General features: G+C 37.0%; 6 protein-coding genes across 9 annotated transcripts; 3 read left to right on the forward strand and 3 right to left on the reverse strand.

The window, feature by feature from the left end:
- Window positions 1-5,949: 5,949 nt before the first annotated feature.
- On the forward strand, window positions 5,950-49,934 carry LOC124632384 (teneurin-a). The gene is made up of 23 exons (XM_047167205.1): window positions 5,950-6,411; window positions 15,794-15,853; window positions 24,526-24,779; window positions 32,843-32,962; window positions 33,053-33,733; window positions 33,819-34,013; window positions 34,100-34,309; window positions 34,389-34,574; window positions 34,762-34,908; window positions 35,016-35,223; window positions 39,868-39,987; window positions 42,659-42,823; window positions 42,996-43,170; window positions 43,293-43,535; window positions 43,654-43,881; window positions 43,965-44,155; window positions 44,268-44,503; window positions 44,608-45,333; window positions 45,410-45,813; window positions 45,899-47,784; window positions 47,874-48,027; window positions 48,112-48,466; window positions 48,558-49,934. Exons 1-23 carry the CDS (start codon window positions 6,284-6,286, stop codon window positions 49,547-49,549), a joined length of 8,064 nt encoding a protein of 2,687 aa, XP_047023161.1. The 5' UTR covers window positions 5,950-6,283; the 3' UTR covers window positions 49,550-49,934.
- A 138-nt stretch (window positions 49,935-50,072) lies between these two features.
- LOC124632544 (transcription factor SPT20 homolog) lies at window positions 50,073-63,238 on the reverse strand. 3 transcript variants are annotated; one of them, XM_047167417.1, is made up of 18 exons: window positions 62,947-63,237; window positions 62,603-62,851; window positions 62,044-62,199; window positions 61,188-61,427; window positions 59,883-60,104; window positions 59,515-59,667; window positions 59,118-59,427; window positions 58,638-58,777; window positions 58,062-58,144; window positions 57,826-57,886; window positions 57,226-57,549; window positions 56,741-56,866; window positions 56,174-56,306; window positions 55,420-55,640; window positions 54,647-54,796; window positions 54,084-54,282; window positions 53,508-53,666; window positions 50,073-52,968 (listed from the first exon to the last, which is right to left on the reverse strand). In XM_047167417.1, exons 1-18 carry the CDS (start codon window positions 62,980-62,982, stop codon window positions 52,883-52,885), a joined length of 3,048 nt encoding a protein of 1,015 aa, XP_047023373.1. In that variant the 5' UTR covers window positions 62,983-63,237; the 3' UTR covers window positions 50,073-52,882. The 3 variants fall into 3 exon arrangements, with proteins under 3 accessions (XP_047023373.1, XP_047023371.1, XP_047023374.1); XM_047167415.1 differs by having other exon boundaries at window positions 50,073-52,971; window positions 62,947-63,236; XM_047167418.1 differs by lacking the exon at window positions 54,647-54,796 and having other exon boundaries at window positions 50,073-52,971; window positions 62,947-63,238.
- Window positions 63,239-72,356: 9,118 nt separating this feature from the next.
- On the reverse strand, window positions 72,357-73,293 carry LOC124632212 (signal recognition particle 9 kDa protein). Its single transcript, XM_047166951.1, has 2 exons — window positions 72,994-73,293; window positions 72,357-72,492 (listed from the first exon to the last, which is right to left on the reverse strand). The coding sequence occupies exons 1-2, from the start codon at window positions 73,132-73,134 to the stop codon at window positions 72,397-72,399; spliced, it is 237 nt and encodes a 78-aa protein (XP_047022907.1). The 5' UTR covers window positions 73,135-73,293; the 3' UTR covers window positions 72,357-72,396.
- Window positions 73,294-75,125: 1,832 nt separating this feature from the next.
- LOC124632213 (brain tumor protein) lies at window positions 75,126-87,854 on the forward strand. Of its 2 annotated transcripts, none has more exons than XM_047166952.1 (9): window positions 75,126-75,394; window positions 78,144-78,316; window positions 78,397-78,541; window positions 78,632-80,003; window positions 80,076-80,347; window positions 80,428-80,616; window positions 80,705-80,873; window positions 81,028-81,260; window positions 81,421-87,854. In XM_047166952.1, exons 2-9 carry the CDS (start codon window positions 78,204-78,206, stop codon window positions 81,523-81,525), a joined length of 2,598 nt encoding a protein of 865 aa, XP_047022908.1. In that variant the 5' UTR covers window positions 75,126-75,394; window positions 78,144-78,203; the 3' UTR covers window positions 81,526-87,854. The 2 variants fall into 2 exon arrangements, with proteins under 2 accessions (XP_047022908.1, XP_047022909.1); XM_047166953.1 differs by lacking the exon at window positions 75,126-75,394 and adding an exon at window positions 75,401-75,539.
- A 480-nt stretch (window positions 87,855-88,334) lies between these two features.
- LOC124632700 (N-acetylglucosamine-6-phosphate deacetylase) lies at window positions 88,335-92,176 on the reverse strand. The gene is made up of 6 exons (XM_047167647.1): window positions 91,837-92,176; window positions 91,316-91,590; window positions 89,626-89,844; window positions 89,267-89,402; window positions 88,904-89,080; window positions 88,335-88,674 (listed from the first exon to the last, which is right to left on the reverse strand). Exons 1-6 carry the CDS (start codon window positions 92,039-92,041, stop codon window positions 88,487-88,489), a joined length of 1,200 nt encoding a protein of 399 aa, XP_047023603.1. The 5' UTR covers window positions 92,042-92,176; the 3' UTR covers window positions 88,335-88,486.
- Window positions 92,177-119,132: 26,956 nt separating this feature from the next.
- On the forward strand, window positions 119,133-130,119 carry LOC124632538 (chondroadherin). The gene is made up of 3 exons (XM_047167408.1): window positions 119,133-119,218; window positions 124,752-124,887; window positions 128,914-130,119. Exons 1-3 carry the CDS (start codon window positions 119,196-119,198, stop codon window positions 129,970-129,972), a joined length of 1,218 nt encoding a protein of 405 aa, XP_047023364.1. The 5' UTR covers window positions 119,133-119,195; the 3' UTR covers window positions 129,973-130,119.
- Window positions 130,120-144,179: the final 14,060 nt, after the last annotated feature.

Consider the following 144,179-nt stretch of genomic DNA (forward strand, 5'->3'; position numbering starts at 1 on the left):
ATTACGAAGATGAGTTGTAATATTCATGTAAATATTGTTACGCTATTAAAATAAATTTACCCATTTTATTAACTCTACTTTAGAAATAACTATAGCAATTAATTCCTGCAAGGAACAGTCAAAACGCATAGAATCACCTAAAATATGGCTCATTAAACAACAAAACTTAGATTTTTATGTAGCCGCATAAATTGTCAAGCAAAAACGAAGTCATAAAGCTGGCTAAAAGTTCTGTCGCAGACAGAAACTTGTTATTTTCACACTTTATGTAGCACTTAAAACGACCAAAGTAAAGGATTAACACTCCGTAAAGCGGGTTACTTAACTCTGCAATCAAATTTATTTTTGTTTGCTTTCCAGCACTTCTATCTTATAAATAAGATATAGATCTTAGATACTCGGTACAAAAACATGGGCTGTTTAAGTTAACCATACATAATTGCACCGTAACCATTATAACCTTACATAATCGTATCAAACACGACATAAGAGTACGTATAGAAAAGTTTGACCAAAGTCTCGGAGTAAAGTCTCACGGTTCCTATTAACGATGTGGAGCCATATGCAAGAACCCACCAGCGGTGTAGGTATTAACGGCAACTTGAACTCGAGCCCGGACATCAATTAGGTTCGACTTGTTCTCGCAATTATGTGCTCAAACTAAATTGCTGGAAGATTCGTCGGACGCTAATGGTTCTACTAAGTTTCATGACACATGACTGTGATAGCACGCTGTGCTCGCGTTCACACGCTAGCGATTTAAGGAATCTATCACAGTACTGTCAAATCATTGTTCTTTAACTCATATCTTGGCGTATGTCATGTGTCACAAGTCAAAGTGATACGTCACGCACGGCGCGGTGTGCTAGCCTAATGTCCTCGGCTAATGTGGCGGTGGCCGACAAGAGGACAATTTCCGGGCCCGCCCCTACCTTCCCGCCATTACGTACTAGAAACAATTCTATATCCATTATAATCATTAATGATGCCGCGCCACCATTAAGCTCGCTTACATTGATTTTCTCTTTTCATCATTATTTATTATCTGAAAGTCAATATTTCAGAACGCCACGGCTCGTCTCTGCTTCAACCTTTTTTGATTTATTGAAGAACTTGAAGCGTTGTTTGTTTTAATAGTTTCTGGTAAAATTAATTACGGCGGGAACGCAATTTACTGCTAGAATAGCGAGAGTAGTAAAAGCTTAACTTGATAATCAGTTAAAATAACTTCAGGTGACCAATTTTGTATTAAAAACTTTTAGGTTCAGCCGCTTTGTTTTTGTTCAACGCCTGCAGGCGACAAAACTCTGTGTGCTGACAGATGCAGGGCTAATGACAAATTAACCGTTAAAAACTCGTGGAAAGGCTGGGAAAAGACGAAAAAACGCCGAGTAAAAAGTAACGAGCCGTGGCTTTTATCTCGGAGCGTGTTTCGCGAAGACAGCGTTTATTTTGAATGACGGAGTCCACTCGGCGCAGAGGGACGCGGCGACGTCGTCGGCCGCCGGCCCCACGTGTCCGCGCCGCCGAGACCAACTTAAATCAACTGATGTCGGATGTAATCATCGTTTACTGAATCTAAATCCGTTTGATCTTTATTCCAAGCCTCGTAGCAACTCCTCATTATTTGCGTTAACATTCCATAGTGATATAATATGAACATATTTCATACTGAATAGACTACCGGGTTCTGGAGCATTCAGAGTCAATCTTTATCTAGAATTTGCGGTCATAATCAGCTCGATTACATCAATAACTAACATTTATTACGATTAATTAAGACCCTGCACAAATCTGCCATAGACAAACGTTCCTCAGAAGCTGAATGAATTGATCCCTACGATAGACAATACATACTTATAACAAACAATAGCTATCATCGACATCAAGTAAATGATTCGTTTCGCACGCGAGCTTGGATTGCTCCCACGATAATTACATCAAGTAATGTGTGCAGCAAATCATACACTACGAAATGAGGCATAAAATGTTAGAGCTGAGGCTTGGGAACGAGACGGGCGTGCGTAATTACCCGACGAGAATGTGGCGAGTCCTGCGGCCGGGACAGCCTCCCGACCGCGTCGCTAAACTAGGAATAAAGTGCTCAGTGCGGTACCCTTAACTCGTTAATTACACTCGGAAACTTAATATACTTACCCGTTTCAAATTTTAAACTTAGAATAACTGTTAGTGTGGTCAGCGTATCAAACGTACTAAGTTGCATTTACAACAATATTTTTAATGAGTATTCGTCTGAAGGTTGAGCGATGTACGCCGAAGTACTCGTATCCTCGGGGCATCTATTAAACGGACAGGAATCGTTTCCCACAGCCCGCTCTCGGCTCGTCACGGAATCAATATCGTCTTTTATCTTATGAAACGTGCTCCACATACACACACAGTCGCACCTCGCAGCACGCACACAGGGGTGCTGCCTAGGGTTGCTAACGTACAGAATAAAATGAACAAATACTCAGGCAGATAGCGATAATTAATCCAAATTTCTTCGCTCTCGCACGTGTTTGTTCGCACGGTCTCTAAAACTCGGGAGATTTAATTAAATCTCGCTCTCGAGTTGTGATATTAGTTTTCCGTTTAATTATAATTATGTTTGTGAACCGCGTTTTTGTCATAGAAAACCGTTGACACCAGCAACGTGATGAAAAAAAATCAAGAATGTGATAATATAAACTTAATAGTTTCGGAAAAAATAAGTCTAAAAAACACGAAACACGTATTTCTACTATCATTGACATTTGTTCCTACCGCGTCGTAACTCCAAACTTTTACGCCAATTAAAATAGCTGAGTAACTTTTTGTAGCGCACCCGACTGACGGATGCCGAAATTTATTTGGGCCAGCCAGTGAAGATTAATACGGTTCAAACGAACGAGCGCCTTGTTAATGTTAGTGTAAATACACTGACTAAAATGTGTTTATTAGTCTACAACTGGTCTGTTAGAGTGTGTTATAGAGCACTCCAAATACAAACAATGCTGTGTAATTGGTGCAGTTGTTATGCAACATTGTTTTTACGTTACGACTAAAGCTTCAGAGTTTGGAACCAATAACGAGTCCATTGTGAGGTTTATTTCTGTTCAAATTGAAGTGGCGTGTACTACTTATCTTTGGTTAGCGGGGAGTAATGCACGGTGCGCCGCTATATGTTAGAATGAAAGCGTGCGCGAGCGACGCAAGTTCAAGTGCAAGAACAAGCTCCATACATCAGGCGGTCAGAAATACATCAGTCAGTGTATGGCATGGGAAAACGTTCGGAGACGCGGCCCGCTTCCTACTTGCCTTATATGCAACAACCGCTATAACACAAGCATGCACACGGATCCATCGTCTGTGATTTGTTTTCGAAACAATGTCTATTGTTGTAAAGCTTTTCAATGCACCCTAAAAAAGATAACGTTAACAAAGGGAAACAAACGGTTTTAATATTTGTATCAACCCTATTTCTCTAGTCATAAATACGTTAACATATTCTCGTACACACTACACAGTAGCTAACATGTTTTTAAAGAATAGTTGAATTTGAACCTTTTTTAGTGTGCGAATATCACCCCTCATTACGTTTTTGATTGTGGATAATCTTTGTCTTTACAAGTCTAGTTTTGACTTTGAATAAATTAGACTAATCCCTAAATGTAAAAAATAAATGACATTATCCGTCGTGCTCTTGTCACCGCCGGAGTGCCAGCCATTTTAGAACCCAGAGGCTTGGCACGCGACGATGGCAAGAGACCAGACGGGATGTCTATAATGCCTTGGAAGATGGGAAGGTCTTTGGTGTGGGACGCAACCTGCGTCGACACCCTTGCACCTTCCCACCTTCCCAGTACGGCGAGCTGTGTCGGTGCAGCTGCTGCAGCCGCGGAAAACCTCAAGCGGCACAAATATGTAAACCTCACCGGCAATTGCATTTTTGAGCCGTTTGGGGTTGAAACCCTGGGACCATGGGGTCCAAGTGCCCACAGACTCTTTCGAGAAATTAGTAAGCGATTAGTGGAGTCCACTCGTGACCAAAGGGCTGGCCTATACTTCGGTCAAAGGATATGCATTGCCATCCAGCGTGGCAATGCAGCCAGCCTTTTGGCACGATCCCAGCTGACAGCGATGCGGATGAATATTTTGATACTTAATTTTAATATTTCCCTATAATAAGATCATTTTGTAAAACTATTGAATAAATAAAGATCCGACTAATCCCTACAAGAGTAAAATATGTTTCTTTCAGTGTGTCTATGTAGGTATTTGCAGTCTTTACTCGCATAGAAAAATATTAAATTCCCAAAAAAAAATACTTTTACATCGCTGAACTTGCTAGTAGAAAATATTCGCAGTTGGAAAACTCGACGGAAATCCACTCGATGGACCATCGATAGACTGTGCTCGCGTCAGACATACAAAACAAAGTTTAGGCGCTGAGGCTTCAAATTCCCTAATGTTTGTCAAAACATACTTAAATCTGTCAGGAGGCGCTTAAATCAATTTATTATACAGGTACTCGAAGACACTTCGGCAACGAGCATGTTTACCCGCATGTATGTATGTAAATCTTGCGTTCCTTGCTTCTCAAAAGCCGTATGGAAAACTCTTTTATATTCTTATTCCTTATCCTTGTGGGATAATTCGGGCCCATAGGACAGGTTTTTACATAATTTTACCGCATCCCTTTCTATTGGCAGTCCGCTTTTGCAAAATCACATTTTTCGGCAATTTTTTATTAGTCACACGGTAACGCGTCGCTAAATTAGAAAACATTCAATAAATCACACGAGCGTAATTCAATTTCGACGATCGTAAATAAAATTTGTGCGGAGGGTATGTAACGAGTTTTAAAAACAAACATTTTAGAGAACAAAAAGGGTAAACGGGTGTGCGCCCGTCGTATTTGTCGCGAACAATGTTTGTGAGGGTAATTGTTAGAGATGCAAAGTGCTGAGATCAACCAGCCGCCCGCCGGCTCGCAGCAGGGAACCGCGCAGGTCTTTGAACTAATATCACCGTGCATACACATGCACTATGCATCGCACGCCACTGCACTGTTCCTATTGAGCTCTGCTTGCTGCTCGTTAGTACGAAGCCGTTTACTATTATAGCTCTATAACATTATCGTAATAGCTCAAGTGATTCATGTAGATTATTTACTGCTTGCGTTGGCGTCAAATGTTCCTCATCACATTAGCTTTTTCCTAAAGCATCCCAAGTCCGTCATTAAAACTCAATTTTCTTGTAAAGGAAAAACGGTTTAGCTAATTTACAGATCAATATGTATAAACAAAAGATCAATCGGTACGACCCAACGCTTATCTTATCATTCACGATAGGTAATTTAGTCGGTCGAACCCCGTACTCCGTCCGAGCCGACCCTCATCCACTCGATAATCGCATCGATTAGATACTTTCTCCTTTCTCGACTCTAATTCTATAACCTTGCATTCTTTTTACGTGACCTAATGCGATCATTAGCCTTTTCTACTTTAAAAAGAACAAATCTTGTCTACTTAAATAGATACCTATATAACTTTGTAATGGAATGTGTTACAAGCTTCTACCCTCAGGTGTGTTGACTTAGTAAAAAATCGTAGCATGTGTTACGAACACAAAAAAAAAATCGATAAATCTGCTAAATATGAAATTTGCAAAAAATATGAATAGGGTTGCGGCACATCACAAAAGGCACCCTCGGCTCTACTACACAGATCGTATTCACACTTTACACAATATTCTTAAGATACAATGGGAAATTCAACCGCACGCCGACATGTTGAACACGGGTGTGCTATCGTCGTGTACGTCAGCTCTATTGCCGTCCCTCGTCTTGCGTATGTTTCGGATTTTTTGTGCGCAAGTCTAATAACTCGACGAGCTTGACGGCACCTCGGCGCGGGCGCAAAAAATGACAAAAGCTCAAGTAAGCTCGGCGCAGGCGAGGGTCGGGGCGGGTCGGCGCTCGGCACTCGGGAGATGCAACGGCCGTCAGTCGGCCGCGAACCCCCGCAGGGCTACCATCGCACCACACTATCGTGAAGTCGGGCACGCAACCAGCAACTTTATCGTAATTTTCTTCTTTCAGTAAAATATTTTTAAACGATAAATAATAATACAAGTGTATGCGGAAATGTGAAAGTAAACATTTGAACTTCAGTGGATTTCCAAAGCTTCCTTAAAAATGAACTTACTAGTGTACAAAGATGTAAGTGATAAGACGCTACAGTGAAATGTTGGGTTTTGAGATCAAACAGTAGTGAAGTGGACTTGATAAGGCAGCAGGATGACTATGAAATCGCTGAAGTACAGCGAGCGGGAGGAGATGATGGAGGGGTTCAGTCCAGTGCCTCCTCCCCTCCCCCGCAGACAGCCAGTGAGGAACATCTACGCGGAACCCTTCGTAGACCCTAGGTAAGTTGCAACTTCACCAAGCCATCCATCAACTAACACCTGATCAGGTAAGTATGCTACTAACAACAAAGCTTCGCATCAATCTGCTGTGATATTGTCACCGAGTACGAGTACCTATCCATTTTAATTTGAACAATACACAAAGAACCTCTAGATTTCATTAAATATTGAGATAACTTCTTTTTACAATAAACGTGATGAACATGGTTGTGGCACTAAAAGCTCATCTATACGATTTGTCAACAATTAACTCTTCATTCTGGATCTACAGACATAATAGCCCGAGATACAATTCTTATAAGCTTTCAAGATAAGTAACAAAACTATGAACACAACACTTAAATATTCAACAACAGCAAGATAAAACACATTAGTGAAGCCGATGACAACTCACATAAATTACAAGGCTTTGATAAAGCCGACGTTGAGACCACGGGACAAGTTCTTAATCATTCTGAAAACATGACCATTGTGATAAATTTTAAACAATTTCTAGTCCCTTTAAGACAAAACAATTCTTACTTGTCTGGACAACAACAACTTAATATTAGACGATAAGCTTTATCAAATAGAAAATATTAAAAGAAACTAAACAAAATAAGGAAAATGTACAATTCAATCGAGTATTTGAATCAGTTGACGGCAGTTGTTTACCTTCCCGACCCCAGTCGTACAAAGGAGGGGCCCCTGTATTCATGGCCCCAGTTCAAAGTAATAATAAAGAGCCTGAAGCCAGAAAACATCTATTTCATATAGCGCACGACTACATAAACACGGGCCTCCCTGAACCCCCAGAAACCTCCGAAGACCACAGAACATTATTAAAGTAAGGCTACACAAAACTAATTCTGCGGCTCTTATTCGGGGTGTCCTTTGGGCTTTCCGATCGGAGTTCTCACAATAAGAAATTCCCATTCCAAAATGTAGTTTAGTAGTTTTCCGCGGGTAAGGGATACTGAACAATATGCATATAGTATGCGCGCTAATGGTGGCGGACTAGGAAACCTCGAGCGGATGTGCGGTTCTATATGCTGCCATAAATCATATTTTTATACTTGGCGCGCGGTCGGGCGGGCGGACAGCGTAGATAGCGCAGTTACTGCCATCTGCGACACCCCAATTGCCGCAGCTTAATTTCAACAGATTCGAGGGCGAATCCCAACTATTAATACCCCAGTATCAATACGTAATGTTCCGACTGTAATGAAACCGAACACACGCTTCCACCGCTATCTAATTTCGTTACCGACTTTTGTATTAAATTACTCTCCATAATTGTCGATAAACGTAATCTAATATCGTAAAAATACTTCCACCTGTCATAACTCATTAAGTAATCGCACCGTCTACGCGTCTGTCCATTAGAGTAACCAGGTCAGAAATGAAATTTATTATTGACTTGTTTAATGATAACAATTTGACACGCTAGACCGATGATAGATAACGGAAGCATCATTTGACGCCGTACTAACGGTGAGTAAAGAATGTAATTTCCTTTACAATGTGTTAACAAGGGCCGAACATGGAGGCAAACTATATGACGGTTAAGTGCACGCAACAATGGTGGGTAGATAGCATCGAGGCGCCCTTCATGCTCAAGCGCGTCACCAGCGCCAGTTGCCACGCTTCCACAAGGAAATTCATATTCAAAGGTAACCCTCAGATTTCGTTTTTCCACGCAATCGCATTAATATATGTCCCCCAAACATAAGTTTGTCAAATGGATAGGAAACCATGTGACAAAAACTGTAGTCAGTAACATTGATCGCAAAGAGACCCCAAAATAGTTGTAGATGACTAGTTGAATATAATTATACTGACATGTAATCAAAACAAAATAAGTAAGTAGATGTATAGGTATACTTTAAGAAGAAATTCAAAAACAAACACCGTGCCTAAAAACTCAAACAACACCAACCGTATTAACAATATATCTAAACGTGACAAAATAACTTAAAAGCGCCAAAGTTTAGTAATTAACGTCGGTAAGTAAACATGAGCAAATGCGCCATACGTCTGCAAAGACACGATCGCCAAACTGAGAAGTTGGGAACTGGCGGCAAATATTTGGGCATATATGGAGCCGGGAAGTTCGGCCGAGCAAGAAATGATTTCCATACGGCCCGGACAACGCAAACACAGTTCACCCATCAAAGTCCAACACAAACTTGCAACTTAGTTAATAGCGTTTAGACGATCGCAAACGTTCCTACCGACCGAATTCACATTCGCTTTGTGCATTGGTTCAATCCTGTTCGGTTTGCTGACTGCTTCCGTATTATCTTATAATGCTGCAATTTGTGCATAAAGTGTCAGTTTTGCCCCAAATCCTGTATTAACCCAGCTGATAATATGAAACAGACTTTCCATTAAATGGGATTGTGTCACTCTAGGCGTGTCTATGTATGGCTCGTGACCTTAATTGCAAACACACGACCAGTCCCTTCATCTGTATTGCTGATTCTGCGACGTTTGCGGATTTGCTTACTAACCAGTTTTGTGCTTAGTGATTCTTGGAATCACAGACATCTCATGAAATTTTATTGACATAAGAATCTAATCCTTTTTTGTATCGTGTCTAATAGGTACTTTGTAGGCCATTGTAAAAGACCGTTATTAAAAGTTGCTATTTAAACTGTTCACGATTCTATAAAGCTAAAGAGCTCACCCGTTTGACTAAACATTTCTAAAACCACGCAACACGAAGCGTAACTACAGCTGAATGCACAACTCAATATAATCTATACATATAATAAATCTGTAGAAAAGTAATTTTTGTACATTGAAGAAATTGACAAAAAAAATAGCCGGCATGTTAAAGGATAACCAACAGAACCCATGTCCATCATTTTTGTCATTTTTGTCTGTTTGTCTGTTTATCTGTTTGTTTGTTCGCGATTCACGTAAAATCTACGAATTCAATGCAGACAATGCTTATATACAAAAATTCTACGTAACTTGGGGTATTACTTAGTTTTTGTTTCATCGAAATCGATTCACTCTATCAAAAGATATGATTAATTTTGTGAATTCAAGATGTAAAATATTACGACACGCAATCTGTTTGTTAAAACTGTACATTTGAATGTTGTACTTATATTAGTTGATCGGCCTATTATTATTCTTTACACAGAAAATCACACCTTTATAAGTAACTTCGGAAGAAAAAAAAATATGAAAATTTTGTTTAGCCAAGGTTAAAGTAGCTGCCCTGGTTCAGGCCATGGGCCCTGGTTCAGGCCATGGTCCGGGGCGAGAGGGAATGGGATGCCGTCGCCTCCTTCTGCGAAGCGGTCATGCTCGAGAAGGAGGAGGCGGAACGCCAGAGAGTTCGCTCCTCTCATCCCGGCCGCCGCGCTGGACCAGGTAGACACCATGGGCGCCGGGTGTCGCGAGATGACTCCCGGCCACCGTAGGCGTGGGTCTGTGGGCGGTGAGTTCGGGTGGCTCATCGTCCCTCTGTCTTTCTAGACGACAGACCCGTGTCGACGGCGCGCGTTGTTCCACGCGCTCCTCAAAGAGATGTCAGCAACCCCAGCGGGGCCCAGCAGGGCCAAGGCCTGCCGGGGCTGCGGGTTGTTCGAAAGAGATACCGCGGCCCTGGTACATAAAAGGCCTATGACGGAACACGACGATTTTAGTCAGTAAGAGTCTGACACTCCCTCACCGCTGCTAACCCACAGCGGGAGGGGTCATTTGATGATTTTACGTCGCTAAAAAATAAAAAAAAAGTTAAAGTAGCTCCATCTATGGTAAAAATACATCAAATTTGTCAAAGGAGCGAGGTGGTAAATGACAATTAATTACCATACATTCTTTATAGAGGATTATTATTTCAACAGATGGAGTTGTGTATTTTCCGTAATTCACCATATTTTAACACGTAGTGTAATTTTTCGATAGACATTTCAATAGTGTTTGTCAGTTTGCCGTACCACATCAAAATCCAACTATAATTATTACCTTGATGAAAGGAAAATTAATAGTTCTCAGCCAAATTTAAAACGGTGCCATCTAAATTATTTTTTGAACATTATGTCAAAAATGATGACTTTAGTGGAACAATTAATTATCATTTAAAGTTACAGATGGAGTTCATATCAGGATTTTTTCATAAACATACTTTAGCTTATCTTCCACTAATGTGGTGGCCTTAAAACAAATTACTTCGAGTGAGTAGTATTAAGTAGACCTTAATTATTTTTTCTGATGCAAAATATGTAAACTTAATCCTAGAAGAAAGGAAGATCTATCTTTCGCAAGCGCTGCTAAGCGTAAGGTAGGTAATGTAGGCTTCTGTAGCTTTAAAAACAAGCCCAGATACCAAGTGCAGATAAGAAATGGGAGCTTTCTCGATTTAATACCATACACACGTAAAATGTTTTATGCGTCTGGAAACGTACAAATTACGCGTCGCATACCAGAGACATGCTTACTTTCAACTTCTGATCGCAAATACACTGTTCACGATTACGAACAGTTTCAGTAAGACCCGAGCCAAGTCTAAAAAAACATCTTTTATATAAAACTACGTTTGATGTCATTCAATTACAAAGACAGAATTGTTCTCTGCTGCAAATCCTATCCACCTGTATCCTATCCTAATCCAGCATGCATTGCACAAAAACCAATGGTATCCTATTAGAGAAGTCAAAAGAGTCGGCCTGCCAACGTCAGCTTTTGCGCTAAGCAAGTGTTCTTAATAGTACCATCAGAATTACATTTATCGTTGAATGAGGTGAATACATTTTCAGAAACCACAATAACAGTAGGAGCCAAAGCGTATGATCGCTTCATAGAGCTCTGATTGGCCCCAGGTGACCAACTCAGGTCTGATTTGTTCGTTCATCAGATCTTTAAAAGTGTTTCGGTGGATACTTACTGTCGTCCTGTTTACGTGTGACACAAAATATGGTATATAAACGTCCTCCGCAAGAGCGAAATTTTCCCGGTGTGCGGTAGTGACGCACAGTATACAACACTTCTGTTTCTTTTGATTTGCTGGCTCCACCAAGAAATGACAAATTGCGAGCGTACATTTTGAAAATCTTGGCAAAACTGCAGGTTTCAAGTACGAACACATGAAGTGGACTCTCACAGATACGTACATTTTGCCTATTCGTGAACTAATGCAAACATTTCGGTGGAGTCCCTCCCGGTTTAGACCTCCCCCACATAAGGCGTGCGCGATCCTCGGGCGTGTGAGTAGCGCGTGCGTCGCGAGCACGCTGCGTGAGCGTCGCGTTTTGCTGCCCTGCGCCATTTGCAGCGCGCTCGACTTGACGTTTAACTGCTAAGGCGTTTAGCGGGCGGCGGGGATAGCGGGTGAAAGGGTAAGAACGAGCGCCGCGTGCTCGCCGCGAGCGCGTCGCTTGCACTCTTCACACATGCCGCAGGGCAGCAAAACGCGACTTTCACGCAGCGCGCTCGCGACGCCCGCGCTACTCACACGCCCGAGGATCGCGCACGCCTAATGTGGGGTCAGCCTTACCATAGTGAGTAAGTGCACAGAAAATCCCCAATTCATACAAGTCATACAAGTGTTTCTCCCCAGTAGTGAAACTATCCTACCCTATGCGCCTGCTGATGATGATGACTCATTTTATCATCCATCCAGCTATTCCCCAACTATGTTGGTGTTGGGCTTCCAGTCACCGAACCTGTTTGAGTACCAATATTTTGCTTGGAGCGACTACCTATCTACCTATCTTCAATCCAGTCAACTACACAAGACGATATCCATGGTAAGACTGACAGACTTTCTGGCTTCTGATTAGTCGCAGCAGCTGCAGAAAATGTACAAATGACAGCTTTGTCAGACTCAAAGCATCTTGACATAGATTATAGCTGTTTCCTGTGAAAATTACTTACGCACCATACGTAATAATTTTCCAAATTGGCTGACTAGATCCAGAGATTTCCACAACGTCACAAACTTTACTTCTTTTGTTTAGATAAATGGTCACATCCACAACACAACCTTGATCAATGAATCTATGCGACTGCTAAGTGGTAATCCTAATTATACTGTCACGTGAAAGAATGCACCTACGGGATAAGTAGTATTTTGACTATTCTATGTTGCCCACGCAGACGAAGTTGCGGGTAACAGCTAGTATGAACTAGCTGTAGTATGTCAACTAACAAACGGTAGCGACGACGGTAGACAAACAAAGCTTCAGTTGATTGCTAATAGTCTCTCGGTTATTACAAACACTGAGATCGTTTCATAGAAAACTGGTCTTTACAACCCAGACAAAGGATTATTATAAACACTTTCATCCAAAATGAAACCAACTGTTCTAAAGTCTCACTTGAAGTATTTTAAATGTAATTATCTCGTATCTAAAAAGGCTCCCGACCCAATCCTTGAACTTCACCCTGAAAGCATTCCTCTCTCGAGCCCATTAGGCAAGTTCGTGATCGATTGTTTATTATAACTGATGCAGCATCTTATTAATAGTTCTTATAATTAGAGGAAACGCCCCATCAAGCTTCACCGTATGTCCTCGGCGACTATGAAAGGGGCAGTGAATATGTGGTGCGGCGCGTTCAAACCAATCGCAGCCAACGCAGGAAGTTCAATTATCTTCCTTTAACTTTAACGCATAATGTCGACACAATCATTTCATTAAACTGAATCTTTGTGATTCAATCGCTCATAATTGGACTGATCAAACGGACCAATTACTGTTCGTCCCTAGATGAGTGCATGCAATATGCGTAATTATAGGAGCAATGATACGTAATGGAACTTGAACGCATAAATTATGGATGCAAGTACAACGAACTTCACAGACAAAACAACTCGTAGTACGAGTTATGACCCCGTCTTGATCCGAAATCGCTACTAAATTAACAATAAGCCAAATTGTATTTTGAGTAGTAAATAAAATATTTTAAGAATGATTCACTCCATGTCTATATTTAAAACTCACTGAAAATACGAATGGACATGAAACGCCTGCTCTGTATAAACAACGTGATGAAATAATGGAATCATAATATTGTCTTTCAATCCAACTGTTCCATATCGAGAATTTGTCAGTGGAGCACAACAAAGCTTATCACGGATGTATGACGTTGCATCTCCAACAAAGGATAATCCAGGATCGTCGCCGACGATACCACTGTCACAAAGTTGGACATAAATCTTTCATGTCGACGGCGATCGACATCTACCACGTTCCTTAGTTACCAACACACATATAATCTCCTGCTGTTGTCGACTGTCCCCTGTACTTATTATTTGTAGCGTTTGTAAACAAACCACTTTTCGTTTGAATAATACACTCGGCGAGGTGAGGCACCGAACACAATGGCGAGACTGTAATAGTTTCCGTTTTGAATAAGAGATGTCTATTGTCTCCTTTCATATTGATTGAGTTCATCTCTTATATTACGACAAATACCAGCTTCGGAAATTGTTTTCCGGTCAAATTATGGCTAAAGTTGATTTTTATGTCGAATAGAATTTACGGGTTGATATGTAGTGAATCATAATAAGGTACGGTATTGGTTTCTATACGAGCAGGTATGTTCCGAGAATTTGTATTGAAGAGGTTCATTGAACGCTTCGGATAATGAAGTTCTAATAATAGCGTGGCAATATTTCGTCATCTCGGAGACGGCGCATGCTGGCGTGTGACAGTGACATCGCGTATCAGTGGAATCAGTGCTGTCGGCAGATATTTCGGTTGCACCACCAGCTACCGGACGCTTATCGGAATAGGGTATTTCAGCCTAACCCGTTTTAAAAATAAATAAACTGCTGCCCCGTCCGAATAAATACAAACCTCGCTTTGACACTGCTTCCTATAAATAACTGTAATGAATAGGCGGCTGGCGGTCCCGCAGCAATATGTATGTAATGTCGACGTTTCCTCGCCTGGATTTATTTCTCTCCTTATTTGAATATTTTATAATTGAGAAGGACATGTGGCTTTATAGTGTCACAGTGAGGTGAAACGAACGTTATGGGACGACCAGCTGGTAAGATGAAATACTGCGGAAAGCTCACACGAGCACAAAGAACTTATCGTTGTGAACCAACTGCGCCACATACCTAACTGTATACTATATTATATCGTAAGCGCACAACAACTTCGAAACCTTATACAACCATGCCTAATTGCCGTAAATGCTTATTTATAACTTAATTAATAGCAATATTAACCGTTACATAGATAACTGCTAGATAAGAATGTCACGCGCGTTTGAAAACTTGATTTTCTATCATTATAATAGATTAATGCATATTGTGGCATAGTGAATACAATATATGTCGTTAGATTGAATCTTAAGAGAGAATTTTAAGAGATGAAGTATAATTCTGATGATATTAAATTACAGCGGAAATGTTAAACACCGACTAATAAGGAAAAAAAACGAACAAAACTTGTGATACACCTGTAATTTTACATATGCACCCTTAAAAAGAAAAACAGTAATTAAATCAGTTAACGGTACCTGTACATCTTGTTCTATACCCTTGCCTTACAATTGTTTCTTTGAACTGAAATAGCATCTGAACATATGTAGGTAGGTGGCATGAACCCTCAACTTTATTGCCTACTAACATAAACCATCTAACCTAATTACCCATTCTAGCTTATCAACAAACCTAATATATCATAATATAACCGCAACATTTATTCGCAATATTAAATTTCTCATAACTAAAAGAGGAACGTCCCTATTTCCCATTTTCAGAGCGGAGCAGAATATTGGCTCTTCAATAATAGCACTTGTACTGGCTCCTAGTGTTTTCGATTACCACAACTTTTCACAATGTAACGTTTCCTCGACGTTTCGTGATATCCGAGGCGAGTTTTTGATTCAAGAGCACATATTTGGTGAGAGCCAACCAAATAACGGACCACACAGGGTGGCTCCATTTGTCTGAGCTCCTATGCTCCCCGAGAGATAACAAACGTGCTCGCCGCTCTCAACTGCACTTATCTAAACACTTAACTCGAGCCATACACAAACAAAGCTGCACCCTAACTCACTTTTTACCACGAAACGTCTTTTTTTACCCTTTAGGGCTTCGCGGCATTGCATGCTTTGCGTGCCGAGTGCCTTTGTTTGTGTCCGGAAATTCATGCATTTTGCCGCAATGTGCAGTTAAAGGAAGATACTTTAGTGAAGAATGACCTTTCCGTTTTATATATGACGAGTCACCGTTCCCCGACGACAGGGGCCTCAATTACTTTTTACTTACCTCCGTCCTATTTTAGTGAAAGCATTATTTGTCCGCTATTAAATAAAACACATTACCGCCGCCCAATATAATTTCCAAGTATAAAAAACCTTTTAAGACAAGCACCTAAAAAAGGTGGACGACGAAATCTTTCTAATAACAGTTTTGGTCTTGTCCAAGGTACACGTCATCGGGCGTGACTAACGAATGGCTCGCCCTACAGACCCTAAATTCTGAGTCGTAAGTATCAGTGACACGACAGCGCCGAGGCCGGCCATCTTCGAAGGCTGCCGAACATTACCATAACTCTCACCGACCCATAAACGTAATTAGAGACACCAATAACACACCGAACACTTGAAACACATTAATCCCTTTTGATTGGGGGTCAACGATCTCCACTGTATATCAAACATTACGAGGCGAGGAATCCTGATACAGTTCAACTCGTTTAACAAAAAGTAAACAGAACAACCGTGACCACTGGATTATATTGTAAACAACATGTGCTTGGATATGTCGGAATTGAGATCTCAGATAAGCCGAGATAACAACTAAGTTAGTGATCTTATGAAACTCAAAAGATTAGCGTGACTTATTACATGAAATATGATAAAAAATGTTGCTTAACTTCTATCGTCGATGGTCTCGCATGACATGTAAAACTCATAATTATCTATCCAGCGATTATGTAAAAACCGTACGTACTTAATTCAAATCTTATAACCATTAATAATCCATACGGAGCCTTTTAACTTTGATAGAGATTGATAAATCTATTAGATATGACTGACGCTTCGTTATAAATATTTTTCTTCGAATTATCATAAAGAGCCTGATTTATTATACCTACTAGCATAAACACATTTAATGGTTGTTGACATGAAATAAATAAGCATGTATATAATAAATAATCACGTTAATTAACACATTTTCAATTATTTATGTAACTACCGTTTTAAATAAAAACATTATTTCACATTATCACTCACATTGTTTATTTTCAAGTGAAGCATTATAAACTGCCGTAATAAAACCGCCAGTCAAAGGTGAACCGTATTTCTCCCCTTTAGCATTTACGCTGTAATCGCATTATAACTTGAAAACAAAAACCGTTGGAGGATCTAACTTGTTTTTGCTGTACCTTTTTGCCACTTCTGTCGAGTTCATAGCTCTTCGTTTGGCCCACGACACTAACGTCTATATTCTCGTATATATTATTGCGGCGGCGAAACGTTTTTCTTCTAAATGCCGTAATCTTTTAGGTAATTTAACGACTAGCATTTTTATTAACCGACAGCGTTTGATTAACTTAACTGAATTCCATTTCCATGAGTAGTTATGTCATGGAACGATCCTGGTCTAGTTTTTTTTTTTTAACTTTTGGTTACTTGACCACATAGCCCAAAGTAGAAATCTGTTCTAAGTTCATCAGTAAATTTCAATATATTTTTTCCACTTATTATTATTAAATAACGTAATTTGATTCAATCATCTACCACTAACTGCGATGACAAGCTATTAATTAAGCTGAGCAGCCAGTGTCATACTCCTGACAACCTGTTTGACTTCTCACAGTTTCTAAATGCCAATCTTATGCATTCATCATTAGCGGACGTCACAGCCATTAAACGTGTAAATATTCACCGCGCAAGTAAACTGTTTTGCAATTCAATGGGTTGGTGCAAGCAAACGAATGACCCTTATCATTTGGCGTGGCCTGGTCAACCGTGCGACGGACGTACCGACCACTTTTATACGTAATAATTTATAAGCTACGACCATCTTGCTGAAATATGGACATTACAGTCCTGCGGAACAGCGACCTGCTTTAGTTTACTTTTATAACAAATGAATATTCACACAACCAAGTCTTCGCTTACTGAATTCAACCCAACAGTGATATAGCATTTTTACTATTTCAAATTATGAAAAATGCAAATTGCTAATTCAGCAAATTGCACGATTTAAAATGCAACTGTGACATTTTTTCTATGAAATTATAGCAAGTAATAAATTGCGGGTAGTTTCAAATGACACGCCATTATTTTGAAATTGAAACCGACCGTGGTTAATTGATAAAATATTACACATGGAATTGTCATTTAATACATTTCACGGACCGTGGGGCTGGTTATAGGCAAAAAATGTAGATGAGCCGAAATGTCAATCGTGTTTAATTCGAAAGTAGGGTTCTGCTGGCTTGCTGGGACATGGTTAATGTAGTGCAACAAATGAGTCGCGCCCTCACTCATCTCAGCGGTTTTTGTGTCCAAGTGTGTGACCACATGCCAACCCATTTTTGTTTCTACTCTATACGTTTTTGGGTTGAAAATTGAATTCAATACTTAATGCTTCTATTTGTAATGGTTAAACTTGTTCACCCCTTGCTCACTACATGCTATGCCCACTACCGCTGTGACGAGCGGTGTAGTTTATATATTGATTCCCAACTTCTACAGCGGTTACTAAAAACCAAAGACAACAAAGTGCACTGTTTAATCACGACTGTCTCTGTTTAATCTCAGAATTGTTAGAATGTATTTTCGTAAATTTGTATTTGTTCATAGCGTAGCGCTATCGCCCTCAGCAATCGCGTAGTTCAAATTAAACCAAATGCCCTTATCGATCGCTTTGAACTCCAAGTTATTTGTCTTTCATTAGGCTCAGATCGAGGAAATCCAGTAATGGATCCTCATTTGTATCTTCGTCTGTATAAATAATGGCGTCGAGCGACGATCCGCACGCCTCGCAGCCGCCCAAAACAAATATAATTAGAGACATTGTTCCGGACTGCGATGCTTCCAATATTTAAACCCTGCCTAAACTGCTTTCAGACTGTCACTGTGTCATATTTATATTTTACAGAAACCATATGCTTACGAACTACCGTTTTTATTTTAACAATTCATGTTCTGCTCATTGATTTGACCATCCTGGTACAGTAAATAACTTATTATTGTCCTTAGTAACACAGACCGTAGCTGGTAGAACCTATATCAATATTATCAATGTATGCCAAAAGGGAATACAATCTATTATCAGAGTGGAGGGAAGGGGGTTTGGAATGCGATAAAATTTTTCAATCAGGCAACCGCCGAAAAATATTTACAGTGTAACCCGAGGCAGCAAGCGGGAGGACAATATTGTAGAGCGATAGGCGAGAGGCGCCCGCGGCGACCGCGAGCGACGCCGGCGCGGGCCCACCGCCTCTTTGTGAAGCCGACTGTCGAAATAATATTGAACTCCGGGTGAAATACGAGCGCCCGCGGAGGGACGCCTCCTGCGAAACCGTTTTTCCGTTTCGCTGAACAATAGCAAGCGTTTAGTTTAGGACTCTCTTTCCTCACGGAATCGGGTCGCACAAGGTGATAGGTATTACATTTTTATGTCAATGGGCGAGATAAAACCTTTTTATTATTAAATACTTTACAAGCCACATTCTCGTTTTACTCGCTTTAAAGGAAGAAGTTTCATGACTTGTGAAACAATTACGTTTCTATTTTATTTGCATGGCGTTCGCTTCAAATCACGGACGTTAGGTAAAGTCTTGCCGTTTTTGCCCAACCCGGGCTATTTCTTTCGGTATTTATAGCAGTACTTAATTTGCATTTCTCGGGTATTACCGTAATAATATCTTCAAACGACAAACTCCGTAATAAAAGGCTATCGCATACGACTCTCCGTTAGCTATGGAAATTGTAGGTACGAGCCGTGAGCCCGCCCCCCGCTGTACAGCTTGGCTAATGGAAAATTGTTTATCACTATCGGGTTTCTGCGCGTGAGCACGATTATTTACGTGCGGGCCCTCGCAGTCTACCCGCCGACCAGTAATTGGCCGCTTATTCGATATCGCTTCCATTCATTTCCAGCGATAAACCTGCCTATTTCTGCCTAAGGCGGGTTTACACTGTCCAGTAAGCTCCTAAGATCATATCGCATAAGATTATCTGTGCTTATGATTGCTGATCAGAAGCCATGAATTTTAAATAGATACTTAAATGTAAATATTCTGAAAGCCTCATTTTAACGACAGCTTTGAATCAGTGCATTACAATGCAAGCTACGCGTATTGTCCGATTCGTAGCAAAGTTCGTAGACTCGTAGCAAAGCGTTTTGAAACTAAACCATATTTTTTAATCCGTTTCGGTTCCGTGATCCATGCTTCTAACGTTAGTTAAACTAAACGTAAAATGTAAATGTTGGCACTTCCGTCGTCTGATATATTTCTAGGAAAATGATATTCGCTAAATATACACGAGTGGGCGCGTACTTGCGCTAGCCGCGAGCCGCTCTCCCATTCATGAATCAACTTCAACATTACCTAACCGCCACGCGAGACGACTAAAACAAACATCACGCTATGAGAGTTATTAATAAGAGTTGCGAGTTCAATGAATCCGAGCGTATGTACTGTATTTAAATCGCTGTATCATTCCGATGTGCACCGAACTCACACACCCGGTACATCGCTACAGATTACTGCAGCTCCACATTTAATGAGCACAAAATCAAACCCAGCTTTTGCGGAAATCAATTACAATATCAATTTATATTTATGAACTCATCTAGCGATCTAAACGATTGTATAAACTTAATTGACTGTCATAGTTAGCCTGGTTTATTACCTCAACGTGTAATTAATATGGCCATAGATTAAACTCTCTGTAGAAAATTCCCATTCGAGAGGCCATTTTGACAAATGTTTTTAATTAATCCGTTGGGTGTGATCGGTGTCGAATAAGGCAGCTATTTAAGTGGACAGATTCCAGGCGTGGCTGACTGCGGCTTCGGTGAGATGTATGAGCGCCACTTCTTAGCTTTCTGTTTATTTTGAATTTCCTTTTTTTCCCTTTTATGATTCTCGTCTGTGTAAATTCCTCGTTTCGGAATGCTTCAATCTAACTTTCCGCTTTAAATAATAGTAAGCAGTATGTATGGATGATAATTTTATTCAGTTTCTTTGTAGTGAAAACGTTCGTCGAGGGAGGAAATTGGCATAGCGGGGCGATGCTATTGTTATACATTTCGTTTTAAATTGGGGAGCTTTCTTGAATTTACACCCGTGACTTGCAACAGGAGGGTGCGGCGAGGGCTCTCCTCAGAACTAAGGCTACGTGTTTGTATCGATTGATCCGCCAAGTGTTTTATTCGTGCACCTTTTAATCTTTTTCCTTTATCCGATACTTGAATAAGTCTTTCAAAGGCAACCCTCGTTGCGAATATTCGTGAATACCTTTTGCGTTTTAATTCGCGTTCAATATGAATTATGCGAAACAATCATCATTGAAAGCCTCGGCGAGTTCGAGGCGCTTATTTCGCGTTTATCTCATTGTTCTTCATTCAACCGCCGAGGCAATTAGTTCCGAGGTATCTTAAAATAAACTCGATAGCGATGTTACAAAACGTTGTTCGTTTTAAAATAAAGTCGATAACATCTCACGATCGTTTTCGACCCTCACAATGAATGTAGGGGGCGTTTTGAAGTCTACCACAAAAGGAAAACAGTTCGTTTATATTGAGTAACGTAGCCACACCTATAGGTCTCCAGCCATGTCGATGAAATAAGACTGTATAATTTAGAAGTCTTTTAAATAAGGAAAAGTTATTACATGACCATTGGCAATCTTCTAAATATTAAATTATTTTTCTTGTAGATTTCTTTTAGATGGCTAGTTTTCTGGTTAATAAAGGCTTTTCGTGGAGTTGAAAAAAAACACGAGTTTAAATTTAAATTCCGGAGGTTCAATTATATAGGACAAAAGTCGTCGCTCGTTGACAACATTTAGCAATATGGTGTCTATTGCATATGTCAAGTGCTGTACAAGTTTTTAGACGAAACTATAAGAGTCATCTGCAGAGCGTTTACGCAAATAGCTTTCGGCATGTTGTCGACAACCGGTCACACACCACCTGTTTCCCTGCAAATTATCTAAATATAATGTTGACATTTCAATTATATAACAAGTAGATAATATCACTTGAGTTGTATTTTGATAGTAATATTACACAATTTACAAACAAATTAAAAATTTACATTTGGCAGGCGTTCAATGCAAACATAATACTCTCTCGCCAAAACAAAGTGTTGTACTACTGCGCTAAAGCTTGTAAATAGATATAGAGAATTATAGATAATACTGGATAGAATAATTTTCATAATGTGCACAGAAATGTCTTTGAGAGAACCCAATGATAAAACACTTTTATTTACTTCGGTTATCCCATTAAACCAGTTGAGCGGCCAATCATTTTAGGACTAAAAGCGTTGTGGTTAGCCTCCGCAGGCCTATATTTAGGGGCGCGATGCAATAAAAGCACATTGCTGTCCGGCCCATTCCCGCACGACTGTGCAAGATAAATGGAAGGTCCGGCCCGACCGCGGCCAAGGAGACGCGTTCTCACGGCCCGTGCCTGCGTTTCTTTCTTTTTGTTTCATCTGGTTTCCGAGTTAGAGGTCGCCGTTGCTCGCTCCGAGACTAGAAGTGACCGCTGCACGCGCGATACCAGCGATAAAAACTGTGCGACAGCGGCGAGCCTCGGACGACTAACGAGCCTTCACTTACCTGCCGATGTTTTTGTAATGCGCCATTCTTATGCTACATTACGATCACCGTTACTTCCAATGGAGTTGCGTTTGCCGTCGGTAATAACAAACCTGATGCTGGTATCGTATGAGAACCGTGCGGTTCTCTGTGTTAATTAGACACGGGTCTCGCACGGCGCAACACCTCTGCTCATTATTTACCGCTTCATTAAGAGCTGACTCGCGACGAGCGCCTGTCAAAATCTCGCCGAACGCCGTCCCGCGTCCGTCCGCCGCTTGAAATATCGCAGCATTGTCCTACAATAACGCTGTCGTCGGCCTCGTTAATTGTCTTAGTCGACTCTCTCCTTCTCGGGATCTTCTTTATTTGAAAGCGCAACTTTTGTGCTCGTAAAATAGAATGCTCGTTTCCGTCCCGGAACAAACGCATTGCGGTATTGCTCAACATTTCATTACTAAACCACAAAATCTCTTTTAACAAAAACAAAATGAGAGCATTCGGCTAATTTCGGTTACGGGTAGCCATCGTGCCTACAGGCCAGTAAACGCACCAACGTTATATTATAAACAATAAATTCCATTACTGTAATGATGATGGAACTAAAAAATCAATTTCGTTTACTGTTAACTATGAAATGTCGGCGGCATTGGCAATCAGTACTCAGATCGCTTGTATATGTTATTTTGTTATGATTTATGACATATTGGCATATTTTAATTGCCAATATGTCATAATTGTGTATACCTATAAGTCAACTGATATCAGGTTTTGTTAACTATTCAATATCCATTGGCGAATAATAATCTATTGCCTAACCAACACGAGCTTTTATAGGAAGGCCTATATTACTCCATCATATCCATTACTCACTCTATATTTAATTATACACTCATTAATTATATTTCCCAGATAATTTTATTTAATTAATTCTAATAGTCTATGGTGACCGGATCTGCTCGCAGAAATTAGGAGAATAAACTGTGAGAAACGAATCGTTATGAAGCTCGTCTAGGCTGAACTAGTAATTTAAGTTAATTATATGTTATTGGAACCAAAGGCCTATTATTCAAAATGGTTTGAAATCGTTGCTTTATGTCAGCAGGTGTACAATTTCAGCATTAAGTTCACCAAGGAGGCAATTGTGCGTAGGTTCAAGATTTTTATGCGCACATTTCCTTTGATGATAAAAATAAAATCCGTTGTACCTACATTCGAGTACAGTAAAGCACCAAAATTAAACATTATTAACCCCAGTATTATATATAAAGTCCACATAATATACAAAGGACGGCGGACATTTTAAAAGCCATTTAAGGCCAAAGTCTGCGTGCCGGAGCATTGTGATTTCTGTACACGTTTTAATGAATTCGTCCTTCCGAACGTTCCTCGGGCTCCTCGGCCGCTATTCAAAAGAAAATTACAGTCAAGAGCCTCTTCGAAACAAACCCTTTAGGAGTCACGCTTCGTTCTCGCTAAACTTAGTCCAATTATTTCTATTCTCCTTTTGCTTATTCCTTTATGCGAGAGGTCATTATATCGGCGTCAGTTGGTGAGCGCCTCGGATGCCACACCATATGTTCTCAGCTCGGCCTTTAAATTTAGTCGTGACAGTGAAGTTCGGATAATTGATTAATGGCCCATGGGGCGGACGTGTTTAAACGCTACGGTCATCGTTTTTTGTAATCCCCGGTAATGATACGTTCTGATTGTCTCGAAGGGACTTTAATAAAAGAAGCGCCATATGGCGCGCGCCACAGATTCGCTCCGCCAACAGTTGGTCATAACATGTTACGACATCGATACGAGTTCTCATCTACCTGCTATCAACGGAAACCTGATTTTTTACCCATAACAAAGTTACGGAATAGAATTCCAACCTTTGAATTTACTTGACATCTGGGTCACCTACTTGTGAAATTTTTGACATATAATTTGTGTTTTTCCATCTGTTTTACTCGGTCCTGAATGTCGGGAGTAGCAAAGTTAAAATTGACCTACTTCAAAATAAACAATTAATAAACGTCTTCCCTGTTTACGGGGCCTGAAGGCCGCAAAGTTTTAAATAAACAAACATTATAAGAATACAGTAGGTAGCCAAGGTATTACAATATATTTAGGTAGGTACCTAAATGAAAATGTCATTATTAGATAATATAAATTATTGAAGTTCTATATAAATAGTTGTCAAGGTTTCCTTAATTAATAAAAATAGGGCTTAAGCTCATTGAAATCCTTAATGCTGACTACTTATTATTTTTTAAACTTCAGGGGAAAATTATGCGTCAAATAAATTTTTCACTTGTACCCATTTCCGAGGTCTTCGACAGTCGACTTTAGCTTTAAATCCAGTATGTTATGTCACAGATTGGGTGGCGCGCCGATGTCGAGCGGGATGGGTGGGGGCACGCTTGGCAGCGGGCACTGCCAGCTCGCCAACCAGCCGCTGGTGATGCCGGTGTTCCCGCTGCGAGCCAGCCAGCCCAGCCCCGTCCCCGTGTACTCGCCGTCGCGGTTCCACATAGACAAGCGGTGCCAGCACCGGTGCACGTGGAAGTGCCTCGCCATCGCCATGATATGCCTCTGTGTCATCTTAGCGGCGATGCTCGCCTACTTTATAGGTAAGTTTTGAATGTATCTAAAATCCAATTATGTATCCAATGTATCCAATTTCTCTTCTGAAGTTACTAAGAACTTGGTATGTAATTATAATTCCATTGATGATAATAATAATGGCTATTGGATTGAATAGTTTCTTAGACTCATTCAGATGATTTTCTCTTATTAGGCACACCAAAGCATCCATTAATAAGAATCCCTTTATTTTCTTAAACGCTTACTCCGATAGTATTCACATTAGCATTAGCATCTTACAACCTCCTTTCGAATTCTTAAGCACATATCTGCGAATGTAGTAATAACCACTTACCTACACCCAATGCTAATTTCTTCGAGATATCTGGATATAGATATCTACGCATCTTAAGTATCAATTCAAATCCAGATAGGTGCTTAAAACCATGTATGTAAAGGTTCAACGTAAATGTAATTCGGTACAGATAACAGCTTCATTCCAGTAAGGTATTGAAATCCTACAAAATCGAAATCACAATCTCAAGGAGTATCAATTTGCGATCGTTCAGAGATCACGTCTGCTTGTTTCCCACGTTAACATTTCGCGTGTAGGTAAACAGTCTTGAATGAGTCAACCATAAAAAAACAATGATCGTCTTATCATCTCAATCAAGTTGAATGTCCTGTTAATTTGATCATTATTGTTATCTCAAGAGTTCGTAAGTATCACGAACAAAACTATGCAATTCATGCATTCTACGTCCATTAAGTAAGACGCTTGTTGCAATTCCCAACTTCGGAAACTTATAACTACTGTACTTAAGTTTGATTGAAAAGTTGCGGCCTGATACTATGAGCAAGCAGGACTTATAGTTATTCGTTCTTTGAAATTTACTGTTCTTTCAAGTATCCGTTACATTATACATAACATTGTAGTGAAGCGGCGAGCCTGAATCTACATTTCTTCGTAACTTATCAAAGTCCACAGTTAACGAGCTCAAACTCGGAATGACAATTTTAACTGGACAGTTAAACTAAATCCAACTGTCGGTTAAATATTGAAATATCTAACTACGAGTTACACCGCCGATACATCTTTGTTTCTAACTTCACAGCGGGATGTACGAGGCTCTCGTTAGGACAGTATTTTTATTAACTCGCTCGGAATGCCGATTAGAATATTCATAACATTATTCTTTCACAATCCATTAGCGTTAGTGTACGACCTTCGTTCCGACGACACAAAGTTTGTTGTAGGTACCATTATTATATCACGTAGGGTTAAATCCATTTCAATATTACGAAAATAAAGTAAATCGTTTTTTTTAACCCATAGGTATCGGTTAACCTTTTAGTAAAACTGACTGCCACGTTTGTTACAAAGGTAATTTAATTTAGGTATGGATCCACCGACTGCGGTTAAACAATACCGCAAAATGTCGGTGGTTATGCCTTTGTTGTCCTATCAAAAATATTGCCTAGCATTCAAATGGCTGTTTCGAATTCAAATTCAGAATAAAACTATTAACGTTATTACATGTCTGAACCTAATCCTGCCAGCTTGCAACCTGATTGTTTTACCAGATTACAAAGCAATGTAAAATTGCACTCGTATGCTTTTATCCCCTTAATGCCGAATCGTGCCTGAAGCGGGATTCCATCCAATTAAGGGGCTAGTTCTCGTACTGTATGATTGGAAACCGACAAAGGAATAGCCCTCGAGGGCTGCACAAGATTATATAGTCCCTCGGACTTAACTCTACACTGAAACAGTAGCAAAAATTACTGCGGATTTATAAATTGCAACCTATTTGTGGACTAAACATTTCCAATGAACAAACGAAATTATTATTATTTATTAATTCTCCTGTTCTATTTTCATTGCACAGTTTACTTTCCTATAAAACATTTACATATACGTTATTTGTTTCTATTTACATTTGCTTATTGATTCATTTTCATATCCATACAAAGCAGTAATCATACGTCGTAAATGTTGTTTGAACACCGACTTCAATCAAAGTTGTTATTCGTGATGTCAAAATTCATGCTAACGGAAAACAACCATAAAAATACTTTTATTAATTTATCGTTATACGACCAAATCATAATAGAAAAATATTTCCATCATCACACCAGAACTCAATTACTGAAGGTGATAAATTCAAATATTCACTCGAAGCATGCAAATGAGTTGATTAAACATTGATGTTTCAACGAAAACAGACGTTGACCATTAGTCTTTTATCATTCTTTGTTTAGCCGGCATCCACAGAGAGGTTCGTAAAAAACAAAACAAACATCAGAAAAATATAAATGTTGCGCCTAACGTAAGGCAACGCGCTGCGTGCCTCGAGCCCGCGCGCCCATGTTAGAGCCGTTATAAATTATCTTACACTTCCACGTCCCATGTTATTTCTCTACGAATACATCAGCCACTCGCAATCCCTGCGTACCGGGTACCCGCCAAACGACCAATCATAATTTATACATATACGAAATGCTTCATAAATCGCAAAAATAAATCCCTGTTTGATTTAACGACGAACAACTAATCCCTTCCTCGCGGTATAATAAAACAATACATTACATTTTATATCTAATGGAATGGCACATTCTCTCAACTGCATGTAATGCTTATTGCCGCTCTGAATGTACCTACACATAGTAGCCAAAGCATTTTGCGCTAACGACGGAAAGACACGGAACTATATAAAGGACCTCACACAGTTGCAAAAACTGTTGTGGTTCTATATTAGCATCAAACCGATTACGATGCAAAACATTATGATTACGACAACATGTCGAGTGATCAAGCTAAGTTATACTAATGGTTACAGTTACAATCATGGAAAGTAGGCCATTATCTGTAAGTGATCACCAGCATTCCCAAACCGCAAGCACACGACGCATCACAAAATAACATGAACCCGTCACGGGTCGCGGCCGCCGACGACGACGCAATACTTTTGGCCTATATTCGAACACACATTTACCCCGCCGAGCCCTCGCAATTACTATAACAACTCGAACGATAATGACTGTGTATTCTTCGTAACTCGTTATTACTGAAACGATCATCCTAGAATTTTACACTCATAAACCATTAAAGATTTTGTGTTGTGTAAAATTGTCGAGTTAATTGGAAATACTATTCCGAAAGTGTTCGGTTTTCCGTTAATGACGTAAGCACTGTCGAAGAAGTTATTTCCGAAATTCGACCCTAACGAGGGTGAGGAAAAAATATGTTTTTACTGTCAATGTCGTGGAGCTATTCAGCAGAAAAACAAAAGGGAACAAGTGCGGCTAAAACGTCGTATAAATGTGGCTACTCGAGTTCCAGGAATTCCTAAGTTTCTTGAGTAAAAATACTTAGCCATAGAGGCAATAACGCTTTTCTTCGATATAAAGCTTTATCAGAAAGCTCGCATGAACATAAATGAGCTCCAAATACTTGTGCTGGGTTTTTAACAGCTAAAGTTGAAAGACATAAACACAGTCGAAGTTAGAACGTTGCAAGTGGTAGTAGCGTTAACTATACACGTAGAGTGGGCTACATAGGGCTGCACCTACTTGGGCCACGTCACGCGAATCCCGTATAACAGTGGAACATTCGTAGAAACAATATGTCGTTGGGTGCACAGCCGCATTGCCATTTACACTGAAAGTGCTCACTCGCTGTAATGTCGGGAAATTACTTTTGTTTATTTCCCTTCAAGCGAAGTCTTTTCAAAGTGGAGGGTGGCCGCGATAGCAAATTACGTACCTAATACGGACTCAATTAGGGACTTAAATGATCACTTATTCCAAAATAAATTGCTTCCCGTAGTCGAGTATATTAATTCATTGTAAACCTTCAATAATACTGTGAGCTACATAAATAAACCTTCCATAATTGCCTTTTGTGTCTCCTTAGAATAACTTGTAATCTTCAAACAAAAGATTAAAGAAACGTTTTCATGGAAGAGTCTAGTTTACAAATAAGGTATTTGTAAACTAGACTAAAAACTTCTAACTACTCTAGTGTAGCCTTATTAAATCCCATTATTTTTCATTGATTTGAATTGATTATTTTTGAAGAAACCATTGAATTTTCGGTGACTGAAGTAAAATATACAAAATTTAAATATTAAAGTGTAGCAAACGTTAAAATAGTAATTCTAAAACGTTCCTCGTTATAGTTTCAATTTAAGTTAAGCCAGCGTTCTACTAAACAGTTTGAGCAAACACTAAATAATACGGTCGGAGCACGCTACGTGAACCGCTAACAACTTCACTACAGTTTCGGCAACGCGTTCTACTTCAACTGAAACAAAAACTTGTTTACATCCATACATCAAACTCTTATGAGCACTGAAGGGTTCTACAATATTGCTATTATTATGTACAACCCGTTCACAAACTAGATTTAATATTAAATTGGTTAGGTTACTTTACATTAAGCTTTTGGTGGCCCTTCATGAATTGGTAAGCTATTTAGTTCTACAAGAAACTTAGGTTTTAAGTTAAATTAACTTGCCACTTTACGGACCCAAAGTGTGTGTTTATGTGCTCAACATCTTGGTCTCTAGAGACCTATTCCTTCCACGTGTCTGCTGAAGTTTCCAAGAAACAGGTGGAAAACTTTTTTGGAACCCTCATTACTGTTCATTTATTGATAATTTCCTTACAGTATATTTGCCTTTGTTGAGCATACCAGGAAATAAAACAAAAATTCTCTAAAGTATATCAAACACGTCTTCAAGCAGCCTACGTAGAGAAAATGTGTCTCTCATCATTATTTATATTATGGGCCTGTTAGCAGCACTAACTAGCGTACTTATACTAACTCAAAGTATATTATACATATTAAGACTCAATAAAATAAAGTCCATCGATGCTTCTTGAAAGTAATGTAATGAACCGAGTAGATGTTAGGTGTCTCAAGTCAATGAGGCTTATCGTATCGGATCTCACTTCATTTAGAGACCCGTTAAATTATACAGCTGAGATAAGGCAGCATGTAGCATATCGTCTATCGATGGCAGCGGCGACCTGTCCACTTCAAAACGATATACGCTTCTCCCAACACGACGACACACACGCCTCCAAATTACCACATTTAGATCTCCGTTTGATAATATCGGAACCAATGAATCTGTTAAACGCTACCTATTTAACTTTCCTACTTTCCATTCCCCTTTTATCGAACTTTCATTAAAATAATGATCACGATTCAAAATAACAATAAAATATTTTTGGGCACGCCTCCTGGCGTTTCGGATTTGTATCAAATAAAAACCGGGTCTGTAGTTTAATCCGACATAAATCTCTGGGTTTGCGCCGGTAGTTTTAGTGATGTAATGAAAAAATGTGAACCATCTGTTGCACCCTTCATTACGTGTATGGTGTATGAATGGGGCAAATACAGCACCGTCAACTTTTTAATGTAATTGAAAATGTGAGGACCCCAAATGTTTTATTAAAGCTCTCTCGCGAACGTTAACGCTTTTGAAGTGGTCGCGCGCACGTCTGACCCTATCGGTGTTTTTTTTTTCATAAAATAATACTGCAATAAATAATAACACATCGGTGTTTTGTTAATACTTACATTCATTGCAAAATAAATATCCTGATTCTTATTTAAACATAAATGAAAATGGAAAACAACTTTTTCACCAAAGCCTTTCATAATGAAATGATAACAGTTACGTAATGAATGCCATTTTGCATGTAGCTTCAAAATTTCAAAATACATGTATTTTAAATCGGTACCTCTAAATGACAGGTAGAGCTTCCATTCTTAATTTCTTATTACTCAGTGCGTACTTAAAATACCTAAAAAAACCAGTTACTTAGAACATAAAGAAAGATACTACTTGTAACAAACGTGTTCCATAAAGCATAACTTTATTTAATGACAGGATTTTATGATGATGTAATCAAAATTTGGATCTGTTTGTCTTCTCTGAGAAAATGGGGCAAACAAACCGCGACCTCGTGCGAGCACAGTTAACATGCGCAAGTAACAAGGACAAGGATATTACATCCCGCATGTAATGAAAGGAGACAGCACACACGAACACGGGAAAATTTATCACGTGACTAATACGAGAATGTGCGACGGCGCGTCCGTCCCTGGGGACACTATCAAACGAGTTTCGCTCCCCCAACGCACGATGCAATCTATGCTGAATCGTATTACAATAAATTGTATTAACTCGAAAAATAGTGGAGATAGCAAACATAGTCCATCTGCACACAATCGTCGCATGCATCGGCCGGGAGCCGCGCATTCGACCACCCTCCATTTCCTACCCCGCCGCTCAATACACAAAATTTATAGATTTTACGAGGGATCATCGGGAAAGACGCGACTTACCACATTGTCATATTTTATATTCTTGCGAGGAAATTACGTCATCTTTGCTCGTTTATCTGAAAATATTGTGCACGATGTGTTATTATTTTGTGACTCTAGCTCCATCAAATAGAATACCGAACATGGTGTGTTGTATGGAGTCGCTAAGATTGAAAATTGTACACTTGAGTTTAATTCCACATGACTATGCTGCACGTGCCTTTCGAAAATCAATGACCTATCAAGTTTTTATTCATATTTATGACTGACTGTTGAAGATGTCTATTTATTTCCATTCCATCAATATTTGATGCGGGGCAATGCACGAGACATGTTTTACTGCTTTGTGTCTTTGAACTCAATATCTCATTTTAGAGGTATGATTTTAAATATATCTCGACATACGCATGTAGCATTAACACTGAATATAAATTGCCTTCTTAACTATTGGTTGTTAAGCCGATAAAGGTTATTGTCATTGAACTATCTACCCTCAGCTCGGTATAGTAAAGTTAAATTGTCCAATCCTCAGCGCAAATGGCCAAATGGCGTCAACGTTGCGCGATCTTATCTGGGAGTAAATCTTGGGGATAGATAGGCAACTGTTGGGCCGGCCAGATAACTTAATTGCTCCGACACCGCCCGGGTTATCACGACGAATTATGGAACATCACTGCAAGCACTTGACAAAGCGACAGAGAAAGAAATTCACACATAAAATTTTATTAGTAAATTAAGTCTACAAAAACATAACCACATGTCCCTCGACAAATTACTGAACATGTTAATTAGCTGGAACAAAATCTGGGTTGCGTCAATTAAGTCTATAAGGATTGATATATTGCCCTTGACGCAACGCACGACATATTAGGCGCACATCCTGCGCACGCTCCGAAACAAATAAACGTTGCATCCCCATCCGAGCACAAATCCTGAGCGATCGTGAGCTTCTTACTGAACTAATAAATGAACGCAATAAATTCTCTTTACATTACTGACATTCAATTGCTCCCTTGCAGTTTCTATTGAATATTCCAGCATACTATTAAAAGGGAAAGTGCCTTTCTACAGATACGTAGTTACATTTTGATTTTATATGAGAAATATTGACTATAAATTACACGGATAAAATCTTATTTGATGCTTCAGTAGCTTCAATATAAAATAGCAATTTCGACAAGACTCGTGTCATTTGAGCCCGTGCTTCTCTTGGTTAGCACCGTGAAGAATTATCCAATTAGATTGCGTAGCGCGGCATTTTATGATCGATTCGATAGCCAGCAACTGTCACATAATGAGGAGACAACAGCATTCTCCCGAACAAGAAATGGTTGGGTGTCGCCGAACCACCTACGTGCTTGCTGGAGGCCCGCGGCAGCGGAACCAATCGCTCCGTCACACCGCCACGAAATGCAGCATAGCCGTGCTGCGCTTAATTAAAACTCGACGGGACGTCACGTCGCCTACCCCGTATTCATACACCTCTTAAACTTAAAAATGACATCTCTTATTGTGTGGTTTCGTAACACATTGGGCCCGAGCAACGCCCGTGTGAACTCTAATAGAATTACAGCTCGGCTACTGGGCATTATCGATGTGAGCCATCGATAAGAAACAAACTTAACGGAAACTTAATTGGATGACCGGGTTCGAGTGAATGATTTTGATCGTAGACTTAAGTACCTACCTGTTTGTGTATTGGTAAAAGTATGTCTAGCTACAGCTATTAGAAGAAATATACAATTTAACGGAATCGTTTCTTTGTTGCAGCGTTATCGTCAATTAAAACTAATATAGACAATTCAAATTGCATCCTGGTACAAGATGTAAAAGCAGTAACACATGCGCAAGGAAATAGAGATGCTTTATCAACGTCATCACCTTCAGACGGTAAGTGAAATTATACCCTATTATGTTAGGTATATGTAGAGGTGTACATTTGAAAAAAAAACTTATTTAAACGTTTGTGTATTGTTGCAGAATCAATATCAACTTCGTCATTAGGCGGGTGGTCAACTACAGCAGAAGCGGCATTAGAATCAGTAGTAATACCTCAGCAAGCTCAACAAGCCGCGCCGCCTCCTTGGTCACCCGCGTTAGAAGTTAGAGAATTTGACGAGTTACACAGTGCAACTATACCTGCTTACCAATTTTGGAGTTCTGAATTCCGCAACAAGCAGCCCGCCTACGTTAGCCTTAACTTCACGGTTCCCTGGGGAGCTAATTTCGCCGTATATGGTAGACGAAATGTGGCTCCCAGCGTAACACAATACGACTTTGTAGAATTCATACGAGGCGGCAGGGTCGACCACAGACTAAGGCGTAGAAGAAGTCCGTACAGGGATAATCCATTTCAAAGTAGTCTAAACGATTGGGATGCGTTACTAAGTACAATTAACCCTCTGCATAGATGGAACCACACGATAAGCAAAAGGTCAACGGATATGAGAGTGAACGTTAGCATATTGCAGTACCTCGACACAGGAAGATGGTTTATATCAGTATACAATGACGAACTGCAGCCACACAATGTTGAAATGATCGTTTCTGAGGCGGAAGGCGTCACTAACTCTTGTCCAGATGATTGTTCGGGTCACGGATCATGCTACCTCGGGAAATGCGAATGCATGGACGGTTACGAAGGACACGACTGTTCCAAAAGTAATTTAATAATAACAGTCCTCAAGATTATTTTTTTATCTTTTTATAGATGTGCGTAAATTATTACACACAATTGTTTTCGCAGGTGTATGCCCAGTTCTTTGTTCGGGGCACGGCGCGTATGCAGGTGGTGTATGTCACTGTTCGGAAGGGTGGAAGGGCTTGGAATGTGACGTCCCAGCACACGACTGTGAACCGGCTGACTGTTCCGGGAGAGGTCAATGTATCGCCGGCCATTGCCATTGTAAAGCTGGATGGAAAGGACAAAAATGCGATGAAGGTATATTTAGGAAATAGTTATCCGTGACCAATAAAATTATATTAAAAATGATAGAAATAATCACTTTATTAATTAATCTTGTTCAGAGGACTGCCTTGATCCCACCTGTGGCGGCCACGGTTCGTGCGTGCGTGGTAGATGCGTGTGTCGCGCGGGATGGCGAGGTGCCTCCTGCAGTGAACGCGACGCAAGGGTTCAACGATGCCTTCCCGCATGTTCCCAACGAGGCGTATACGACCTAGACGCTGGGAGGTGTGTTTGTGACCCACTCTATACCGGAGATGATTGCTCGCAAGGTAAAGGCTACAAACAAGTTTTATTTATTACGTTGCCTTTCAAGTAAGTCAGCTCTATAACAACATTTCTACCTTTTAGTGGTGTGTTCATTGGACTGTGGGCCACATGGCGTATGCGCTGAGGGGGTGTGCCGATGCGATGACGGTTGGACAGGATCCATGTGCGACCAGCGACCTTGTGACACGCGCTGTCACGACCACGGACAATGCAAAAACGGCACGTGCGTGTGCACTCAAGGATGGAACGGCCGACATTGTACTTTGCGTAAGTTGCTACAAATCAACTTAAAACGATTCTTTTTTTCATGCAGCATTCTTAAGACATTGAAGGAACTTCGATTTATTTATGTCAATACTTTGAATATACGCTATATTCGTAACCAAAAAAGTATATTATAACTGTGAGGAATAAAATCATTTGTAGTAGTGGACTAATTGTTCAATGTATACAGCTGGTTGTCCAAATGGCTGTACTCGTCACGGACAATGTCTGCTGGAAGATGGAGTGTACCGGTGTTCCTGCGCGGACGGCTGGGCTGGCACCGACTGTTCGATCGCACTTGAGCTCTCCTGCAACGACAACGAAGATAACGATGAAGGTAAGTGCTTTTTATTTTGCAGATTAAATAGGTTAACAAATCAAAAATTTAAACACACCCAAAAAAAACATATTGGCTGTCACTTGACAATGGCTACACTTTTGAAGATGGCATGACGGACTGCTCGGACTCGGAATGCTGCAGTCGACCCGAGTGCGCCGAGCACATCATGTGCCTAGCTTCCAACGATCCCGTAGAAGTGCTCCTCAGAAAACAGCCACCTTCTGTCACCGCATCCTTCTACCAGCGCGTCAAATTCCTCATCGAAGAGAACTCTGTCCAGAGCTACGCACACATGGACGAATATTCTGAAAGGTATGTCTAGTGTAAGAAAATGTCCGAAAAACAAACACCAAATCACTTCATGTACGTAAAAGATGTCGTTTGTACTAACTAATGATAACCATTTTAGGATCAGTAAACTAAAAGACAATACAACGATATCTTTTGCACCCAGTTGGTTTAGGACTGACCTGTCGGTTTTGCACAATTCATGAATAATTTATATTTGCACTTTACAATGATTTTAGATCCGTGATATCATCGCCGTACTGTAATGTATATCCGTAAGAAGAAGATACAAAATTCATTACGACATAAAATGATTTAGGAACTAGCACCTTCACCATATAATTCCCGCTCATCTTCCTAAACCTCTCCGAGGATTTGGTGTGGTTATTTTAATTTAATTGGTAACTTCAAATACTTTTATAACTTACAATTTATTTTCTCATCTGGTGGAAGTGTTTTGATTTTCCTCTGTTTTATCGCGTGTAAAAATTTATGATTTATTGTTTGCGATCCTAGCATGGTTATGTTTTACCATTGAATTTATATTTTTGATAATAATGTTTTATTTTATATTTTAATATTATTTTTTCACACCAGATCCGATGTGTTGTGTATTGTCTAATGTTCATCCCTTGTGTGTGTCTAACCCTACCTGTTTGTCTAAACAAAACAAAAGCGTATTATGAATAACAAAATGAAATTAGAAATAAACCAAGCGCTCAAAAGCTTTCGAACAGTTTTGTTTGTCTTCACAATAACAAAATAACTTTATATAAGTAAATAAGGTTAAAGAAATGAAACTTGAATCATGAAAGCATTATCTACATCGCTATTTACAATCGTGATACAAAAATAAACAAATAACTCAAAATTGACGGGATTTTCTATGGCTAATACTTTTATATCGCTTACTTCAATATTTTTGTAAGTATCTATTAAAAGACTTAAACGCGTCTTTCATGATCTAAGTTCGTAAACAAATTCTTAAAGTTTTTATTTGCCCTACTTTATACCGTGTGCGTTGATAAAACTTCGAACGATCTCTTAAATAAATAAGACAAAGCAAAACTGAATAATAAAAGTAGTCAACCCACCTCGCTTAATATGCAAAAGCGCCTCTAAAAGTTTGTTTGCATTAAAACACGAGCCGCTTCACTATTTTATTTAAGTTCAGAAGTCTAGAGTGGTTATATTGCGTTCTGGCATTTGTTCCATCAGCCCTTGTAAGCGTCACATGACGGGGTTCCTCGTGCATTCACCATCCAGCATGTTTACTGTCCACTTTCAGTCTTTGGTGCAACCTGCAGCTACTACGTTTTCTAAATTTAGCAATTGAATCCCAATGCATATTACCTATCGATCAATAGTGGTGGTTGTTCTAATGCAAACGGGCTTCGTCTGTGAATCGATTCGTAACTAACAGATTGATTTGATTAGTAAATAACTGTTAAAACGCAAGCTAACCAATATAGACGAGTGCAATCGGCCGGAGCGGTTGCAAAACCGGGGTGGGGTTGCACTGAGGGATGTAGGTATCTGTGTAGTAATCTGTCCTGTCTTTCTGTGTCCCTGTGCCGCCGTGTGTCCGCCACTCCTAGCGAGTTCTGGAATTCCTTTACACCATGGTAAGTGTCAGTCAGCCCGCCCTCGCCCCTCAGTGTTCAGTATCTGTTCACCACTTCCCTTTTGTTGCGAATCCTGCATATGAGTGTGATGCCGGCGACCTCCGCGTGTCCTGTACCAGACACGCGGACACAGCCACTAACGCTTTTTCACTTTTGGTTCAATCCTTTGTCTGTATTCGTTTCATTCTCTATGTGTATGTAACATCTGTATGTTTGTCTTGAATGTTTTCGTGTGACTGCGACAAAATCCTCGCAATCTCAGCGTAAATCAGCACCGCCGTCGGTCCGCAAACGTCGCGTCTCTTTTCAAATATGATTTGCCGCAGTCACAATTGTATTTTGTACTGTTTATTTGTCTCGTCTACTGTGCTTATATTATAGTTCACATATATACTATGGAATAATTTTGTTATACTATATGAAACCTAGGAAAATCATTTACGCTTTCACGCAAAACGTTATTAACACAATCGATAGGTTTAGGGCTTGCAAAATATACAAATCGACGCGAATTGTATATTATCAATTGAGCAAAATTTCAGCGAACACGCAAATTAAGCTTCAAATAAACTTACCCTTTTATGTGTTCCTTACCCTTTGTCTGCGTCTTTCATCTGTTAACCAACCCCCTACCCTTCGCCCGAGCTCTTTATGTGTTTAGATCCTCACCCTTTGTAACTAACCAAAACACAACTTATTTGAATGTATTCCTACTACTTCACAGCGATAACGTAGCAATATTGTCGACATTGTACATTACAACCATCGCTTCCATCAATCAGTCATTGACGACATTTAATTACACATTGAAATTGGTGCAACGAACGTATGATCTCATTCGATGTCATCGCTTTCAGAACTGCTGGCCTGTGCACCAGCATTTAAAACTGAATCTTCCGCATTTTGATGTCCGAAGGGTGCCACAGTTCTGAAAGTGATGAATTAGAAAAACCGAATATAGTATTTTTGTTGTAATTTAAATCTTCATTGTAAATGTGTTTTCATGAATTTTCTACGAACAATACATGTGAATTTATGTTGACTATGAAAATTTTTTCGATATTAATAATAATAATGAATTGTGCTTTTTTCAGATACATCTCTACTTTAGTTAGTAAACGTATTTGATAATCATTAATTTAAAAATGTCCTGTAACTTGTTACAGATAATATTTTGGGAGGTGCCTATCGACTTAAAATGTTTATTTTTAGGTATAATTTTCCACAAGCGTATCGTTTTCCATAAACTGTCGGCTTTCACGGAAAGACATGAAGAGGATATGAGTTTAACGCTATCGTATTATTTGAAGTAGCATTAAATAAGTAGTTCTTGGGAAATATTTAAAACTTAGCACAGATAAACTTTTATAATTTTATTTGATTTTATCTGTTAAATAGTATGAAGCACCAAACAGTTGCTATAGTATTTACAGACCATTCTTTTCAATGTTTATCAGTTGATAAATTTTCAGATTAAACTGTAATAAAATACAAAATATGTGAAGCTTAGCTAAGAGCTTTCGCTTATCAACGCGTTTATGTAGCCACGACGCTTGCATTAACATTAATCACAAACGCAATCGCGATACTACAGAATACTACGTTATTTATACTGTAGACAGTTACTTTATTTCAGAAGAATATGAATGTATTTAAGTTTCTTTGTGTTGTCTAGATACGATTTTGAAATAATAATGATGACATTTTTTGATTAAATTTTTCGAAGCATGTTTTCAACTGAACCCGAAAATGTATGAACTAAAGAAAAAACGTAATTTAAATAATGAACTTACATGACTGCTTCTTCATGAAAAAATAAATAAATATTTCATGAAGTGGTTTACGTGCCGCCATATAAGGTTACAAAACGAATATTATATGTATTTTAGTACTACCTATTACGCAATATTTAGTACTAAACGCTTAGGTAATCCCTTATTATTTCTCCGATCGTAACGTCGATGTTTTTCCTTGCGCACTTTCTACGGAGAGATTTTTGGCTCCGATATCGGTTTTCACGTCGTATTTTTCAAGCTTTTTGCGCCCCCTGCGGAGACTCACTCCGGGTATTCCGAGTCAAACGCTACATTAAATGTAAAACTAAGTTCACGTGGATAAAGCAGTAAAACCATCTTCCACCAAAGCATTATTTTAAACATTTTATGCATAATCAAGGCTTACAACAAAAACGAACACGAATTTCTTTCTTTTTTTTCTAAAGTGATGAATCCGCGAACATTTCTTGCACCAATTTCAACTCTCATGAATATGCGACCGAACATTCAAACATGAAGTAATATAACAAAATTGATTGACTATGGTTTGTGTGGCAGCTGTTACATGCATACATACCTTTCTAGGTAGATTTCCGTTTACGTTCCTTTCTATAATCATAGTAATATTTCAATTAATTTGATTGGCTGTCTAATAAAGGATCTCTATATAAAATGTAAACAGAAATGTGTCCTAGAGAATTAGCTGATCCTAATAAGAGAATGTGCAATGCTAAGACCTCTTATTTATTTTATTTTTCGATATTATTTTCATACTTTACTTCACTCTCACAGCGTTTACACTATGAAATATGAAGCATAGCACGAGACCTCGCTCAAAGTTTTATGATCGAAGGTGTGCGTTGAACGATACGGTTCACACATCATTTTTATATCTTCTGTCTTTACGATCAGGGGGCTGTTGCTAAATTCGAGCCATGCATAAAATGGATGGATATGTTCTCTTTATTCCGTAGTTAAATTCGAAAAACCTGTAAAAAAAATAGCTGTCGTGTTGTCGTCTCAATTCTTTTCATCTAAATCAGTCATCTAATTCAGTGATAGACTTAAATTTTATTTTTTAACGAATTCTTTGTTTCTTGCACCATGTCTTTTATTGATAAAACAAATCCACCAACTTCAAAATTTCAAAATACGTAGGATTTTATTAGCAACTGTAGTCTTTGCACCCTGTGTCGATGTGAACCGTATCGCTCAACGCCATGTGCTGTGGCTCCGTGGCTCGAACTGACGTGAGCTGGTCTGTGCAGCCGCGTGTCCGTGATGCGGGGGCAAGTGGTCTCACCTCAAGGCCTTGGCATCATCGGCATCAGGGTCTCGGTAGACCGCGAGGCTCGCTTCGGATTCACGCTCACCAGACAGGGTGGATGGTTAGTAAAACGAAAATGTTGCCTTTCTTAATATGGACTGTTCTTTCTAGGTTGAAGTAAATATTTGTGTATTGTGATTTCTATGTACTATGTTATTTGTAACCAATGGTAAGTTTTAACTGTTGTGTACACCAAAACATGGCCTTTAAACTTTAAAATGATCCTTAATTGATGTTGGTTGTTAATAAATCGTAATAGAATCATAATGGTCGTAATGGTAAGTTTTAATGACCTAGTAATCAGGGTTTCAGCGTCTTTACTTACTTTGAGAAAAATCTAAAACATTAACCCATCGCAAGCGGTATCAACTCAGATATTTGACCAGATTCATTATGCTTGATGAATGAAAATAAATTTTGCTAGGAACATCGAAAATAAAGTGTTCTCTTTAAATATTTTTTAGGGAAGTACAGAATACGCCTGTATCTTAAAATAACGCTTATCAATTTCCAAAGTTAATGATCGACTACCCTACATGCTGAATAAAATCCAGTATGAAAAAAATCACCTTGAACAGACTCAATAAAAATTAAGATGAAAGTTGTTCAAAACCTCATTTTTCAAACGACTAATAAAAGCTACAAATGACATTACGTTAGACCGTTGAGTAATTTTAACCGCTGTGTTTACTTCAATTAAGTCAACCGACATTATAGCACGAGCTAAGAATTTTAGTAATTATAGTCGTTTGAAAGCAACTTCCATTAAAAAACATTTAAACGTAATTGTTTCTGTGAGAGCAAAATACGAGGAAATACGTAAAACAGTAATTGTTGTATCACCGTAGCACCTCCATTGTAAATAAACAAATTTATATTTAAAATAATTGGCATCAAAAACGAAAACAATCACCAAGGGAAAACAATGTTTAAATATAAAGTTTATAACAACCAAAAACATAAATATCCTATTAGTCACGATGATCGTCGAGTCATGAAACTAAATTGTCTTATAGAAAGCCATTGAATATAGCGTGACAAACACAAATATTTGAACACATATCTATACAAACACGTTGTGTTCATGTTTATACGCATAGGATAGTCATTAATTTTCGGACACGGTGTTTCATATTTCTTGCACGTACGTAAAAGCATCATGTATGAAATCGAATTAGACGGCGAAACGAAAACTGTATCATTGGAAAATGTTATCGAATCACGCGTCATGTATAAGCTTTTACAAATCATTCACGGTAACTTAGAAACTGTTTATGCTTAGATTAGTTTTCGTATTGGTGCCTACAAGAAGAGTTGAAAACGAGTAGAAATATTCGGGTTAGTCAACATAATAAAGAAAATAATCCGAGTCGGGTTTAAGCTCTCGGAATTAAACAGAAATGTTCACCTCCTTTTTCCTTTTTTCTCAAGATCGTAAATAACGTCACGAAACGTTTAAAAAAATGAAACGGGAAGGACGGTCACAATTTTTTCCTTTTAATGGAAGTGCTGATCATCAAACTAAACCCCTGCTCAACACGTTCCGATAACAAACTCTCATTAAAGCCAAAAAAACGGCGAGCTAAAATAAAGAAAAAGGTGAAAAATATTGTACGAGCTTTGCTTAAATTAATGACAAGAAAAATATTATAAGGGATCATTAAAACGTAGGAACGGAATACGAGTACCTTCGCCACTTGTTACAGCATTACTGCGATTATTAACTGCAGTTTTCTTGTGTTACGACAAAAGAATATTCTTATTGATGCTTTTACCTGTGTAGGTGTACCTAGATGTTTAAAAAGGCTATCAGTATTTTTTTATTTTCGCTGCTCTTTCGGAGTAATTAACAAAACTTAAATGTTATCTGTTTATATATTACCTGGTCCGTCACGATCATGTCTCGGAGTATTGATCATAAGGCATTTTGAAACAATGATGAAGCCCTAGTATTTCATGTCACTGTCAGTTTGATCAGGTAAATCGAGAAGACCAATCTATCAAAATCAAAGAACACTTTCATGATAATTATTAATATTCAGCCTCAACTCTAGTTTGACCGGCAAAAATACCTTGGTATATCGATAAACTAATTGACTTTGACTTAAAGTAGTGAAAATTCACTTACCAAATAAAATTGCTTTTTTTTGTATAGGATCTACAATTGCGATATAGACCTAAATTCCTTCAGTTATAAATTCAGTACGTGACCTTGAAATCTACTTTCATAATTGGAAAGCAAATTCAATTAAATGGTAAGCTTAAGTAATGAGGTTATAAAGCTGGTGCAGGCGAAGCAAATTTTTAGGCAAGATACGTGAAGCTACCTTCCAGTTCTGGGAACATTAATTAGTAGATATTTCGGGAATAAGCATAATCAAATATAATTTCATATGTAATTACGCAGCTTTTATATAAACGTAGCTATGACCATTACCTTGTTCCTGGAATACATTTTAAACAACTCTAACATAAATAAACAAGGTTTGATTTATGATTTTACTACCAACATACTATGTATATCTAACAGATAGTTCAAACCAATATAATATTATAACCAATTTTCGTCAACTGTCTTTCATCAAGCACAATGAACTTCGGTACCTACATGATAATAAATTCCAACATCGAAGACCCCATTCGCACCATTCCAATTTTCACATGCGTACCGTAACAGATCTCTCAATCTATCAATCGTGCGTCAATCTAACATGATGTGTGCCGTCATTCAGGTTTGATGTGCTCGTGAATGGAGGAGGCGCCGTGACTCTGCAGTTCCAGCGATCGCCGTTCAAGCCTCTCAGGAAGACTGTCTTCGTGCCATGGAACCAGATTGTTGTATTACCGCCAGTGCAAATGGAACTTAGTGACGACAATGTTAAAGTACCGACGCCCAGGTGAGGATGGTTTAAGACGAAGACTTTCTTTATTACTAACATAACATTCTTGCAGGTTCACAAATAATTGCCAACTTTGTGTCATACATAAAATCTTCTAATTTTGTCGTACAAAAATCTTATCGTACCTTTTCTAGTCTCTTTCAATAGACTAACTGTACGTTATTTTTAGGGCTCCACCACGTATAGGCTGGTCACCAACACCGCAATGGTGGGAATCAGAAACACCGCCATGTGCGGCCCATGACCATGAGCGATTGAGACCCGAAGTCGTGGCAGTACCACCGCTGGCAGCACCCGCTGCTTCTTCTGCTACCACTACAACAGTTATATATCCTGAGGCTCAGGTAATTTCCATCCGTGAACAGCTTATAAATATGAAATCAAAGTCTTAATATTCAAGTTTGAATAAATAAAGATCATTAGCCCCACGAGCTTAATAACTAACAAATAATTTTAATGTTTCCAGATTGTCAGCGAATCTATCGGCATCCCCGGATCATTGGTAAAACTGACATACCGGTCCTCTCAATCAGCTGGTTACCTTTCTTGCGTTCACGTACAACTCACTCGTCGAGTGGTCCCAGCGTCACTCGTCCGAGTACATGTTCGCGTTGAGATTGAAGGCTCGTTGCACACCCATACTTATGAAGCTGATCCCGACTTGACTCACATCTTCGCGTGGAACAAACGGAACGTTTACAAACAAAAGGTGAGGCTTAGCATTTTGTATAAAAACGTGAGAAACATAAGAACATTTAAGTGCTTCATATCTAGAAATTTTAGATGTTATAAAGCTAAGCTGATCCCTATAAATAATATGATTTCAGGTATACGGACAAGCTCAAGCTAAAATCTCGATAGGATATGAATACACGTCCTGTGCTTCAATTGTATGGGAAACACAGACAGCAACCCTTGCCGGATTTGACGTTGACATCTCAGATATCGGAGGATGGGGACTGGACATACACCACCATTACAATTTCCATGAAGGCATATTACAGAAGGGCGATGGGGCACTACTTCATTTGAAACAATACCCCAGAACTGTCCAGGTAAACTAAGAGCAAAGTCAAAATTATATTCAAACTTACATTTTTATATAGAAGCAAATCTTAATATATTCTTGTTTTCATAGGTGGTTATGGGTACTGGTCTTCAGCGTTCTCTAGAATGTCCTGACCATTGCAATGGCAAAGCTGCTGATGCTCGTCTCTTAACTCCAACGGCACTAACATCAGGTCCAGACGGATCATTGTATGTTGGTGATTTCAATCTCGTCAGACGTATTACTCCTGAAGGTGTTGTTACCACTGTTCTCCAATTACAGTAAGTATTTGTTTTGTACTACGATGTAAAAGATGATGAATTACTTTTCATTGTGAACCGAGCAATGTGTAGAAATAGACAAGACGCTAAAAGTGACATGATTTAATTTCAGAACTACGCAAGTTGCATATCAATACTATATCTGCATATCACCAGCGGATGGATATCTTTACATATCAGATTCTGAGAGACACCAAGTCCGAAGAGTGATAGCTTTAGAAAAAGTCAGAGATCCTGCCACGAATTCTGAGGCTGTTGTTGGTAACGGTGATCGTTGTGTACCCGGAGACGATTCTAATTGCGGAGATGAGGGCCCAGCTATCAAAGCCAAACTGGCGCATCCTAAAGGTTCGTCATGTTCTTATACACTTAGATATTTTATTTAATGATAGATATTACTGGCTTTGAACTTTTTAAAAACATTGTTTGAAATATATTTTTTTCTGTTTCAGGTCTTGCAATAGCTGCGGATAGAACAATGTATATTGCGGACGGTACCAACATACGCGCAGTTGATCCAAACGGCATCATACATACCCTCGTAGGACATCACGGTCACCACAACCATTGGTCACCAGTTCCCTGCCGAGGAGCAATCCCACCTTACGAAGCTCAACTACAATGGCCAACAGGAGTAGCCTTATCTCCTCTCGACGGATCTCTTTATTTCATAGACGACAGGATTATCCTCAAACTTACCGTGGACATGAAAATCAAAGTGGTAGCAGGCCAACCATCACACTGTCGCATAGGAAACGATGGAAAACCTGTAGCGAAACCAACAAATCGCACTAACACAGATATCCGAGAAGATTCCAGCCTCGGCACAATTTTAGCTATAGCGTTTGCACCAAGCGGCATTTTATATGTCGCTGAAGCAGATTCTAAGAAAACGAATGCTATAAAGTCTATCGATCCGTCTGGTAAAATTATGCACTTCGCTGGCAAAGTGCAGGAGAATTTGAAAGAGTTAAGCTGTGAATGTAATTCATCTGCCTCTGCTACAGTTCTACCAACGAATTCTAGAGATGATGCTGGATGCCCATGTAGACTGAGTGTAGCTGCGGGTGACGAACCACCTACAAGCACTGAAACTTTGCTATCGTCTAACGCAAAATTCCAGACGATTTCTGCTCTTGCAGTTACCCCAGATGGAGTTCTTAATGTCGTTGATCAAGGTAAATATAAAATTTCAAAGGTACAAAAATAAAATGTTTCTATTCAAATTACTTAATCTTCATGTAATTGTTTCAGGCTCTCTCCACATATTGGCTCTTAAACACTATTTGCCAACACATGACGAAAATGGAGAATTCAGAATACCTTATCCACCCACATCAGAAATCTATGTATTCAACCGTTACGGTCAACACATCACCACTAAAGACTTGACATCAGGGAAAACACGTTATTCGTTCTTGTATTCAAAGAACACAAGTTTCGGAAAACTCTCCACAGTCACTGATGCTTCTGGGAATAAAATACAACTACTCAGAGATTACAGCAATATCGTAAGCTCCATCGAAAATACTCAGGACCATAAGCTCGAGCTAAAGATTTCTGGAATTGGTTATCTAACTAGAATAGCTGAAAAGGGTTCAACTGAAATGGAATTTGATTACGATGCCAGTACTGGACTACTCAACAGCAGATCAGGAGTAAGTTGTAACACTATTCGTATTCTTTAATTTCGATTATAATTGTTGCTTATTCAATACTAATAAAATGTATATTTTCTTTTAGGCTGGAGATACTGTGATTTACAATTACGATGAACTAGGAAGAGTTACGAAAATCATAATGCCCTCGGGTGAGCAAGTGCACATAACATCTGGATTAGCGAAGAATTACGGATTAGCTGTCACAGTATCAAATCCATCAAGTACGATACCCGTGGGAGTTGCCAAGAAATGTGAATATGTGCTACATGGACAGTCATTTAAACAAATTACTATAAATAATGGCAAACAAATAACAGAAGGTCGTATTTATACTAACAACACTTTACTTCTCGAAACACCATGGGCAGGAAAGTTCGAAAGCATCGCAGCAGCTAAGCACCCATTACTAGAAGCTGCTTTGCCCATAGAAGCTGAAATGCTCCACATGTGGTCACATCAAACAACCACTTTCGGAGATGCTCTAGTTAACAACATGTACTCCTTATACACTTTAGTCGGGGATGTCCGAAACCCTCAACAAACTCTGAATCGAGAAATATGGGTTAACGACTCCAGAGTGTTAATCATTGAATTCGATCAATTCAAGAGTCGTGAAACTTTCTTCAACGCAGACAGAAATCCACTATTTACCATTTCTTACGACATTGCTGGCCTACCTCTTTCAGTTAACCCACATGGTGCAGGAGCTCCTCTGAATATTTCATATGATAGATTCTATAGAATTAATGGCTGGAAATGGGGTGACAGTGAAGAGAGCTATAGCTATGACCCACATGGAATGCTATCAGAAATAACTAGTCCACAAGATGGTACAAAGTTCATTTATTATAATGAAGGCAACCTTGTTTCCAAGATATCCTTGGCCAGTCAAAGAAGTTTCAAATACAAGTACGATGATGATGGTGGTTTAACGCATGTTATATTGCCTTCTGGGTCAAATCATTCGTTTAGCGTGCAACCATCAATCGGATTTTTGAGAGTCACCTACACTCCACCGGGTTCTTCAAAGAAATACTTGCAACATTACGCACACACAGGAGAACTTCTACAGACTGTATTCCCGGGCGATGGTGCCAGAGTCGTTTATCGTTATTTTACCACGAATAAAGTTTCTGAAGTAATTCATGGTGATGGTCAAACACAGATACACTATGCGGAAACTAGTGGACTACCTTCAGAAATATTACACGTTGACCGAGATGTTGACTATCGATGGGAATCAACTTATGTTGGTGGACTACTGACTGAAGAAAGGCTTGATTATGGTGCCAAAACAGGACTGAGCAATGCTAAAATAATTTATGAATATGATAACAATTACAGAATAACTTCCGTCCAAGGTAGGATTGGTGGTCAAACTCTGATTCCGCATCATATTGTTTACAATAGCAAAACGGGTGCCCCTGAAATACTAGGTCAATTTACTGTATCAAAACAAAAATGGAACGAAACTTCTGTATATGATGGAATTGCAATGTTCTCTCGTTTACTGAACGATCAGTTCTTAGAGAAAGAAGTAACCGTGAACATCCACAGAATGGAAGTATTCCGAATGGAGTTCTCGTATGATCGACATGGCAGGATATCTCAGACACGCACACACACAAGGAATGTAGGTGTCAATACCTATACAAACGTGAAAAATTACACTTGGGACTGTGACGGTCAGCTCACAGGAGTAGAAGCACAAGAACCTTGGGGTTTCAGATACGACGATAATGGAAATATGCTATCACTGACCTACAGAGGCAACACAATTCCAATGGAGTACAATGATATGGATCGTATAGTGAAGTTTGGTGAAGGCCAGTACAGATACGATAGCAGAGGATTGGTGTCCCAAAATGCACGAGAAGAAAGGTTCCAATACAATTCCAAAGGACTGCTGATTAGAGCAACAAAACGAGGAAGATTTGATGTTCGATACTTCTATGATCATCTTGATAGGTACGTGGATATAAATAAATTCAATGTAAGTTTACGAATTTTAAAAACTGCCATCATCGATTCACTACTAACCGACTTTTCTGTTCCAGGCTTTCCACCAGAAAAGATAATTTTGGAAATGTAACCCAGTTCTTCTATACGAACAAAGACAGGCCTCATGAAGTTAGTCATATTTATTCGCCACGTGAGAATAGATTCATGACCCTAGTCTACGATGACAGAGGGCACCTGATCTATACACAGGTATGTACCAGTAAAAGAAAATAATTCTCATTTAAATAAAAAAAATCATAATTTTCAAAATAATATTTTTCCCTTTGCTTTTAGGTTGCCCGACATAAATATTACATCGCTACAGACCAATGTGGAACGCCAGTAATGATTTTCAATCAATATGGAGAAGGAATCAGAGAAATCATGAGATCTCCTTACGGCCACATAGTATACGACTCTAACCCATACTTATACCTTCCGGTGGACTTCTGCGGAGGACTGTTAGATCAAGTCACATCACTGGTCCACATGGCAAATGGCAAAGTGTACGATCCCCTGATTGGACAATGGATGTCACCGTTATGGGAGAATCTCATTGAAAGAATACACAACCCGACTCAGTTACACCTTTACAGATTTAATGGTAACGATCCAATCAACGTGAGGCCACAGAATAAAAAACCAACAGGTAAATATTTAAATTAATGAACAAAAATTTCAATATATATCTACTGGCAAAACTATATACGCTAAATTCTGTTTTATTTTTATCCCCTCAGATCACCTATCATGGTTGAAATTGCTAGGCTATGATACGAAGAGCCTGGCACCCCAGCTCTACCCCGACGAACTGCCTGGTGGTTCCGTGTTGCCGAGTGTTCCTCGTGGTCGCCCAGTGTGGGGTACAGCGCCAGCGGACACGAGCCCTGGCCTTCCTTCAGCCATGTCTCTGCTACCGACAGTCACTATTGAATCAGGATTCCTATCTCATATGTCAAACAAGAGGATAGCAGACTTCAGAAGCCTATCGATACCGGCTATGTCGGCACTAAAGACTGACGCCTTGAACCTGGCACCTAAACGTATCGGCTCCGACTCCGAGCCGCCATTCGGACGTGGAATTCTGGTGTCGCGTAATTCTCGAGGACGCGCCGTTGTCACCACAGTGCCATCAGCAAATGCTATCTACCGAGACGTTTATACCTCAGTCTTTAACCGATCTCACCTTCTGCCTTTCTCATTTGTTGTTCATGGCGATCAACAAGACGTTTTCTACTTCGTCAAAGAAGATACCTGGCGTGCCGCAGACGATAAACAACAACTTAAACGTATGCAAGGAAAATTGAATGTGACCTTCCATGAGGTTGCAGAAGGAGGACGCTCTTACGCGGATGTGAAAATACATGGTAAAACAAGCATAGTGAATCTTCGGTACGGCACGAGCGCGGAGCGGGAGCGGCAAAGACTCCTGCATCACGCGCGCACTGCTGCCGTACGTAAGGCGTGGCACCGCGAGCGCGAGGCGCTGCGCAGCGGACTCGGAGGCTCGCTCGACTGGTCCGCAGCCGAATTAGATGAAATCCAGAAGGCTGGATCAGCAGCAGGCTACGAAGGCGAGTACGTGCACGACGTGGCACGGTACCCAGAACTAGCCGAAGACCCGTACAACATTCGTTTCGTGAAGAAGCGGTCGGACCGCGCCGAGCGCCGGCGGCGGAAGCGCGAGGACTGCCGAGGGGCCTGGTGGCTCGCCTGGGACGAACTCTGCTAGTGACGTGCCGCCATCCATATGCCAAATGGTGTGAATGTGAAATAGGTGTGTGCAAACGGTGAAGAATGATCGTGTGAGTGATTGTGGAAATATATTTTGTAAATAGTCTCTATTAATTGTTAATTGTTGATGTATGTATGTACGGTAGATGCGAATCCCTATCGCTGTGTAAATAATAAAATTTAATTTGCAGGGAGAGAATGGACCTTTTGAGAGGACTGATATTAAAATAAATGTAATGTATGTATAAATAAGATTTATGTGAATATGAAATTATTTATACTTATTTATCGGTAAAAAAGCTTCATTGTGTCCAATGTTCTTATAAATTTAGATGAAGACTATTTGAAAGAATAAAAAGGCATACTTTTTTAACCAAACCAAACTGAAGTTTTCTTTCACTTAAATTAACCCAGAACCCACGCTACTACATTGACCTGAAATATTTACAACATGCATTTTACTCAGGAGATTGGTAAAGCAAAAGGCTGCAGGCAAGTCAATATAAATGAAAACAGGTAAATTTTGTGTAAAAGTTATTTATTTATGTTCGAACCGTCAATCTTTGAACAACGTATTCAAGTTAATTTTTACAATATCAATTTTATACACAAAATCCATGTCAACGCAATCATAAAAATTTTATTGTACACTATTTATGTTATAAACGTCTGAATGCATTATCACATGTCATCTAAAATAATATAATATTTACAATGCTGTTTAATCGACCTAGTTGACACTGAAAACTTCATACAACCTCGAACTGAGTAATATTGTTTTATTTATAAAAATCTCCTTTCGAAAATATATACAATAATTATTTATTATTTCTTAAAGTATAGGTACATTCGCATGTTCAAATAAACTTTATGTTACAATCGCCTACATATTGAGCTACATGTCCGTAAACAAATGAGATCAACAAAACGCACAGTTATTCATCTACACCTCGACTTATGCAATATTTGTGTTAATAGCAAAATATGTCCACGCAATCTATCATACACCTAGGCAATACAAATATCTACAAAACAAAATAGTTCTCTTATCTAGGCATGTCATAGAATGCCAATATGAACACATCTCGTTAACTAAAATAAATAGTAAATACAGCGACACCGCTACGTACGAGTACATAAAAACTGTACACAATAAAATATATGAAATGGTATGCCTATTGCAATCTTTCGGCAGGTAACATTATATTCAATATAGTATAGTATACATAAACATAATGATTGTGCGTGTGCAAATGTAACAATAACTAGTAATCGTAACGCAGTAGAACGACTAATGGGACGAGTTCACAAGGGAACATAGTTTTGTTCGTTCATTGCTTTATTTAAAGTAGTGGCGAAGACATGCACAAAACATTCTATAACTTTGATAGCTGCCCAGTGCACTGTAGAGTATCTAAAGCACAGCTAACTCCACATCAACTCCAAATATTGTAATTTAGTAATTGAAGCCACACATTTCAAATTTGTAAATTTCTACGTTACTATATTATGTACACACTGACCTAATATCATTAATGACGTATATTCAAGCGATCTAGTAAGTGTAGTGGGCAGATACCAAGACATCTTCAACAATTACCAACATCTTGTACTGTTAATCTCTGAAACAAGAAACTGGCCATTTCTTTAGTGAAGTCACTGTGGCAGGCCATATTAATAGACAATAAAGCCATTTGTTAGTTCCTTAAAAAACAACTTCTGTGTTAAGGAAAACACTTGGAAGGAGATTATGTACCGGTAATCTCTTATGTGCAAGATAGGTACCAAAACTATTAGCTAAATTATATATCTACACATTGCATTGTTAAATTTTATTTGTTAATTGCAACGTTAAAGGGTTTCATAGATTTCAGTAATATTCAAAAATAAATGGCCAAAGATCAGCAACAAAAGATTAAAAATATATTACGTATTTAGATCTTCATTCAGATTTCAAAGCTCATATAGGTCCAAAACACAACGTCAATGATTTGTAAATAGGTCAATGCAATTAAAAAATATAATTCCGTTCTTATCTAAGCCCAATAAAATAAAAGAAAGCTTAACATTCGTAAGTCCATTCATTCCTTAATTTTGAAATAAAATATTATTTCAGGATTACAAATAAATACGTCCAACGGATCCCTAATCTGAAATCTATGAAACCCGAAAACGATTACTATAAACATACGAAACAAATCCATTACTATTCACAAGTTATATTACACTAACATACTGAAAACATAAATTCAACATTCTTACACTCCAACTATGGATAGCTGTGATGCTTACACGAAACTAAGTATATAATACATATTTACAACTTATCTAACACAGATTCATGAATCACTGCTAAGTGTTGTACTTCATAATGTTCCGAAAACGTCAGTACTAGGTTGTCATGCGAACAGTGATTTTATTCTTATTAATACTGATTTACGCAAATTTACTACCAAGTGGCTGTTAGTCTAATCGTCACACCTAATCAATTTATTTTACTGTATATTGTATCATCCCATGTGCTGCTCTAAATTTGTTTCTCTAACAAATTATCTAACAACATTTATATACAGATGTTACCATAACACCAACGACAAATAAAAACTTTATTACGATAATAATATCCGGATTGATCAACATTCTTATTTTACTATGTAGTAGTAACACTTTAAACTTTACTCACAATTCATGTCATGATCCAATCACTTTCAATGTTGCAATAAAAATTAAATTTCATACATAATATTATAATTTGTGACTTTTAAATAATAAAAATACATGATTGAAAATAGTATGTGATAAATAATTCGAACAAAATAAATATGTCAAAGACATGATTCAAAATAAATAGTTGCAATAATTATTGTAGACCATTTACATGTAGTGTGATGAAAACTGATAAATTTAATAATAGCTATCTATAGGCATACATTGCATGAAGTAACATTGCTACGTTATAAAATTCAGTCGTTGTATCAGACATTATTGTATTGGATATAGCAACATTGAGGATACCACTTAAATACATTTTATATTGAAACTAGTTATGTATTAGAAAACATTAACGGTGTTGACGGACCGTAACTTAATATTATAGCTAACAGGAGTAATAACAACTGCACGACATATCATTAAAACAACCATAGTTCCATTGCATACACGCACATATCTAAGTCTATTTCTCGAATATCGGTGTTTAAAGATGGCCGCCGGGTACGTATGTGGATCACAGCGTGTATTCGCACGGCACTGGTCACTACGTCACTAACGTTACAATAATTTAGCTAGGGTTAATATTTACAGTACATTTCACTAGGGAGGTGTGACGTCACTACGAGCTGTCCGCGTTGGATTTCCGCCGCACTTGCTGCGCACTCAGCGCCTGCGCCTGCGCCTGGCTTATGAACTGAGTCGTACCTGCTGGATATATTATTCTTGTTACACGACATATTTTTGTGAACAAATGTATGGATGGACCTGCTGAGACACTGCATAGTGATAGATCTGGTGTAAAAAATACAATACATTGTAATCTCCTGTAGTGTAATGTAAGCCTACATTGAGATGAATATCCTAATATAAGAAAAATTGTGATAGATCACGAACAAAAGCATTTGTGTTCGTGATCACCTTATCTGTCTAAGATAAGCAATCTATTTAAAAACCTTAGTACTTTACTTATAAAATACTTTAAAAAATACCTTACACACATACATTATATCTAAATTCTTTAAATAAATCTGACAAATACAGTTCATACAGGTTCAGCCAAACGTAATAATCGAACACAAACACACAGGTCAAACTGAGAATCTCCTTTTTTGAAATCGGTTAGAAATAATTCTTTAAGCTTCTGTGAGAATTACCAGCATCTCTTTCTTAAGAGGAGCGATGGTAAGGCGTCATCGCCTTTAGAGTTTATGCTGTAGGTACGTATGTAAGTGTATGACACTAACCTGGAGTGGCAGCGAGTGCAGAGGGCGCAGGCATGGCGGGCGGCGCGGGCGCCGCGGGGCGGGGCGCGCGGGCGGCGGGGCGCGCGGCGCGGGCGCTGCGCACCACCTGCACCCCGGCGCCTCGTGCTGCGCCCTTCACGCCGCCGGACATCAGCTGCGCTGTACCACCCAATACACGTCAATACTCACTCTCGAAAGACTATTTATTTTGTAAATATGGGTACAATAATGTACAATAAAAACTTTTTTTCAAAGACTGACAAATACTATGCTGAAAACCACGTGAAAAACAGTACGTCCAAACTTGATGCAGGTCAAAATAGAGTTTTTTTTAAGCCGGTTCAGAATCAGCCATAATTTGCCATTCGGCATGCAATATGAATATTGTTTTTATTTATTATTGAATATTAAATTAACATTATAAAAAAAAGAAAATTATATTTTATTTGGCATTTTGAGGTTCTTCTCTATTATTTTTGGTCACTCTAATGGAAAAATCTGTTTCCATGATTTGTCAGCTGTACAACCAATCACAAAACGAATTAATAGACTTGCAAAATATGTATTTCAACTTACCTATAGGTAAAGAGAGCACCGAAGGTTGATTCGTGAGCACAACTGAGGTGGTTGGAGGTACCGACACCAACAGCCCGCTGGGTGCTCCCGACACGTTGAGCGACAACGATATCGGCGCAGACAAGCCCGGAATCTGCACTTGTACATTTTGTAGACCTTGAATGCCTTGGAGGCCTTGTAGTGATGCTAAACTTAAGCCCTGGGGAAAACGATATTTTTTGTTAGATATCTTTTAGGATTTTTGGCAATTTTTAAGCTGCATTATTGTTAAAAACTAAAAGTTTTGTAAGCGCAAAAAATTGGTTAGCAACATAAAACAAATATCGAAAAAAAGACAGGTTAACATTCCTCTACAATACCGCATGCCTAGAACTTTTCAAGTTTCTCTGTGTTAGTATAAAATAAACCCAAGCAATACTACACTATTTTTATTCTGGCAATTTTTGTAATACTGGCCATTGAGTTGGTGGTTAAGTATTTAACATACACTAAAGAGTTTTTATTTGGGTTAGAAGTAGCGTACCACGGAAAGGAATAGTTGTTCTATTTTCAAATTCCGTTACCTGCAAATGGCACACGGGTTGCGCTTGCGAGGCAGGCGCGGCTGAAGTATCGGGTCCCATCAACCGCTCTAATAAAGCGCTTTCACTACTCGACACGTTCGTCGCATCGTTCTCTCTGGAGTAACCGCTCATTACTTGAACACCAACTCCCTAACGATACAAAATAAATTATTAACAAACTGATACCCAGTTGATGCTTCGAACTATTGGATTGACAACAAAACGTAAAACTAAAACAGCTGAGCGGTGTTGTTCTCCATCGTTCGGATATATTTACACATGGCCCGCGCTAAATCTTCAGCCTAAAATTCTAGCCTACAATACAACATAAGACCTAGAACTAGCGACTCAATTTGATCGAAACGTTACACGATATGAATGCGTCAGGATGACTATTTTTTAAACATCGATAAAAGCACAACATTGACTGGAAAGGAATGAGGATACTGGAAAAGCATAGGCTGGACACAAAATAAAAATAAATTAAGTACTATCGAGCAATGACATTTATGACCCATTTTGTCGATAAATCGTTTGAGACTGTCAAAACAATTAAGACTACCTTTACAGTGAATGATGAGCCGAATTTCGACATTATTGGATCCTTGGATGCTTGTTGCTGAAGATCGAACAAAGTGACGAACCTTAGGGGAGGCCTTGGTTCAGCAGTGGACTTCTTTCGGCTGACAAGACGACGAAACTATGCATATGGTGGGTCATAAATGTCATTAGTCGATAGCACAATTTAATTTCAAATTCAGATTCCTACTCACCTGTTGCGTATAAGTAGGCAGTGTATGTGATGCGGTGGTAGCCGTGATGATCCTAGCGCCAGCTATTGACACTCTTCCCAACAATTTGTGAGCGTCAATAGTGTTGTCAGCGCTTGAGGTGGCATGTGTCATGGCGGCCGGGGCACTGTTCAGTAGGTTCAAGATGGTGGCGTTGCTACTGGCCGTACTCACTGCCGATTTCGCCGCGTTCTGGCTGGCCGCTGTTGGTTTTATTTTGGAGTTAATACTTTGTGGTAATAATCGAATATGTACACCTTCTCACCTATGTAGTCATGGAAGACAACGATTTTTTAATAATATAATGATTCATTCAGGAACGGGCCTTCCATACATTCTACCTATCTCTCATTTTGTTCACCAGAGACAGGAATTTGACATAACTTGTAAGGGGCTAATGTAAGTAACGTAACATAAGTATAATACTCTTATCTCAAACTCATTTAAATAAAAAGCTATTTCGAAACGTCAAGCTTAGTCGCACGGTTCCCAGGAGTAGATCTCATGTAGAATAACCGACAAGAAACTCCATGGACACACAAAAAAACAAGTGTTTACAATAGTCTTCCGAAGTTTTTTTTTTTTTGTATGGCATCCCACAGTTCAGCCTAGGAGGCTGTTTACTGCTTAACCTGTCAATTCCCTGGGAAGGATAAAATTTAAGTTTTACAGCCTGGGTCTTGTAGAAGATACAAGATATTCCTGATAAAGTTCAAGTGAAGCTACTAATACTTACCTTGTTGGAACTGTTGCGCGGAGTTCATGAGACTAGTGACAAGCGCGCTGATGGCGGGGTTCGTTGTTCTCGTCTTTGGGATGCTCGCTTTCTGCTGAGTCGTCGTTGTGTTCGTGTATTGGATATTTTGTACCTAGAGAAAAGAGAATATTAGTGACTGGGGCTTATAAAAATAAAAAAACATAAAAGATTCCGATGAATCAAGAACCTCCTCCTTTTTGGGACGCAAAAAAGCAGATTCCTAGACTTAAAATATTAAATTTTAATACAACTATCAAGATGTGGTTATATTAGCCATGTATGCTTTAGGGAAATAAGGTGTAGTTAATTTTAGGTACGTTTGTTATTAATTTTAGAATTTTGGATCTCCAGTGTTACACTGACTGAACCATCATCATGAACCATAAGATTCAGAAATGTTATTTATTTTACTTTACATTCACTCGTTCATAGTCGAAACTAATCAGCTATTGACGACAGGCTTGCGTGTTTAGTTAGGTAAAGATTAATAAAATAAAACAGTGTAGGTGCACTAGATAAGATCTGTCTACTAAATATTATTCATACCTGCGACGTTCCAGCAGTTGACATAAGCGGATGCTGTATATGTATGATAGCTGACTGCATCTTCTGAGGATTTAGCGGTTGCGGTGGGTTCGTCAGTTGCTGTGCTAACAACTGGTTTGTTGACGCCTGAAGACAAGTGTTAACGCTCATAAATTATAACAATCTGAATATCAGAGGTAATAAATTCAATTAGTATAAGGGATAAGCAGGGAAGGGAGCAAACATACTGGTCACGTTGTCTATGATATTCTATTTTTTTAAGATGTACATTCCTTCTTAATTTTTACTAGAAATAAGACTAAACTTAATATGCTATATCCAAAAAACACATGCTTAACTAATTCTTATTTTACTGGTAATCTCTTGCAGACACATCACATGCTAAAAGTGTCAAACAGTAATGTTTGAGATTAGTGCATCTAAGGAATTCTCACAAAGGGTCAGGCGATTTTTGGGGCCAAGCTATACAACATTGAAACACAAACCTGCGGCGATAGCAACGGCGCTGCTAAAGACGGCTGTTCCTTTATCGCGGTGTCAGTAGTAGAGATGACGTTGCCTACCACGTTGCCCACGACCGTGCCCACGTTGCCCACGATGTTGCCCACGCTTCCGACCACATTGCCCCCACATATACGCACCTGAGGCGAGAGCCGGGGTGTGGTGGGGGAGGGTTGCTGCTTTAGCGCAGTGTCGGCGGTGGCGGTCACATTGCCCACTACGTTGGACACATTCCCTACAACGTTGCCGACGTTGCCTACGACATTGCCTACCGCTGCCACGCTACCCACTTGTTGTAACTGCGCCTGCTATGGAAAAAGCATTTACATATTATAAAAAATGAACAGGTTATTTATACTAACATATAAACAAGAAAGATTTGATTGTTTACATCGAACAGTTTTCGGAACCATTTGAATAATTCTTTCACTGTTACGAAGCTACACTATCTGCGCTGAACATAAGCTGTGCATGTTTTATTCGGGTACGTAAAGCAGTTTCCCCGGGACGAGAGTGAAACCGCGTGGAACAGCTAGTCTAATCATATAATAAAGGTATTGAATAAAATTTTGTGTAATACTTACAAGTATGGGTAGCTGACGAGCATTCGTGTGAGTATTTGTTGTCGCTTGTATCGTTGAAGTTCTGTGGATGACATGAAATGCGTTAGATTTGCCCTACCTACATTTTTTGAAGATAAACATAAAAAAAAAATCTTAACATTGTTCACTGTTTAAATTATTTTCTAGTTAAGAAGTAAATTAATTAACAATAAAAAGTAGTAGGTTTTGTAAGGCCAGTAATATGGCATATGTCTTACACAACAGGCACTGTGGTGGCGTGAGTCTGGACGGTCGCGACGCTCGCAGCGGCTGAACGTTGCTGTAGTAACAGTTGTTGACCCTGGAACAAATCATGTATAATTTATTATTATTTAGAAGAATCTAGCCTTTTTAGTTTATTTTTCCTTTGTGTCAGACTCAGAAAAACCTACACAATAAACAGTAAAATCAAATCCAGTTCTAAATAGATTCATGCAAAGTTATATATATCTTTTTAATACTCAATACTTGATTGCATTCCACATGTATCCTTGATTGGTAATAATTAGGTCACATGGATCCCGACGCGCCGGGCCAAGCAACAAAAGTGAATTAGGAAAGAGGAAGCACTACCTATTTACTTTTGCGTTATCTTACTACAACTTTTTTATGAGAAAAGTCATCAAATGACCCCTCCCGCTGTGGGTTAGCAGCGAGAGGGAGTGTCAGACTCTTCCTGACTGACTTTACCTGACCTGACTGACCTGACCCATCATGTTATGGGCTCGGTTACTCTTTCGAACAATCCCTCAGCCCCGGCAGAGTTATATTACTACTAAGATAATACTCCTTACCAATTCTCTCATTCCTCCTGTGAAAGACACTCTCGGTAGCTGTCCAGGCACTATGTGTCTTATCCTAACAGACTTGCGACCCTCTTCAGTGAATATCTCCGTAAACTGTTGTATGTATTTATTGGCTTGAAGTCTTGACCCTGCAACACAATCAATTTGTTTACTTAGCCCATCATTTTATCGAACATCGTAAAATTAATTAATGCAAGTTTAATGAGTCAATCAAATAGAAGGATGGTCAAGTTGTATAATTATTTTTTATGCATTTAGGTCAATTGCAACCTGAATTGTCCTTAAAAATTAAGTTTAAAGTGAATGGAAGTATCAATTTGTAGAATTTTATGAAAACATATTAAATAGATAATGGTTATCAGTTAATTAACTGTTTTTAATGATTTTCCAAAAGATTGTACAATTATTACACACAAACATCATGCAACTTTTTCAATTTTCCATAAATAAAGATTACTTATGACTTACCTAAAGTAAACCGACACGCAGCACCATTCCTCTCTCCCTCAACATGATCGCGGTCCACATAGAGTTCTCCAAGAAATTCTTGGTCGGACGGCCTCTGCAGTATAGACAGCTTAATGTGGAAGAAACCAGCGCCAGCGTGGGGCGAAGTCTTCTCAGTTTCTAGAATGTACTCTTCAACCAATTGTGGTTGACAGTCGGGAGTTGGACGCGGTCTTTCGTATGCTCGTGCTAGACGCAATGGACCGCCCGGCTCTGAGGGTACGGCGAGAGATAACGGATCCATTTTTGGTGGCTCGATGGGTTTGAACACCTATTAAAAATATAAAATTTTAATTACAATATCTTAGTTAAGGAAATAAAATATTTTTAATCATTATGAAAAATATAGAGGACTTACCTCTGGTGGTTTTTTCGGATACTTAGATGTGAGTCGTGTGAGTGGCACAGATTGTCTACTATTTTTCGCTCTCTGGCGATGTATTAAGTCTAATATCTCTAAACCGTGATAATGTGTGAACTGATCCAATTTCCTTTTGCGATTCACAGCCACCTAAAATAAAATTGTTAATTTTTGTAACTGGCAATACAACTTGTAACCTTGCAACCTCTTTATTCAAACCTGAACGCAAGTGGATAACAAAGGTACTCATAACTCATACTTAAATAAAAGAACAATAGCTTCATTAGTTTTTCAAAGGTAAAGACATCTAAGTACATAACTCACTAATATTATATTACAATGTAAGGGCAAGTAAAAAGTCGTACCTGTGAGAATCTCTTGGCTTGCCGCCTAATTCGTGGCGTGTTAAACAGCCTGGGGGCAGCATGGAGCCTGGCAGCTAGCAAACCTACAGCAGGGCGCGGGTCGAGGCACAGGGGCGGCGCGGCCGCGTGAACTAGCGCCGCTTCCACTGCTTCTAGGGCCCCGCGTTCCTCGCCGGCCCAGCCACACCGGCCACCGATGCACATCGCGTCCGTTATTATGCTCTGTTCGACAATTTAACATTGGAATGTCTCCTCAATCAACATTATTGGTACCTAATACTGTATTATTTTTTAATAAAAAAAAACTGGCAACACAATATTTGTTATGTACGTAGTTTATAAATATACGTAAGTATATTTTTTGTGCATAGCACTGAATAATAAAACATATAAAGGTTTTCAACATTAAATTCATTATGTTACAATAAAATTGACAAGTCAGATGAACAGTCCACTCCACCCTAATCTTTATTTTAGTAATGGATGATAGTACCATACTAAAAATGTTGTGCTCTTTCTGTGTAACACCTCGCTGTTTACAAAATAGCTAAACCCCAACATAACATTCATTTACAGTGTTTCCCCAATCAATTCAAAGCAATTTAATTAATGGAAACTGGTCCAATTAGTAATGATGACATTTATGTAAACATCATTAATATCAGTAAAAAGTAGATGTTACAACTTAATGTTGCTTCAATGGTGAAGAAAAACATAGAACTAGGTCAAGCTTATCATTTAAAGTGACATAATAATAGTTGATCCTAATCTAGGTATTTGATGAGTAAAACAAAAATAAAAAAACTGTAGCCCCAATATTATCTGTTTTCACATCGGTAATATTAATAAATGGGCATTGAATGAATAAGCCTAGTACAGCATAATACTCATGCGAAAATATCTCACATTTCTTTTTATTGTGATTATTTTGACACAATCTCAGATTTTTCATTATATCTCTCATTTTAGTTCATTATAGTCTTAATGCTATAAAACCATCATTAATTCAATTATATATCATGAACATCTTTATTTTTTTTTTTTGCTTTTTTCTATTATTATTCTTTATTACACATAAATAAATTTTTGAGACAAGGAAAACACAAAGCTTATGTAAAGTGCAAGCTTAACCCAGTATTAGGTTCTATTTGACTATTCAATAGGGGGGGGAATAATTTATTTTACTAATAAAAAGAAAAAAAACCTGTTACACCTATTAGTCTATGAGCGCACCTGCTACAAACACTAAGCATATTCAATTACATATGTAGATACTGTTATCAATAAAGTATGTCCAATACTAACCTGATTGGTGGGCCTTAAGAGTACATGGTGAGTATCACAGAGGAAACTTGGATATGCCTGTCTGTAGTCTCGGATTTGTGCTATTATGCAACCGGAGTAGAACAAACATGAGTGCTCCGTCTCCAACAAGTCTAGCAACACTACGGGCAGTTCTTCATTGTCTATGTAACTCAGTAACTCCTCCTCCTCATATGGCCACCGAGGAGTCTCAATTAATGTCTCCTCTTGATTTGCAGATGACTAAAATGTGGTTTCAAGTTAATAACCAGCAATTTGTTATTTGGAGAGGAACAGGTAGGTCAGATAAAAATGATTGAAATGGAAAGTGCCCACATACTTTTAGCTAACTATACTAATAATGATCATCTTATTTTATATAAGAATAATAATTTATTAATACTCTATGAAAATATATGATTTCCATTAAAATTAAATGATCATCAATCAAAATGCATTTTAAACTAATATAATTTACAATATGAATTAATTTTCAACTTTATTTTGTGCAGTAATTCTTTTGCAATTAAATAAATTCAGATTTCTAAGGGTGTATGTAATAGAATAATATAACACACTTTTAAGCAAGCATGTTTACATTCAATTTATTCTTTAATAACACTAGCTCAACATTTTGATGATAACAAATAGAAAATAGAACTGCATGTTTATACTTTGAATTAAATCTTATTATTCACGATGATAAAATAGTGTTCCATTTTATTTTATTTCTGAAATGTGTTTAATAATGGCTAAAGTTTTTAAAATATATCTATTAGTATATTTTTTAACATAACAGTTCAAATTTTGAAAGTAGGTCAATTTTATTTTATTTATGTAATTCAAAAGTATAACTTACATGTCCATCCGGTGGATGTAAATATTGTGAGTTGCCATTAACTTTTAATGATAAAGAATATCCTTTATTTCCAGGATACAGATTTATAATTAAAGTGTTAAGATTATATATTGCTAATAACTTTTCCAATAGATATGATGTTGTTTTCAGGCCTTGCTGCAATGGAAAAAATATACAAAGTCACGTTTAAATTATATTTGAATATTTGTTCTGACTGAAATACATGTAATATAAAGTCTTTATATTATATGTCACCTCAAAATCTTAACAAGGAGGTGATTAATTAAAGCCACAACTGAACCACAATTATGACGATGAGTGTGAAATCTATGGTTAAGGCTTTTATGTTCCTTTTAAATAATTATTCAGTAGATCAACACAAGCCTTAAACACAAATTTTCATTAACATTAGAAGATTCATACGAGCTTCAGGGTTGAGGTATTGAACAAGAAGTCTAGGTAATATGTATATGTAAATAACTATTATAACAAGCAAATAACAATATTAAACGATTATAATTCCTTAAGCTGGACATAGATTGAATAAATATGTACTTACGTAGTTCACCTGTAACGTCTCATCTCTACTTAACTCGTTGTACAGTTCATGAAGTTGTTTAAACAAATTAAACTTCTCTGTCGTTTTGGAAGCGGAGCCGGACGAATTTCGTTGAAATTTCATTCTAGACTCATCAACAGATTCAGCAAGGTGCATCTTATCATGGGTCCAAGTCATTTTGTGGTCTGGGACACCACTGTTAAATTGTGATAAGTTTGAGTTCACATGTTTCGCCCGGTTAAGTATTACCTGAAATTTAAACAAATTATTATAAAAAAGTCTATAAATAACAACGTTTTGATATGCAAAGCTTGGATAATAAATAGAAGAAAGCAATGAAATACCTCAGCTTCCAATGCCGCGTGAATTAAACCATCCATAATGTCATTAATTAAAACAAATATGTAAGTGGCAGTTATTTTATTAAATTTATTATTTCATATTAACAGTTTAGGCCTGAGTATTAAGTCATGATTTTTACAAAAACTAATATGCTTTATTTATGTTTCACACTGCATGACAGTAAAATAACATGTCCAATGTCCATCAACAATTTTTGACAGTTTATGTTGTAGATTATCTAAAGATGTCCATGGTGATTTTAAAATCGATGGTTGTTTAACTTTATATAAAACCCATTTATGAAAGCAAACCATAAGTAAATCATAAGCTAGATTGTTTATAATTCACGTTAGTTGATAACAAAATAACTATCTCTGAGGCAAATAAGCGTTTGGAGAAATTTTATTTAAAAAAAACTCAAAAGGTCCATATCCATGACTTGAAACAAAGTAGGTAAGGAGAAATAATTTATTCTGCCTATGAGAACATTTTTCATTCTGTTGAAATGATTTTCATGATGAAATGAATTCCACTGAATTCCACAAATACCTAAATCATGAGAAGAAGATCCCACCCAAAACAAAAATGTGAAAGGCTGCTAAGTTCAATAATATGGGAATGCTTCGCCTATAAAAGAAGTGAGGTCTGAATAAGTACCAAGTTCCATAAACATACCTCAGTTAAAAATAGTTACTTTTTAATGATGTTACTATTAGTTAGTTTTATAAGGTTAAATAAATATTATATATTTATATTGTTTTTTTTTTTTTCGAGAAATTACCCTGAATGTTTGTGAACAATTTATTATAGTATGCAGTATCAGAATATTGAATCACTGAAGGCATAGGTATTTATTTGAAATATTTTTTTTGCACAGCTTATCCACTCATCCCTAAGACCCATTGACCGAAATATATTCAATTATGTGTAATGATTTTCAACCCATATTGCAGCAATAGAGCAAAGAGAGTTTGTCTGTCTATGCTATTGTACCTCTGAACATGAAAAGTGTGTTAAAAATATTTATACAACAAAAAACTACAAGGTTCAAATATCCGTACCCAAAGGGTAAAACGGGACCCTATTGTTTTCGCTCCTCTGTCCGTCCGTGCGTCCGTCCGTCTGCCACCAGGCTGTATCTCATGAACCGTGATAGTTAGAGAGTGAAATTTTCACAGATGATGTATTCAGTGCCGGTTTTAACTCTACCAGCGCCCTGGGCGAGATTTCTATGGCACCCTCCAACAGCAATTCAAACCCATACGAAAAATAGAGACATATGTAGTTACGGGATTGCGCGAGCGAAGCGAGCGCGATTTTTTTTAATAGTTAATAAGCCAAAGCAAAAATGACGTAAAATGTAGCCCAATCGTAGGTACATAAGTTATTGCTGGTTGGTGAATGCAAAAACCCGAAAACAGAGCCTCTGACTGCGCGAGCGAAGCGAGCGTGAAAATTTTTGTTACATTTTAGAACTCAAAATAAAACTTAATTAAAATGTAGCCCAAACGTACATAACTCTTTGTTGGTGTTGGCGCCTATGTATTACAATTTTGGGACTTAAATACGAAAGTTCCGTAAGGACCGTAAATAAGAAAGTTCATATGGAAACTAGAAGTTACTTTCTCTTTAATAAAAGGACTTAACAATGACGCTACCTTTTTGCTGGGGTAGAGTTAAAATTTTTGAAAAATAAAATCATCTGTAATGTGAAGCAAACCCGAAAATTTTTGAGTTTTGGATCACTAAAAGTCCTAAACATATATAATAAAAGGCAACTGTGAAGTGAAGAAGCCGCGAGCGAAGGGAGCGTGAATTTTTTTGAGTAATGGGACATTAAAAGTAGCTGTATGTGATAACAAACTGAAGAGTATAGTAAAGAAACCGCGAGCGAAGCGAGCGCGAAAATTTTTGAGTTTTGGGACATAAAAGTAGTGTTTGTTCGAGAATTTCTCAAAGGACAATGCTATTCTTTGTATGGAAGTTGGGCTCAAGGATTGCCCACAATAACTGCATAGTGTACAATGTTCTATAGGCTTATATTAGTACCCAGACCAAAGTATTTCAAAATCTATCCCAGGAGTCCTGAGAAAAACTTGTTTGACTCTTGTTCAATATTACGAAAAATATGCTTACGAACTCTTAACTATTCCACTTATACTACCTTAATTGAAATGAATTATTTATTAATTAACAAACACGAGGTGTTGTATACGACAACTTTTTTTTAACCAACTTCCAAAAATAGAGGAGGTTCTCAGTTCGTTTGTATTCTTTTTACGTTTGTACGCGCATAACTCCGTCGTTAACCAACAAATTCAAAAAATTATTTCATTTTCCAAAGGGCTCACTTCCGAAACGTTTCCTTTGTCATCCGGTCAAGGGTCTGATGATGGAAACCCAAAAAAAAATCGGGTGCAACTCTCATAAATTGAAGGCACATATTAAGTAAAAACTTGTCATTCGGGTATATGTCTCCGATACCACAAAACAGTGGAGGTTAAGATCTGACCTGACGCAGGAGATGCCAGAGAGTCGAGGGAACTCCTCAACGGTATCTACTAACTACCTCGAGTTCGAGCTTATTTTATTCGTCTTGATAAGATTTTTCTAGTAGATAGCTCATAGCACAGACTTTTTGGCCTTCTAGATTTTTACCGAGAATTCAAATGTATTGCGGCAATTACCTTTATTTCGGGAAATCAGGGTCAGTTCTTATTAGAATCCAATGCTTTTAGAATTTATTTTAAAATCACAGTAAGTAAAAATAAATAACCCAAGAGAGAGATATAGAGTAAGACAGTCACGTCCTGTGCGTTGAGATTGACAATATATGTATAAGACCTAATTGGAAGAAAAGTCTTGTCAGGTTAATTTCGCGGGAACCCAGGGACCGATTTCAAAAATATTTTTATTTCGTGTTAAGAGTGAAGTGAGGATCCTATTTCAACTTCTCCCACTACTGGGCTTTGTAAAGTGACGATCTATGGAGAACATTTGAACCGGTTTTCCACGGGACCCCTGGGACCGATTTCAAAAATATTTGGGTTTCGTGTTAAGAGTGAAGTAAAGAATCTATTTGACCATTCCCACTACTGGGCAAATACCTAAGACTTTGTAAAGTGACTATCTATGGAAAACATTTGAACCGGTTTTCCTCGGAACCACTGGGAGCGATTTCAAAAATATTTGAATTTCGTGTTAAGAATGAAGTCAAAAACCTATTCCAACCACTCCCACTACTGGGCAAATGGCTCAAGCTTTGTAAAGTGACTGTTCATGTGGAATATTCGAACCGGTTTTTCTCGGGACCCCTGGGACCGATTTCAAAAATATTTTAATTTCATGTTAAGAGTGAAGTCAAGAACCTATTCCAAACCACTCCCACTACTGGGCAAATGGCTCAAGCTTTGTAAAGTGACTGTTCATGTGGAATATTCGAACCGGTTTTTCTCGGGACCCCTAGGACAGATTTCAAAAATATTGTAATTTCGTGTTAAGAATGAAGTAAAAAATCTATTTTGACCACTCCCATCAGTGGGCAAATGGCATAGGCTTTGTAAAGTGACTGTTCATGTGGAATATTCGAACCGGTTTTTCTCGGGACCCCTGGGACCGATTTCAAAACTATTTTAATTTCGTGTTAAGAGTGAAGTCAAGAACCTATTCCAATCACTCCCACTACTGGGCAAATGGCTCAAGCTTTGTAAAGCGACTGTTCATATGGAATATTTGAACCGGTTTTCCTCGGGACCCCTGGGACCGATTTCAAAAATATTTGCATTACGTGTTCAAAGTGCACTAAGGAACCCTCTGGAACTACTCCCACTGCTGGGCAAACTGTGAGCCCAGACCCTGGCATTGTCCTTTAACGCGGAATTAAACACAATTACAAATGACCCCTAGGGCCTACACAACGACCCCATTTTCTTTCTGGGTCTCTTTCTCTCACCGCCCCCCCCTGAGACCTGCAGCGCCCACAAGGGGGCGTTATCGCCCACTTTGGGAAAGGCTGGTCTAGCTAGTTTATACAGATAGTAACTAATTTGCCCGAAAGATGTCGCTGTGCTTTGGGCTACCCATAGATGTAATGTCTATGGGGCTACCTAAGACGTGTTAGGTACTAAGATTTTTCCAAGTTGATGGGGTCGGAAGAGGTGTAATCGGAAAATTACAAAACGTGCACTGAGTGTGGCCTAATCATGGCCCAATACGCTCTTGGCTGGTTTTTTTACTTTATAAGTACGGAACCCAAAGGCCACAAGAGCGCTGGTAATGATTTTTGGATGTCTATGGAACTATTGCTAGCTAAAATAACTGAAATAATTTTATCTATTTTTTTTTTTATAAAATCGATGTTGTTTGATCCACTTTTACGATTATTACGATAGTTGAATACAGGTTCATAACAAGCCCCAAAAAATCCTGCTTCACATTATCATGTTGCGCTGTACGCTAGGAGTGTATGTTCACCTATACCATCTCCATATCTATCTAGACACACGGCAGTGTGTCCGCCAAGTTCGAGCAAAAAAAAAGCGACACACCGGCCGTGGGTTATATTACACGAACCATTTCGGGCCAAATTCGACCCCCCTATAACTCAAAATTTATTTTATTTACGCATATCAAATTTCTAGTATCTGTTGAGACCCCCTCACTTATCTAAAATAAAAAATTTCATTAATATACCTATAATAGCTCTTGAGATATTGACGTCAGAAAATCGCTATTTTTACTATATACACTCACTGACTGACTGACTGACTGACTCACTCATCAAAAACCTAGACCACTTCCAATGGTCGTATTGACTTGAAAGGACCATGAGTCAAATTGGGCTCATTGTCCAAGAGAGTTATAGCATATACCGTTGTGTAGGTTTTTGTTTGTACTAAAATTGTTACTATGGGCACTACCTTCAATTCCATGGCAAAAAAAGATATGCACCTAAATAGGTTTACATATTACGTAGGTATACATTCTGGTTAACAGAAACGAAATGGGTGGAGATGCCATCGCTCAGTATTACTGCTCGTGTCTAACAGGTAGACGCTCAGTAGGAAGTTGTGCTCATATCATTTCAATAATATGGTATCTAGGGTGAGGCAGGCACTCACAATTTAATCCACCGGCAGGATATTGAGACGACATTATTATTGATATTGATTGAAATGTTAACAAAAATAATTTTAACTGTTAGCAGCTGTTTTATTTTTTATGTATACATTAAACCTGGAATTAAAACTAGTTAAAGGTGTTCAATAACAAAACCTACACTGCCATAACAGCACTACTTTTAATAAAGTAAAGTAAAAATCTGAAAACGGCCAAGTGTGAGTCACTTTCGAAAATAACGAATGTGTAACTTTGATCCACGAACATAATATATGATAATATGTCATGTCAGTCAGTTGGTAAATCTAGTCCATTTAGTTAATCTAGTTCATTTATTTGTAAGAAGCATAGTGCATATTAAAAAATCTGAAAGATAGTATAAATAAGACATTTCCTTAACTAACTTAATCATAAGAAAAAATTAAAATAAACAACCTTACAAAAATAAATGAAATCCCACCCAAAACAAAAATGTGAAAGGCTGCTAAGTTCAATAATATGGGAATGCTTCGCCTATAAAAGAAGTGAGGTCTGAATAAGTACCAAGTTCCATAAACATACCTCAGTTAAAAATAGTTACTTTTTAGGGTTCCGTAGCCAAAATGGCAAAAACGGAACCCTTATAGTTTCGTCATGTCCGTCTGTCCGTCTGTCCGTCTGTCCGTCTGTCACAGCCGATTTACTCGGAAACTATAAGTACTACAGTGATGAAATTTGATGGGAATATGTGTTGTATGAACCGCTAAAAAAATATGACACTAAATAGTAAAAAAAAGAATTGGGGGTGGGGCCCCCCATACATGTAACTGAGGGATGAAATTTTTTTTTTCGATGTACATACCCGTGTGGGGTATCAATGGAAAGGTCTTTTAAAATGATATAAAGTTTTCTAAAAAACATTTTTCTTAAAGTGAACGGTTTTTGAGATATCAGCTCTCAAAGTCGTAAAAAGTATGTCCCCCCCCCTCTATTTTTATAACTACGGGGTATAAAATTCTAAAAAAAATAGAGGTGATGCATGCTAATTAACTCTTTCAACGATTTTTGGTTTGATCAAAGTATCTCTTATAGTTTTTGAGATAGGTTGATTTAACTGTAATTTACGGAACCCTTCGTGCACGAGTCCGACTCGCACTTGGCCGGTTTCTTAATGATGTTACTTGGCAAGCTTTCACACACCTTGTTATAAACCTACTAAACGCAATGAATCAAGTATATCATTTTCTATTAAAACTTGCCAAGTAACATCATTAAAAAGTAACTATTTTTAACTGAGGTATGTTTATGGAACTTGGTACTTATTCAGATCTCACTTCTTTTATATGCGAAGCATTCCCATATTATCGAACTTGGCAGCCTTTCACATTTTTGTTTTGGGTGGGATTTCATTTATTTTTGTAAGGTTGTTTATTTTAATTTTTTCTTATGATTAAGTTAGTTAAGGAAATGTCTTATTTATACTATCTTTCAGATTTTTTAATATGCACTATGCTTCTTACAAATAAATGAACTAGATTAACTAAATGGACTAGATTTACCAACTGACTGACATGACATATTATCATATATTATGTTCGTGGATCAAAGTTACACATTCGTTATTTTCGAAAGTGACTCACACTTGGCCGTTTTCAGATTTTAACTTTACTTTATTAAAAGTAGTGCTGTTATGGCAGTGTAGGTTTTGTTATTGAACACCTTTAACTAGTTTTAATTCCAGGTTTAATGTATACATAAAAAATAAAACAGCTGCTAACAGTTAAAATTATTTTTGTTAACATTTCAATCAATATCAATAATAATGTCGTCTCAATATCCTGCCGGTGGATTAAATTGTGAGTGCCTGCCTCACCCTAGATACCATATTATTGAAATGATATGAGCACAACTTCCTACTGAGCGTCTACCTGTTAGACACGAGCAGTAATACTGAGCGATGGCATCTCCACCCATTTCGTTTCTGTTAACCAGAATGTATACCTACGTAATAAGTAAACATATTTAGGTGCATATCTTTTTTTGCCATGGAATTGAAGGTAGTGCCCATAGTAACAATTTTAGTACAAACAAAAACCTACACAACGGTATATGCTATAACTCTCTTGGACAATGAGCCCAATTTGACTCATGGTCCTTTCAAGTCAATACGACCATTGGAAGTGGTCTAGGTTTTTGATGAGTGAGTCAGTCAGTCAGTCAGTCAGTGAGTGTATATAGTAAAAATAGCGATTTTCTGACGTCAATATCTCAAGACCTATTATAGGTATATTAATGAAATTTTTTATTTTAGATAAGTGAGGGGGTCTCAACAGATACTAGAAATTTGATATGCGTAAATAAAATAGATTTTGAGTTATAGGGGGGTCGAATTTGGCCCGAAATGGTTCGTGTAATATAACCCACGGCCGGTGTGTCGATTTTTTTTTGCTCGAACTTGGCGGACACACTGCCGTGTGTCTAGATAGATATGGAGATGGTATAGGTGAACATACACTCCTAGCGTACAGCGCAACATGATAATGTGAAGCAGGATTTTTTGGGGCTTGTTATGAACCTGTATTCAACTATCGTAATAATCGTAAAAGTGGATCAAACAACATCGATTTTATAAAAAAAAAAATAGATAAAATTATTTCAGTTATTTTAGCTAGCAATAGTTCCATAGACATCCAAAAATCATTACCAGCGCTCTTGTGGCCTTTGGGTTCCGTACTTATAAAGTAAAAAAACCAGCCAAGAGCGTATTGGGCCATGATTAGGCCACACTCAGTGCACGTTTTGTAATTTTCCGATTACACCTCTTCCGACCCCATCAACTTGGAAAAATCTTAGTACCTAACACGTCTTAGGTAGCCCCATAGACATTACATCTATGGGTAGCCCAAAGCACAGCGACATCTTTCGGGCAAATTAGTTACTATCTGTATAAACTAGCTAGACCAGCCTTTCCCAAAGTGGGCGATAACGCCCCCTTGTGGGCGCTGCAGGTCTCAGGGGGGGGCGGTGAGAGAAAGAGACCCAGAAAGAAAATGGGGTCGTTGTGTAGGCCCTAGGGGTCATTTGTAATTGTGTTTAATTCCGCGTTAAATTTGAGAAATTCTCGAACAAACACTACTTTTATGTCCCAAAACTCAAAAATTTTCGCGCTCGCTTCGCTCGCGGTTTCTTTACTATACTCTTCAGTTTGTTATCACATACAGCTACTTTTAATGTCCCATTACTCAAAAAAATTCACGCTCCCTTCGCTCGCGGCTTCTTCACTTCACAGTTGCCTTTTATTATATATGTTTAGGACTTTTAGTGATCCAAAACTCAAAAATTTTCGGGTTTGCTTCACATTACAGATGATTTTATTTTTCAAAAATTTTAACTCTACCCCAGCAAAAAGGTAGCGTCATTGTTAAGTCCTTTTATTAAAGAGAAAGTAACTTCTAGTTTCCATATGAACTTTCTTATTTACGGTCCTTACGGAACTTTCGTATTTAAGTCCCAAAATTGTAATACATAGGCGCCAACACCAACAAAGAGTTATGTACGTTTGGGCTACATTTTAATTAAGTTTTGTTTTGAGTTCTAAAATGTAACAAAAATTTTCACGCTCGCTTCGCTCGCGCAGTCAGAGGCTCTGTTTTCGGGTTTTTGCATTCACCAACCAGCAATAACTTATGTACCTACGATTGGGCTACATTTTACGTCATTTTTGCTTTGGCTTATTAACTATTAAAAAAAATCGCGCTCGCTTCGCTCGCGCAATCCCGTAACTACATATGTCTCTATTTTTCGTATGGGTTTGAATTGCTGTTGGAGGGTGCCATAGAAATCTCGCCCAGGGCGCTGGTAGAGTTAAAACCGGCACTGAATACATCATCTGTGAAAATTTCACTCTCTAACTATCACGGTTCATGAGATACAGCCTGGTGGCAGACGGACGGACGCACGGACGGACAGAGGAGCGAAAACAATAGGGTCCCGTTTTACCCTTTGGGTACGGATATTTGAACCTTGTAGTTTTTTGTTGTATAAATATTTTTAACACACTTTTCATGTTCAGAGGTACAATAGCATAGACAGACAAACTCTCTTTGCTCTATTGCTGCAATATGGGTTGAAAATCATTACACATAATTGAATATATTTCGGTCAATGGGTCTTAGGGATGAGTGGATAAGCTGTGCAAAAAAAATATTTCAAATAAATACCTATGCCTTCAGTGATTCAATATTCTGATACTGCATACTATAATAAATTGTTCACAAACATTCAGGGTATTTTCTCGAAAAAAAAAAAAACAATATAAATATAAAATATTTATTTAACCTTATAAAACTACCTCATCAGTTGTCATTTGATGCCATATGCCGTATGAGATTTGATATAAACTTATCTATTTTTCTAACATCCTGTTGAACTTCAGTTTTGTACTGCAGGCACTGTAAAAAAACCATTTTAGTGATTTTTGGGAGTCCTTCACACATCTTTCTTTTCTAACATTAATGAAAATAGTGGGTTCTGGGACAAGACAGTTCAAATCTTTGTATAAAACTCTGTTGAATAGGGGTGGAATAATGGGAAACAAATGTTGGGGTGGTAATTGATATTTGTAGCAAATTATGTCTTGTTCTCTCTGGTCATGTGTAATTCTCAATACTTTTTCAACGAAATAATGAGAAACAGCCTCCACACTACACATGTTGCGAGTAGGGCTCTGCCTTTGGACCCCTGGCTGACTGCAGCTTGGACCATCAATTGTTGCCAATGACAGTGGGATACTACATTGTGTGTTTTTTATTTTATTATTTTTAATCAAATATTTAAAAATTTGGTAATAGAATACAGAAGAAACAGTTCCTAAATTAGACAGTACTTAAAATACATGTAATGATGAACTTCTGAAAACTATGAGAATGGTTATGAGATAGAGCTATAGTTACCTTTTTGTTATCCGTAATTTTAACAACGAAAACACCTTTAGTGTGGGAATATTTGATAGTGTATCGAGTATTCATGGGATCCCTTAGATATAACATCTCAGCCGATTTCTCAAATTCCTCCCAATTAGGTATAAAAGTCATTGTTCTTAAACTTGTGTTATAACTTGTTTACCTTTTGCTATCAGTTAAATACCGACTTACATTAATAATTATATATATTTCATTTAATACAGCACTGCTCAGCAAGTTGTCATCAAAACGACCACAAGTTTCTAATTTGTCAAAGTCAAAAATAGGGATGTGAATGGGTCCACTTATGGTGCGAATAATATCGATATTTAGATGGTCCGCAACTGCTTTCAAAATACTATTATTTGACTATAAACTGGGAATTTTCATAAAGTTTTTGCTTAATTCAAGATCTACGGAGTCATTTTTTGTTCGTATCATTGAGACTATAGTTATAAATGCTCAATAAAAAATGTATATATTTACAAGTAAAAGACAATTAAAGCTAAGTAAATGACTCATCGCTGTCACTCCTCAGTAATAAGAGTGCTATTACAAGTTTTGTAAGATTTTATTCATATTAAAGCTGCAATAAATATTTGAATAAAAATTAGTTTATTAAGATCCAAGCGTTCCATCAATGTTCCTTGCAGTGCTCTAAGTAGATTAGCGCCATCTAGGCAGCAGCTAGGAAAATAATAAAAAAAATGAAAATCCCTCATTGCATTGCTAATTGCTTCCTTTCTGAATTTTTGGCGAATTCCCATAAGTATTCTTTTTAAATTCCATCCATGTCCCATGCTTTTCGATAAGTAAGTGCTCATCACTAGGAACAAATGTCGTGTCACTAGGTTTCTTTTTTTTTAAGTTATATGTGTGGTTTTAGACATCGGGGTTTAAGCAGAACACAAAAAATGATGAACCTGTACAAATTATTATTTATATTCACACAAGAAGAGTATTTTTCTTATATCATTGAAACCCTTATTTTCTGTTTCTAAATATGGATATAGGTAATTTATAAGATTTGGAAAAACTGCTTCTATTATGATCATTAATTATAATGCTTTACTATTTACACTCCGCTTGCCTAAATCCTAAATTAGATTTGGTTGAAAGTTCTCGATTTTACCAGATTCTACCACACCAAGAAACAAAAACAGAAAAAAATAGACGATCCTTGTATAAAATATTTCTCTCCTTTAGGCGGCCCTTGGACTGCACAATATTACAATATTGTTAAGAGGATGTTTCAAATTCTGCCCACTGTATGTAAGTACAGTACCTGAAAAAATCAAGAAAAATGTAAGGATGTGGGCAAAAATACAGATAAATTAGGTAAAGGTAGGACCGCGCTAAATGGAACTGCACGACAGAGTGGTACGACCAGCGATAAGACGCGAAAATTTTTGGTAAACCGCACTTGAACTACAACGGCGCTTGAAAAATATACTCAGTAGCTAAGAAATCTCCGAGCAAGATGAACAATGAAATGGATAATAAGTATTAAGAAGGAATATAAGGGATCGAGCATCGATGCCTACTCTGCTCGATCATCAAGCATGAACATACAAGAATATCTCGTTTGGAAATGAAGTTGGTCGCACCACATTCCGCAGCAGCGGAACTGCACGTCGCCAAGTTGCGTCAATTTAATTCAGTTGCTCAACTTTGCCGCACAAAAGTTGCAGTGTATTCCGCCTAGTGTTGTCCTACCATAAGAACATATGAAACCCGGTCCAAATGTCCCACACGGAAGATAGCGATATAATTATATAGTCCGATAATTAAAGAGTAACTTTCACTGAGAAAGCGAAAATTTATGCCTTCTATCATCATCCTCATCCTTCTATGTGCCAACAAATAAGATATGGCTAAACCATAGTATTTTCATGGATCCCGAGTCGTCTAGAGAATGCCTTACATTAAGTATACATTTTTAGATATTTTTAGTGAAATTATAAGGGACTTCACTAATATTTTGAAGGTCCAGATCAACTTTATTATTAGCATACACATATTTTATAACAAGAGCGACAAGTTTTGTTGATTCCTCAAATTGTTTTCACTGTATTTAAAAACCGGACACAATACATTTCTCTAATGATTGAATGGAGGGTGGCAACTGGCAACTCTTAACCCACAGACAGCGCAACCAACTACGCAGAAAATCAATACACCGTGATGTATTCGCCTTTTTAAAATGAGAACGTGACAAAACATTAATTTAATTCATCGAAGAAACCACTTTTATTTAAAAAAAATATCTGTTGAGACTTGATGCTCATTTTTTATTTATTTACAAAGTGATGAGTATTCTCATAGTTACGGCGTGGTAGAACTTTCTGCGCGTAGATTATCAGCTTTTCCTTCAAATTATAAACTGTTACAGGTTAGTAAATCATTTATAATTAGTAAGAATTATCGAAATAATTAACCTACAGAGAATTTTGGCCATATTTGGCCAAAAACGTGTTCCTAAGGATTATCGACCTTCGCCATTGTCTGTATGGTGCATTGCGTTTATTGTGCGATAGGTACGTACTTATGGAGTATATTATGAAGCCATTTTGACGATATTATTTTAGTTATTTTGCGGACTATCAGCACCTATAGAAGCTGCTTTTAGAGAATATTTTTTTCTTTTGGATGCCTAGTTTGCCAACGAATTACAAGACTGATCAAAAAACGGACGCCTAATCATATCAATACCTATACGACAATTTCATAGTCGGCGGCAAATTATATTTTTATTTCGCGTTTTTGACAATGGATTCTCGTATTTATACATGTCATGAAATTTCATCCCTTTGTCTCTATCTTTATAATAATGTGAAAGTACCTGATTAGTAATTATTGTGCATCCAAAAGGGATGAGGTGATTTCGATTGTTTATTTGAATTTGTAGTCTCAGGGTCGAAAACTCGAAATGCAGATAACTCATATGAGTACATACTACATGTACTTGATTACTTGAAGTTTATCATAGAAGTCCTTGCTTCATACGTACTCTGTAAGGAAAGTAATGATTGTACCTATATAGTTCATTTAATGAATTTCTGAAATATATAGCTAGCCTACATAATTATATAAAGTACCTGTGCAGATGACAGTACTAATTGAATTTGGCAAGAAGAATAATAATTTTCATAAATTTTATTTTCTTATTAAAAGTTTTATTATGTTTTCTTCATAATACTTAGCCATAATAAATATAAATAATATGAATAAATTAAGACCATTATAATAAAAGAAAAAACAAAAAGACAATGAATAATAAATAATATTTTTGAGATTTTATGTTTGCACATAAATTATTCACCGTCCTATAAGACATGGTCTAAAATGTGCCTGCTTCAAACTATGAATGATATGCAAGATCTGACATAAACTTGTTTTAAAAAGGTTTGTGTCTATGGAGTTTCACCTTGGAACCATGCAGCTAGCTATTGATGTTTCACAAGAACCTGTAATAGGTCTGCATGAAATTGAAACCCTTTGACTTTGACTATCATTTAACTGTAGCAATAAAGCTTATAAGACCTTGTTTTAAAATCTGCAATATAAATATGTAGTTCCTTTTGTTAGTTCAAATAAACTTTTACAAAAAAGTTTACAATAAACACATCAGTTGCCACAATAATAACAAATACTGAATTTTTTTATAAAATATATATTTTAGCAGGCTTCCATATAATAAGTGTAATTTTAAGCTCATTATTGTTAAGTATAAAGACAGATGCTTCGAAGTTTCACAGAAGTAAAAGGAGAAAAGTAAATGATTTTGCCATCATAAGGCTTGGACCAACTCTAACTGTTAATGGCCAAATAGGCCATTACTGTTTTTGTTTTCTCATGTTAGTGTTTTATAGATTCCTAGCTTGTCTCCAGCTTCACCTGCATCGCAAGAGATCTACTTACCGCACATGGATAAAAGTAGCATATAATTGTCATTCTGCCATATAAGCAAAGTAGCATAGCAAATTGTTTGAAAGGACTTATCATGCATTCATTCATTCATGCACACATTACGATTTCCAAAAGAATTAAACCAAATGTTATTGACTTAATACTGGTGGTTGGACATTTTGTACTTAATCAATTTCATTATACTACTCCTTTTGAGTATGCAGGCTTAAGTAAAGGTAATCTAGATAGCTACTGCTACTGCTTAAAATTATGATTAGATTGATTTAAATATTGCTATAATAGCATTACATTGATTTTTCAGCTGCATTTCATTTTAAAATGGCTTTAAATAAAAAGTCATCAAGATTGTTTAATATTTTGTAAGTGCCTACTCAAATGGGGTAAAAAGATACAGACTTCTGCAGATTCTGCCTAACTCAATAGATAAGCGCGATGTTGATGTAGGTTCTAGTATATGTAGAACAAAGAAAAGGTGACATAAGTCGCACGCATGCGCGCGGCTCCCAGTCGCTGCTTCGTTGGATCAGAGTCAAGTTTATTATGCTTATGCAACATATTGGAGTAAAAAATAATTTAGTTTCAACTTAAAAAATTTCATAGTCGTGATTTTAGGTTCTCAGCACTGTTAGTTTCAGCTAGGGTTTGAAGGTTTCTGCCGCATGCCATATGACGCACGGTGTTGCTCGTAATTTATTTTTTTCTGTATATTGCTGCGCGCTGTGAAAGGCCAGCTAAACCCTCTCAGTCTCACTTTTTTTAGTATGTTTGTGTAGACATTATGCATTTTAAGACCGCAAAAGATAAGGTCGAAGTTTATTTCTGTAGCTACTATTCGTATTTGTCTGTGCAGAACAGACTGTAGGTAGGTACTACTATGATGGTCGCGATGGTTTCTTTCGTTTTCAAGTATGATGACTGACAGAGGCTTGATAGAAGATCTTCTTTGTGATGAGCATCCATTACCTTTATGAATAAATATTTTTTTAAACATAACAAGTGACCCTGCTTTTCTGCATTGATCTTTTAGCCAAAGAAAAGTGTTTTCCGCTTACTACTCCTAAAAGATGTGTGTGCTGTTCGTGATATATTGCATGTGATTGTTATTCATAAGTCAATCTGTTTCTAGCAAGCACTGCAGAAACTAATCAATACAAAACTGATGTCACCTGGCAACAATTTGCATGAACTTAGGTCTGGTAATTTTGTTACAGATTCTTGTTGAGTAAGGTCAAGGATATATTCATTATACACCAACATAATTGTAAGTTAAAATGGAAGAAATGAATGGGGATCTTTATGGGGGCGGTTTAGTAAGTCTAGGAGATGAAGGTTCTTTGGAGTCCACCGACAATGGCAAACAAGAGCAAAATTGTAAAATTTGCGAGTGAGTTATTTATTTATTTACAAAACGTGAGCCAAGATTTAAAATTTAACATTAATTAAAATATTAATCCAATTTTTCAGCAATAAGCTATGCAGTCCTCGTGTTTTGTCTTGCCTTCATGTATTTTGTGAAGCTTGCATTGACAAGTTGATGGTTAATGAAGCTGGAGATTCTCTCAAATTTGATTTGGCTGTGGAATGCCCAATATGCAAACAAGAAACCAAGGTATGCAGTTACTTATGTAACAATTTTATGTAAATCTATCTACTCTTCATTTCTTTGAGTACATATTTAACATACATATTTTATTATCAGATACCTGGAGGTGGAGCTGCATCCCTTCCTTCCGATTATGTGCTAACCAACATTTTGGATGTGTCTGCTATGGACCAGTCTGTTGTATGCACTTGTTGCAAGAGCAAGGAACCAGCTGTTGCTAGATGCACTGATTGCTCTCATTTTTTGTGCTCCAACTGTAATTCTGCTCATGAATTTATGAGATGCTTTGAAAACCATAGGGTGGTACCATTTGATGCTCTGAGGTCCTCTAAGGAGAAGTCCGCTGTGCATAAGCCCATATTTTGTGCTCGCCATGCAGGGGAAAGTCTGAAGTATTATTGTTGCGAGTGTGAAGTTGGTGCTTGCACTGAATGTCTTACTGTGGATCACAAAGTTGGAGAACATCGTTGCGAGAGAATTGTTGATGTCGAGCCTAACTTACGTGCTGAATTAAAGAATTTCATTGTGGAAGCCAATGCCCGCGCTGCTACAGCAGGAAGTGCTTCTGCCAGGCTTGATGATGCACTCGGAGATCTGCAACGTCAAAGAGATGAAGCCGAAGGTGTAATCAATGATGCTTTTCATGCTTATAAAGCTGCATTAGAAAGATGCCGTGAAAAGGCTCTTGAAGAACTTGAGCGTTTACACAAGGAAAGAGAACTCAAGGTTATGGATCTCTTTGATCGAGTCGATAAAACTGTTCAGCGCATAGATTGTGCTTGCAAATTCGCGGCTAGACTTCTTCGTCGCGGGGATGGTACAGAAATTGTGATGTTAAAAAAGACAGTGGCCTCCCAGTTCGCTCGTTTGCTGGAGGGAGCACCAGAATTCGATGTTGATTATTCATTGGAGTTTGTTACAAAGATGGATAAGTTTGATGCTATTTCAGAAGAAACTTTCGGAACATTCCGTACAGAAGCAACTCGCGCTGAAGAAAGAAAACGCGCGAGTGAGTCGTCTGCTATTGTATCAGTGACTTCGAATTCTCACTCTCCTGCTGTTTCCGTGACTAACGCTCCCGTTTTTGATGATTACCCGATGGGAGGAGTCCGCCGTGTCACTGGGGTTTCTGGTGTTGGAAGCATGGTGGGAGTGTCCGGGGTGCCAGCTATCGGAGTACCGGGGGTGGGTGCAGTAACTGGAGTAGGTGTCACTAACACTAGTGTCATCACTGGTGGTGTAAACATCAATAGTGTGCCGGGAGTCGGCGGTGGAGTACCGGCTTTGCCATCTATGGTCGAGTATAATTTGCAGCAGTTGGCTAGCATTGCCGAAAAAGACGTACCACCACCTCCCCATGCTTCTCCAGCACCAACTTTCACTCTCGCTGAACTACTAGCTGGTGATCTGAACTCTCCTCAGGCCTACAACAATTTGCAAGCTCTTGCTAAACTTGGATTAAATACTGGTAAGCTCTTCATACAAATGAAATTCAATAAAAAAATTTTTAAACATTCTTCTCATAGTATTTTGTTTACAGAAGTAAATGGCTTTGGAGGTGTCGGCGGAATTGGTGGCGTTGGTCCTCGTGGAGTGTCTCCGGGAAGACCTTTGCTAACCGCGGCTGAGGAGGCAGCACTTGTGCCTCCTCCAGCTCCACTTGTACGAGCCACTAAAGCTACTCCGATGCACATTAGATTCAAGTTTGGCCAGCTGGGAAGTGGCAAGGGTCAGTTTAATTCCCCTCATGGATTTTGCCTTGGAAACGACGAAGATATTATTGTTGCTGATACCAACAATCATCGCATTACGGTAATAACAAGCGAATTTGATTTAATTATACTGATATAATACAAAAAAATACAATATGTTATCTAAATATATTTTTTTAGGTGTTTGATAAGTCTGGAACTTACAAGTTTAATTTCGGAATTGCCGGAAAAGAGGAAGGCCAACTGTGGTACCCACGTAAAGTGGCGGTTGTTCGAGCCACTGGCAAGTTCGTGGTCTGCGATCGTGGCAACGAGAGATCCCGCATGCAAATCTTTACCAAAAATGGACACTTCTTGAAGAAAATTGCTGTCAGTATTCATTAATATTAAAACACAAAGTAAAAATTGAGTAAGTACCGTTCACAATATGAATTGATATTTATTATTTATTTTGTAGGTACGTTTTATCGATATTGTTGCTGGATTAGCAGTAACTGCTGAAGGTCTCATCGTGGCAGTGGACAGTGTAACCCCAACTGTATTCATCTTATCTGAAGAAGGTGACCTCATGAGCTGGTTTGATTGCAGTGAGTGCATGAGGGAGCCGTCTGATATTGCTATTAGTGGTGAGTCCTTTTGATATTTATTGCGTACGTGTATAAAAAGCTTAATAGTAGAAGCGGAACTATTAGTATATAATTTAAACATTTTTTCCATTCCAATTGCAAAAAATATTTCAGAAGTCAAATGTAAACCTATATTGTATTTTCCTTATTTTAGGCAAGGAGTTTTATGTCTGCGATTTCAAGGGGCACTGCGTGGTTGTTTTCGATGATGAAGGGCGTTTCTTACGCCGCATTGGATGTGAGAATGTGACAAACTTCCCGAATGGCATTGACGTGTCTGACGCCGGTGACGTGCTCATTGGCGACTCGCACGGCAACAAGTTTCATGTCGCAGTTTTCTCTCGTGACGGCGTTCTCGTCACTGAGTTCGAGTGCCCCTATGTCAAGGTAGGTGTACTTTATGATGGTGGTACTTTTAATCATAACATCATTCTAATCGTTAAGATTGCAGTCAATACTATAATTTAAAAAGATCGATGATTAGAGATTTCGACCCTAATTATGAAATAAAGGATGCTTCCTACAAAGTTTCTTTAATTGCTTACAGGTGTCTCGTTGCTGCGGATTGAAGATAACATCTGAAGGTTATATTGTCACTCTGGCTAAGAATAATCATCACGTTCTAGTCCTCAACACCCTTTATATTGTCTGAGGAGTAACTCGATGGCTGTAAGTCTGCATACTACAAGATCTCACATTTATTCCCTATATTTTATATTAATTGCTGTTTTTACAAAGCTTAACATTTTTTGCTAAACCAGTATTTGACTACTTATTTCGTTATGTTGTGTTAAATTTCATGTTAGTCTGATATTTTAACACTCTGTCCATGAGCAGTGAACTATAGTGATCCTAATTTCGGTATGCTTCGTGATTTTTTGTTTTATGGCATTCTAGATTTAGCGACACTATATTTTTATTCACTGCCGTGGATAGACTTAAGTCATTATTATTTCCAAAGTACTGATACTTGCGTATTGTTTGGGTTTTTGTTCATCTGTCATTATTATTATTATTTTATAATTGCATTTAGTTCTAGAAATGGAAAATCCAAAGGTTAGTATATAATATTCAACTTCTATTTTTTTTTTTCGTTATAGTCCCAATTTATCAATTTTGTTATATTTGGTCATGGAAGATCAAAGTTTCGGAATTATTTTATATCTGACTAAAAAGTACGAATACTAATGAAGCGGGTAGAAACGGACAATTATTATTTTTGAGTAAAATGTAAGCTTCAATATACTATAGTCAACTTTACTAAATTCAGATATATCCGAGACTTCAACTTCTCGTAGTGGAACAACCATAACCAAATTTAACTTAACAATTCCCATCGACAGGACTTTAATTTGTTTTCTAAATTTTAGCAGCTGGTATGGTTCCTAGTTCGAGTGAAGTTTAAACGTGTCAATTAGGGGACTGCGTGGGTGTGTCGCCTCATTAAACATTGATTTGATTCGAATGTTAGCCCAATATACGTACATTTGTTTTAGATATTATTGATTTTGTTGGATATCAGTCATTTGCAGAATGAGAACAAATATGAACGCACAATTGAGTTTGTTAAAAGTATAAAATTTGTCTCGTCATGACCAAAGGAGGCGACACCATAATAACGTGCCATCTAGTTTAGGTTAATCTCGTATACAATATTATATATTGTCCGTTAAAATATATTTACCATTTACAGAATTCTTGTGTCTATACAAAATGTTTTTCGTGTACTCTTGTTTTGAGAGCCTATTACATATTTGAAAGATTTTTCATGAGTAGGCATTACAGTGTACATTGTTAAGAGTTGGTTTATTATAAGTAAATATCTTAATGATGAATTGTAATGCATGCTGTATTATTAGAAACCGCAAAAAATAACATTGCAATAATTTGTACAACATGTAATTTGGATAGTTTAAATTTAATGTAGAAAATTAGTTTATCTGGCATTTTCTTGTATATAGCGAGCCACTTAAAGTAAATAGTGATGCAAGCTTGTTTTAGTGCATTTATGTTGTTGTTTAAATAGTTGCTCACACATATACGAATTTATTTGCAGTAAGCTCCAATATCAGTATTTCATTGTCACTAAGAAAGGAAAGCATTATATAAACCAAAGCACCTTGTATTACTTGTTATGTACATGAATTTGCCATCATAAAACGTTTCTACTATAATACGTTCGATGGGTATACAGTTCGCCAAATTATATATTTTTATAACTATCCACATTTATATTCAAAATTGAGAATTCATAGTTTTAGATAGTAGGTACAAATGCGGTTTAATGAAGCGATACCATATTTAGATATATTCACAATATACATCATAATTATATTATTGTCCCTTATTAGGTTTCCTAAATGTAGTGTTAGGAAATGGGACATTGTCTTATAAAATCCCTATTATTATATAATATGGTATCAAATTTGTAATACATAAGTAATGGTCAGATACAATTTTACCTTATACCATAAACAATTCCAGGGATCCATGGTCTTCCAAATATAATTAGACTATTTGAACGAATTATCAGACTAAAAACCGTTCGTTTCTTCTACTGTTTTCGTGTCACGACCGTTTAAATGCGAAATTACTTATCCTTACTTGGTACATCCATAGATAATCTTTCAAAGTTAATTTAATTATTCAAAAATTCTATAGCCGGATGCATTGTGTTGTACATGACCATTATTTTGTTTTACTTAAAAACTCTTTGGAAATAGTACTTAACCAGACCACCTAAAATTAAGTGTGATATTTTACCAATATTGTTAATGTCAGTTTTAAATGCTCTCTAGTTATTTGGTTTGATTTGTTTACATTTTAAAATAATTTAATTCCTCAATTTCAAAATAGTCTTGCATCTCATTAAAAAAAAAACACATGTTACTAAATTGTAATTAACTTTTAAATATTAATTAGTTAATAGTCAGGCACTCTCTTCGTATTGCTGAGCCATATAATTTATACTGAATAATAAAAACATAATTGAAGAGTAACATGTATAAATATGTGTACTTAATTAGAAATAGGTATTTATTTTATGTATTTGTTGTGTATTGGAGCAGTTTTACAATATTCGATACGCAAAATTAGATGTGATATGAGCAATAATAGAGAGACATAATGAACCAACATTTTAAGACTTACATGACTCAATATTTTGAAAGACACGAGCAAAGATTGATGCGTGGGGTGATGAGCAACGCCGGTCTTTGGAAGCCAGTGATAAGTTAAATTTTGACATTTGAGTCTGAATCCTCTATTGATTAGTGAGTAACTTTTGGGTTTATTTTTCATATTGTTTTTAAGTTATTTGTTTCAGGATTTTTGTCCCAATAGTATTAGGGAATTTTATTTTCTTTATTTTAACTAGTTTAAAACGAGTCTACATACCCCTCGCGGATGAGCAGGTGTGATTAATACTCTGATTTTGTCGGTTTTATTGTTTTGTTTAATTATATGTTCCGGGCCTATATTATATAAATAGTATTTTTGGCCAGTGTGTTTAGGCCTTTAGATTTACGAATTTTTACTGCCAAATTATTTTCTTACGATATTTGTGCATGCACATAGTAATTATTTTATTGTATAATATTTGTAAAAATTAGTTATTAGTTGTTGCCAATTTTTGTTTTATTAATATTCAGGGTTTTAATATTATGATGTTCAATTTTAATTCGTTGTCATTGATCAAAATTATTGTGTGTTAGTGAAGTAAAATTAACCGAAATAGAACTTATTATTGCCCCAAGGGGAGCGTTTGACGCTATTAATAATATTGCTTTAGGGTTGCATAAAATTATTAAAAAGTGGTGTGATAAGTTTTGGATAATTTTACAAATTATACTATTTTATGTGTGAATTCCAATATTTAAAATTTGAAGTCAAATATTTCAATATATCCGTTTTAATTTTCAATGTACATTTTACTATTGCTTTTATTTAAAAAGTATTAACTTGTCAACCCCGTTGACCCCCCGTTTATCGTTAATTTCGGTGATAGACACACTTTCCTCTTTTCTTGCCATGTATTTTATGTAGGGATCAGCGTAGAAATGTTTAGTAGGTACTAGTATTTTTCAATTGATATACACACATACAGTATCACAAGTTTGCCTATATGGTGGTGTTGTTTAGAGATGTTTATTAGTGGTTGGCGCGGGCCGCGGCGGTTATTCGTCGCGTCTGCTTGGCTGTATAATTTGCCGTAGCGAGTAAGCACTTTGTCATGGATGAATGGCAGTCAAATGGTATCTATTGTCCATTGACATTACTTGATAATAATTGTATCATTAGAGTACATTACAGTAGCCTTTCTCGGGAATCTTAAAAGTTACCTATATACACTTTAAAGCAATTTTTGGTAAAGATATTTCTCTTGAATCTATATTCCCTTATGTATCCAGCAATAAATTACTTCAGTAGTTGTGTAGTATCACTTTATATGGCACTGAAAATTGCAGATTTCCTTGTATAATTAGGCTCTTATTTGGATCGCCACGTGTTGTAGAGATGAACATGTCAAGGACTTTTGCATACTTGGTGCCAGGTAATGTGATAGAGTGTAGGGTTCGCAGCGCACAAGGTGAGCTCTAATGTTACCCTCCCTATTGGAGGTGGGCGTATTGCCTATTAGTGGCACCAAGCACAGCTCGACGGTTGCGGTGGAGTATTGTGGCATTACTATTCAATTTTGTTCAACTTTGAACCGTGGGTGGGATTAAGATTAATTAATTCTATTATACTTTATTATTTTATTTCGAAATGATTCCAATTAATAATTGAAAGACGGCATGCTCAAACGATAATATATTTTATTTTTAACCTTTCACCCACTTATCCGATATAATCTCCACTGTTCTAAAACAACATAAATAATAATAAGGTTGTGAGCTCTATTCCAATTGGAATTTTAAGCCACATGTGTGCTTGTGCAATAAATATCACAGTTTGGATCTAGGCTTTTAAATTATTATAGATTATATACATTGTTGAGCTGATTATAAAAATTTAATATATTATTATACCTTTTAATATTGTTAAAGAATTCTAATTGCATTCCACATCTTAGAGTGAACGAATTTGAGATGACCGTTTTCAGTCTACATTATACAATTTTTTTTTTACAATTGTAGGATTATTAGCAGTTGCCAATGTTTTCCTTTAGTCAGTAAAAGTACAAATATTTTAATATACAATCTTGGTATTTACGTATTGTAGTGATCTTATTTTTTGATTCTATAACTATAAGCATAATTTTTTTCTCTTAAGCGGCCATTCAGATATTTCTTCATCTCACAAATTATTCAGTAAACAACAAAACATATCATACCGAATCAATTCAGTTTACATAGAAATTGTCTGCAACTCCCGTGATTTTATTCTCCTCGTTTAGATGTTATTAAAATGGCTATTTCTTTTGTTTCCAAGGTAGATATAAGTATATTCTAAGTTACACTGTCTTATGTTCTTGTCATTTTATGTTGAAATGTGAAATTTATTGTCATAGTTAGTGTGAAAGGTGCAAGTTCCAAATGCATATTTTAATTTTGATCCAAAGATTTCATTAATTCCTTATAATTTAATTATTTAATTCTCATTTTGCGGAAATGACATTTGTGGAGTATGCATTGGTATTTGATACTAGGAGTAACATGAATTATTCTGTAGAGTTGGTGCAGCCGAGCAAACCTCTACTAATATTCTCTTAAGAATATATTGCTCAATAATTTAATTCTGTTAAAAGTATTTTAAATCTAGTTGTAGTCCACCGTGTTTAGTATGGATGTGGACTCCAAACACGAAATTATATCTAACAGACAATACCCTCCGTGAACATTTGAAATAAATTAAATGTTGAAGTTTTATTAGATGTAGTTGTTTGCCTTCACGGCGGCTTGCCGCAGAGTGCAAGCTGCAGGGGCGCCAGCAGCATCAGCACATGGGATTGCCAGTGGCTCTGAAACCATTATACTATACTGCTCGTTTCGTAATAGCACAACACAAGCTTTGTCCGCATAGGTCCAGTTTTATCCGACATATCTTTCTCCTCAAATATGTTCTTTAAATGTTAAACATTTGGCAGTTTATATAATGTCTTCAGTATAACTTGTGTGATGGTGTTGACTGTTATTGTACTATTTAGCCCCACAGTCAACGAAAATTGTTATATAATCCATACAGGAGTCTCTGCTGCATTGTGCCTAGATCTTAGAAGTTAATGGTATCAAGGTAGAGTTAATCTCAAATATTTTGGCTCTTTGAATATTCCATGATATTATTTTTGTTTTTCATGAAAATGTATTTACATTATATACATACACCTAGATTATTGTATACAATATGAATATACATTGCGTGGTTTGTAACTTGATGTTTAATTATTTTATCGTAAAATTAAGATGCCCAACTGGTTCTCTGTCCACACCTACGAAGATGTGGAGGAATTGAGTGTATTCGATAATTAACCTTATATTATTCAATGTAACTGATGAATAGTTAGATGTTTTTCGTGGACAGAAGTAGAATTTTATTTGTTTAACTAGTTGCACATCTTACTTTGACCAAATTCTTTTACCCGCTGAAGTTACTTGAAAATTTGGATGATTGCCATTTTGCACTCTTTCTTTACCTTTATTTGATGGCAAGTGCAAATTGTCACGTGACCTTAGCGGTTTATTAATAATTATAAGTTTATTAACGTGAACTGTGGCCAGGATAACAACAGCAGAGCAGTGTAATTCAGAGCCTGCCTAAAATATATTTTTGTCATGATTTTATTTAGGTATATACATGTTATTATTCACATATTACAGTTTTCTCAATATTAGCTTGTATTTTAATTAAGAAATAATCATATTTAACATTGCCAGGTGATCAGCAACCTGCACTTTAATATTTTTGGAAACTATTGAACTTAAATTGTACTGACTTTATAAATATATTTACTTCAATAAAGATTTTCCATGCCACTAAAAAGACTTTATCTAAATTTCACTCGCCCGTGGTAGTAAATTATAACAACCGAGCTTACTGACTGTGCCACTTCAGTTAACAACCTTGCCCATTTTTTACGCAAAAAAGCAATCCTGTCTTATGTTCACGATTTAACATTCACGACACGACATATGCAATATGAAAACAGCATGTAGGTATGCTGTTTGTTACCTGGCTGGAGGCTTTAAATTCTAGGCATCCACAGGGAAAAGACCGGTTAAGCAGTACACTGCCTCCTAGGCTGAACTGCGAGATGCCATACCAAAAAATTTTTTTTTGACAAATATAAAACTTAAATCATTTATTTCCCTTCGGTCTTTAAAAGTACCTACTTTCTTTTTTATTTGAATTTAGCTGCCCAAACTTCAAACGGTTTGCTCCCGGCGTTTGACTCTTAATGGTATGGACAAGTAGTGACCATTTTGGATAGTCAGGAGGGGAATATTTGCAAAAAAAGCTTTATTTTCATTTTATGTGAAACGCGTTGCACATGGTCATTTATTGATAACTTATACATAAAAAATGGTAACAATGATTTCATTACATAATCACATTGTACAGCAAATAATAAATGAAAATATTAAATATCTTGGTCAGACCCTTACAAATTATTATCACATTTTGTTACATTTATAAACACATTCACCCGCAATCCAAGTCGACTTGATTTTGATTTTATCGGGATGAAGCATAACAAAGTCAGCGTCACAGCCGAAGTTTAGTCTGCCCTTTCTGTTGTCAATACCCAAAGCTTTAGCGGGATGAAGGGAAGCCGCTTCTAAGGCATATTCCAAAGAGCAATCTGTGGAATAAAATATTACAGTTTAACTACTACTAGATAATCTGACCGAATCTTGCTAGGATGTTCTGACTAGGTTTTTTGACCGACTTTTTGTAATGCAGTTATTCTGATATCGGGCTTGGGCGGGTAACCATTTACTCGCCAAACCGCATCGGAACGCTTCGCAATTGCACGAGATACACTTACACAAAACACTGCGTCAGAGACAGGATGAAATAATTGAAATTACCTAAAGATTTCCTTAACGTTGCAACACACGCATCCAGCGCAGTAGTACTGCCACAGAGGACTTTAGTCCCGGTGACGTAAGCACGGCCACCCTCTACCGTGACATGCTGCGGACCTATGTGATAGTTCCCATCAGCGAGACCTTGAGCAGCTACTGCATCGCTTACTAGAACTAAACCTGGAAGAAAGGAAAGAAAATGAGTCGTAAACTACAAAGTAGGCTGAAAAATTTTGATGTTCAATTTACCCGCCCTTCGACACTTCCTATGTAATTTTGCAAGGAATAAGATAATACATTGATAAGTATATTGAAGTGGAAACAACAATAAAAGTCTAATAGTTATCCCAACAGGTTTTTATTTACCTTCTGGGTTTGTCCTGCTTGCGATTCGCAATGCGGCGGGATGGGTATGAATCCCGTCAGATATGATCCCATAGAAAACTTGTTTTTGCGTAGTCGAAGCTAGTAAACCAACCAGACCAGGGTCACGATGATGGAACTTCGAAAAAACGGTAAGTATAAAATAACTTGTGCAATATCTAAAGTTATAACTAGAGTTTACGAAAATTAAAATAAATTTAGTAGATGAAGTGTAGGTACTTTTCAGTAGGTAGCAGTAAAACTAAGATTACACATCTGGGTGAACATTTCAGATGTTTAATAGTTGCTTTCAAGATTTGATGTGTATAGGTATGTAAGTATATGGTGTTAAAAATACTCACAGGAAGCATAGCATTGAACAAATGTGTGATTAGATTAGCTCCGCATTCAACAGCTTCTTCTCCCTGAGCCAAACTAGCAGTGGAATGGCCTAAAGCTACCCTTATGCCCATATCTGCCAGTTCCTTAATTGCCTCAGTAGCACCAGCTAACTCTGGGGCAAGAGTGACTATAACAACATTATCTAATGATCCATAAACTTCTTCTATTGTCTTTATACCCTGTAAAAAAAAACATGTGTTATATAGAAAATTGCTGTATGTGACATTTATAAATTCAAATTCAAAATCTTTATTGCGAACTAAGTAGGTATAAAAAGGATCTTGTAGTTAGGTACGTTCTTAGAACTTAGTTGCCTGTTAAGGCATTGCAATTTATTACAATATAGATTAGATTAGGTCACTATATTATATATAACTTATAAAACTAAATATTTTTTTTTCTTAATACTAACTTTTACCTATTTCTTAAAACTAACTTTAATGAGATCAAAAAGTAACCTTATATCTTAAATTCTATTCTTATAATCTAGGCACATAACATTATTTACATCACATTAATTTCTAATTATACTATCATTTTTCTTCAAGGAATTCTTTAACAGAGTAATAGGCTTTTTGAATTAGGAAGTCTTTGAGCTTCCTTTTAAATATGGCAATAGAATTTAAGTTCTTGATTTCTGGGGGTAGCTTATTGTATATTTTAATGCTCATACAAAAAATACTGTTACCGTATACTGCAGTGCGGGATGTTTCATGGCATAATGTGTTTTGAAGTCTACTGCTTTTTAGTGTGACATATGTACTGATGTTGGATTTAACTAAAATGGAGGCCTCATATATGTAGAGAGAAGGTAGAGTTAATAATTTGAGGTTTATGAAGTGTGGTTTACAAGAGTCGGTTTGGTGTATTCCACAGATTGATCTAATACACCTTTTTTGTGCCTTGAAAGCAGTTTCCCTTTCAGTTGAGTATCCCCAATAAAGTATTCCATATGATAGAGTGGATCCCACATATGCATGGTAAGCACTTAGCAGTGTAGTTTGGTTGGAAGCTTTTTTGAGCATATAGAGGGCATATGAAAATTAGCTCAATTTGTTACAAACATTATTTGTGTGTTTTCCACGACATATTAGAATCTATGTATATACCTAAAAATTTTGTGCTGGTGACCTCAGATATAGCTTCATTTTTATATTTAATAGATAGTAATAGATAGTTTTAATAGATATTTAATAGATAGATAAAGTAATACTTTATAACAATACCAACATTCAACAGTGCTGGTTTATCCATTGTGGGCATAAAACAATAGTTGATTTGCTTTTATTATGATTACACTTGACATGTATTTAATATCAACAGGATAAGAAGTTTCTTATTTATTTTCTTGCCTCACTAAGATAAAAAATAATTATTTTTTCAAAGTAATATAAGTACTTCTATTCAGTATTGATAAAAGTTTATTGACACATAAAAGGTTCATGTAACTGTTATTTACAAGTTGCAAAAAGTAGGTCAATGATAAATGTACACAGATAAGTAAACACAGCAGCATTGTTGAGCTGCAATCAGACGTGATAATAAATATTGTTTGATGTTTTTACTATTGAAGCAGCTTTGTTTACTTAATATTGTTAGCCTTTGTTTATGCTCAGTTGATTTTTATATAAAAATGGTTAATGTACTAACATTTTCAGGTATCCTTATTAACTCCTCCACATGAGCACCTTTTTTAGCCAAATTAATAAATGGGCCTTCTAAATGCAAACCAAGGATGGTGGCTCCATGCTTGCCCCCATCAGTCTTCTTTATAAGAGGCAGGATTTTACGATATTTGTCCACATCAGACGTCACCATTGTAGGACAGAATGAGGTCACCCCATGAGCCAACAGCTCTTTTGATACTTTCCTTAAGCCTTCCTTAACATTCTCTGAGTCATATGAAAAGTCCACACCCCAACCACCTACAAAGTTAAAACATATTTTTACTAAATGAAAATGAGATAGGTACTTACCTAAAACATTTTAAAGTATATTTTCTTGGTTTGTGTGACTTAATGTGACCTAACCTTAAGACAACCCACTGACCTAATTTTGAAACTTCTATACTAAAATCGTACTTAAAATTTTACACTAACAACTTTATTTATCTCTTACTTAGCATGAATGCAGCATGTCACAAATTAATTATTATAATCATATAAACTTACCATTGATCTGTATGTCAATGAACCCCGGGGCAATCAGCAGTCCTTCGCAGTTTACAGTTACATCGGCTTGTAGTTGCTCCACATAAAATACCTGTTCAGGATTCTCGATTTTGCCGTCTCTTATCCACAAGTCTTCCTTAATTATTTTACTATCACGGAGAATATAACAGTTATAGAACCTCGTTAATCCAGATTTTGGTTTCATTGTAAAATGGTTTCTATTATTTGAAATAAAGGAGCGCTAACTAGAATGTTTATCTTAGTGAAGTACTGCTGATACAATGAGAGCTATATAATGTTTATATGCTGGTAGACAAGGGACAAACTGACAAGATGAAACTGACTGACATACAGTGCCAAACAAACAACAGAAAGAAAGCTGCGCGAATGTCAGTTGTCATTGTTGTCAATGTCATGAGTCACTTTTTGACGGATGGATTGGTTGGAAACCATAGACATAATATTATTAAACAGGACTGCGCATATAAACCCAAAAAACGAGCCGAGTGAAACAGTTAGTACGGAGGCTGTCTGTCCCTTTCTAATAGGGTGACTATGAGATTAAGCTATGTGAGACAAATCCGAATTTGCTAAGATTATTAAACACAGATTAGTATTGAAGTTTTAACTTACGCAGTTTGTGACCTTAAGATACTAATAAAGGCTTTTAATAATTAGCGGAAATTAGCAGTATAAAAGCAGGAAGATTCGAAGTGAAGACTGTTTTTTTTGTATTTCTACTTCATATATAGACTGCTGAGCCATTTCATTTTCATTTTTTGGGAAGCTATAACAATAGTACAACAGTTTTAAAATCCATCACCCATATTTTGACTCGTTACAAGAATTCATGGGCACCCTAGTTGTTTGGTTTACGAAAATGTTATTATTAGCTAACCTGTGGAACGATATATTGCAACCACCATAGGATTCACTTTTGCAAGTAGAAACGCAACACTTTTTCACCATTTTAATAGTTTAAATTGATTTAATACAAAAAAAAAATAAACAAAATTTTAAATGCTGATTACGCGCCAAGAATGTTCAGGGTTACCGCTAGAAAATAAAAAAAAGCAAAATAAAAATTTATGTTGTTTATGTTTTAATAATAAATACGAATAAATTAATGCGATTGTTATTAATTTGTTGACTTACAATTGTTAAAATAAGATAAAAATATAAGTGATTCAATTGTTTTTGGGAAGACAAAACTTTTGATCACAACATTTTTTTATGCTGGCAAGGTGTTAGAAAGAGACAAATAGCCTCCGTTCGAACTATCCCTCTCGGCTCGGATTTGCCTCTGTGTATTATGCAACCAATTTAGTACCTTATTGCGTTAGAATAGAGTTCATTTTCGTAAATATATATTTTGAGCGTGCGCAATCTTGTTTAGTAATATTATATCTATGTTGGAAACTGACACTGGCCGACGTTCGCTGCTGCTTTCAATGCTTTCAGCCGACATTGCGAATGTTTGCACGCCTACGTTGCGAAAAAAAAAACATTTAAGCCCGATTATTTTTTCCTGGTTACGATTCTCAGTTCAATCCTGAAAACTGATGAATTATATTCTTGAATGGTTTCCTGGAAATCCTTTTTAATAGTAGAGTAATTTTGACATTAAAAATAACACGATATTATTTTAAGTTTCATTAAAATTGGGTTAGACTGTTAGCGGGAAAGAGATGTATGAGCTTAAGGGCGGAGTCACACCGGAATGGCTGGCTTCGACAAGACGCGCGTGGCGCGCGAATTCTCCCATTTCCGCAGACCATCCCGCAACCTGTTCAAGCTTCAAAGCGACACATGTAGATTAAGTTTATTGTTTTTATTTCACACTGAAAGTGTTGGCCTCGTCGCTGCTGGTCGCTGCCATTCCAGTGTGATTAGACCCTAATACTTGTTGGGCCTCTGTTTTTTCTGAAGAGCCTCTTGAATGTCTGCAAGTGGTTTAGTTCTATAGTAAAAAATAATAGTTTTATTTAGTAATGAAGTTATTGTATGGGTAGGTAGGTAGGTACTCACACGTTACTGTAAAGGTCAAGACAAAGGAAAAGCGCAAGATAATGAAAGTATAATATTGTGATAGGTCAGGTAAATGTGACATCCCACGGAAGTTCCGCAGTTGACTTACCTGTTTGTTTAAATTAAGACTTGTTTATTTTTAGATATTTCCTATATTTTGCTTTACTAAGTAAAATAGGAAGGTGACTACGTCATTTGTCTGAAAAGCTAAGTCATTAACGAGTCTAGTTCGAATGTTTATTAAAATAAAAGATGAAGAAAAGTTCATAAATAAGTGGATAAATGCAGGTGCTACTTTCTTATTTGTTTTTTCACGCTTGGTATTTGTAGTACGTTTCTATTAGTACTACTAGTAGTAGTAGGTACTATTAAACCATTGATGCTCATCAGCGTGTCGTTAAGACATGTCTGATGACAGTCCTCCACATGCCTATCCCGGGTCGTAGTTATGATAGGCTCTAATGTGGCTAGCAAAATTGAACTTCTGTAGGCACCATTAATACGAAGATAACAAATAACATAAGGTAGACTAGCGTATTCTATGTAATTGTACTAATTTAATAACTTCAATATCTTATTGAATAATCCGTCTTACACTTAATTGCACTTACACAAATAACACTTTTATTAGTCTGTTATTATTTAAAGCCGTAACTCATTACTGACGCCAACTCGTAAAGATGAAAAAGGATGTTATGAAAGTATTTACTAAAAGTGTTTGATGAGTTATCTATGTTGCGCAAAGTTAAAAAAAAAATATTTTAATGTTCACAATACACCGTGACTTTTTAGTCGTCTTACAACGGCAGCCCACTTCATGTATCCAATGACTAGTAAACGTTCATATAAAAAAAAATAAAAATATTTATGAGATTTGAATAATTTAAAAATAAAAATTAATTCATTATTATGATGCATGACGTAGATTATAAGAAGATGGAGCGCGGCGCGTTGGGAAGGTAGGTATCTACTTTCTACCGTTTGATACGTAAATATATTTTTTTCAGTATTTTTCTTTGTACCTATTATCTTAATTAAGTAAGGCTATAAAATTAATAATCGTGTCTAGTGGTATTTTATGTCGGATAGATTGAGTGGACCACCTTTGTAAGACGATTAAAAAGTCACGGTGTATATGATGTAAAATACAACCCAAAACAAAAATGTGAAAGGCTGCCAAGTTCGATAATATGGAAATCCTTCGCCTTTAAAAGAAGTGAGATCTGAATAAGTACCAAGTTCCATACACATACCTCAGTTAAAAATAGTTACTTTTTAATAATGTTACTTGGCAAGTTTTCACACACCTTCTTATAAACCTACTAAACGCAATGAATCAAGTATTTAATTTTCTATTAAAACTTGCCAAGTAACATTATTAAAAAGTAACTATTTTTAACTGAGGTATGTGTATGGAACTTGGTATTTATTCAGATCTCACTTCTTTTATAGGCGAAGGATTTCCATATTATCGAACTTGGCAGCCTTTCACATTTTTGTTTTGGGTGGGATTTCATTTATTTTTGTAAGGTTGTTTATTTTATTTTTTTCTTATGATTAACTTATTTAAGGAAATGTCTCATTTATACCATCTTTCAGATTTTTGAATATGCACTATGCTTCTTACAAAGAAATGAACTAGATTAACTAAATGGACTAGATCTACCAACTGACTGACATGACATGTTATCATATATTATGTTCGTGGATCAAAGTTACACATTCGTTATTTTCGAAAGTGATTCACACTTGGCCGTTTTCAGATTTTTACTTTACTTTGACTAAATAAAAACCTTTGTAACGAATTTCAGATCGGTACGACCATTCGAAGATATATTATATAAATATGGACAAATTTAGTTCGTTTTAGTTCCTTAGGGGTATAAATTTACACTGGGTATTTTACACCTTCATTATTTTGAAACCGACTCACACTTGGCCATTTTCAGATTTTTCCCTTTACCTTGACATAAAGACCTACCTCCATGCCAAATTTCAAGTCAATACGACCATTGGAAGTGGTCTAGGTTTTTGATGAGTGAGTCAGTGAATCAGTGAGTCAGTCAGTGAGTGTATAGTAAAAATAGCGATTTTCTGACGTCAATATCTCAAGACCTACAATAGGTATATTAATGAAATTTTGTATTTTAGATAAGTGAGGGGGTCTCAACAGATACTAGAAATTTGAAATGTGTAAATAAAATAGATTTTGAGTTATAGGGGGGTCGAATTTGGCCCGAAATGGTTCGTGTAATATAACCCACGGCCGGTGTGTCGCTTTTTTTGCTCGAACTTGGCGGACACACTGCCGTGTGTCTAGATATTTTTAATCTAGACGTACAAACGTAAAAATATATGTTCTTCTATAACGTTCATCTAAAAAAAAGTTACATGTTCATAAAAATATATTGTTATATTTAATTGATGCAGTTATTTAATTGTCATCTGAATATTTTTCTCAAATGAATAGCAGACGAAGCAATGATGGTTGCAAGAGTTGCGACTGCGCGAACTCTAGAGGAATGCAGCGCGTAGTCCGTAGCACGTAGCTACGACAGTTCGCTTCCCGCGGCTACGGCGCGTACTACGAGCCAGTCGACCGCCCGCTGTCGTCAGCTTCAGCTGAGAATCGCGAACGCGTAATGTTCACACGCGCGTGATTGCATGATTATTGCTACTTAACAGTGACAGCTCAAGTGATTAATATTAACATTAAAACAGGTGAACTTTGTTATGTTAAATTACCTTTGTGTATGTTTCGCGTAGCTCGGAAGGCTGCACTTTCTTTAATAGAAATTTTAGTCCCCGTGGAATCGAACTTTTCGTATCTCTATGACTGTTATTTGTCAACTTTTTCTACGTAATGGATGCGATGTTTCTTTTCGATGGATTTGTTTGAGAAAGTACATGAGTAGTTGAAGTTCATATTGTGAATGTGATTGAGAACGTATTAGTCATTTATTCGTAGAGAAGTAGAATTTTATTTTAGTGCTTCCACATGTTGTGTTTACTTTACCATTTTTATGAGATGAATCTGTATTAATTACCGGTTAAATTAAAGCGTTTTGTAATTGACAGGTTAACAATAAATTAACTACACATGAATTGCGAAGCTAGCAACATAGAATTTACCAAAAAACAATAGCCAATTTTTCTTTGAAAGTGTCTCGAAATGAGAATTTTATTCATTCTTATAACAAACAATTAAGAAGTGATAAATAGGAGGCAAACGTCTCGTAAGATAAGAGTCTCCATCAATTGATCGATAGAAAGATAATGTTGTGCCCAATGGGAATAGTCCATTTCTGGATTATTTTTTATTTTTACTCTCCCTACGTTAAGAAACATAATGAAGACGGAAATACGCATTTATTTTTGGCTGCTTCATTTTCTTTTTGATTGTTGTCGTAGATTGAAAATTTGTTTATACAGATAAGATAAATTGTAAAACGAGCATATTTTAAAGAAAACTGGTTTGTCTTTAATAATGGAAACATCTTATCCTTAACGGGATTTTTAACATGCCCAGTATTTTAATTTAAGTACCTCTACTAATTGTTTAATATTCCTACCCATAGTGGGAAACCAAACTTAAAAAACTTGAGTTAGGCACAAAATCGAAACAAGACTTTTGCCATATTTCATTAACTTAAGTATCTAGTCAGAGTTCTAGAGTTAGTTAAACTAAAAGAAACCCCAGTTTGAGTAAAGTCGTCCCATTTTGATACCTATGCTGCAACATCAGTTAATTTTATTGTACCTAAGTACTGCAATAGTAGCTGCGGGTTGTTCGAAAGAGATACCGCGGCCCTGGTACATAAAAGGCCTATGACGGAACACGACGGTTTTTAGTCAGTAAGAGTCTGACACTCCCTCACCGCTGCTAACCCACAGCGGGAGGGGTCATTTGATGATTTTTAATGTCGGAAAAAAAAAGTACTACAATAGTATATATAATATTAATTTATTCTAAAAAATAGAACCCGTAAATAAATAAGCTCACTCACAGTCCTTAACAGACGGATATAAGCTAGCTTATCACCGGCAAGGCGATGTCACGCTGTTGCTTATTCTTATAAAGCAAGGTACCTGAACATAGCCTTTATAAACATGATTTCCTATTAAAAGATAGAAAGAATACTTCTATTACCATTTATTCCCATCTATATTATAGTAAAAGCAACTTCACACGACAATCATTCCAATTACCATATAAATGATGGCGTAGTTGAATGTGATTGTACTTGAAAACAAACGTTAAAGTCTTTCTTTGATCGGTAGCTCAACGGGGTATCGAATTAATTAGCCTAAACAAATACTATCTTCACGATTCTGCAGCATATTTTAATCTATTGACCAATTAATGGATCCACAATATAAAGGGGACCCGTATCGTTCCATCGCCCCGGGTATCCTTTATAAGACAGTTTGAACTAACAAACAATAGTATTACTTAAATACCGATCTATTCGTTCTTGTTTCGACATTCCGCGGATTCGATCCAATTTATCTGAGACTGCGAAGCGATTGTTTTATGCCACTGTGAATTCGCGTAACACTACCGTAACATTTTATTCTTAAACATTCATAAACACTTCTATTTCGCCACCGCGCTAAGGTAGACTGGTAGAAAACGCCTTAGGCGCTAAGTCCACCGTTATACATTGTGTAAAAAGTATAAATAAATTAATAAATCTGACAAAAAATATTGGCAAAATACATTAGATTTGAGCCTCAGAGCATCAATTCCAGTAACATATATCTAATTTATTAATGATCCTAAATGGAATTTTCAATCAACTAAGTATAATCATCATAATTGCTTCTTACCGACGATTAATAAAATAAAACCGATTGGATTAATCTAGTCACATTGCATAATTGATATAATTGAAGCACCTATCTATATGAAACTAACTTTTTTTATGAAATATCCGAACAATAGAAATAATGTATCTATTTGACAGAAGAAAAGATCATGAGATCTGGCTGTGACAATTTGGTTCAGATTTTTTAGTACAAATCCCTGCTATTGGTACATGTATTTTACATAATCCATTCAGTGGTTTTGTGGGACACGGTACTTAATAATAGTGTTTCTAATACGCAAAGATCTGTTATCTAATTAATCATGCTTTGAGAGGGAAAATATAGAATCAACGAAAACTATAAGTTCTTATTTCTCAATTATCTACTAAGGTCTGTTCATATTTCTGTATCATTGTAAACGTTTAAGAGTCCAATTTATCTCTTTCGAAATAAACTCCTAGTTTCAACTATGATTTGATTTTAGTTCATTTTATACGAACTCATGAAACGGTAGCTCTTTTATCACAGGTTCCGTTAGTAGAGTGTAGATTTGTTAACGACTGTAATAATTTATCATCGACTGACGCTTGGTAAAACGACAAAACTGGCCATTGTCCTTTTGGCACCGGCATCAATTTATTATACCGGACAATCTCTACTTAAGTTCTCTCCGGGAGCCGGGATTGCGGAGACCTACAACCCTACCTTATTAATGTACCTCATTTAATTATGCTTGTTTAAGACTCTTAGGTTCATATTTCACAAAGTTATTATATATAATAATGTAAACTATTTAAAACAGGAAGGATTATTTCTCTCGTGGCTGCGAGAGTGGAAAGTTGGACGCAAGTTCATTTATCTTATTCGGTGGGGTGAATAACAATGTAAGTAATGCATCACGCATTGCAGGTATTCTTTTCTTTTATGTTATGCGGACTAAAGGAGAGACTTACGGAAAATACGTTAAATGCGTTATTTTGGCTCAGGCTCCAAAACCCGTTATTGTATAAGGATCTGGCCGACGAATGAATTACGATGACCGTTGTCGTCCTTACATTATTCCTGAATATTTTTGTGGATAGGAGGGTTTTAAAGGTTTAAAATGGTTATTATTTCAATTGGTAACATATAATTTTTGTCATCGTATTTTCCGTACATTTTTGTGAACGGCCGCACAAATGTGACTTCCCCTCGCAAGTTTAGCAACCTGCGTAGGATGATGAACTGTCAAAACATTCTGTTAGTAGTATACTTTCAAAAGAGATGAAAATAGAACAAATCAGCAGTTCAGGTTAAAGTTATCGTAGTAAAGTAACAGGACACTTCGCATCTTAACTCTGCGTCTCAGGATTACCGCTGGTCATTACGCCTCAAAGGAAGCTTAGTACACATATTTAATCATTGTTGGTAGCACAAACCGCGCTGGTGAACAAAAAAGTGTCGGTGGCCGCGGGTTGTGACAGTGACTTATGCGTCGTCCGCCCTTTCGCCGCCTTCTTGGACTTGTCGCTACTCATTGCCTTGAATTGTTAGCTAAATTTATTTTTGGCCATTTCATTCTTCACGTAGACGGGAATTTAATTCACTTTAGTTTTTGCTTCGCCTTAATTAGAACGTAACCTGCGACGAATTTATGATTCACTGAAAAAGTGACGGAGGTACGGTATTGAAGGGAAGTAGGTTAAACAGGAGGCAATTACACTTCTTTATACAACGAACTGTACGCAAGCGTATTAAAGGCACTATTTTCATTGTGTTTCATTGTTGGGTAGGCTTGGTATGTAGGTACAACTTTTTGTGAAATTGTTCGCTAAGATCTAACGAATTTTTTTATGTTAAGTTAGACGGGTAGACCTTCAAGAAATATAAAGGCCGGAATTTATTTATTAACCTTATAAAAGGTTTTGGACCCAAGCCTTAGCTGTATAGTTTTCCAAGATAAACGACTCGCTCACTAGAATCTGAAATATTTCGTAAATTTAATTTCCTTCTTTTGAATTAAAGTTCAGTTTTCAATTTCATTATTAAATTATTATCGCGTGATCGGATGGTAAACGGTTCAAAGAAAGGTACGAGACAGGGAAGGTCAGAGGTCAGATACATATTTATACGTACCTCTATATTTACCGGGAATAACTTTATTTTATTTTATTGGATGTTGGAATCAAGTTGGAGGTTATAACTTGATGTTAATACTTACTTATTGTTTAATATACTTACAAAAATAAATATACGAAATGTCAAGATGTTATAGTAAGTAATAATGTGATGTCATGGTACGCCATCCAACACTGTCTCCGATAGCCTGTTTGTTTGTTGTTTAAGCTCGCCCGGCTAAAGTAATGGATCCTAATGGAATTTCACATGCGGTAACTTCAAAGCTGTATATTTATAATGTGTATAAGCTACCTTTTATTTTATTAAGTCGTGTAGGTCCCTTGAGGCTGTATACAAAATCAGGCCAGGCTTCATGGTAGTTGGGGAGTGAGCGTAGCATATAGTTTTTGCGAATACTTAAGTTATGTTGCATTACTCTACTGGGTTTATTGCACTGTATAGCTATCCGGGCCTTGTTTTGGATTAGTTTAACTGAGTAGTGATTGATGAGGCTCTACTAAAATATACTTTTTTTAAAGACATGAATATAAACCTATTATTAGATAAAGTTTATTGGACAAATCTTTAATGAAATAAAATATAAATAAAGCAATAACAGTAAAACTGGTAGGTATATGATACATTGACCTCCAAGTTCTTTGCACTCTAACAATTGTTCTGAAATATGCTTAATATTAATTTTCATGTTATAACAAAAGAGACTAGACAGCCATCTGATTTCTCAATGTTTCATTTAATTTCTTGAACGAACAAATTTAAAACGTCTAGCACAATATTCTTGTTGAAAATGTTAAAGTTGTACATTGTAGATACTGTTATCTATGAAATTTCTTCGCGCCATTTTTATGTTGGCTTATTTTCACAGAAAAATACTGCTACGATCGCGTGAATATTTCATCGAGATCGTTACAGGATGTTATTAAGAATAGGTACCTACTGTGGTTTTGCAAGTGTGGTGCATAAGCAGTCCACGTGTTTATGTTACTCACAGGGTAAACCTTACTAAAGCAGCGTTAAGTTAGATCCAAAGCAAATTACCTGTTGTAAAATATATTATCCGTGAGCAAAGAACCTCAAATAACAATTTCCACAATTTTACGCGTATTATACTCTGTTATTTAAGTGAATCCTTTAAACGAACGTCGTGTTATTTCACTAGTTTATTTATCCGTACCATCTATTAGGGTAAATTGTCATTAACGCAGGAATCTAATGTCTTGAGTAAACACCTCCCTAATGACGTCGGCCGTGTTCTCTGTGATTTAATTAAAATTCTCACGTTCATTAAATATGTCTTTGTACGTCAACGTTAGGGGCTTGGAAACTTTTTTGTCAGTGTGACCTTCTTTCCGCCTTTTTTATAAGCGTTGGGGATGCTTGTTTCTGACGCACTGCAAAGTGCGAACACTTAAAAAAGTGAAAAGAGCTTCTTTTAGTCGAGAATTTTTAATGCAACTCGGAGTATAATACATACGTACAACAGCTGGATAAATAGCTAATGAAGCCGCTGTCACCGGGCCACGTGATACGTACGTAAATAGTGATAAGTTTGGCCCATTACCTATGAATGCCATGGCGACCTATTTACTTTAATTGACCTTTAGAACATGCGTGGGAAGTGAACTGGCAAACTACAGGCTTTCTTTCATTATTACAACAGTAAGGTAGACGTCAAGTGAGTGCGATACTAAATAACAAAAGCAGAGCTTAGTGAATGGGTTTGCATGGAGTGTAACTCACGTGCGAACGCGGCTGTTTCGTTTTAAAATTCAGAAATAGAGTGTAAGCGGTCCTGGTTAAAATTTATTAACGTCCAAATATAGAGAATACAGGATTAGATTTGCAGGTGGTGTAGTTGATATGTATTTTCAGCAAAGCATGTCTCGGCGAGTGACGTTGGCAACATTTTATCGTTTCACATATTCATAAAACGCCCGTAGCTATCATTTATCAGGTGTTGTACTCCGTCGGGGGCAAACATTTTACAAAACATTTATTTGGTGTGCTTGCAGAGATTTACATGTGGGCGACACACATTAATCGTGTAGTGAGCCCCCGGAGGAGCATTCACTATTAGTACTCCCATTTTAATAGATGTGTAACACAAAAGCGACGTTAGAGTTTTTGCACCTCTCTCATTACGCAGGACACTAAAAAATTCGCTCTTCCATAATTGCGAAAATCCACAGGCTAACCTTTATAGCGCCGGTATAATTTAACCTAGATGTAGCTCTGAATAGAAACGGCATGGCTTCTTTTATTGCTGAGCGAGGATAGATAAATACTGTATTTTTATGTAGGTAGATACGTAGCAAGTTGGAGTGGGCCAGTTTCCATTATCTATTAATATCGTTAAGAGACGTCGCCTAAACTGTTGAATGTTTAATATTTCGTGCACAGCTTTGTGAAGATAATCCACAAAATCCGCCGAAGCATACCTACCCTCGATACTATAGCGTCTTTCGAATATCCCTACAGAAAGCAGTACATTTTATATTTCAGTTATTGCCTTAGCTGTACCATATGAGACTGAACTTGCAGCGCTTTTTTAAATTTGAATTGAACCTAATTGAATTCAAGTGTATTGTATTGCATTCATATTTGTTGTGCAATGAAACTAAAGCAAAGTTAGGTAAATTAAAATACACATGCCACAACCTTCTCGTACGTAATACCACTGATCACTCTAATTCCTCAAAGATTTAGGAAGGGATAAACCTAGTAATTAGTTTACTAATTAGTTTAGAATATTTTCACTGTAGGAAAAGCGCAAAACCCCCTCTAATTTAAGCTTTCCTAATTGTGATGTACCTACCTACTAAGTGCCTAAAATGATCACAAACATTATATCATCACATCACGCCTTTTCAATTACTACACTAATTAATCAAATTGATACAGCATTTTGTCGATAGCTACTCGCTTTGCATTCGGTATGCGGTTACGTTGGTAATGAGATTTGTAAGCCCTTCCCTTGTCGCCGGACGCGGCGAGGAGAGGGGGGAGTGAGCGGTCACTCGTGGATGATCTATGCGAATTTTTTATAGCCATTTTACTATGAGCTTCATATATTCCGTAGACAAAGGTTAAATTGTCGCACTCGTTTGTTTGTTTTTTTTTATGCTGAAAGGAAATGCAGTAACATATTTTTAAACCGTTTTATGTGAGGTACTGTATTTGCTACATTAGTATGACGTGCCTAAATGTTACGCCTTTGATCTCGTGGAGTGAGGCTGAGTCTAGATGAATTAATTTGCTTACGTCTCCGGAGCACTAGCGACGATGTGTGGGTACTATGACCTATTTTCTTAATTATGTTTGAAAGAATAGGTATGCGCTCTAATTCAAGTTTGAACACTCTTGTGACATGAGTCTGCATCATAAAGAATTTAGTCAACGGTTCAAAACTTTTGTTGTTTAAAATAATCGTTGCATACATTTTAGATAACATATATCGATTTACAAAACATTGCCAAACACGTCAGATATTTACCTGATTCATTGAAATTGATGCGCAACGCGCTTGAATGTGGTTGTGTGACATTATTTCGACACATCTACTGTACACGTAACTACATTCATATAATAATTTGATTGCAGCTGCTTTAATTAAATGCTCTATTTTGTTTATTTTGCCGCTGAACACAGGCCGAGTGTGGCGCTGAACACAAAATGTTTTCCCCAGGAAAGAGCATTGTAATTTTAATATCAGATATCTGACGAAAATAAATGCAGAAATTAAAGTAGCAATATTTTTTTATAAATCTGCAATAATTTATACACACGTATTTTACAAGTTTCATCTGATAAGGGTTTTATTCCACCTCAGAGGATTCAGAGACTCGTCGTTCCTACATAGGTTCACAACTTTACGCATATGATTACAAACGAAAAAGCTTATTTACATTAGTAATAGCTTCGTACAGAACCGCAACTATTGTCTGTTTAGTATTTCGCTTGCGCGGTTTTGTATTTAAATGTTAGTCACTTGGAGCCAAATCAAGAACTAAAGAGGATAGGAACGTTACCGGAATGAATATATTCGGTTGCCAATGCACGAACTACTTACTGGTCTACGCAGAGTGAGCCGCAACAATAAAATCAACAACTGACGGTGTTTGCACACTCAATTTTAAGCACTGAATACACAATAATAATGGTCAACCATAATATTTCAGTAATTGAAACGTTCCATACACTTACGGACAAAGTTGTGCTATGCACACACTTGAAAGACTGGAGAGCGGCTGCTAATTAAAACAAGCGCTCTAACGCTTTCCTCTAATTCTGAAAGCGTAACTATATGTGTGCAATAAACTTATATGTTCAGAGGTAAAGACGCGCGTTTCAACCTAGTCTACAGTTCTAGTGTTCCTTAAATGAGTTTTATTTTTGCTTAACTTTGACGACTTGAAATGCCAACGTATTCTAAGAATTTCTGCTTTTGAAAGAATGCTCGAAGTTCCCTACTCAGTATGCACGTGTGGCAGCACACCTTTTGTTTCCGTTCCTATTGTGTGGAAACAAAACGTATTTACTGTCCTAAATACGTATTTGTGCTTCTTACCTTGAGATTGGTCGGAGTCCCGGACTTCTAATGTATTAGCTATTTTAGTGTACACGATGTTAACAAAAGCTTGAGCTCCTATCTTACTTTTGCTATTGATGTAGAAGTCACGTTTAGAACTCTCAATAAACTTCAAAGACACATATTGGGTAACAAGGTACTTATTTTCTTAGTGTTTGAACGAAGTAGGTAATCCGGTATACGTTTGGAAAGTACTACTTGATGGTAGGTGGTGCCTTTAGAGACCTGAAAAAAAAAAGCTTTATTAAGTATATTTTCACACGGTTGTTTATATATTAGTTGGACAACATTTAAGGTAAAGTGAAATACATACTGCCACTTAGAACAGGCCACGATACCCTACACAACACGGTGCATGTTCCGACACGCACTGACTGATAATAAATGACTGGGTACGGAACTTTAATTAAGGTGTGGGTTAATATACGCTCTTGGCCGATTTTCTGAAACTACATAGGTGAGAATTGGTTGCTTATACGCAGCCTATTGTTTTCTTTTACAATATTCATTGTGATTTTCGTGTATCTGTTTCAACGGAGAAATTGGTGCATTTTATGCCGTAGAAAATTGTTATGTTACTGAATAGGTCTGTTACTATAATCCGTAAAAAAACTTTAATAGAATAACAGCTTCAAAATTGGCGTGAATTAAAGCTTTTTCTTAATTAAACCAATCAACATTTTAATATCGTTTTATGTATCACTGTTAACTTGCACTTTGAATTTTAGAAATGCAAGTGCACTAAAAGGTGTGTACATCTTAGTGACGTCATCTTATTACGTCTATTTTGTCGGCTGCTAGCGACCCGCGCCGGGTTTAATAGTGTTTTATGTTTGCTACTAAGCGTCTACTCTGTACTAACTAGATGAGGGTGGTGGGTACTGGGAAATGCAGAAGCATTCTACTTTCTACGTTGCTCACACCCTGAAGTTTCCAATGTTGGCATTGTACTGACCCAAGGGACCAGGTTTTCCTACCTTCACTGCGTTTAAAAGTGTAGTTGAAACGAGCGCAGAATGAGCTCACCGCGAATACCTAGGTACAGGTTAATATTTAAGTCTGTTTGGGTGGGTTTCCTTTATTTTAATTAAGTACACCTATGCCAACAACTACTTGCGTATCTATACTATCTTCATCTAGCTCTTCTCTTTAATAAATGGAGTAAGATATGTTGTTATCCACATGCCAATAAATAAAATATGGAAATACCAGGGTTATATTTTATATACCTATGTACAGGATAATGTGTCTTCAAAGATTTTTTGTACAATGAATAAAATCAGTTAAGAGAAACATAACATAATAATACATTTCTCGGCGTGCAACAAAGAACATGTGTGCGAGATATCAAGAACACACCAGATTAAGCTAGACTTCGGGGAATTGTAGCCGGTCTAGCACTAAATATTACAACAAGAACAGCCATTGTGCTTCCGACGTGTTCCTATCTCTGTATACCTCACATTATTTTAATTTACAAGGAAAAAGAAATACAAAATTCTTAGCTAACCCAATTCGTCTTACTCTAATTTGCATTTTTATTTCAGATAGGTGCCTTCTAAACGACTGTTGTATTTGGATTCCGTAATAAATAGATACAAAGAATCTCGTGATGGTGAGATTTAAACGTTGTTTGTTTGCTCGTGTTGTAAACATGATGATTTTATTTTGTCCGTGGGACACAAGACATTTATTTAACAAATAGTTATAGTAAACATTGGATAGTGTAAAGTGAAAGAATGAGGAAGCAAAACTACTAAACAGGGTTTTAGAATCCAATTAGTATTCATTTATAAATAGTAGGTACATCCGGGAATATCGTAACTTTGCGAGGTCACAAAACAGGTGTACCTAACTAAAAGCTTTTGTAACTGCACTGTACAGTGTAGACTGGTTAAGGTATAATTGTGCTATCCCAATATTTTATAAACAAAATAATGTAAATAAACATTTAATTGGCCACTTTTTTGAGAACGTCCTTTAATTAAAATATAAATGCGCCGACAGAGGAAAGTAATGGCGGCTAATAAGCTTTCGGGTGACAATGGCAACTCTAAACGCGCGAACAATAAAGGGAAGGGAATAGGCAATAACGAATTTTATGATTCTACGTCATAGGTTAAATGCTTGGGGCAAAATGTACAGTACAAATTAAATACCTAACTAAAATTAACGAGCGTGAGAGAATCTCGCCATTCTTGTGGCTTAAAGCAAGTTTATTTTAAACATGTTTTTGTATTTTCGCTTGAGGGTTTTGCGAAAAAGAAAGCCTTTTTTGTTACCTACGTTTAGCCAACCGACATTCCGTTTTCCCGCTCGTATTTCTATTCGGAATGCAAGATAACTTGGTGTCTTGAAACAACTTGATGCGTCTCCAACGTTACGAGTACAAGGACGTGGCTTCCCTGCTATAAATCTGATTTGGATTTCACTCCAGCTCGGTTTTAAAATCTGATAAATAAGTCGTCCCACTGTTAAAATGTTTCAAAACTATGTGTGAGGAGAGCCTTTACAATTGACAATAGCTATAGACCAGTGTTTTGTTTTCGATAAAGTTCTACAACTACGGGAAACTGGAATGACGTAAGTTGGGCAAGTCCGCCTTTCAGCGAGTGAACGTGCAAAGCTTTTATTTTGTGCTCGGGTATTGTTACAAGAATGCTGAGCTGCGAGTCGCGAGCTACTCTGAATGTTAATCAAGTGATGAGGAGAGAGGACGACGTCCATCAGTTATTCGTGTCATAACTATGGCCCTGTCTAAACTCTTTTAGGATCATGACGCCTGGTCCGGCTAATGTTCCGTAGAAGGGGGCCGCGCTTACAACTTGCCAGTAGGTACTGTTGCTCGCGCCTTCCGCTGTCACGTTCCATTTCCAATTTAATTTTGGAGTATTTGTGATGAAATAGACTGGCTACAACTAACCCACTTAAGGACTTAAAACAACAGTTAGTAACAGGAAATCCTACTTTGTGGACTTTGACAACAAAGTTAGTGACCACGGTACAAACTAGTACCTAACTAGCAACAGTTTGCTATCTCTTTTTTGAGTGTGCCTACATATAGAAATGGCAGGACAAATAACGATACAAGAAAAGTCATGGACATTTATTTCCTTGAAAATGTTTGCGTTTTGTTACGTAGAATCTGTATTTTTTGTAATTACAGATTCTGAATTTCTGAAGTCCAATAAAATTAAGAATGTTTTAAAAGCTTTTCGAGGCTGAATGATAATGGGGAGGCGGACGGTTCGCGAGGCGCGAGCCCGAGGTGGGAAACACTACGCCCTGGGGAAGATTTGTGTTGTGTTCGCGACAATACGTCGTAAACCCGCGCCTCAACCGCGCGGCGGCGGCGCCGCCGCGCCGCACCTTCGCCGTACGCTGTGCCTCATACGTGAGTTCCACTCGCGCACACACACAAACAAGAATTACGACCACCGTATACACAGGGAGGCGTAAAGTGTCAAGTTTCGCGACGTTTTATGAAAAATATTTTTACACAGCCACAACTTTTTTTAAGTGCCAATGGAGCCTTTACCTTTGTTACATTTTTAAACAGAGTTATTTAATGAAGTGGCGACGCTTTTTTAAATTGTATTTTGCTTTAATTATACTGAGACTACATCAATAATTTGGTATACTCATATCTGCCGTTAATTACGACTATTTCAGGGAGTAAACTTGTGAGTAACTTGTATCTATAAACAATTTTGTTGTTCATCAAAATTGCTGACATATATTTAAATTATCTATATCTATACATATAATAAATCTGTAGAAAAGTAATTTTTGTACATTGAAGAAATTGACAAAAAAAATAGCCGGCATGTTAAAGGATAACTAACAGAACCCATATCCATCATTTTTGTCATTTTTGTCTGTTTGTCTGTTTATCTGTTTGTTTGTTCGCGATTCACGTAAAATCTACGAATTCAATGCAGACAATGCTTATATACAAAAATTCTACGTAACTTGGGGTATTACTTAGTTTTGGTTTCATCGAAATCGATTCACTCTATCAAAAGATATGATTAATTTTGTGAATTCAAGATGTAAAATATTATGACACGCAATCTGTTTGTCAAAACTGTACATTTGAATGTTGTACTTATATTAGTTGTTCGGCCTATTATTAATCTTTACACAGAAAATCACACCTTTATAAGTAATTAACTTCGGAAGAAAAAAAAATATGAAAATTTTGTTTAGCCAAGGTTAAAGTAGCTCCATCTGTGGTAAAAATACATCAAATTTGTCAAAAGAGCGAGGTGGTAAATGACAATTATTATAATTACCATACATTCTTTATAGAGGATTATTATTTCAACAGATGGAGTTGTGTATTTTCCGTAATTCACCATATTTTAACACGTAGTGTAATTTTTCGATAGACATTTCAATAGTGTTTGTCAGTTTGCCGTACCACATCAAAATCCAACTATAATTATTACCTTGATGAAAGTAAAATTAATAGTTCTCAGCCAAATTTAAAACGGTGCCATCTAAATTATTTTTTGAACATTATGTCAAAAATGATGACTTTAGTGGAACAATTAATTATCATTTAAAGTTACAGATGGAGTTCATATCAGGATGTTTTCATAAGCATAGTGTAGCTTATCTTCCACTAATGTGGTGGCCTTAAAACAAATTACTTTGAGTGAGTAGTATTAAGTAGACCTTAATTATTTTTTCTGATGCAAAATATGTAAACTTAATCCTAGAAGAGCGGAAGATCTATCTCTCGCAAGCGCTGCTAAGCGTGAGGTAGGTAATGTAGGCTTCTGTAGCTTTAAAAACAAGCCCAGATACAAAATGCAGATAAGAAATGGGAGCTTTCTCGATTTAATACCATACACACGTAAAATGCTTTATGCGTCTGGAAACGTACAAATTACGCGTCGCATACCAGAGACATGCTTACTTTCAACTTCTGATCGCAAATACACTGTTCACGATTACGAACAGTCTCAGTAAGACCCTAGCCAAGTCTAAAAAAACACCTTTTATATAAAACTACGTTTGATGTCATTCAATTACAAAGACAGAATTGTTCTCTGCTGCAAATCCTATCCACCTATATCCTATCCTAATCCAGCATGCATTGCACAAAAACCAATGGTATCCTATTAGAGAAGTCAAAAGAGTCGGCCTGCCAACGTCAGCTTTTGCGCTAAGCAAGTGTTCTTAATAGTACCATCAGAATTACATTCATCGTTGAATGAGGTGAAAACATTTTAAGAAACCACAATAACAGTAGGAGCCAAAGCGTATGATCGCTTCATAGAGCTCTGATTGGCCCCAGGTGACCAACTCAGGTCTGATTTGTTCGTTCATCAGATCTTTGAAAGTGTTTCGGTGGATACTTACTGTCGTCCTGTTTACGTGTGACACAAAATATAGTATATAAACGTCCTCCGCAAGAGCGAAATTTTCCCGGTGTGCGGTAGTGACGCACAGTATACAACACTTCTGTTTCTTTTGATTTGCTGGCTCCACCAAGAAATGACAAATTGCGAGCGTACATTTTGAAAATCTTGGCAAAACTGCAGGTTTCAAGTACGAACACATGAAGTGGACTCTCACAGATACGTACATTTTGCCTATTCGTGAACTAATGCAAACATTTCGGTGGAGTCCCTCCCGGTTTAGACCTAACCCCACATTAGGCGTGCGCGATCCTCGGGCGTGTGAGTAGCGCGTGCGTCGCGACGAGCACGCTGCGTGAGCGTCGCGTTTTGCTGCCCTGCGGCATTTGCAGCGCGCTCGACTTGACGTTAAACTGCTAAGGCGTTTAGCGGGCGGCGGGGATAGCGGGCGAAGGGGTAAGAACGCAACTCGAGCGCCGCGTGCTCGCCGCGAGCGCGTCGCTTGCACTCTTCACACATGCCGCAGGGCAGCAAAACGCGACTTTCACGCAGCGCGCTCGCGACGCCCGCGCTACTCACACGCCCGAGGATCGCGCACGCCTAATGTGGGGTCAGCCTTACCATAGTGAGTAAGTGCACAGAAAATCCCCAATTCATACAAGTCATACAAGTGTTTCTCCCCAGTAGTGAAACTATCCTACCCTATGCGCCTGCTGATGATGATGACTCATTTTATCATCCATCCAGCTATTCCCCAACTATGTTGGTGTTGGGCTTCCAGTCACCGAATCTGTTTGAGTACCAATATTTTGCTTGGAGCGACTACCTATCTACCTATCTTCAATCCAGTCAACTACACAAGACGATATCCATGGTAAGACTAACAGACTTTCTGGCTTCTGATTAGTCGCAGCAGCTGCAGAAAATGTACAAATGACAGCTTTGTCAGACTCAAAGCATATAGACATAGATTATAGCTGTTTCCTGTGAGAATTGCTTACGCACCATACGTAATAATTTTCCAAATTGGCTGACTAGATCCAGAGATTTCCACGTCACAAACTTTACTTCTTTTGTTTAGATAAATGGTCACATCCACAACACAACCTTGATCATTGAATCTATGCGACTGCTAAGTGGTAATCCTAATTATACTGTCACGTGAAAGAATGCACGTACGGGATAAGTAGTATTTTGACTATTCTATATTGCCCACGCAGACGAAGTTGCGGGCAACAGCTAGTTTTCTTATAATTGCAAACAAGCATGTATTATAAACACTTACAGTTCGCTTTAAGTATATAATTGTTTTGTATTGATCAAGCGTTATACATTATTTTAACATTTTGTCAAAGTGGACTTGTTTTATTTATTTTTGGAGTAACGGTTAGCCAACTTGTGTTCGGGCAGGCCGGGAATTATTAGCTGACACATGTAATCTTATACTCGTCTTGTATAAGATTATATGTGTCAACATGTACCATCTCGTTTATCTTGGGATAATGGAAACATTCCGCGGCTCCCGACACCGGTTAACGAAAACAATTTTGCCCAATTTTACCTTTGTTACATTTATTTGAACGTCATATTATTTAACGTGGAAATTGTTTCAGCCATATGTATTAAAGATAATTGCTACTGTTTTGTACCTGATAATTATAAATAAATGAATTGTTTATTCATCGTGAACTGTGTATTGGAGAAGGTTGATTGAAGTAGTGAGATGAAATCAAAATTCAGAGAGCGGAATGCAGAATTATATTCCAGTTCGCTACCAATCTAGAACGTGTTTTCAAGGAATGCTCCTGTTGCAGCACAGCATCCATATTAATATATGGCAAATGTCTAAATGCAACAGATATCATGTTTATAGTTAATGCATTCTGCAATCTACAGTTAAATAGAAAAAATAAAGGTATAATCTATTAATACGAGCTACAAAACAGGATTTTTTTATCTTATTTAGAATCTAGAACAAAATCTAAATCTTAGCACTTATAGGTCATTGCCCCCGTCCGGCAAGACGATTACAAATTACGAAGCAATTTGAGACAATGTCGTTATACTAAACTCGTAAATTACAAAGTGGGCACCACAACCAAAGTTTGTCAAGTTTACAAATTATATTTGTGCGACTGTTATAGCTTCGTATATCTCTCTTGTGATCTTTGCAATATATTAAAAGATTATATAAAATTTTCTTCTAATAAGTAATACGCTTTAGTGTTTTCGCTGTTTTAAATAATTAAGTAACTTATACAAGAAATCTAAGATCTAAGGCACTAATGTAGAAAGTTTGAATACGCAAATAATTAGTCTTAGAATTTTATTTGCGTGAGTTCCATCATTTTTCATTGGCCTTGAATAATCAATTTTTGTTTTATGCAAATTGAATCAAATAATAAGTGAAAAAATACGAATTATCTTTAATCTACAAACAAATGCGAAAGAGGTAATTTTTCACATTACCATGTCACAATTTATCTGTAGGTACAAACATATATAAGTTTTTCCCCAAAAATCTACAGGTACGGCTAAAACGTTTGCTGTGTTAAAGTAGAAATAGTCCCAAGCGGCTTATAGAACCTTCGAATTTTAATATCATAAAATATGGTTCAGAAAAAATAGAACAGTTACACGCTTCTACTAGAAGCTAGTGATGTTTTTCTTGCTCAATACAAACTACAACGCCAAGTTGACACATACGTACTTGTACCCTAACTTCAATATTCAACATTTCAGGCACTTGGTCTAACTTAATTCGAAAACAAGTTAAAACATGAGAAAAGCTTAACTTGTTTTTCCAACAACATTAGAAAAGTATTTTTGCATAATTTAAGCTGGTATTAATCTGTCAAAAACAATAAAGGTATTGTTTACTAGACAATTTTGTTTCGTAATTGATTACTCCGAAGAACTATTTTAGATCTCAATTATTTATAAGCAAAGTTAACTAAGACAGCGATGAATCATGCTTTTGTTTTAATTAATTCTCTCATTTTAATGTTTACTAGCCGGATTCTGATGATCTACTCGTATTTAATTATTTTTTAAATCTATTAGAAAAATATATTTGCTTTATGCCACTGAAGGTCGTGTATAAACAGCGTTTTAAAATATCATTTCCGATTAGGTTATTTTTGTTTAAAGACATCATTACGCGAATGTTCCCTTTGCTTCATTTACAAAGCTGTGACTGTTTCAAAAAGCCTTTATTATGTTTGCGTATTAAACGTTCTATCCGTTTACATATTTTCTTTTACAACATTATACTTTGAAGTCCTCTTTACGAATATTTTCTGTTGTCATAAACATTGCTATTTATTCAATTAGTTTGGTAGGTTCAAAGGGAGTGTTTGTAGAGTCTTCGATGAATATTGCTGTGGTTATGAAGTCTTGTTTTTATTTGGTGGGAGTCAAAGCGCTGGGTTTATTTATTGGTGAAAATGTTGAGGAATAGAGCCTATGACGTCTACATATCATGGCGGGCGCTCTTGGTGCGACGACACGACCCGCCACTGCTATGATTGATCGTACGCTGCCGGGAACCAATTAAACTTGTCCACTACACTGGCAGACATAAAATTTAGTAAGATATATTGAACATCAAACATTCGACCCACTAAATTTGAAGGTAAATTGTATTCGGAATCGGTTGGTCTTGTGTTTGACAGGTTATAGTTAATACAAGTACCTATGTTAACCTTCGTTACTTTAGGTATAAAAGTTTAATTGCTATGTCAGTATTTCTAACCATACCTAATATATTATCACTGTCCTTGTAATGAAGACTCATACAAATAGTTGTATAAAGTAGAAGCATAATGCCATAAACAAATACCGATTTAATAAGAAAATGCTTAAGTTTCAAAGGATAAAAAATACATAAAAAGTAGGTTGTGGTTGTAAATGAGTCAAAAAGTATGAGTGTAGGTACGTCTTAGCTCGTCGGAGGAAGAATTTGTGAAAGACGAATATTTAACGAGCCTCTGAATCCTTTGCAAATAATAACCCTGTTAGAAGTACGGAACAGATAAGTAGGTTTATCGCATTTTGATTGCTTTTCGACTTATTTTAAGTACTTGGAGAAGGTACGTTATCATGTTATAAATACTATAATTTTAAATGTTAAATTGGTTTTCAGTTCGTAGAATAGGTACTAGATAAGGGATTGTCTTATCCATATGCTTCGTACTTTTTCTGGAATACCTACTTTATTTTACCTACAAATATTGAATTATATTAGTAAAATTACTTATATTATATAATGGTTTGGAAAATACAGGTCAATTTACAGTTTGTTTCCTAAAGGAGCCTATTTGATTACCGTAAAAACTTAATCATTTGTGTGAGTAAATCATTTGGTTAAATAAATTGAACAAACGTAAAGAACAAATTGTATTATATATTTTTCTAGCAAAATAGTACCTATATAACTGTATACCATAAAATCTAGTGGTATATAATTCAGTTAGGAAAACAAGATTTTGGGAACCTCAACAGGCCGATAAAATAAAGAGAAAAGAAATCATTGTTTTAGTCCTCAGGTGGCGGTCAAATAAAAACATGGCCGGGGAGGGATAACGCCCTTCCTGATTTATGTTAATGTTAAACTAGCAATGTCGCTTTAGCTACAAAAAACGTAGATAAATATATTTCTTGATAGTTTTAGGCAACCCTAAATAATGTGTTTTTACTATACATTTTCGAAGTATTTTGTAGGTTAGTGAATATTCTTCACTCTAAAGGTGCTTCCATAACTTTATATTTTGTCTCTTAAATTGCTTTCTGCTGCATGATCCGTGGTGAAGCTCTATCCTCAAGTGTATTCTTCAAAAAGTATAATTTGTTTTGCGAGCAATTTAAGCGTGGTTTAGTTTAAAAGCGTATGCGTCTTCCTTGGGCGGGGTAATGGCGCTCTGGGGGACTATTCTCTGCAAGAAATCTCCACGCCAAGCACAAAACATATTCGTACAATTTTAAGTTTTTGGCATGCAACTTGTACATTATTCAAAGCGTTTTGTATTACAAGGAACCTCTTCAGACGTGTGTCATCACGTGTAAGCCTTTATCGTAGGTCTTTCAATGCTCCGCCGCTTTATTTTCGGCTACACTCCGGAAAGTAGCGCTTTGTATTTTACTCTTGGCAAAGGCTTGGTCTTATTTCATTGAAAAATATTTTGTTACGAGTTTTATTCAGTATTAAGGGCTATGGACGTTTTGATTCTGCCAGTTTAGGTGCACTTCGGGTGCTATTTGTGCTTTGTTCTGCAGATTCATATAAAGCACAATAGCTATTGTTTAAATTGTTTGTAGATTTTATAGTGAAGTTGTAACAAAATCTCAAAAAGGCGTAGTGTGTTGTCAGCTTTAAACATTGTAGTGAAAACAATTTACTATACAGTTTGTGAATTTATCGTGTGAGGTTTGAAATACTAAAAAAATATTCACAACGTTTTGCATTCCATTTCTTGTAAACCTGACGCGAAAATCTGAATCTGAGGGCACGGCAGTGCCCCAGCCAAGACTCGAGCAAAGCGGGCACGGCCGTACCATCTTTTCTCGGAGCGTTTCGCGGCTATTTCAGCCCCCTGTATCTTCCATGTGAACAAAGCTAGGAGTTTAGGTTTTCGATGACCAAGAGTAAGTATTAGAACAAGCTCAGTGTCAAAATTACAAGATATTTGAATAAATAGTTTACGAGTTATGAGCGATCAAATTTACACCATTTTGTCACTGACTCACTGACCGATCATCAAAAGTCTAAGGTACTTCTAGCAAACTTAGAACCTTCAAATTTGGCACCAAGATAGGTTATTAGCTACATATAAAGGGAAAATTATAAAAACCTTAAAACTTAATAAAAAAATAGGAAACAAATTTATATTTGCGGTTTTTCAAGAACATTGTGTATGAATTTTGACTGCATTGATAACTTTGTTATTTATTTATGTACAAAATGTTACTATTTGTTTTATTGTTACGTAGTGTGGTATATTGTTATTATGTATTAAATATACATACATATGAATAAAAAAGCTAGGTTAAAATGAAATGAATAATGATAAAATCTTTCATATTAATGCAGTGCGATAAATACTCCATGCTCGATGCTCGATAGATGGCGTTGTCCTGGTCTAAATCGCGCTATGGTTTCGTTACATAGCTTAGTATAAGTAGTACTTAAAAAAAACTAATAATTTCATGTGATTGCGCCATCTACCTCTGAAATAAATCTCTTTTATTCTTAAAGATATTCGATTCAAAAATTCGTCAATTTCGAAATATTTTACTTTATTAAAAAAAAATGTTGTTTACGTGCTACTTTAGAGGTGTACATATTTAGTTTGTTATATATTTAGTTAGTTGCATGTAAGTTAATTTAATTTGTTATATACTTAGAGAAGAAAGATACCTACAAAAAATAAATTAGATCCCACCAAAAACATTAAATGTAAAAAAAGCCAATCCTCTACGCAATTCCTCCACCGTAAAAAGTTTTGAGATCGCATAGAAGCCAAGTCCTGTTCAACTTTATTTGTAATAATAAATCAATATTTTGTGACTATATCAGTAGTTTTGTTCACATTACAATAATATTGTCTTGGCCATGAGCACAAGTTAAAAGTCGCTCCTCGTAATAATGTGTAAATACCATTGGATTGATAAATTCTATATGGACATGATTTTACGATTGGACTGATTATGGACTGATTGGTATTTGAGATCACCATGGACTAAACATGCGCCATAGTACATGTGCAGTTCATTGATGTTGGATGATTACTGACTGTCGGTCATTTAGTAACAATTGAATAAATTAAAAGTATTTAATTCTGTGATATTAAACTTCATGTTTGACTTTCACCTCTCCAAGATATGCTGTATTATATTTGTAGTTTATTGTGCTCATGGCCAAGTCAATATTATTGTAAAGTGAACGAAACTATTGATAGAGTCACAAAATATTGATTTATTATTACAAATAAAGTTGAACAGGACTTGGCTTCTATGCGATCTCAAAACTTTTTACGGTGGAGGAATTGCGTAGAGGATTGGCTTTTTTTACATTTAATGTTTTTGGTGGGATAAATTATATTCTCCACGGAAGAATTTCATAAAATTAAGCTTACAAATCCTTTGACCAATTATTATAAATACTTGTTGAATTTTATCTGAAGTCTGTACCTATTAAATATACATAATCTATCTTACAGTTTTTTATGGAAGAATTTCATAAAATTGAGCTAACAAATCTTTTGTCCAATTGTTATAAATACTTCTTTAGTTTGAAATCTTTATTAAACACATATACAAAATCTGTATTGTATAATCTACATGTATCTTACATTATTGATTTATGTAGCGGATATGTGGTTTAATGTAATTATAGCGAAGGCCACATACTTGTCGTGGAATCTGTCACATGAGCTTATCATGCAGACAGTTTTAAGTCAAAAACTTTAGATAGAGACTAACAGCGATGCGACAGCGGCCCTCATCTCGACATTTTCAATTTCCGTTTAACTATAATTGAATTTTGAATACGCGCATTTTTCTTTCACTAGGTAAAAGACCGGGAGATAGATATTATACTCATATTATCATTTTGAGTGTGCCAGGTTTTTGCCGGTAGCAATCCCTGTGATAATAAACCGTTTTTGTTGCAACAGCCTTTGAAAACATACAGTGTATTTCTTCTACTCTCGCTCCTTATACTTTGTATTCAAATGATATTTTACCATGAAAATGTACCAAAGAAATGAACTAAAAATTAAAAACACAGTCATTAGAGGCTTATTATTCTGCAACTTGTAAAAGTTAACTGGGGGAAACTGTTTACAAACTGCGCAAAAGAAAGAGTAAACAAGTTGCTTCTAATTGTGTACTAAAGCAATATTTAATCCAACTTGTTATTACTAAAGCTGTGGTTTATAATACAAACAACTTGCTTCGAGTTTATGTCGTTAAAAGAGCTGTTTGCCATTTACGTGAAAACATGTGTGGTATCGTAATTTATGATATGGTCCCGTACTTTGACTGGGTTCACCCCATTTTTTGTCACATACTCGCAGGGATGCTACGAGATTATCTTTATCCAACAGCTACTTGATGACTTACTGTAGTACCACATATAAAATGAATATATGTTGATATTCCGAGCATTTGCCGGAAAACTAGCCACATACAGAACTATGATAGTTTGTATAACAATATCAGTGGTGAAAATGTTAAAACAAACCCCACTCTATAATTGAAATTCCCTGGGCAGCGAGCCCACGTAAGATGGTCCAACTGGATTAATTCACGGACGAGTAATGCGATTAGTGCGCACACGGAAGTAAATGAAGTAACTGTTTAATTATTTGTTGACAGGCATTTGTAGTGTGATGGCGGGTCTCCGGTGAGGGCGCGCGGCGGGCGGGGCGTCCCGCCTGCGTCCGCCCATGGCCCCGGCTCTCAGACTCAGGTAAATAATCACATTTTGTATTTAAAACGGTTTCCTACAAACTAAGCACGATAAGCAAACAAAGGTCCTGTATAAATAAAATTCATACATTCATCATTTTGTTTAATGAAAGGCTGAAATAGAATCCGTAAAGCACGTAAAACGTGCAAGATTTGTCTCACTGGTCTATTTATAATGTTAATACATACAACTAAGAATATTTAGTACTCAGAAACTTTTAGTAGCGAAACAAACGTCGCATTTCAGAATTCAGAAAATATATTTTTTTGTAAGAAAAAATCTAGTGAGAAAAACCATGACAATGCTTTCATTGCTGCTGCTCCCCCTTCTCAATGTCTCCTTAGTAACTAATTTCAGACAAATTCTGCCGTAAAATAGAACTCCAATTACAGATTGTGTTACTCTATCGTAATGGAAGTCAATGTTTTTATACAAGTCCAACTGCGGAGTAGTTGTCACATCAAAGCAGTTGACTACCAGCCTTTGAGCTCGCTCCAATTCCACGTTGTTTTCATTCGATTAAAATTTATGAATTAAGGCAGCTATTGTTACAATAGCACCTGCCAATGTTTGATATTTATTTATACTGTTATTTCGAAATGACTACCGTTTGCATGGCGCACAATTTTTCAGTATTTCATATTTGAACAAAAACGCACAAGCTTTTTACGGAAAGTTTGATTTGATAGAAACTTTGCAAATATGCTTTATATTTTCAACCAGAGGAATGTTGCGACAAAAGTGGTTTTATTCTATTATTTATATGTGTATTTATATGTAGGCTAGTAAAATGTTACACGTAACAATCTGAAAATTCAATATAGAAATTCCTTGAACCGGTAAATGTTCACCCGTGCAACATAAGCTTTCCCATCGCTTGCCTCGCCGAACGGATCCAAATAGGAATTACCATAATTATCCATCTCGCTTCAACACTATATTGGAGATTGAATTTTGGTACACCACAGCAGCTTCACTACTTACCTAGTATATTCACTTATTTCAGCCAGCAATTACACAGACAATTTAGTCTAAAATCTTAGAGTTAATACGAACAGTACACTAGATGTTAAACTTCGGACCAAACTGTTGCGTTCAGATTCATATTATCGAAAGCTAAATATATTGAACTAGCAACAAGCTTGTAAAGTTGGTGTTTCGTAGTTTGTTAGCACAACAAAGTGCTAATTCTTGGAACTGTCGAAGATATGGCGTACCTACTTTAATAGATTTCGGATAAATTGGTGGCGTAGCAACAAATATAGACGCAAATGGGCTGTGCTGTGTTAACTTTGAAACTAAATTAATTTAATGTTACGAGAACAATATCGCCTAAGAAACTCTTTTCATCCGACTTAAACAAGGGTTACGTTTTTGTTACAATTGGTGGGAGATATTTAAAATAAACCGGCCAAGTGCGAGTCGGACTCGCGCACCGAGGGTTCCGTACAAATCCTGGTTAGATAAAAAGTGAGTCTCGCGCCAACCGTTCAGTTTAGAACAATCATAGTTATGGTAATTTCGTGAGAGTCAAAATAGCTAATATTTTTTATTTTATAATATAACTAAAATAGTAGGCCAGTACCTTGTAAAAGTTATTTTATTAAAGTTATTTATATACAAAATTTTATAGTCATCATTCAGAAATCTGATTGAAAATAACTAATTATGTCTTAAAGGTCATTGGGCATATCTGACCCGCTTTGTAAAAAGTGGCGGACATGAATCAAAGTAGTTTTAAATCGTGGAGAATGGTATGACGTTTCTTTGAATGTCCAGGATCGTTTGAAAAATATAATAGACAAGCAGTTTCAGAGGATTTTACAGGTTGCAATGCTAGTTTTTATTGTTAAAGACTTTTCATAAAGAAAGGATCTGGAAACCCTGAGTAATCGAGGGCAACTCTTGAATATTGTAGTCACGCATCGAGTCAAAACCAGACATGTGAGTGTATTTTTGAGGGTACTTGTAAACAGTGAAGGTTTGGAGCTGATTTGATTATGGAGACTACAGAGAGTCGAGGGAACTCCTGAACGGTATGTTGCAACTACCACGTGTTTGGGCTTATTTTATTCGTATTGGCGAAGACTTTCCACATAGATAGGTTTAACTGCCATTGTGGGATCGATAGCAAAGATCAGATATAGTTATGGGAACTCCTTTACAATTTATAACGTAACCTTGTGTTGGAGCTTATTTTATTTTAGGTGATGAGAATTCACTACTAATGGGATCTATTATTTTTTTAAACATGCATAGAGTTCTCTCGACTTTCTCACTTCTCCATCATCAGGTAAGCTCTAAACTTTCACTGTTTGATAGTATCACCAGACATACATCTGAGAATCAAGTTTTAATCCTATGCATGCCTACAATTTTTTATAGTTGCCCTCGATTTCTCAGGATTTCCATCATCAGATCCTGACCTGATGACAATGGAAATAAACGGCGAGTATACTCTTTCACTACAAAGAAATGATTTCTCAAATCCGTCAAATTTGGTCGTTTAAATTCCCCATTGAAATGAGGAAAATATTTGATGTTTACACCTGATTTTCTCTAGATTCTCACGGTTCACATAGATGCGACTAATGCCATAGTAAATCAGAGCCTTTATCATTATACTGTGCTATATTTCGTTCGTATCCGCCGTGGGTATGGTTTTCATACTAAGGTGCCCAATGACCTTTGAATGATTTAAAATTTTTCATAGTTTAGTGGCAATTATATTTAAGAAGTGTTTGATATGAATTTCAACTTTAATATCTCTACGCGTTCATGTAAAAAAGGGTAGTTAGTAAGTTTATAATTATTAAAAAAATATTTTATGTCGTGTAAGCAAAAATAATATTTTAATATTTTATGTAACTTCAAATTTATCATTTTCGCAATTTTTCCTTTATCTGTACTATATAACGCTGCTTCGTGGCGAATTTCAAGATTCTGAGTTCACGGGAAGTACCTTGTAGGTTTTGATTCCCTAGCGTGTGACAGAAATTCGTCTAAGGTGTCGGTATAACTGCTGTATCTTTTGATCGCGTTAACTTAGAAGTTTGTTTTTTTCACTGCCTAAAGGGACAATAGACTTAGGTATTTGGTATAAATTTCAATTTGATACCTTTATTCGTTCGTGAGAAATAAGGTAGTAAGTTTCATTTTATTAAAATATATTTTTTTATATTATATAACTAAAAAAATGAGATTTTCGTAATTTTTCCTATATTTGCATTATATGACAATACTTCATGCCAAATTTCAAGACTCTGAGTTTACGGGAAGTACCCTGTAGGTTTTGATTCCTTTGCGAGTGTCGAGAATTTGTTGAAAATATCGACATAATCGGTTGTATCTTTTGATTGGCTTGGCTTAGAAGCTTGATATTTTCACAGCTTAAAGGGACAACAGACCTGAGCATTTCATGTGAATTTCATCTTGATACGTCCACGCGTTCTTGAGATAAAGGGTCTTGACAGACAGACAGACAGACAGACAGACAGACAGACAGACAGACAGACAGACAGACAGACAGACAGACAGACGGACAACAAAGTGATCCTATAAGGGTTCCGTTTTTTCCTTTTGAGGTACGGAACCCTAAAAAGTAAATTAATACTAAAGTTTTTTTTGTGACCTTTTTGTTCAGTCTACTTTTTATACGTTAATAGTTAAGTTATTTTTCTTTCTCAACAAATATTTTATTTTAGTGGTAGTAAATGTAAAATGTAACAGTCATTTGACTTTAAAAACGTGTTAATTGAATTAAACAAACACTTACCCCTCATAATTAAATTAATATCTTAGTTGGTAACCTGATACGTGGGTGTCATAGTTATTTTCCTTATCCAATTAAGTATCGGATTTACTGCTTTAGACTATTCCTTTGTTAATTAGTTTGTTCTTGAACTTAAATTAAATTGGAACATGGGAAGCCATCGTGGGTTTACATGAGTAAAACAATTATTTTCTATAAATAAAATAAGCCATCAATGTGACAGATTATATTGTTAGTTCGTTGCACTCTAATAATAAAAAATGTTCTATAATTGTTTTTTTTACAAATATAGAGATCTCTTCCGTTTGTCAAGAAAACTTTCCAAAAATTGACAGCGGTGATGTAGATCATTGTAGCTTATCTTGGCTGAACATAGGTCTAATACAAACTGTTTACAACACGTTGAGTCAGATTATTGCTGACCTAGTGTTTGTCATAGACGTAAAGGTGAAGGCTAAAGTAGAATATCTTAGAGAACACTGTAACACTGTGTTGACGTACAAAATATCTTTGATCTTGTTTCATGACGATAGACAACCCTGTCATAACTTATACACGTAACCTATGACTCCGAACGACCTGCGACGTGGCTTTATACCCGCAAACACTTTCCCATCTGTCGTTACCAATCGTCACTTCAATTACTATGTGCCGGATTCGCAAGCGCATATGGCCGTATATCCAATTTGGATTGAGGGATCATCCTGCGATGCAGTTGATGAGAAAATAAAAGATATGTTTTAGTTTCAAATCAAGCAGTTGAAGATTTGACAGCTTGTTACTGTGTTCTATGACAGTTGCATGTGCCTTCGTTAAAAAAGTAGGATGATTGCTCGATGTGCTACAATTACAGAGTAAATAGTGAAAACCTGACTCTTGGTAGAATAAATTCGCTTCCATAAATTCGCAGTAGAAATAAAGAGTAGCAAATTGCGCCATGACACTAATACATAAGTACAACGAGTTTAAAATAATCATTGCAATGTGACTCCCAGACTCAAGGAACAGAGGACTATATTTGGAAGGTACGCGTAAGAGCACCCTACTGAATAACTACGGAGTCATTTTCGACAGCAGAATGTTTTCCTAAATGAGCTGGATATTAGGATAACATGTCTGACATTTACGCGGAGTCAAATAACACCCCATGTGAACGTTAGTGAAATGACGGTATATTCACTGCAGTTTTGGGCTGCTTTGCGGTGTCCGCATACAATCGTGACAGCTGAAAGGTGCTTAAATTGTCGGGAATGTGAATACCTATCAGTAATCGGTCTATTCAGTGTAAAGCGTTGAGGTTGGTCGATCAAAGCGGGCGCACTGCAACTGCCGGGCGCGTATTTAAATGTTAGTGCGCCTTTAACCTCAATTATTTAGTCTTTGTAATGAAGAACAATCGATCAAGTTGCATTACTGTTGGATGACGGAGCTTTTATCGTTGCCTGTTTATAAATGAAAGTGGCATTTGTCGCTACTTTTACATAGGTCACGCCCATTAAAATCAATCGATTGTCAGTTATTTCCTGAGCAAAACTTTATTTCGTGGTCTCACTGTTCCTGTATCCTTAATCCTACTGTGTGATTAAAATGAGTGATTCGACTTTGCTTTTATACTTTCACGTAGCAATCGAGCTGAAAAAAGTTGACGTCAAATATATTTGAGCTTTTCTGGTGGGCAACCTTGTGATCCTCTACATTCCATATGTAGCAAGAGAAAGAGGGTTGTGTTTTTGAGTGGTTAATTATATAATGTTTGTTTAGATGGGTGTTGCGGTGGTTGGTGACGGCTACGGCGTGGGGCGCGCTGTGTGGCGGCGGCCGTGCGCACACGCCATCGCTCACGCCTGCGCTCACGCCGCCCTGCCCGACACACTGCATCTGTCTGTCACAGTCGCAGGTAATTTGATATACTAAACATTATACCGTCTTACCACAAAAACTTTTTAACGTCAGTTTAAGTCTTGTCTAAAAAAATGTCAAATTATGACGTTGACATAGGGTTAATTTTGCAGCCAAAATTTTTTTAGACAAGTGTAAAACAGGGTTTTAAGTTTTTGTAGTAAGGCCACGAACCACAAAAACTTTTAAACGTCTGTTGAGCTCATGTCTAAATAAATGTCAGATTATGATGTTGTAATAAGGTCCACTTTGCATCCACGCGTTTTTTAGATAAGTGTTCAACAGACGTTTAAAAGTTTTTGTGCTACGACAGTAAAGGATTGTTAGAAGTTCTATGACACTAAGAAGACATAGAGTTCTTTGGTGAGTTCGATTACTCGACAATGAAGTACACTTATTTGAGAACAAATAACTAACGAACGAATAGTCATAATTTCTGGTAATACCTACTCCTACATGATATAACAATACATTTAATTAAAACAAATAAATAATGACTGACATATAAATAAAGCCTAATCCGCGGTATTACTGCAACAAAAACATATATTTTGGCTGCATTCGAATTTAACTGAAATTGTCATTCAGCAAGCATTGCATGAAATGAACCTAAAGTAACGTCAATGTACGTGATTTTTGATGTGAAATTATTTATGGCAGAACTGAAAGTCAGGGTGCGACGAATTGTAATAATGTATCAATCGCATTATTAATGTTCAGTTTTATGATGAATTTAATATCTTTTAGGCGAAAAACTGAACGTTTTTTTTCTTAAAATAGATTTTAACATCACCTGCCTTTGTTTGCTTGGCGTCTCGACTCACACCATCTGCCACAAAGCTCTTATGATAATCTGGATAAAAAATATACATTTGCATTTTTCGTTGAGCTACTCTTTTAGTTCGGGAGACTTTACAGAGGAAATAAAAATAAAAGTTCTCCTACCCTTATAAAAACGTCATATTTGAACTATCGTTACGAAAAGCCATTATTAAAAAAATAAAAAAGTTACTTTTTGCATCGAAATTGCTTCCGTAGACAGGCCCGCCGCTAGCTGTTTGTTCGCCCGCGTGCAAAACCGATTATGCCGCCCTACGACTACATATTATACTGGGTTTTGTCAAAAAATATATAAGGGGTGGGGTCCAGGGGGACCGGACCCCCCCGCCCATTCATATCCATTTTACTTGTCCAACAGAAAAAAATATGTACATGCACCGCTCTGATTGCAAAAAACGCACTTCCTTTTGGATACATAAATATTGCAATAGGTACATAACATATTACACATAACTTTTTATTTACTTGAAATGCTCTAAGTCTTAGAGTAACCTAAGAAGTCCTGGGTTAGCCCATAAACAGACTAAGCAATTGCTTAGGGCATCAATACAGTGCAATCATTACCCAAGTGGCCCCTATGTATTGAAAGATTGTGATTAATGGGTAGGTACCAACATAATGTATATCAAAGTGCTTAGAACAGATTATGGGTAACTTAAACTAACGAAATTAAATATCTATAGCAATGTTTAATTTCAGTAAAATATGTTATTAATGGTTTTTGGTGGGTTTCCCGTTGAAAAAGTCGACGCATGAGACACATTTCATATGTAAGGAAGCGCGAGCGAAGCGAGCGCGAAATTTTTTTAGTCTAAGGACACAAAACAAATAAAAACCACTGTAAATTAACAAAGCAAAGTCAAAAAGTAAGATATGCACAGAAATGAAGTGCTAATGTACATGAAGCCGCGAGCGAAGCGAGCGCGATTTTTTCCTTAGAGTTTTCATGAAGTAAACATATCATAAAAAGCCAAAATGAACAAAAAGCTATAACGGACGTGCGCGAAAAATGATTTTTCGGAATAGAATGCCTCAACAATTAAACAAAGATAAATTGCGATCAGTGCCGGTTTTAACTCTACCAGCGCCCTGGGCGAGATTTCTACGGCGCCCTTCAACTGCAATTCAAACCCATACGAAAAACAGACGTGTGTGTAGTTACCGATTGCGCGAGTGAAGCGAGCGCGAATATTTTTTTTTTATAGTTAACAAGTCGAAGCAAAAATTACGTAAAATGTAGCCCAATCGTACATAAGTTATTGCTGGTTGGTGAATGCAAAAACACCGGAACATGTCTTCTGATTGCGCGAGCGAAGCGAGCGCGAATTTTTTTGTTATATTTTAGAACTCAAAACAAAAATTACTTAAAATTTTGCCCAAACGTACATAACTCTTTGTTGGTGTTGGCGCCTATGTATTATATTTTTGGGACTTAAAGTAGTACCGTAAATAAGAAAGTTCATATGGAAACTAGAAGTTACTTTCTTATTAATAAAAGAACTCAAAAACGACGCTACCTTTTTGCTAGGGTAGACTAAACTATTGTTGAAAAATAAAACAACTGTAAAGTGAAGCAAGCCCGAAAATTTTTGAGTTTTGGATCACTAAAAGTCCTAAACATATATAATAAAAAACGACTGTGAAGTGAAGAAGCCGCGAGCGAAGGGAGCGTGATTTTTTTTGAGTATTGGGACATTAAAAGTAGCTATATGTGATAAAAAATTGAAGCGCAAAGTAAGGAAACCGCGAGCGGAGCGAGCGCGAAAATTTTTGAGTTTTGGGACATAAAAGGAGTGTTTGTTCGAGAATTTCTCAAATTTAACGCGGAATTAAACACAAATTCGCTTCGGCGCCCCTGAGCCCGCGGCGCCCGGGTTATTCGCATACGCTGCACCATAAGTTAAGATGGCCCTGATGCTATCCATTCATTTGGATACAGTTCTTGTAAGTTGCAATCTTTGATGAAATTTAAAACAAAAATAGGAGTAACATTCTGATCAAGGATTGGTGGGGGCGCCTGCGGTGCCCCTTATATCCGGCGCCCTGGGCCGTCGCCCAACCGCGCCCTACCGCTACTAACTGCGATATCTGACATGGAGGCGCGAGCGCAGCGAGCGCGAATTTTTTTGGGGATGCAAAGGGTGAACCCGTCAAAATTGATAGGGAACGACCAAAGCGAGGGCGGCTATTGCTGTGTTCGGAAATATTGAAATCAAATAATTGGTAAAAAGATATTGTATTTTTTTAATATTACGTGATAAGTCACTCGATTTGCCGCCCCCTAGGACGTGCCGCCCGCGTGCGGTGCACGCCTTGCACGCCCGCTTACAGCGGGCCTGTCCGTAGATCATTTTATTACCTGCGAACAAAGATAAATCATCATTTCACTATACAAAGCTATAACAATTTCCAATCACATTATAAACTAATTTCTCAGCTGCGTAGTACACCGAATTTAATACTATTATACGGTATGGTATAGCTGAAGGTAAAGGAATCTTAAATTATTGGATTAAATTGAAATTAGAGACTGTAATCTTCACGATTGAAGTTAGCCCTTGTAGCGGCTTCGCAGACGGTAGATTGTTAGGTTTCAGTCCATTTCCATTGATTACAATGTCAGTTTTTGTGCTATTCCGTGAACCTAAATAAAAGGTTTATATGAAAATCGTAATGAGGATTCTTGTACAGTTTGTTAATGTGTACATTTTATCCTTTCCAAAGTATAACTGGATTAATAAATTCATCAGGCCACGCACGAGATGTGTGTCGTACTTATATCAATCGATTGGATGGACAAACAGGCTACTAATACTCGTAAATTGAATCGGTACGCACCTACTAAATTGAATTGAAGCTTCGATATCGACGCTTTATATGATTGTACCTACGGGGATGAATCAAATTGATATTTGTTTTGGTCGATTATGTGCGAAGCTTAAGTTTGGAACAATTCAATCAAAATATGGGCTTCGCTCCATAACGATATTTCGGGAAGGATTAACCTTATTGACCGAGCAAACAGTGGAAGTAATGCTTAGATCGTGACATGGCGAAACTGGTAATTCAATCATTTTTGTACAATTGTTATTTGTCACGGAGTCGGCGTTGGAAAATATTTAAAGAGGATAAAGCTTTGATTACAATGTGAAATATTTATTTAAGTGATATTGTTTTGTGACAGGTGGTGTGCAACAGCGCGACGCTGCGCGGCGTGCCGTCGGCGCTGAGCGCGACCGTGACGCAGCTGTCGCTGTCGCGCGCCGACCTGCGCGTGCTGCGCTCCGACGCCTTCGCGCATCTCCGCCAGCTGCGGCGCCTCGCGCTCGACGCGTGCAACCTCACGCGCATCCGCCCCTTCGCCTTCCGGGGGCTCCCGCGGCTCCGCGAGCTCTACATCCAGCACACACCACTCGCGACCGTTGACGCGTTCGCATTTGCCGCTCTTCAAAATATTACATCAATTGTACTGACACACAACAGAATCGCTCAAATTGAGGGATATGCTTTTGCAGGAACTAATTTCATAAAGCTCATTTCCTTACGTAATAACCCCATCAAACGAATATTAGCGCATGCCTTTTCGGGGCTGAATGACGTAGCACAGATTGAACTCCCATCAGGAATAAGATCTATTGAGCCTCAAGCTTTTGCTGGGCTGGAAGGAGTCGGTGTACTGGAACTTGCATACATGGACTTGCCGGCGGTGTTGCCCGACACTTTTCGTGGACTGGTGCGGGTTGGCCGGCTGGCACTTCGAGAATCTGATCTAGGAATAGTGCGAGTTGGAGCATTTGATGGTTTGCAGCGTGTCGATACATTAGAAATATGCAACAATAAAATCGATGGAATAGAGGAACTCTCTTTGATACAAAACAACAGCGTTACCACATTTAAATTAACCGGTAACCACATGCTAGAGACGCCGGAGGCGGTAATTTTAGAAGTTGAGAATATAGTGATACGTGGAAATCATGTGCCATGTGAGTGCGGACGGGACCCTCTCACCAACCCTTTGGCCCTGACGCAAGATTTCCCGGACGAAAATTTTTGTATATCGCCCTTAAAAGTTCGGGGCCGCAGCCTGGGCAGCGTGGGTGCGGGCAGCGCGGGGTGCCGCGGCGAGGCGGGCGGCAGCGCGCGCGCGCGGGCCGCCGGCGCCGGCGCTCGGCCGCGCGACGTGCTGTCCTCGCCGCGCCTCGCGCTCGCCGCCGCCACGCTCGTCTTTCTCGCGAGTAGTTAGCCGCCCTCGGTGTTCAATTAAGTGAGATGTTTCCAGTTGTAAATATTGTAATATATGCGAGTGAACATAATAATGCGAAATTTTACATTGAAAGGGTCCGTTCATTGTGTATACGTTGGACCATGAATAAAATTTGCCTTTGGAAAAGCCGGCTTTTATTTATAATCCTTCAAAGTTAAAGCTACATCATATACCTACATGTTTACAAAGGGATCTCAAGAATGATTGATCTGTAATTCAGAAAAGGTATTTGAAGATTAATGGTGAAGTAAAAATAGCGTTTATCTGTATTTCTAGTCAATTAGCAGACGACATCAGATAGCGGCTGAGTAATGTTCGGGCGGGCGGGAGCGCGGCGCCGACCGCTGTCCTACTAGACACACAAATATCATTTGTTCTTAACTACTGAAATGTGAACTATTTACGCTCTAGCTGTGTTTAACGAACTACATTTTAGTTTTAATTGCTGAAAATTATTTAAACGTCGAATGGTTGTCAATTAATTTAATTACAATTCAAAATTTAATTTTAATCAATATAAAATATCCAATATATCTATGTATTTCCTTTGAAACACATGCTGTGTAGGAGAATCAATTTCAATGATAACAACGAATAACACGAAAATGTACATGGCCTTTTCAAGCGATTACGGCCGTGTTTTAATCCAATACATACACAGTGTAGTTTAAACATAGTTCTGACGTGCATCAAAATGGGTGGTTAATTTTTTGCGTGAGAGATATAATTGGTATTCGGACGAGCATTTGGTGCTGCAAGCCGCGGCGGCGGGGCGCCGCGCGCGTGCCGCGGCCGCACCGCGCGGACCGAGGGATGCACGCACTCGATACACACATGTCGATTGTCGACAACATGTCACGGCTCATTAGTGCGCTATCGATCGGATGCCTCCTACATAAGAGCGCACTTCGGACTCCCGGCGGCCAATTTACAGCACTCACTTCACTCTACATAATTCAATACGTCCAATAGAATCCTAAGGCTTTGGACATATTCCAGACCAACAATCGACTTCCCCAATTTTAGATCTAACTTTCAATTATTTACGCATCAAAGCGATTTTCCGTCCCATTTCGTTGAATCCTGCTTGTAATACCATTGTGAATGCCGAAAGAAGGAGCAAAGTTTCCTTGAGATCTTTTGTCGGCAATACACGGTATTGTAGATTTCACGCAATGCTATGTTTTACTTGAATTTTCTGAAAGGTAATCCTCGGATATATAAAACTTCAAACTTCTTCTTCTTCTTCAAACAACTTCTTCTTGATCATCATTTATATTCAAGACATGCTTGTTTCTTATACATTTTTTCACTTTTCACCTAACTGTAAGTCGTGACATTGTGTTGATTGAGGGTCGGAGTGATTTCAGTTTGTGCTACGGCGTAGCTACGTAGCCGGGCTACGAGCCGTCCTAATGACCCGCGGTTCTACCTGCATCTGACGGCTACAAACATAAAAAGGGACAGAATAAAAGAAAATATTACTGTGATGATTTTATATCTGAGAAGAAAGTACCTTGACATTTCATTTGTGTATTTTCCGAAAAATGTCAGCGCAACATGACTTCATTAAAAAAAATGGTAAAAAAGTAAAACGAATGGATAAAATTAGTTAGGTTATATTCAAATAATACAGCGAATTTAATATGACTAAGTAGCCTGTAACAAAGAGATAGTAAACAGACGTGCCTCAGAGCGGTTACGTATTTTGCATCAAATGAATTTCGGCGAAGCGTAGCAATAATAATTATGAAAGGGTAAATAGCAAGCAAATGAATTTGAAATCTTCTTTATGAAAACATCAATTTCATAAGTAAAGGTAATGGTAAATATTTTGAGTAAGTATGTGTATGTAGCTTTTTTAGTTGATTAATCACGTTGTGTGATAAAACTAAGTAACAAAAATGTAGAACTCAATTTTGAATGATATACTACTGATAGTTCTTTTAACCGTGTTTGTGCTTCGGTCGGAGGGTAATACACGTAGGTGTGCGCGAATATGTTTCTCAACTGTGTGCAGTTTCCTATAGCGATTGACGGCATACCTGCGAGATAAGGGGAAAATTTACGCCTTTACATTGTGACATAACCTTATTTTATACCTTTTGCCATCGTTCTGTGAGGAGATCCTCGATTTATTGCCACTGAGATATGAAACCTCTTTAACTTAAAACTTCAAGGTATTTACTTGAGTTTCGTATGCGAGAAGAGGTACATCAACGTACATTTATAGCGCACTGATGGGCCTAGTAAGTATTTTTGATAGAAATTCACTGAACTAAGAAGTGTTTTGAGGAAATCAACGTACTTATATAATTAGACAATCTTTTAGCAAAAGTGGACTTTTGAAAAAGTACTATCTAATAACTATAATATTGGATGGCCGTTGGATTTTACTTACACTGAACAATTTATTGACTCAAGAGGTATTCTATTTTATTCCATAGATGGAATGAAAAATATTGTTTGTCATGAAATTTAAAAAACTTCTGATATGTGCATATATGCTCTCGTTTCGACAAAAATTCAGTCAGAGGCGCTAGCAATTCAGGATTTGTTTTATTCGAACTTCCCGGGATCGTTCCCGTACGGGATTTTTCCCGCGGCGTTATCTCGTCTCACGTATTTCATAGGAAATCGGATGATACAAAAACTACGCTGCTGTATGCTACGGTCCATCTTTTGCATGAAGCGAACTTTGTATTACCTTAACAAGCTTTCGAAAAAGTACACATTTCAGATCATATTTTACTATAGAAATATCTTTGTGATAAATATTCATCTCACTTTCATTTCTTTACAAGATTTTCTTTTCTGCGGTTCTCGAATTCTATAATGTAATAATAAGGCAAAAGCAAAACATATATTGTTTGCTATAACATTATGTCTAGACCACTTACATTAAGGCAAATAAAATTGTTACGTTTGTGGGCTAACAGAAGCATAAGTGAGAAAATCCAACAGGATCGATTACAAGACAGGATAAGGATCAAACTGACCTTCAAACAATAAATCCATGTTGAGAAGGGTAAAACGAAAGGGAAGAAGTTTTTACTTCGGCCAAAGTTGCTAATGATAAGTATAGTAAACGTCTATTTTTACAGATGTATAACGAGCCAACAGTTTCGTGAGGAGAGGGCAAAACGACTTCCGATTCTGTTTCTATTCAAGGAATGAACTGAGAAGTTTCAAAGATATCTTAGTTAAACGAAGCTAGTCTGCGATCTTGCATCTCCGCGCTGAAATAGATAGCTGTAATAAACCTAACTCCGTTTTATTTTATGACCATGTTTTTTTAGAATTCTTCGTACATTTCACTCGACTTATTACTGGGATAATAACTTGAATGCAAACATCGAGCGGGATTTTTGAGTCTGTAGTGTGCTACGTACCGCCTCTTGTATTTCGGCCATTAAATGCAACGTAGAGTGCAAAGCATTTATCACTGACACTCTGTGAAGTATCTTTGTTATCTCACCGCGGAGAGTACACCGGACTTTATGACATCGGAAAGTGTGCATTTTAGTTTGTTTTCCTATTATTATACATTGTTACATAATAATCGTAAATGAAGACGAAGAAGCATATGTACCATAGAAAGCAAAAAGATAACGATCTTTATTATTCTACGTAATTCGTAGAAGTTGATTCAAAGAAGGTCTATTTTGTATTAAAGTAAGTATATAGGGTCTGTGTGACTCGCTGATGTTGTTATTACCTTATTTGTTGTTCAGACTCCATGATGTATAAATACTGCCAGTAATTTCACTTCGCATTTATGTTCAGCATGATGAGACGAACAATAAATATTGTGTAAAATAAAGCCAAACTGACGAATACTTTGCCAGGCAGCTGTTTAAATTGAAATTTTGTGAATATTGGACCGGCGTGGTTACGGGCGGTCGCCTCGTCGTGGTCAGGGGTTGTCTGCTCGGAACGATGAGCCCAGTAAAGTCCTCTAAATGTCAGGAAAATTTAAATTCAAACAATACACTCGATAAACAGGGCAAAAGCCTTTTGTGCCTATTAATTAAATAGAATAGTACAATTAAAGGTCATAAAATTTTAATATCGGCTTACCTTTATAGATTTTAATAATAAATGCTATTTTATTCTTTTAATCGAATAAGAAAAACAAGTGATCTCATCAGACTTTTTCAGTTCACCTTAATCCTTGGAAATCCAATATAATATAAGGAAAGTTTGCTTTAACATCAGAAAATGTAATCAGACGCCATGTTTGTACCTCAAATACTTAGAAAAAGAATGAAACGGGGACCTCAAATGAAATTACACTAAATTAGAACTGAGTAGCCTTTAAAATGAGTTGGTGCTGATATAATAATTGGGTGAGTCACCCCAGCAAATTGAATTATCTGTAGGGACCGTGCACGGTGAAGGTCTAATGGCCCTTCATTTGAAGAACCTGCAGTCGCCAAGTGGAATCTACTCAAAAAATAATTATAATACCTAAAAGGTAATTTATTCTCATGCATTAAATATTAATATTTTATATTACACAAATATTGGAGACTATAAATTAGCATCATATATTATCATTTAATATGCGCAGGTCTCGAAAACGCAACACCATTTTCCCATTAAAATTATTTTCTGGTATTTGACAAAAAATATCCGCTTTTGAGCTTTATTTCCGCAAAAAAAACTGGTTTTAAATAAATTGTTATTCGTGTCACCCAATTTAATTTTCAGGTAAAGGTAAAAATAACTGTTATAATCAGAAATTCTATTTTAAATCAGATACGGAGTTGGATAAGGTAATATAAAAAGCACTTAATTAAAGTGTAAGGTGTGTAATAACGATATATATTTGGGTGACAGGCATTTGGCATTTATTGAAATAAAAAGTGAGCGTCCCGGGTGGCGATGAGGGTGACAAAATTGTGAACATTAGTCATGGCATTTTAGGGTGCTTCACATTGATTGCTGTACGTCCTCACTTGATGAAATTATATAGTTCACTGTACACTGGCTTCACACACACCCATATAAGTAGGAAAAGACCTCATGTACAAATATACGGTATTGAATGGCTTTGTGACCGTGAATTGTGGCAAATACCGCCAACTGCCTATTGGAGTACCAGTGCAATGTACCTACATCAAGAACAATGAATTAACAGGAATAAGTAGCCTGGTGAATATACACCAGCATTGTAAAACAATCCTATTTTATGAACAGTATCTACGTAAATCCTAGGCCTAAGTTTTGTGACACTCTAAAAGCCGTTAAATTAATTAGCTGTTCAATATTCTTTCAGTTAAATGGTTTTCTGGTTCAATGCCGTCCGTTATTGTCCGATCAATACGAAAATAACTGAATGAGTAATTTGTCAGCGCATGTAATTACGAGAGGAATGCATTACCAATTAACTTCGAAAACATAATTGGTGTATTATTGTGAGACACAAAGTGCCACCGCATCAATTATGCTAATGGCATTGAATGAAATCTATTTTTATTAAATTTAATGCTGAGCTTTAAAATATTCTTTGTTTTCAATATCGATGTGCGACCGTTTTTGACGAATATTCGTACGAGCATAAAAAGATTATCTGATCGCATTGTAAAATAGTATTTTCAATGAATACTTACTTGGAAAATATTTCGTGCTTAAATTAACATCTGCATCTGTGTGTATGCATGCAGTACATGCATCTATGTCTAATATTTATGTACCGATGAAATGAAAAGGTTCGATGAAAAAATTATATTTCTTATCTAAAATCCTCAAACTGGGTTAAATAAAAAGACAGTAAAATATATATTATAGACATTTTTATTTATAACACAATATACATTTTCTATATTTTATCAAATCTGCAATATTTTGATTTAAGCTAATCGGTTGTTACGCTATCTGGGGTTAAATAAACTGAATTTATCGCTTTGCCCTTTGATGCTATTTGTTACAGCGGAAACTTCGACTGAAATGATGATTGATAAATAAATGATAAACCACATTTTGTATATTATAATTTAATTTTATGTCAAAGGCCGTGGTTAGCGTGTAGGCAGTAATATTTCACAAAAATCGAAGTAAATAAGTAGTTATATGACCAACCTATATATCTGTAATTTAGCGATTGAGATTGAATTTTCACACAAGCTCCTTACTGAGATAAAATGTATTTTATATAAATAAACCTGTGACCTTTTATTACATTAGAGGGTTAGAAAAATGTCACATAAGTGTTCATGGCTGACATCGCGCTTAGTTTGGTTATGGCAAAAAGAAAAAAAAAAAACTTTAATAAGGTGAAGAGTTCGGTAGAGAGATAAGACGGTGAATAGAACGAGCTATTTATATAACCTGACCAAAAGATAAATGAGTCAAATTACTCACAGTGAGACCTGTCTAAGCAATTAGAAGCCTATTGGTGTTACATATGTGACGTTTATTGAACAGATACATCAGAATAAATACGCGAAAGTTGAAACATGGTCAGTAGTGGTGATTAATCATGTCCAGTCTCTAGGGTCCCACAAAAAGTAATAGGTCAAGTGTGAAAAGTTCTCACACAGCTGGCCCTATTAATGATTTCATTTTGTTGGGAATGTTAAAGGTTAGATTTCCAAAAATAGGACCTTGTCGGTATTCATTGAATGACTAATTTTGGCTCGCGGCATCAACGGTGTTTATATTTAATCTTAATTATTAAACATAGCTCGGAGAATGTAGTCATTGTAGATGACTATATATAATGTTGGTATTGGGTCAGTAGCTTAATATCAGTCATATTATATGGAACTAAACATTATTTCAATACTAGTTAATAGTAGTAGTATAGTTTATTTAGGTCAAATGTACATTATCGCCAAGTGTGTTGGTATAAAATTGTATAAACTGACAAATTTTATGGTGACAGACGGCTAGTGAGGCCCTAGTCAAATGAACTGCACTCGTATTTCATAAACACAGCGAAGCGAAAAGCGTAGAACTGAGAAGTGTCATTCGATATCGGATATTCAGAAGATCGATAGTTGTTAGAATAAAACAACGAAATGGACAAAGCAAGTAAAAAAACTAACTGGCACGAAACAATAGCCGTTACGAGCGGCGCGCTGAAAGCCCCATGAGCTTGGTGATTCGTTAGCAAAGAGACAAAAAACGGCCAGCCGCGAATTTGTTCTACAGAGGAGGTTTCGCACCTGACATTTAAGTATGATCCTATTCAGGATTACATATTCCCTTGCGGCGCCGGGAGCGCTGACAGAGCTGTCGCCAGGGGTGCCGGAATGAAATGCGATGACGCGAGTTCTAATCCGGTAATAATAAAAATGTGTCCTTCCTTTGTCTTTTATAAATTTTGTTATGATGAAAAACATGCAAATTGGAGAATAAAAACAAGTATACACAGGTATACAAACAGCTTTCAGGAATTGATTTAGGGAACGCCGTACATAGAACACTGCGAGCTGCTGATTGTCTGGTTTTTATTTGAAAATCTCTTTCATCTGAGTTCAGTTATTTAGTAGTTTGATGTTAGGGATTTATAAAGGAATCCTAAAAAAAGGATAGATTCGTTTGCACATCCAGTTCGTGACTGTTTCATGTCCTTCGAAATTCATCTCAGTTACGGTCTCGCTGTTACAGAATGCTACGATTTTATTGGCGTTCCATGTTAATTTGGATATCGAGACTGGCAGCTACTGTATTATTTTATTATGTCTGTGTCTACAATGGAACGCCTAGAGTGAAATATTCTTCGGACATTGTCAAATTACTCGATATACGTGCGTAATGCTTTCGAATTTTTATAGTGAGTAATTCCGTGAAATAATTTGTTTTAATTTATTAATGCTAGTCAAATATTAATTTCGCTATAAAATATAGGCACTTTGAACTAGTAAAGTACAATTTAAATATGAAAATTTAATATTCTTCATCTACTGAGTTGTGTGTGACTTGGGAACTTTCTTGAATATAACCAAATGACGTGTTAGCTCCGTGCTTATTTATCACCGCTCATAAAAAACTTAAATTTGGAATAATTTTGCGTCACATTCCAAACTTTTATTTGGTAATGCCCTAGAGCAATTCCTACTTTGTTTACAAATAAACTTGCCGTTGAAATTGGGAAGGAAAAAGCTTTTCGAAAGAGGATAGGTAAATCGATTTATGCAAAACAGATAGCGCTTTTTGTATGCAAATTTTTGTTGATTTCCCAAAGATTGAAATCGTGGTATTGTGAAATGGGAAATATTGATTATCTACGGACAATAAACAACGTGCCCAGTGGCTTGTTTGGAATAACCATCAATTATTTATTTTCATGTTTATTTCATTGTGATTTATTAAAAGAATTCCAATAACATTAAATTAATTGGATTAATTTTATTTAATAGTTTTAAGGCAGTGAAATGGCTGATTATACTTCGTAGAACTATGATTTAATATTAAATTATTGTTCGCAAATTCTAGTTAGGTGCATAATATTTAGTGACATTGTCTTAATGATTTTTATTCGGATACAATAAGGTTACTTCTCGGCAGCGAGAGAATTGTTGAAGTCGTTTCAGTAGTTTCTTAGCCTTTAGGACACAGACAAACAAAGAAAAATCTATATTTCATCTTTCTTATATAAGTAATTTTCATTGGTTAATTAAGATTATTGCTTAGCATATTCAAAAGCTTTCCTTGTTATTGTTACAAAATATTACATGAAAATATATTTTGCCTTAATAGACTAACGTAGTTTAATAAAATGAAAATGTATAAAAATGAATTATCGTCCTTCAGCCGTCTCCCCGGTAGGTAAATTAGGAACCGCTAAAACCTCGCGAAGGTGATAAATCTCTGTCGAATTCGTCAGCCAACAGTTTTATTTCTTTTTCCCCTTTGCACCGGTTTCCTTTTCAACAAAGTTACTCAGCCACTGGTGGACGTACGTTTATGACTCCTTAAACATGTGCGTACGTATATTGTGAAAAATTCTTGGCTACAATTTGTATTGTTTTATCCTTACGTTTTCAGTTTGTGTATGGCAAAAGAATATTTTTTTCGTCATGATAATAAGCTGTAATATTATCTAATTCAACTTTATTGGTATTTGATAGCAAAATTGGTGTACGAATGCTTGATAGACGCTATCTAGATTGGTACTGGTACCGAAGTAATTATGAAATTGATTAATGAACAACAGAAAATTCTGTGGTTCTACAGATTTGAAAATAACTTCACATCCGTATATTGTGTTATATGTTCTACCAGATACAATCTAACTTTTTTAAGGATATGCCTTTGAATTGAGACACTTTACCTTACTTATGTAGTGGTTAAGCAGTTTATATTCGTGCATATTCTATTCAGAGCTCACTATTCAGATATTAATTGGCTGTCACTGGAAGAAATAGAACAGAAGACTAGACAGTCGACGGGTCGGCGGCGGCGCGACATCGACACGACGCGACTGCGACACGGCGACGGCACGGTACGAGATAGACGCCGCGCTGCCGCAGCGTCCCCGACGCGATTTGTTCGGGAATTGCATTGTTCCGCCGACACCTGGAATCTGGATTCGGTTAGTAGAACCTTTCCCGGCGAAGAAGATTTGTTGCCACGTATTTTCTTCGGTAGAATTGTTGTTAGCTACGGATCAATTTAAAAACCGTTCTCCGGGAAATAGTCTGATGCTAGAATAACTAACTCAGAGCAAGTAACAAGCCTTTTGTCTTATGTTCAAGATAACGCTATTCATACAAACCGTGATATATAAACTAGTTTTCTCGGAATATACGTTCTCGAAGAAATTTCTCACTGCAGTTACGAGAGGCTGGCATATTAATATATTTCACATTGCACTAATATTTTGTTAAATTTCTTAGTCTTGGAGATGGCTTTGATGTCCTACTTCACAGGGATTCTCGTATGAGCACGAATTAAATGCGTTACATCTCGACTATTTTATGGAATAAAGAGTTTTTGCAACATTTCGTGCAAGTTGTATAAAACTTATAAAGGCACTGGCGGGGATTAGGGGTAGAGAAGGCTCCAAACTTCGACGGTTTTGTGAACCTCCTATAGCTTATCTATTCTCAAAGGATATTCAGCTTTCCCGATTTTAAACAAAGCAGTTATAAATTTGATTTGAGATACACTCTTACTGTGTAAGATAGATAATTTAATAATAATTTGCTTGTGGTCACGGAATACGGATCACCAAAAAGTTTTTCAATTTACTTAATGGAGCGGAAGCATTTTATTGGAGATTTCTAGCTACATACATATTAAATACGAGGAGATGTACGTTCACTTGTTGTACTGTTTTACTTGACTTCTCGTTTTGTACAGAAGTTAACGCTTTGTGTTTTACTTTATTCTTGTATTTTACTGTCAGAAATGTAAATAAAGTATTTGGGTACTGTTCAGATTCGAGTACATTCATATTTAAAAATGTACTGTTATTATATGTATGTTCATAATAGGATTAACATACATCGTCAAGGGTTAACAACTAGAATACTCTATGACAAGTAGAAAGTATTATTGATTCAATAAGAAACCGTGATCAATAATTGTGTAACATATAACTTCACCTAGCACGTGTTTGAGACCTGTTGCATTTTTTTGTTTCATTCATAGTATAGTGAGAGCTGATACGCCTATACAAGGAAATGACAAGAATCAACTTTTGACCTTGTGATACCTATATATTTTTAACTAAGTATAAATATTTGGAGTTTTACTTTCACCATCATGGAAAATTTAAGACTAAACAGGAAAATATTAAAAATGCTTTTAGCTACTCTGTATTATTAACCGATAATTTGAAATTGAATCTTTTTGTTAGGATTCGCATGTTAATGAGAAATTGGCGTTTCATCATATAAAGTTGTACCGATCTGCGGAATTGGAGTGAGACATTTATTAAGCGCGGGGGGCGAGGTGCGGCAAGGTGTGGAGGGGGACGGCTAACGAGTTTCTGTCTGATGTTTGTGAAGTTCGGTCCGGGTCACGGCGAGCCACGTCCGCCGGCTACACACCCGCGCCGCCCAGCTAATGAAATATCCGTCTGGACTCAACAACCATACAATGCCATTTTATACAGGAAATGGGTCAATCACAACTATCCAATGATTGCTTGATCAACGTTTACTTGTCACCAGGGACAATTTTCTTCTTTATCCTTGATAAATTACGCGATGTTCTCAAACTATTTTGTTTCTTACCTGAAGCAACTTTTGTATAGACACCGCGAATTCCCTCGACACTCATAATTCAAAAGATCTCGGCCGTACCCGTATAAAGGACGATCTCCGACTCATTATTGAGGAGAAGCCTCGTTCACTGAGCGCAATTATCGAGATTTACCTACCAACAGTTGAATTATTTTGTAAACTTCGTAACAGTCAGATTTCAGACAAGTTATGTGAATTAAACGTCAGTGGTTTAACAGGCTTATCTATTATGTAGAGTGTAGACGCGCAATTAGTTTGTGGGATCGCAGTTGAAATATCTAATTATTTGTGGTCAGAAAAGTTGGTGATCCATGGCCGGTGACCTACAATGGTAATTTCACGTTAATATTTATGCCGTATCACGATGCACGTCACGAGAGAGAGACCAATTTTTATGTCAATAATGTGTGTACATATTGGGTGTTTTATTTTTCATTTTATAACGAGCTTAATTGCATTTTATGGTTCGATTGTTATGACCGGAAAATTGTGATTCTTTTGTTTTATGTGGACATAATAACAAACCTATTTTTGGATATGATAAAATGCCAACTATTGTGTATCATCAGGGTAAAAAATTTTGGGCATAGTCGGCGGCTGTAGGTGGCTTAAAATAGCAACACGCCTTTATCAGAGGTCGCAAGTAATATTGTAAATGTATACTGAAGGTAGTACCTAAATCTCTTGTGACATTCCGTATCATTGAAAGTGTTCTTCTCATGCAAAATTGACGTATAAGATTGTACAAAATAGCTTTGTAAATTGTATTTTTTAATATCCCTTCTAAAATACAAACGAATTTTGATAGTATCCAGATACCTCCAACTGCGTCAATATTCTGATGTCACGGGATCTCTATCGCTAATAATTATCAATGGTCAAGTGCAAATTCCTTTCTTCTGAGTAGGCAGAGATACTTAATCGAGCATAATGATGATAAATGGCGCTAGTGGAGTATTATGGCATCGTTTATGACCAACATGAGGGCGCATATATATGGACACGTTACACTTTATTACCAAAGGGTGGATTTTCTTACGACCGCACTTCTTGCTTTACTACCTACGGGAACCTACACCGCAAGTCAAGGTAAGATACTCTTTTCTATGTAGGTATTAAGGTTGTTGTAGTCAGAAGCCAGTAAGTCTGACACCAGTCGAACCAAGGGGTATCGGGTTGCCCGGGTAACTGGGTTGAGGAGGTCAGATAGGCAGTCGCTTCTTGTAAAGCACTGGTACTCAGCTGAATGCGGTTAGACTGGAAGCCGACCCCAACATAGTTTGGGAAAAGGCTCGGAGGATGATGACTAAGGTTGTACCTAGAATATTTCCGATTGTATGTAGACCGTCTTCTAAGAATATTTAAAATAAATTTACAAATGCCTTAATGGATATGAGCTCATTAAACCCATACTAGGTATTTCCTCGATTTCATCCGTCTCCCATAGAAACTTCTTCGTGCACCAGGATAAAAAGTACCCAAATCAAAACAGGAGTCCCACAATACAGCTTGACGGCTGAATTAGGCAAAGTAGTGGGCTAGTAGTTTTTCCCCGACTCCCTGTTTCCCCCCGAAGAGGTCCTTTCATTTCTGTTTTCCGCTTTACTAAAACGAACCAGGTCATCTGAAACAATAAATTGAATTATGCAGGTATTTATGGTTAACTACAATAGTGACTAATTATGTATTCTACAAGGTGAAAACGTAAGCTCCATAGAATATCAACGGAATACTAGATGAGTTATAAAATCGTTCCATTATTTATGAGTTTTAAATATTTTGAATCATAGAAGATAACGACTATATACCTATAGTTAATTGTAGGTGTAATATTAAATGTCAATTGTGACTCAGTACTTGTCAATAAGCATTATCTTAATAGTATCAAGATGTGGCTTTAATTTTAGAATTAGGGGTAAAATACATTTATCCTTAGTAGATACGGCTCTTTGTGAAGAAAGAACTCGGAGAAGTCCTTCCGCCATTCCTGTTTCTGTCTCCAAGCAGTATTGCTTCAAACTTAAAATGTTAAAGTGTCAGAATTACAGACAGGTGCGTCATTTTGATAGTTTTCTACCAGTACGTCAAAAATTGTGCCATTCTATTCCTTATCAGTAACCAAATTCAAATCGTAAATCTGAGGATTTAATGATATATTTTATGTCTAGTTTCGCACCTGAACTCACTGACTCATTATTGTGCGCATACACCGTATATAATAGCTATGTATACAGAGTACAGCTGCCGAACTGTACAGCCAAAACAGCTTCTGAAGCGAAATTAAAACTGTTCGGGAGTTTTGTCTGTTTCCACAATGATAAACAATATTTGGATTGCAGCGTTCCGCGTCGGAATAACGTCAAATAATCACAATATTGTCGGCTTCGATGGTATATTTTCATTAGCAGCGCCATGTTAAGTCTTTTAAAATGGCTTTTATTTTGCAATGAAACGTTATATCTCTTATCGATTTCTCGAAATATCTTTCCACCAACACTTTTATTACGTACATTCTCAAAACAGTATAAAAACACGCAAATCCCTGTAAATTGCTGTTTAAATCTGATGCCGAATTTGTTAGTAATAAAAGGCAACATTAATGTAAATGGTTCAGGTTAACAGCGGCAACAGAGAGCTGCTAAGCGTCACAGAATAAAAACGAAAATAAATACATTGCACAAATCGCTGTGAAAACCGTGAAGCATGTTCCAGTCGTAGAAAGTATTGAGGAAATTCGTTGGAGTTTTATTTTATTTCGACTAAGGATTTTCCGCTCGAGAGGTTCCAGGTTCGTCGGTCAGATAAAGTGCGCTCAAATATAAAGTTTCAATTTCCCCGCCGTCCGAGAAACGTGCCATGCCTTCCGAAATGAATGCCCTTTCTGATCTGTCCCTCTCGCACTCCATTATACTTGTACGGTATATTAATTCGTATACAATATCAAACCCATTGAAGTGATAAAGCGACACATATTTTTTCTGAGCG

The sequence above is a fragment of the Helicoverpa zea genome, chromosome 8 (genome assembly GCF_022581195.2).
Source record: "Helicoverpa zea isolate HzStark_Cry1AcR chromosome 8, ilHelZeax1.1, whole genome shotgun sequence".
Lineage (NCBI taxonomy): Eukaryota > Metazoa > Arthropoda > Insecta > Lepidoptera > Noctuidae > Helicoverpa > Helicoverpa zea.

Bases quoted from the DNA above. Each gene is read 5' to 3' on its own strand.
- LOC124632384 (XM_047167205.1), top strand. From the start codon at position 6,284: ATGACTATGAAATCGCTGAAGTACAGCGAGCGGGAGGAGATGATGGAG. The intron at 32,963-33,052 runs GTAAGTGAAATT...GTATTGTTGCAG, and splicing joins AACGTCATCACCTTCAGACG to AATCAATATCAACTTCGTCA. The intron at 44,504-44,607 runs GTTCGTCATGTT...TTTCTGTTTCAG, and splicing joins CAAACTGGCGCATCCTAAAG to GTCTTGCAATAGCTGCGGAT.
- LOC124632544 (XM_047167415.1), bottom strand. From the start codon at position 62,982: ATGGATGGTTTAATTCACGCGGCATTGGAAGCTGAG. The intron at 57,550-57,825 runs GTAAGTATTACA...CTTTTTCCATAG, and splicing joins CTCGTCAGCTACCCATACTT to CAGGCGCAGTTACAACAAGT. The intron at 53,667-54,083 runs GTAAGTTGAAAT...TGGGTGGTACAG, and splicing joins GGTGCTCTCTTTACCTATAG to CGCAGCTGATGTCCGGCGGC.
- LOC124632212 (XM_047166951.1), bottom strand. From the start codon at position 73,134: ATGACTTTTATACCTAATTGGGAGGAATTTGAGAAATCGGCTGAGATG. The intron at 72,493-72,993 runs GTAACTATAGCT...GTTTTTTTACAG, and splicing joins AAATTACGGATAACAAAAAG to TGCCTGCAGTACAAAACTGA.
- LOC124632213 (XM_047166952.1), top strand. From the start codon at position 78,204: ATGGAAGAAATGAATGGGGATCTTTATGGGGGCGGTTTAGTAAGTCTA. The intron at 78,542-78,631 runs GTATGCAGTTAC...TTTTATTATCAG, and splicing joins TATGCAAACAAGAAACCAAG to ATACCTGGAGGTGGAGCTGC. The intron at 80,874-81,027 runs GTGAGTCCTTTT...TCCTTATTTTAG, and splicing joins GTCTGATATTGCTATTAGTG to GCAAGGAGTTTTATGTCTGC.
- LOC124632700 (XM_047167647.1), bottom strand. From the start codon at position 92,041: ATGAAACCAAAATCTGGATTAACGAGGTTCTATAACTGTTATATTCTC. The intron at 89,403-89,625 runs GTGAGTATTTTT...GTTTTTTCGAAG, and splicing joins TGTTCAATGCTATGCTTCCT to TTCCATCATCGTGACCCTGG. The intron at 89,081-89,266 runs GTAAATAAAAAC...CCTTTCTTCCAG, and splicing joins AAGCAGGACAAACCCAGAAG to GTTTAGTTCTAGTAAGCGAT.
- LOC124632538 (XM_047167408.1), top strand. From the start codon at position 119,196: ATGGCCCCGGCTCTCAGACTCAG. The intron at 119,219-124,751 runs GTAAATAATCAC...ATGTTTGTTTAG, and splicing joins GCCCCGGCTCTCAGACTCAG to ATGGGTGTTGCGGTGGTTGG. The intron at 124,888-128,913 runs GTAATTTGATAT...GTTTTGTGACAG, and splicing joins TCTGTCTGTCACAGTCGCAG to GTGGTGTGCAACAGCGCGAC.